This window comes from Heteronotia binoei, chromosome 1 (assembly GCF_032191835.1).
Source record: "Heteronotia binoei isolate CCM8104 ecotype False Entrance Well chromosome 1, APGP_CSIRO_Hbin_v1, whole genome shotgun sequence".
NCBI lineage: Eukaryota > Metazoa > Chordata > Lepidosauria > Squamata > Gekkonidae > Heteronotia > Heteronotia binoei.
In genome coordinates this window covers 153,950,876-154,061,847 of record NC_083223.1, presented here as the reverse complement: position 1 = coordinate 154,061,847, position 110,972 = coordinate 153,950,876, and the positions used below count along the sequence as shown (strand labels likewise).

Sequence of the window (110,972 nt, the reverse complement as noted above, 5' to 3'; positions counted from 1 at the left end):
AGTGGTGAAAAAGTACATGAAAAAAAATTCAGCTATGGTACAACTGGTAGTCTCGGGCTGCACAGAAACCCCCAGACTGCACCATACTTAATTGCAAAGAAAATGTGCAGTTATGCAGATAAATTAGCAAGGTTTGAAATTATGAAACCTTAACAAAATATACTTAATCTCAATGAATCAGGAAACTCCTCCATGTGTCAGCCATACAGAACCCAGTGAATGGTACAGGTTGTCTCCTTGATAGCTCTGCGTTTCCATGGTGCTCCATTTCCAGCAGTCTCAAGGAGGTGCTGTAGACAATACAGGGGACTCTCAGGCTAGCTGTGTAAAGCAGCTATTCCATGACGGACATTTTAAATAGCCTTAAACAGACAGGACTCCTCAATTGTAATGGAATTGTGTTGAACTAAATTCTCATATTTTAATATAGTGCCTATCTTAGCATAAGGAGGATGCTTTCAAAAGGATGTTTGCCACTAATTTGCATTTTGGTGCCTTTATTGTTTCAAAAATGAATGTGAGAATTGGACTTCATTAAGCTGACATAAAACTCTCAGGAATTTATTCTATAGCAATATAATTTAAAGACATTCTAGGTCCTCTTAATAGTATGTCTGCATTTCATATTTCAGCTCAGGCTATAAACTATGGTGAAGGGCAGAGAGATAGTCTAATAAACGTGCAGCTGAAAATTTCACAATATTGAATTTGGTACTAGCTCAATCCACAGCTACTTTGTATGAACACTGATGTTCCACGTACTGGTTTGATCAGGATGTGTAATCTCACTGCAGCTCAAGTCAATGTGCTCAGACTGCAGAATCCCCCCCGCCCCCAGCTTTCAGCAGGAAGCTGCAATTTTCACACATGTAAAGAGACAGTGCTATAACAGCCCCTTCTCCCTTCACATGGAAGAGGTGGCACTGCAGCTTTCCATAAGTCATACATTTGTTCCACATACATACCCATCTGACTATCCTAAACCAGCAACCATCTTCTGCTATGGACCACATATAAACAAACCAGAAGCAAATGTGAAGAGGGAATGAATTATGTAAAATGCATATTTTGTTTTGGTTACTGGTGCAGCTGCCACCGTTCAGTGATTTGATCTACAAAACAGTTGCACAATTCTATGCTTGAGCAATATTTCTCTGCAATGTAATTTTTACTAAAGGTTACTCGAGTTCATATTCTGAGCAGTATTTCATACTGCATTTTCAAAACATCTTTCATGAACTATGTAAAAAAATATTACTGAATCCTCTTATTAGTGCTTTCGCCGCCTTTAAAAAGATGATTGAACGAATAGCTCACCTTTGTATGCACACTAGTTAAGTAACAGCGGTTTACAAGGCATCGGTCAGATGAGGGAATAAATTCCTGTTCTGACTTATTAGAGACAACTTGTGACTTTCTAATTGTCTCTTGTTGTCTTAAGCACTAAAGAAAAGCCCTCTATCCACGAACTTTTTTTAAAAAAAAGCTATACTATATTATGTAATTCCCTGTACAGTGTCTGAGTTTTGTACATTTTTATTTTATAGAAATTACAAAATTGCTATTAAAGGAAGAAGATAAGTAAAGCCACCATAAGTCTGATGGGGGACAATAAAATATACAAAGCATAGGAGTACTTTTTGGTATCGGAAATGGAACTAACTCTCCCTGCCCCCGCCCCCTCCCCCCCCAATAGCAGCACTTAAAAGATTAGATGGTTAAATATAGCAGCATTGGCAAACTGCATGTTTGCAACATAGGCTATACCATGCAAAATAAAAGGGTCTTGGAAACCAGCCTGTAGAGTTTATATCTATGTAAATAAGAATATTTTACAACATCAGAAGCATAGATAAAAAATTAAAATCCAGCTTATTAAGTTTGATGAAAATTTCAAGTATTAAGATACAACTGATCAGGAAGGTGGCAATTCAAAATACGTATATTTGGCAACAGAACCTACACAGATTCACTGAAGCTTTCATTCAGCTATCTGTACCATTTTGGTCAAATGTCTTGCTTTAAAAACATCAGCAAAGTTACGGTTTTAACAAAAGCATTTTCCATTATGTTAAACTTCAGTGCCATGCAACATAATTTGACCTGATGGAAAGTTAAAAGATTTTAAAGGAAAGTAACCAAACTTGTTTCCCATTGTGATAAGAGCAGAAGAAGGGCAATCCAAGTTTTAGATTGCTTAATAATACTAGAAAAGCATACAGGAATAATTTTGTTCTCTGCAGTGAGCAGTTAACCTAGGGTAACTCTGCAGTGAGCCATCCCTCAAATGCCAGGGACTGCAACTGGGACTTCTCCATGTAAACCATGTATCTCCCACTGAGCAATGCCCCATCTTTTAACACTGCACAGAATTGGGCTCCATGTTCTGCAGCTTACATTTCAAAACTCTTGATCAATTTTAATTCTAATGACACTTTTCAGAAGAGATTTCGGGGCAGTATGTGAATTTAATGCAGTCTCAAATTAGCTATGTTTTTTTAAAAAAAAAAATCAGGTAGACATACCATATCCATTAACAAAAAAAATCTGAAAAATATTTACAGTCAGAAAACAGTTCAGTGTTGGATATTCTCATACACATACAATTATTTAAAACTCTGAATTTAAAAACGTTAGCAGAACCAAGTTTTGATTTTTTTTTGGGGGGGGGGGATATATATTATATATTGTGCATAACCTGAAACATAAATTATTGGAAATGTTTTACATTTCTATTCTTTACACTCTCAAGATTTTACATTTATCATAAAACTTTCACTATTCTGGACAAAAGACTGTTTCTTCATCAGTTTGCTGAAAAGTCCATTTGGGTTTGCAAGCAGTGTTTCATGCTTTCCACACTCAATAATTCTGCCTTGGTCAAGAACTGCAATACAATCTGCGTTCTGAATGGTGGAAAGACGATGAGCAATAACAAGGACAGTCCTCCCTTCCATAAGGCGATCTAGTGCCTCCTGGACAAAGTATTCATTTTCAGCATCCAAAGCACTAGTTCATGAAGAGAAGGAAGCAAAAAAAGGCAAGTTATTTCTCCAGAATCATTTTAGGGGTTGTCAATTCTCTTCAAACTCTGGTTGACTAACCAGCTTGATTTTAACCATTTAATAGTCTTTCAGAAGATACAGTAGTCTAAGGGTATTTAATGATGCCAACCATTCTTTAGACAAAGGAATTATTTTTCTATAAATAAATGAATTTTAGCACTCAGACTGAATCAAGAGGTACACAATGTTCACTCTACACACTGTTTTCAGCCCATGACACTTGTGATGTGACAGATCAGGTCCAACAGGAATCCAGCTGAACAGCCATTCTTCTGCAGCAGGTGAAAGCCAAACCAGGAAGATGCTGCACTCATTGTGAAATCCAGTAATAAGGAATGCACAGCCTATACTGTCCCACAGTGACCCCCACAAGCTGCATTGCCTGGGAAGTAGTGGACCAGCTGAAGTATCCCAAGAAGTCTGGCCAGCTGACATCAAGAAGTATGGGGACAGCCTTACTAACCCCTCACTACAAAGCAAATTGGAAATGCCCCAGATCATTTGAGGTATGACTGTTTGCAAGCCAACACCTCTGAAACCAGTAAGTTCAAGCTCATAGAAGTGCACTTGGAACAGAACGCTGATATGTATACTAAAAATGAAGTTAATGTGAGAATTGATTCCATAGAACAGTGAAATAATTATTATTTCTATTTTAAATATTTCAGCCTACTTGTGGATACCTTACACAAAAAGAAAACCATTTTTCATATCTCTGCACTTTATATTCATTATGTACTTGAGCAGTCTGAAGGTGTTTGGCTAGCTTTGGTTCATATCCATAAAAAAATAAAAATAAAATATCCTGTTTCCTTGGATTATATATACATATACACAATTTTTCCTGTGTACATGTAAAACATGAAGAATTATCCAACAGCACAATGCTTAAGAGGAAATACTGGGTTGGAGCCAAAGAAATATCAGCAGAACTCCACTTGGAGAAGTGCTCTTTTTTGCCACCTCTGTGTTCTGCACTCCTGCTCAGGGGGAGAGGGTCCCCTCTAGAACAATGCAGCTAGAGAGCTGATCTGTGGAGATCACAGACTCTTTCCCTTGCAAGCAGACTGTGTTTCTGCTGATGTGTAAACTGTTGCTTTCGATCCATTCCACTCTATGTATGTTCCTTGAACAATAGATTCTTGCTACAGCATATTAACAAGGAATATATAGGGTTAGATGAAACTTCACCCTTCTGCTGATTGACTAATCTGCCATTCAAATAAGATCTATTTCCTTCAAACAAGGGCATCACTGGAACCAACCCTATTAATAACTTTGTTGCCATTTCATATTTGAAGTGTTAAAAAAGTCACAGTTACTTAGCATATGACCAGCAATGCCTATCTTTGTATAATGTAATACTGGACTGAGGGTCTGCAAAAGTAGCACAGAAACTGGAAAAAATGATGTCCATTTCCATACAAAAAATGGCAATCAGTGGTGGCTTTGGCACAAGGTCAGTAACAGATATGAGAATAGGTACAAGGTGCCTCAATATCATTCCACCCCCCCTTCTAATAAAAGTTTACTCCTCATAGTCAGAACCACTATATATTTTACTCACCTTGTTGCTTCATCAAGAAGAAGAATTTTTGGATTCTAAAGAACAAAATGAAATTGACTTAGACAAGATGTTGATTCCTTTAGTGTGTGCATTTTAAGATAGGCTATTTGAATGTTAAATTCATTAGTTTTATCAGGAAGAATGGATAATGCAAGAATTATCTTGATATGAAAACTGTAATACAACATTGTGAAATAGCACTTCTGTGATGGCTCAATAATTCCTACTGTTCATATAATTGGGAAAGGTTTATAACCTAGATTCAGTAGAGACATGGAATGGCATGACCCTGGATTGGTTGGATCTCGATGACAGAGTACTAATATTTCAGAAAAAAAATGTAACTTAATATTTATTAAGTAACCAAGGAAAAAAGATTTCTCTCCAAAATGGAGTCCTTTGGCAACACTTTTCTTCCATGTACAGATTGAAGTTTCTGTTTAATTAAATTGCAGTGCCATCTGAAGCAGGTCTACTCAAAATCCTAAAGTCCTTTCATTAGGGCTTAATTCCAGCAAAGTGTTCTTAGGACTGCACTATTAATTTATTTCCAAGAAACAGGAAGAATTCTGCATTTATAAGTGGAGACTAACAATATGCAGTTAGCATGATCATGGAATCAGATAAAAGCCTTTGATGTTAATCAATGGGCTTAGACTGGCGACTAATTCTGCATAGGACTGCACTATAAAGGATTGCACCTTTGACATTCAAATTAAAATCATTATCTTCATAGACTCATGAGTGACTGTTCCGGCAAGAATTGCCTACAGAGCAGATTCTACTAACAATTGGATTCAAATTGCATACAAAAAAGTACATAAACGTACTGGACATAAAACTAACAGTTTCAATATACAGTAAATATTATGTTGCCATAAATGTATTTCTGATACCTATTAACCATCTTTACACCCTTTTTATAAACCTTGTCCTTTCCTTTAGCTCAGATATATGAAAAATACCCAGCCAGATTCAGCCAGGCTTACCTTGAGAAGAGCTCGAGCAATCGCAATTCGCTGTTTCTGTCCACCTAACAACAACAACAACAAAATACTGTTAATCAGGACTTAAAGCAACATTGCCATTTTCTCTCTTAATGAGTATTATAAGTAAGGAGTTAACAATTTATTTCCTCTAATTGTGCTGAAGTAGTTTTTAAAAGGCATTTGAAATACATTATTAATGAAACTTAAAAACCAGAACCACAAAAGCACATTTGCCACACCAATGTGCTCTGAAAACCGTAGTCATACCTGAAAGAAGAACACCTTTCTCTCCAACTGAAGTGTGGAATCCTTTAGGGAAATTCTGGATAAAATTAGCAGCATTTGCTATCTCAGCGATTCTCTCAATTTCTTTGGTAGTTACCAGAGAAGGGTCCTCTGCACCATAAGCAATGTTTTCAGCAATGGAACAGGAGAACAGAATGGGTTCCTGATGTATGTAAAAGAACAGCATGTAAAGTAAGATAGCTTCATAATATATGTCCAGATAACACAACAAAGTAGTCCTGTGCACACCAATTAAGAATACCTGTTTTTCCTAACATTTAACGATGTGTACAGAGATGACTTGTAACATTTTTTTTAAAGGGTCATAGAATGAATTTTAAAATACATTTTACACAATCCATGCTGTGAAGGCACAAAATATGAAAGAAAAGGTCACCACACCTCAAAAAAGATATTATAGCATCGGAAAAAGTACAGAAAAGGGCAACTAGAATGATTAAAGGTTTGGAACACTTTCCCTATGAAGAAAGGTTAAAACGCTTGAGGCTCTTTAGCTTGGAGAAACGTCGACTGAGGCGTGACATGATAGAGGTTTACAAGATTATGCATGGAATAGAGAAGGTAGAGAAAGAAGTACTTTTCTCTCTTTCTCACAATACAAGAACTCATGGGAATGAAATTGCTGAGCAGTCAGGTTAGAATGGATAAAAGGAGGTACTTCTTCACCCAAAGGGTGATTAACACGGGGAATTCACTGCCACAGGAGGTGGTGGCGGCTGCAAGCATAGCCAGTTTCAAGAAGGGACTGGATAAACATCTGGAGCAGAGGTCCATCACTGGCTATTAGCCACAGTGTATTGTTGGAACTCTCTGTCTCAGGCAGTGATACTCTGTATTCTTCTTGGTGCTTGGGAGGGGCAACAGTGGGAGGGCTTCTAGTGTCTTAGCCTCACTGATGGCATCTGGATTTTTTTGGCCACTGTGTGACACAGAGTGTTGCTGGATGGGCCATTGGCCTGATCCAACATGGCTTCTCTTAAGTTCTTATGAAAGCTGATGACTTAACATTTAGAATACCACATGTAACTACAGAGCTCAACTATTTCAAATACAGTAATTCAATCAGTACTGTATCATACACTTTATTGTCAAGTGGTTTTCCAGCATAAGTGCTTCAATTAAACAGTACTAACCAGTCCTTGACTGGAAGGTTTTAAAAAAGGAAAAAACATATTACTCTTCTTAAAACTTTTGCCATTGTGTACAATGGATTTAACTATATCAAGTGTTTTTAAAGGGAGTTAAAGTCAAGTTGCTATCTCCTTACCTGACTTACAGTTCCAATTTTAGTCCTGAACCACAGAGGATTTAGCTGACGAATGTCAACACCATCAACAGTAATTGCTCCTGTTAAACAAAGCAAGGGATTGTTGTTACACAATAATAGAAATACCAGGGGTGAAGGAGAGAGAAAGATTAGCCGCAACAGAGGAAAATTAGTTTGAATAAAGACTGAAAGACAACATGCTGTAAGCCACTTTTTAAAACAGCAATGCTTATTTATTAGGACTATTAGCTCCTTTATGGTCTTTCAATAGATAATACATGCAAAAACATCACTGTATGCCAATTGCCTCTTCAGTGGCATCTCTTTTTCTTGAGAAAGGAATTCATGCTAGTGAGCTGTCAGATCCAACTATTTCAGAATGTTGTGGTAACAGAAACAGTATCTATAGCATAGATAATGGTCCAGTATCTGTCACAATAAATGATGTAGGTCTTCTGGACAATTTAGAATGCTTATGCAACTTTAAAAAACACAAGGCTAATAAGGAATATTCCATGTTAATTTTAAGTGATGGAAATATATCCCAGAGGTTTTCCAACAGCCCAAAACAATTGAGCTGATATATTGGGAGTAGTTTAAAAACCTTCTAAAACTTAGAATTATTTAAATTGAAATCTTGTTCATATTTTTAAATGACAACTCAGTAATGTGTGTTGTGTTGTTTAGCCTTCAAGAAAACCTATAAGGCATAGAACACTTACCATGCACAAATAGCTATGTATGATATGCCTCTATTCCACTAATTATCTTCAACATTCAACAGCCCACTTTGATTGTTACTGTATTCATTTATTTTATAAATGATACATTTTTAGAAATGGAAAATATTCTGTCCAGCTAAACCATTTTCTAATCCAAAATGATGTCTCAAGATAAACCGTATACTGCAAACATGAGCTTAATATGTTTCCCTAGAGCCACTTCACTATTCTTCCTTCTGCATTAATGAATGAAAAATCCTCAGGACTAAGAATTTCAAAAACCTTTCTACTAGTTAAGTCTTTGCTGATACCCCTTCCTAGTATTTAGTACTGCACTGCCTTGTAACAAACCACATCATCTGGAAGTCACTGCATACAGGCAGCTCTGCAATTTAGCAAGGCAACTATTCCACCTCAAGAGGAAAACTGCATAAGAAATATCGCTTTGGTCTTAAACCCAAAGTGTATTTATTGTTCAGAGTACAGACAGACAGACACACACTTCCTTACCTGAGATTGGATCATAAAGCCTAAGCAGGAGAGATACAACTGTTGATTTGCCAGAGCCACTTGGGCCAACCAATGCCATGACAGAGCCTGCTGGGATTGTAAGGGCAAAGTCCTGGAAAACTAAAGCTTCCGGACGAGTTGGATATGCAAACTGAATGTTTCTAAACTCCAGTGCACCTCTGAAAGTATCCTGGCTTAAGACTATTCCCTCTGAAAGAAAAACAGAAACATTAGAGATATACCACCCATAAACATTGCAGTATAACCGCTCTTGTATGTTCCATTCCTGCTCATATTGGAGAGATAAAGCTGCTCAGCCTTCTGCCCAGCTTCCTCATTTATTTATTTATTTGCTTCCATTTTTTCTGGGTAGCTGCCACCCAACAGCCTCAAAAAGTATCTCCTGCTACAGGGCTACTGCCCTCTTTGCTGCATTGCCATTAAAAGGCTCTGTGATATGTATCCTGCTTGGCTCCCTCTCTAGCAGCTGCAGAGACATATACACACTCTGGGGATGGAGGAATCAATTTCAGTCCTGGCTTCTCCTGGGTATGCATGTACAAACTGGGCATGAATTGATTCCTGAGATCATACCAATAGCACCTTAATTAATAAGAGTTTAATAAAGTCATAGAAGCATAGAAGCCTATTTACACAATAAACCTGAGCAAATATTTAAAAGAAAACTGGTACAACTGCAGCTCTTCTGACCCTATCAGTTATCAATAAAAGCCCAACTGTGGTGGCAGTTCTGAGGATTTTCATTCATTGCACAGGATTGGCTCACACTGTCTCTGCCATGCCACTGGCTGATTCTGCTCTCCCCCACCCACCGCCAGCCCCATCAGGCAAGAACCCTAGCAGAAGGCCACTGACCTTCGAGGGAGACAGTTATCTGCTGATCAGTACTGCTTCTCCTCAAGGCCTGTTGTAGGAAGTCCAGGGAGAGGGGAGTGAATGCCTTCACTTGGGTGGGTGGGATGACAGCAAGTGTGGCGAGCACTTGCCCAGAGCCTCCTTCTAGAGCCCATTGGTTTTTTTTCTTCACAACGGGCCTTACTCCTAGTTATTTACATATTCCTAAGATCTTAAAGTAAGGATACCTTCTTAATTCTTTGTTTAGCTGCATGTGGTCATTAATGCCATGGGGAGGGGAGACACTAACATCTGAGCCGAGAAAATAAAGATGCCCTTTCATTCTTCTGGCTTGGGTAGGGTTGGTGACACCTGGCCACTGGCAGAGGAAGGGAGCATAGGGTTGCCAGATCCAGCGTGGGAAACTCTGGAGATTTGGGAGTGGAGGCTGGGGAGGACAGGGACCTCAGTGGGGTGGCAATTCCATAAAGTTCACCCCTGAACGCATCCATTTTTTTCCAGGAGAACTGATCTCTGTAATCTGGAGATGTGTTGTAATTCCAGGAGGTCCCCAGGCCCCACCTGGAGGCTGGCATCTCTAGGCTGGAGCCTTTATATCCTTTCATTTTCCACCTTCCTTAATGGTGAATTCACCAGCTTTCCAGTTCACACAGGACTTATCCACTTGCCATTCAGGACCTTTGAGCTGAGGTACCACTTTCCCCTCTCTCTGATCTTCCATAAGGTTAGGTGGTCTGCTCCTGTATAGCTACTCTGTTGGGAGATGTGTCATCCCCCTCCTGGCCCTTTGTTTTGTATTTTGGCAGCCAGTAAAAGGCACTTAGAAATCTCTAAAGTATGGATGAAATACAAACCCATTTATAGTAAAGTTTGATGAAAATTCTGGAGTGCAAGACATTTTCTTCACAAACATATTTGCTGGTGAAGAATCACTTCGAAGGGTTTACTGAGTGACTTGACTGTACTGCAGTTTGTAATGTCAAATAACAGCAACAAAAATAAAGGAACAGGGTAGTTTGCAGTGACTCTTAGATACTTAAGGGATGGGCAATAAGGTAATCAGGACTGCACAAAAGTACTGTGAGCCCCAGTTGCCACTGTCAACACCAAGTACACCAATATTCCACGACTAATACAGATTCTAAAAATTCCACACACTCTTACTGCTTATGACCATATTGGATTAAAGCCACTTATTCCCTTCCTACTCCCTCCCAAGTCTGGTAATATAGCCCCATTAGGCAGAATGACAAAATGAACAACAACAGGAATAGAATTTGGACAAGGGATGGGTGACCAGAACAGATACAGATGCAGAATTGCTTTGGGAAGCACACAGAGGCAAACTCCAGTTAAGGGACCATCGGCCTCCACATCAAGTCTTAAATACAGACCACCTGGAAACCTCAACTGTGTATGCTGCTACTGGTTGAAGATCTAATGGTACAATTTTTCCTTTCTGTCACGCATAAAGAACTTTTAATTCGCAAACTGCTTTTACAGCCTTTACATTGGTTACCTTCACTACCTAGTAATGGAGTTATTTCTTTATTACAGAAAGCAAAGTCAAGGGCAAAACAATTAGCAACTTGCTCAACATACAAAATAAATCCATGAACCAATATCTTCCACATTCAAGTTTCTCCTATGCACTCGAATGTATTAGTGTTATGAGACATTTAATAGCACGGTTGGCCCTCTGTTAAAAGGGAATTATCCATACATCCAGAAATGGCTTGGTGTATATGTCAAAAGCAATGAATAAATATTTTCAATAAACAAATCAATAAAAACCCAGTAATCATTCACAGCATATATCAGAAGCAGTAGCTAGTTCACAGCAGAAAGTAATTGACTTCCTTTTGGTGTTGATGGATCATACACTGCATCTTGTTTGCCAATTCATTACCACCACTTGGATCTTTGGGTGATCACTTTGACTTGTGCTGCCCAGTCACCTTCCTTTGGGTAGCCTTTTCACCTTATAGCAGGGTTACCCAACATGGCAGCCACCAGGACTTCAGTACAAGCTTTTCAGAAAGGGGCAAATCCATTGTAAGGCAGGACTTGTTATTTGTTACCAGGGGTCGTTTTGTAGAAAAATAGGTGGTGGAGCTCATCCAGGGATTGTTATGCAGCTGCACCTACTATTTAATGGACAAGATAGGGAGGTGGGGAGGAGGAGGGCGAACCCTCTGAAAGGTTCAGGAGCTGTGCTCCTGTGAGCTCCTGCTGAATTCAAGGCCTGCTGGCTGCCCTTATTCAGATGAAAGGGTTTTCCATGGGTGCAATAGCAGCCACAGTCTCTGGATTATCAGGAGGTCTGGTAAACATGCAGTCCCCTTCACTTTAGAGTTTCTTTTTATTCCCCCCTCTGGCTTTCCTTCAGTTCTTTCTAGTCCCCTTCCACAATTCTTTTGCAAAGTGAGGAGGAAGGGACAGTGGCTCAGTGGTAGAGCATCTGCTTGGGAAGCAGAAGGCCCCAGGTTCAATCCCTGGCATCTCCAAAAAAGGGTCCAGGCAAATAGGTGTGAAAAACCTCAGCTTGAGACCCTGGAGAGCCGCTGCCAGTCTGAGAAGACAATACTGACTTTGATGGACCAAGGGTCTGATTCAGTATAAGGCAGCTTCATATGTTCATATGTTGAAGGTATTGTGTTTGGCTCCACATTCTGTGGCAGCCATTTTGCAATGGTGCTTGCTAGGGTGGCCAGACCGTCCCGGTCTCCCGGGACATTCCCGGTTCTGGCCACCCAATCCCGGCTCCCGGGCTGCCTATACCGGGACCATTAAAGGTCCCGGTTTAGCCAGCCCCGGAGCCGGTGGGCCGCGGGCGCCGGCGGGGAAGGCGGGGAGTGAGGGAGGGAGCGTCCCTGCGCCTGCGCAGGGCCCCTGCGCACGCGCAGGGACGCTCCCTCCCTCACTCCCCGCCTTCCCCGCCCGCGCGCGGGGCCGGCAGCGGTGGGGGAGGCCTCTCCGCGGCCTCCGCTGGTCGCTGGGGGCCTTCCAGAGTGTCTGGAAGGCCCCCAGCGACCAGCGGAGGCCGCGGGGAGGCCGCGGAGCACCCGGCGCTGGTCCGGGAAGGCCTTCCAGAGCCTCTGGAAGGCCTTCCCGGGCCAGCGCCGGCCAGCGAAGGCCTCCCCGCGGCCTCCGCTGGTCGCTGGGGGCCTTCCAGAGTGTCTGGAAGGCCCCCAGCGACCAGCGGAGGCCGCGGGGAGGCCGCGGAGCACCCGGCGCTGGTCCGGGAAGGCCTTCCAGAGCCTCTGGAAGGCCTTCCCGGACCAGCGCCGGCCAGCGAAGGCCTCCCCGCGGCCTCCGCTGGTCGCTGGGGGCCTTCCAGAGTGTCTGGAAGGCCCCCAGCGACCAGCGGAGGCCGCGGGGAGGCCGCGGAGCACCCGGCGCTGGTCCGGGAAGGCCTTCCAGAGCCTCTGGAAGGCCTTCCCGGACCAGCGCCGGCCAGCGAAGGCCTCCCCGCGGCCTCCGCTGGTCGCTGGGGGCCTTCCAGAGTGTCTGGAAGGCCCCCAGCGACCAGCGGAGGCCGCGGGGAGGCCGCGGAGCACCCGGCGCTGGTCCGGGAAGGCCTTCCAGAGCCTCTGGAAGGCCTTCCCGGGCCAGCGCCGGCCAGCGAAGGCCTCCCCGCGGCCTCCGCTGGTCGCTGGGGGCCTTCCAGACACTCTGGAAGGCCCCCAGCGACCAGCGGAGGCCGCGGGGAGGCCGCGGAGCACCCGGCGCTGGTCCGGGAAGGCCTTCCAGAGCCTCTGGAAGGCCTTCCCGGGCCAGCGCCGGCCAAGGAAGGCCTCTCCGACGCCTCCCTGGCCTCGCCGCCGCCGCCGCCGCTGGACTCGCCGCCGCCGCCCGACTCGCCGCCGACCGCCACCGCAGGTAAGGGGGCCGAAAGCGGGGGGGGGGGGGGCGGCCTTCCTTTCTTCCCTCCCTCTTCCCTTCTTTCCTTTCTTCCTCCCTTCCTTCCCTCCCTCCCTTCCCTTCCTTCCTTCCCTCCCTCCTCCCTTCCTTCCTTCCTTCCTTTCTTCCTTCCCTCCCTCCCTCCCTGCCTTCCTTCCCTTCCCTCCTCCCTTCCCTTCCCTCCTCCCTTCCTTCCCTCCCTCCTCCCCTCCCTCCTCCCTTCCTTCCTTTCTTTCTTCCTTCCCTCCCTTCCCTCCCTCCCTTCCTTCCTTCCTTCCTCCCTTCCCTTCCCTTCCCTCCTCCCTTCCCTCCTCCCTTCCCTCCTCCCTTCCTTCCCTCCTTCTTATGTGGCGCAGAGTGTTGGACTGGAGGGGCCACTGGCCTGATCCAACAGGGCTTCTCTTATGTGACACAGAGTGTTGGACTGGATGGGCCACTGGCCTGATCCAACAGGGCTTCTGTTATGTTCTTATGTGACGCAGAGTGTTGGACTGGATGGGCCACTGGCCTGATCCAACAGGGCTTCTGTTATGTTCTTATGTGACGCAGAGTGTTGGACTGGATGGGCCACTGGCCTGATCCAACAGGGCTTCTCTTATGTTCTTATGTGACGCAGAGTGTTGGACTGGATGGGCCACTGGCCTGATCCAACAGGGCTTCTGTTATGTTCTTATGTGACGCAGAGTGTTGGACTGGATGGGCCACTGGCCTGATCCAACAGGGCTTCTGTTATGTTCTTATGTGACGCAGAGTGTTGGACTGGATGGGCCACTGGCCTGATCCAACAGGGCTTCTGTTATGTTCTTATGTGACGCAGAGTGTTGGACTGGATGGGCCACTGGCCTGATCCAACAGGGCTTCTCTTATGTTCTTATGTGACGCAGAGTGTTGGACTGGATGGGCCACTGGCCTGATCCAACAGGGCTTCTGTTATGTTCTTATGTGACGCAGAGTGTTGGACTGGATGGGCCACTGGCCTGATCCAACAGGGCTTCTGTTATGTTCTTATGTGACAATACTGACTTTGGTGGACCCAAGCACTGATTCAGTGTAAGGGAGCTTTGTGTTTGTGACTGGAGTGGACAATACTGACTTTGGTGGACCCAAGCACTGATTCAGTGTAAGGGAGCTTTGTGTTTGTGTCTTCTGGTGCAATTTTGTTCTCAGATCCTGTATTTACTTCATCAGTATATGGGATAAGGCACTTTCTCAACTGTGCTGCATAATGCAGCCTATTTATTTTGTCCTGTTGGCTCTGTTGGCTCTATCTGCGCCACCTTCATCACTTTCGGGGTGTGGATCCCCCAGTGGGGTGGGCTCCCGACTCCCTCTGCCGGCTGTTTCTGATAGCCCTGCGCCCCCTCTTTCATTTGATATGTGTCCCGTGCGGGTGCCACCCTCCTGCCGGGAGATGCCGCAAAATGAGCCCCCTTGAGGCTTATGGCGGCAGGGCTCGGGGGAAGCAAGCTAGACTGCTGTTCTTTTGAGGGGTTATAGAGTGTTTCGAGCCCCTCCCTGTGGCATCGGTCCCATCGTTGTGGGACCCAGGGGGCCGGCGCAGCGGCCCGCTGAAGCAGCCTGTCAGTCACTTCCGCATCTCGACCTGTGTTATTAGTGACAGGCTGCTTCGGCAGGCTGCTGCGCCGGCCCCCTGGGTCCCACGACGATGGGACCAATGCCACAGGGAGGGGCTCGAAACACTCTATAACCCCTCAAAAGAACAGCAGTCTAGCTTGCTTCCCCCGAGCCCTGCCGCCATAAGCCTCAAGGGGGCTCATTTTGCGGCATCTCCCGGCAGGAGGGTGGCACCCGCACGGGACACATATCAAATGAAAGAGGGGGCGCAGGGCTATCAGAAACAGCCGGCGGAGGGAGTCGGGAGCCCACCCCACTGGGGGATCCACACCCCGAAAGTGATGAAGGTGGCGCAGATAGAGCCAACAGAGCCAACAGGACAAAATAAATAGGCTGCATTATGCAGCACAGTTGAGAAAGTGCCTTATCCCATATACTGATGAAGTATATACAGGATTTGAGAACAAAATTGTTTCCGGCGGTGATATTTGGGGGATTTTTGGGGACGTCACAGGAAGTGCTGTGAAGTCACTTCCTGTTTCCGGCAGTGGCATTTGGGGGAAATGATGCCATTTGGGGGAAATGATGTCACAGGAAGTGATGTCACTTCCTGCTTCCGGCAGGTGGCGCGGGGGAAATGACGTCACAGGAAGTGATGTCACTTCCTGTTTCCGGCGGTGGTATGACGTCGCCGGAAGTGACGTCGCCGGAAGTGACGTCACTTCCTGTTTCCGGCGGCGCGCGCGCGGAGCGCGCGCGCACTCCTGCCTTCCCCCCCCCCAAGGTGTCCCTGGCTGGCCTTCAGACATTATGGCCACCCTATGCTTGCCACCACCCTCTGAATTTCAGAAGTGCCTGCAGGTTTGAAAAGGTTGTGGACTCTGCCTTATACTGTGAAAGCATTTCCCCCAATCCCACTCCCCATGCATAAGCATGTCTACTGAGGATGCCACTTCAAACATATAACAAGCTTATTCCACAAGAACTTAGTCTTTACTGTGTCACAAGACTGTTGTTTTTGCTGTCCAAAACCAGTGGTTCTCTCTTTAAACATTTATCACACACACAAATTATTGTTATATTAATGGTATTGCAACATTTTTCAGGATAAATATAGCTAATACAAGAAAATACAAACTGTTTAATCTTAAACTATTTTTGCACATTAAACAAGTTTTTAAAAAGCAAAACTGTAATAATATAAAGAACATACCATTAAAAGGAAGTTTGGGTTTTCTATCAATAAGTTCCCACAAACGGCCTCCTGCACCTAATCCTTTCATTAGCTCTGAATAGAAAGAGCTTAATCCTTTAAAAAGGAAGGGAAAAAGAAAAGCCTATTGTTATGCATAAACAGGAGCATACAGGACATGAAGACTGGCATACCTTCAATTACTGAATGCCCATTCAAATGATTCTGAGAATGTACAACCTGAAAAACAAGTTCAGCATGTCTGAAAGGATAAGCCCAGACAAACATTTTAAAAACAGATTTTTAAACAGTTATGTTTGTACAGTTAAAAAGAAATTATATTAAAGCCACACACACGCACAAAAAATGTGACTGTAGATCAAACTATCATCCAATTCAGAAATCCAGTCAAACAGCCCTGATGTGAATAGCCCAGACAAGTACTTGGATGGGAGACCTCCTTGGAATACCAGAGCCAGTGGCAGGCTTTATTCAGCCACCTCTCTGAATATCCTCCATGTTCTCAGTAGGGGTCAGTCACTAGAGGTAGTAATGACCTCCAGGTGTGCACACACACATAAAAAAATTACCCCCCAAAAAACCGCTACCCCCCCAAAAAGAAAAATCCAGTAAAACTAGTCATAAATGGAAAGGTAGGTTGCACTAAAATTGGTGCTGTGGCAAGGAGAAAGGGTCTAGAACCCACATCCCCTAATTTTCCTAGCAGCTATGGAGCAGAAGCTTTGCTTTTAAAAAAGATAACATTGAGGCAAGTAGTTTTATTTTGATCAGTGAAGCCTATGCAACTGAGCCATGATCCAAATTGAAGCACTGTATAGCTAGTTAACTTTTTGTGGAAAATTCTAAGATCTGGTCGCAGCTCTCTGATCATCAAGGGTTGGATTCCAGTCTATGCTGCTTTTGGTGCTTAACAACCCATGGTGCAAAGGGGGTGTGCGTCTTTCCCTTAAAGCAGGGTGTTAGCGTTCCAGACAGTTAAAAGCACACCACAGAACTTTTCGGGGGGAAAAATAAGCTGCATGAAATAGATGGCCATGATGCTTCATGAAAGGTGGTAATTTCTGCCATGACAGTTAGGGGCTCTAAATTATTTCAGCTGAATGAATGCTTTGCTGGAATGGTACAAAGAGAAGAACTCAGCTTTAACGGTAAATACAGATGTGTATTCCCCCCCAAAAAACCCAAGGCCTCTTAGCAATTTGGTGCACTGTTATACCAGTTACAATTTATTGTTACCTTAGTTGTACATATTATTGGGACATGTTCATTATGTTTAATTAGTAGGCTCAAAGTGGTTTCAATGGATGTTTTCCTACCTACATGTTAAAGATGAAGAGTTGATTTTTATACCCTGCTTTTCACTACCCATAGCGGCTTACAATTGCCTTCCCTTTTGCTCCTCACCACAAACACCCTGTGAGGTAGGTGGGGCTGAGCTCTGAGAGAACTGTGACTGATCCTTCTGTACTTTTGTCTTGGCACTTTGAAGGGCTTCATTCTTTCTTACTCTTTTAACAAAATTAAACATCTGAAAATGCTGTTTGTGATCTAAAGGGATGAATGGAATGAGGCAGAGGCGGTGGAACAGGGGAATTTACCTGAGAGGCTTTCTATGAAAGCAGGTAATACAGAGATGGTGAAGAAGATTATTGGGAGGGGAAGGGAGAATACCCACACTTGGGAAACCTACCCCCACAAAAAACAACAACAACCGATTTATACAGAAAGTCACCACCACAGAGAAAAGTGTGTAGGTACTGAGAATTGTAAATGCATACCCATATGCATCTACTGCTTTTAACATGCACATCTGTATGCACCATGTCAGGAAAGATAATTTAAAATCAATTTCCAAACAGCATGGGGAGGAATGTATGTTGGATAACCAGTAATGAGCTTGTGACACCTAAACAATTACAGTCCAAACAGCACTTTCAGGTTCTGGGGAGGGGAGTACACTGGAGACAATCTAATTTAGCCAGTACTACCATGTTCTCTGACAGCTGTGGCAATCAGCTGGGGCAAGATGTTTACTGTGTTCTATAACAAGATGCACTAATTTGGAAAATCCTTTTTAGATCCTGAAATATGACATGCTACCAAGGAAGACAGTAAATCATTTGGAGAGGCCCCTTCATTCAGTGAAAACATGGCTATAAGGAGATCCCAGCATCTGTAAAAACTGCTCAGGTGTTACTTTGCAAAACAAGAAAAGCACCTTGTGAACTCTTGTCCTTGCCATCAAAGCTCCTCTGAAAAGAAGTTATGCACCCTCCCCCTCAAACAAACAAATATTTCCAGAGACATTTATTTTCTTGCATGCCTATCAGCAGCTGTCATGACTCTCCTATAAGAAGGAGTCAACTTCTGTGTTAAGACATTGGGTTTTTATCTGTAATAATACAGAAAGTAACAAACATGATAGAGCTGAAAGTGGTGTAAGAGGCCCTATTTCTTTTGTCTTGCTACAACCTCTAGTTCAGCATATTTCTGAAGCATGACAAAAACCATGCGCACCTGGTTTACCAAGAGATAATCAAGCAATGACTGTAAACATTTGCTGCAATAATATTTTCATGTTGTGTTTATCTCCTTTTGATTAGATGCTAGCTGAAATCTAATTATTTCCAAGTAGATCCTAAAGGAAAGCTATTTTAGTGATTTAGGAAGTCATCTGAGGACACCCATTATCCCTTGGCTGTGGAAATAAAGTTGTCTGGATATTTCAACACCCAACACCCAACTCAGATCACCCAATAAATGTTGAATGGGCCATATTGAAGCATGCTAAATGGGGTGAATGAACTGGCTCATATTTATATGATTACAGCAAAGGTTGGAAATCCTATTGAATTTCTGCAGTCAAGTTTTCACAGATGCATAACTCTGACTCAGCTGCAGTAAAAACATTCTGCTTCTCAGAATGAGGCAGGCTTCAGGTATTAAGATTTTCTTACAGCTGCAATTATGGTTAATGGAATCGCTGCTATGCAATACTGCCTCATTACATAAGCCACTGTTGTTGCGTTGTTGCGTTTATCCTAAAACTGTTATACAAAAACAGATATGGGTATATGTTAATTTAATTTCTGATAGTTAGAGTGAACTCAAATTCATATTCATGTCAGAAAGAAAAAAGAAGTCTACTGATTTTACATGCTGCATACTTAAAAAAAAATCTGCCCCAAGAAAAGTTTTCTACATCTTCCATAACCTGTGAAAATACATTTAATTTGCATAATACATGCAGGTTGCAAAACTCCAGTTTGTTCAGTTTTATTTACGGTATTTTTGTTTTAGAGAGGAGTGAAGAATTATCACAAGTTCTGAAATTTGAAACATTGTCCAACCTCCTCTGACCTGAGATTTCAGCAAGCATCACTCATTTCTGTAACTAACACCACATTCCACAGGCTCTCTGTTTCTATGAAAGTGCAGCATACATACAATGGTTACTTACTGATGCAAACTCTTTACAAAGACTCCATGTACACTGCTTCTAGATTCATTCATAGAATCATAGAGTTGGAAGGGACCTCCAGGGTCATTTAGTCCAACCCCCTGCACAATGCAGGAAACTCACAAATACCTCCCCCTAAATTTACAGGATCTGCATTTTTACTAGCTATATCATTTTCAAGGACCTTGTAGCAGCAATTTTCCGACAAAGTAATTTTGTGGTGGACTACCAATTTAACAGTAATAAGCTATGGGCTAAGAGGAGAGATAGCCTCCAAAACATACAGGGCTACAGTCTCTTCATAAAATGTTTGTAGCAACTGTTTCAAACACTCATGGCTCACTTGTGAACTAGCACATTGCCTACGTTAATTTTTTTAAGGATTAAAAAACAAGTGTATTCATACCTCCAATGCTTATGCCAACCCAGAAGGCATACATTAAAAAAGAAGAGAGTTCACCAATAGTCATGTGAGAACTGCCCATCAGTAATCCTCCTTTGTAGAGAACAGAGAGCACAATCAAGTTGCCAGATAGCCCAGTCTGGAGGGAAAAAAAGGAAAAACAATCTACGCTAAAAAGTTAACAAAAATAATATATTCCTTTAAAGTTGCATTTTCTAAAAAACTCTAATATTAAAAAACTTGTGTTTGAAAATCTTTATCTTCAGGCTTGTAACAAAACTGCATAATGGATTTGGGAGGTAGGGTTGCCAAGTCTCTCCGCTGCTCCAGTGGGGGACTCTTTTCTTGTGTGTGTGTAGCATGTGCAGTGCAATAATGTCACCTGGGAATGACATCATCACGCCAGGCACATTGCACCATTGATGCTCTAGGATTCACAGTAAAACTCTATGGTACCATAGAGTTTTATTGTGAATCCTAGAGTGCCTGTGGTGTGATACGCCCAGCATGATGATGTCACTTCCAGGTGATGTCATCGCACAGGGCTCATTGCATGGTGACAGGGCTGTTTGGGGGTGGGGATCCTTCTGGTGGCCTACTCTGTGCCAGCGGGTTGGGCCTCACCCCCTGCGGGAATTTGGCAGCCCTAAGAGAAGGAGAGAAATCACCTTAGCTACTTTGACTGCCTAAATTTAAAAAGACAGAAAGCGCTAACAGCTTTGTCTGTAGTCCTTTTAAGAGATATGGTTGAACAAGGGCAGAACAGTTAATCAAAGGTAAGCTACACAAGTATGATCAAGATGGGTAGCTGTGTTTGTCTGTCTGTAGCAGTAAAAAAGACAAAAGCTCACATCGTGCCCCAAATGTTCGTACTCTTTAAGGTGCTACTGGACTCTTGCTCTTTTCTACTGCTATAGAAGTATGAAAGAAAAGACATATTCAGTGCCTTAACTCAATTAAATTTTTGAAAACCCTATCAGAACTTTAGTATTTTATGCATTCTGTGTTGTACCTGTACTGTTCCTCTGTTCTGTCTATCCTGGGACCAAATATCTTTTGCATTTATTAGTTATAAAACCATTAGGCCTACTAAAGCTGAAAAGTTTTCAAATTTTTCCCTTAAGAAATATATCCTTAGCCTCCAGATGCATTTAGGAAAGATCAAGGGGCATTCACGTCTGATGAAATCAGGGCTTTTTTTGTAGCAGGAACTCCTTTGCATAACAGGCCACGCCCCCTGATGTAGCCAATCCTCTAAGAGCTTACAATAGGCCCCGTAAGAAGAGCCCTGTAAGTTCTTGGAGAATTGGCTACATCAGTGGTGTGTGGCCTAATATGCAAAGGAGTTCCTGCTACAAAAAAAGCCCTGGGTGAAAGAGCAATTCTAGCATGGAAGCCTTCTATAAAAATGCAATCCATGATCATGCCAGGTCCAGAGATATAGGAAAGGAAAGGTCCCCTGTACAAGCACCAGTGGTTTCCGACTCTGGGGTGACGCTGCTTTCACAACGTTTTCATGGGAGACTTTTTACGGGGTGATTTGCCATTGCCTTCCCCAGTCATCTACACTTTCCTCCCAGCAAGCTGGGTACTCATTTACCGACCTCAGAAGGATGGAAGGCTGAGTAAACCTCGAGCTGGCTTCCTGAAAACCCAGCTTCCACTGGGGATCGAACTCAGGTCGTGAGCAGAGCTTAGGACTGCAGTACTGCAGCTTTAACGCTCTGCGCCATGGGGCTCTTCCAGAAATATAACTCCCACCTTAAAGGCTTACAATATACTTACAGAAAATTATATCCCACTGGGAATAAGATCTGATGTGAGGAAAAATACAACAGGCTCTAGACAGAGGCTCTGGACAAGTGCCCCTCCATCCTTGCTGTCTTCCCATCTACACACCCAAGCCAACACATTCATTCCCCCCCAACCCTTGCTGTCTTCCCACCCCCAACCACCTCTTTCTCTCAACCACCCCTGCACCCTTAGCACTCCACTACTTCCCCCCCTCCCATGACATTCACTCATCCCCAGCCTTGCTGTCTTCACACCCACCCCGCAGCTGAAACAGATGCTGGCTCCCTGCCCCCCTTGTGTGTGTGTCCCCATCTGTGGTGTCTCAAAATCCTGAAAGAGACCCAGAATGGAGATAAGGAAGAATAATTATGCGAGAGGGGGGGGGGGCATGACGACAGTCACACAGATGCTGAAGCTCAGCATTCCTTTTGTTTACAGTACATTGTTGCCACCTTTTCCTTTCATATTCAGCCTCATGGCATTTAGCATCAGCGTGAGCTTGTGGCAAGATCTTTTTTTTTGGCCTGGCATGGAATACACACCTCAAAGCAGCCATTTTCTGTGTGGGAATTGGTCTGACTTCAGCTTTCCATCTCCTCCCCCCTCCCTGCAGTCTCTACATAGGAAAACTACAGTCTTTCTCCACAGTGGGGACCAAAGCAGAACAGAAGTGACATCAGCAGGGTACAATGACACATAGTCTACTCTGCAAAGCTTCCATTTTCTCCAGGGGAGCTAATTTCTTCCATCTGGAGAGCAGTTGTAATTCTGAATGATCTCCAGCCCTCACCTGGAGTGGTAACAATGGTTCCCCAGGAGGAAATGGCTGGTTTGGAGGATGGAGTCTATGCCACTGTACCTGTCTGAGGTCCCACCCCTCCTCAAGCCCCACCCTATCCAGGCCCCAACCCTCAAATATCCAGGAATTTCCTAACCTGGAGTTGGCATCCCTATCTCCTTCCCAGACAACTATCAACCTACCTTTATCTGCCCATCTGACTTTCAACTTTCCATCTTCTCCCCCCTCCCTGCAGCCTTTACTTTGGAAAAGTACAGTCTTTCTCCGCAGTGAGGTCCAAAGCAGCTGACATCATTCTCCTCAGCCCCTTTTGATCTGCACAGCAACCCTGTGAGATAGGTTAGGCTGAAAGTCTGTGACTGGTCTGAAATCACCCAGTCAGCTTCCACAGCAAGACCCTGCTCTGAAGTGCTAACTCCTAAGCCTGCCACACTGTCTGTCACAGGGGGGACTGCTGCTGAACAGCAGCAAGCAGCCAAACCTAGAGTAGCCAACCTACAGGTGGAGCCTGAAGATCTCCTGGTATCACAACTGAACTCCAGATAACAAATATTTCTCCCCCTGGGGGGGAACTGCTTTAGAGGGTAGTAGACTCTATGGCATTATATTCAGCTGAGGCCTCTTCCCTCCCAAAACTCTGACTTCTGTAGATTCCACCACAAAATCTCCAGGAATTTTCCACCAACCTGGAACTTGCAACCCTAGTCAGGACTAGCCCCAATGAATTCTCCCTCAAAGGCCAAAATAGGCCTGGAAAGGGCCTCCTCCAATCTTTTACTGACAGAACCAAGCTTGGTTGCCTAGCAACAGCCACTGCCCAGCAGCTTCCACAGTGACCCAATCCTTGTCTGACTGAGGAGAGGTGGAAGGGAGGGAGTGATAGGAAAGAGGTGGCCACCATGACCTCTGAGAAAATACTCCCAGTGGGGCCAGGCCTTGCTGCCTAGTTGCATTTTGAGAACAGTTGCCTACTTTCTCTTCCAAATGCCACAGAGTGGGTAGGTGACAGCGGGCAGGAGAGAGGGGACAGTGGGCAGGAGAGTGGACTCAACAGGTGAAATGCAACAGAACTTGAGTGGTGGTTGACAGGCCAATGATTGATGTGGTGAGTTGTGACCAGTACATCTGGGCTTTTATATATACAAAGGATATATTAAATTACAGACAGAAATTGAGCACAACAGTGTGTATGTCACACAAATCCACACACACATGAAAAGCCAGAACCATTATACAAACATTGTGGATTCCTCACCTTCTTCATATACTTACTGCTCCAAAGAATCCTGCTCGAACTACTGCTTCTCTTTTGGCCAACTGCAGTACATAATCAACTTTGCTCCTATATTTCTCCATTTCATTTAATTCTTGTCCGAAAGCTCGAACTGTTCGCAAATTTCCAATCCGTTCTTCTGCTAACTGCAACACATTTAAATGTAATTTAGCTGGTTCACTTTCTGGTATGTTTGAAAACAAGATCAGAAGAACTTTCACATTCTTGTCTTTGCACTTAAAAACTGTATTTACAGCTAGTACAGATTTCTGTTGGTGTTTACCTAAGTGCTTCTAGCATAATACAATGAGACATGGTTGAACTTCCACCTCTTTGTACTCCAGGAAACTGAAGAAGGGATTGAGATAACCTCAGTACAGCAAGGGGGTCTTTGGCCACTGAACTGCAGCAGTCATGCAGACTGATTGCATAATGGTTCAAAGTTAATAGAGAACCACGGGGGGAGGGGGAAGTCAATGCAGGTAACCTTTACTTTAGTATTATAGTATAAATACAAACCATGCTATGAAGTCTGGATGAAGAAAAGCAAGAGGGAAAATTATACTCCATTAACAAGGGAGGTAACTTTCTACCTCAGCCTTTGCTTCCTGTTAAAAGGGGAAGGAATGAAAAAGACTACACCCTTTCCATTGTGCCTTAGCCTCTATGATCTATCCCCACTTTTACCTCATTTTCTTTAAATGAACCTTTGTGCTTGACTCAAGACATATTTATGGACTGGAATCCCAGTCCCTTAAACATAAAATGTACCTGACTACAGGTAATATGTAGATAAAAAGGACTCTGACACATTACCTTTCATTAAAAAAAACCCTAACAGAGTAAGGATCTACCTGTGTTGCTTCTGCAAGGGAATCCTGTGTCATTTTAGTCAATTTTCGTAAATATCTTCCATAAATCACAGCTATGATAGCCAGGGGTGGCACCACACTCAGAACAAACATAGCAAGTTTGGGAGAAACAAAAAACTGCAAAGTAAAAGCAAATTAGTATCAATATTGTAATGCAATTAAATAGCCTCCACTAGATCTAGGAACTAAACAATATAATGCAGAACAGTTTCCTGAGAAACATTTTGTAAAAGTGTTTAAAAATTATTTTTCATTATCAACATTCCAAAGGATGTGTTGTTTCTGTCTGGTTTCCTTTAATATCATATTTAATGGAACATGATATTGTACCTCAGAATTCATTTTACAGAAAACTGATTTATTTTTGATTTGGAGTTATTTTGTATATTCTGCACAACTGACTTAGACCTTGTACTCTGTTTTCAATATTAGATTGATCTTGTCTATGTGAACTGTACGGACATGTCATGGTTGTAAGAACATAAGAGAAGCCATGTTGGATCAGGCCAATGGCCCATCCAATCCAATACTTTGTGTCACACAGTGGCCAAAAAAACAATAACCAAGTGCCATCAGGAGGTTCACAAGTGGGGGTAGAAGCCCTTCAACTTTGCCCCCCACCCCAAGCACCAAGAATACAGAGCATCACTGCCCCAGACAGAGAGTTCCAACAATATGTTCTGTCTCTGCTCCATATGTTTATCAAATCCCCTCTTGAAGCTGGCTATGCTTGTAGCCACCACCTCCTGTGGCAGTGAATTTCATGTGTTAATCACCCTTTGGGTGAAGAAGTACTTCCTTTTATCCATTCTAACTCGACTGCTCAGCAATTTAATTGAATGCCCACGAGTTCTTGTATTGTGAGAAAGGGAGAAAAGTACTTCTTTCTCTACTTTCTCCATCCCATGCATAATCTTGTGAACCTCTATCAAGTCACCCTGCAGTCGACGTTTCTCCAAGCTAAAAAGCCCCAAGCGTTTTAACCTTTCTTCATAGGGAAAGTGTTCCAAACCTTTAATCATTCTAGTTGCCCTTTTTTGGACTTTTTCCAATGCTATAATATCCTTTTTGAGGTGCAGTGACCAGAATTGTACACAGTATTCCAAATGAGACCAGACCATTGATTTATACAGGGGCACTATGTCAAGAAACTGAGAGACACCTAAGTGTTTGTAGTTTCAATGTCTATGTGTGTTCTAAGTCTTTCAGAGTTTGCACCAGCAGTATGTCAAAGATAATAGGCACTTAAGTAGTCACAGGTGGAGGCTAACTAGATGCACCTGTGAAGTCAGCCCACAAGTGACATAGATTGTTTCGATCTAGCCTTGACAGGTTAGCATCTAGAGTCAAAGCTAGATGACAGCTTTTAAATTAGATCTTGTCAGTGATTGGCTGACCACTCAGCCAGCCTGGATAAAATCAGGCTAGGTGCCCACAAAAGGAGGAGCTTTTACTTTTCAAAGCCAGAAGCCAGGAGTCTTCTTCATGAGATCCCGGAGAAGGTAATACCACAACCAGGCAAATGAGGATGGGAGTTTGGAAGATATCTCTCTGGTGTTGTGGGCCTGACAGCAGAAAAGCATCAGTGAGTATTAGTCTAGGGAATTAGCCAATTCTACTACACAGTCCAGTATAGGGAGATAGGCAAATTGCCTAAGGTTTTTGTTTAGTGCTCCTTTGTGCACAGCATGTTTGTTTTAATTGCTTTTTTATCATTCCATTTTGTGTTTCCCTTTATCTTGTAAATAAAGTTTATATATTTTTCTATAAGTTTTGCTTTTTACTTGTTAGACCTGGGACCTGGTAACACCCTGACCAAAAAGAACCTACGTAACATTTTATTAAGTTTATTATTATAAATCAGCAACTGGGCATTTTAGTAACAATAACAGCAGCTGTGGGCCCCCCTCTTGTGTGTATCATGACACTGGCTGATTTGTTTTCGATTCACTTCCTAATAATTTCCAGCATGGCGTTGGCCTTTTTTATTGCAATCGCACTGTCTTGACATTTTCAGTGAGTTATCTACCACGACCCCAAGATCTCTCTCTTGGTCAGTCTCTGCCAGTTCACACCCCATCAACTTGTATTTATAGCTGGGATTTTTGGCCCCAATGTGCATTACTTTGCACTTGGCCACATTGAATCTCATCTGTCACGTTGACGCCCACTCACCCAGCCTCAACAGATCCCTTTGGAGTGCCTCTTTCCATCACCCTGAACAATTTAGTGTCATCTGCAAATTTAGCCACTTTGCTGCTTACTCCCAACTCCAAATCATTAATTGTAAGCATTAAATAAAATTTGTTAAAAAAAAATTCCAATACAGCAGGGACAGGAAAAAATCCATCTTCTAAACAGATATGACACACAGAGACAACACAGCCACAGTGTATTGTTGGAACTCTCTGTCTGGGGCAAGTGATGCTCTGTATTCTTGGTGCTTGGGAGGGGCAACGGTGTGAGGGCTTCTAGTTTCTTGGACTCACTGATGGATCTCCTGATGGCACTTTGGTTTTTTGGCCACTGTGTGACACAGAGTGTTGGACTGGATGGGCCATTGGCCTGATCCAACATGGCTTCTCTTATGTTCTTAATATAAGAATTGCTGAAGTGAAAATTTCCAACCACTGGTGTACAGTAGTATCATTTACAACCATGCCACAGAAAAAAGTTTGAGTCCAATGGCACCTTAACACCATCAGTAGCATTTGTACTCAGAAGAGGGGAGGTTACAACAGCAACATAGTCAATGCTGCCTTTCATCAGCAAACTCCACCCAAGATGCATGATGCAATGACATTACAAATAAGTACTGTGAAATAATGCCATCTGGCTATTGGTTTGATGGATTATGATTTTCTCATATATGTGATTTCCTCCCATCTCCAGTAACAGGGAACAAGGTACCGTATTTTTCGGTCCATAAGCCACTCCGGACCATAGGACGCACTTTCCTCCTGGGGGTCGATCCGCTGCCTCTGCCTCCGATCCGGCGCTTCCCCCGCACCTGCCTGCCTGGCTCCATCTTCTTCAGGCAAGCGCTGGGATCGCTCCACGTGGCCCCACCGCAAACCCAGCGCTTCGCAAGCGCCAGCTGGAGGGGGCAGCGTGCTTCCTCCTTGTCTGTCTGCCTGGCTCCACCTCTGATGCTTAAAGCAAGCGCTGGGATTGCTCCCTCCGCCCTCCGATCCCAGCGCTTGCTTTAAACATCACAGTTGAAGCCAGGCACACAGGCAAGGAGGAAGCACCAGCCCCCTCCGCAAACCCAGCGCTTCGCGAGCGCCGGCTGTGGAGAGGGCAGCGTGCTTCCTCCTTGTCTGTCTGCCTGGCTCCACCTCTGATGTTTAAAGCAAGCGCTGGGATCGGAGGGCGGAGGGAGCGATCCCAGCGCTTACTTTAAACATCAGAGGTGGAGCCAGGCAGACAGACAAGGAGGAAGCACGCTGCCCCCTCCGCAGCCGGCGCTTGCGAAGCGCTGGGTTTGCGGTGGGGCCACGTGGAGCAATCCCAGCGCTTGTCTGAAGATGGAGCCAGGCAGGCAGGTGCGGGGGAAGCGCCGGATCGGAGGCAGTGGATCGCCCCCCTCCCCCGGAAGGCATGTACCTTCGGACCATAAGACGCACACACTTTTCCCCCCACTTTTTTTGGGGGGGAAGTGCGTCTTATGGTCCGAAAAATACGGTACTTGGATGTCTCTGTTGCAACACATGCAGCAAAAATCAAGAACCCCACATTCCATTTCTCAACCCTGTGATACCTGATGGCCCAAGTACATGACTGCTCCAAAATGAGGGCAGTTTGATGTTTAAAAAGCTCAATGGATGTCCTCCTATTGATAAGGAATCATATATGAGCAGAAACAGTTCTTCCATGGGGACCTATAGATGCAACCTCATGTCTTTGTTTCCTTGTTGAAATTATACAAAATGTAGAGATGTATGACAATAGCAGTATCAGGAAACAGGTGGTGAAGTGAGATTTTCCTTGACACAGGAAAGATGGGTATGAGAAACAGAATCCCAAATCAAGCACAGCTCCCTGCCTGTGTGACCATGTGGTGGTCTTTAATCCGATAAATACATTCTTAATATATGTACCATCTACAAGGTACAATAGCTTCACAAATGGATTGTTGAATACTCTACATGCTAGGCACTTTAAATCTGCAGAATGAAAGGAAGCAAAGTAATAAGAACAAGAAAACACATACCATCATCCCAATCCCAACTGAAGCCTGAGCCACAGCTCTTAGCCCATCAGAAAGGTTTTCAGTGACTGAACGGCCCAAAAGTGCAGTGTCAGAAGATAAGCGATTGATCAGTTCTCCAGTGCTGGTTTTGTCAAAAAAAGCTACTTCTTGTTTCAAAAGAGATGAAAACATTGTTGCTCTTAGACGATTCACAATTCGTTGTCCTATAAGTGTCAAGAATGTGCAAATGGCTCATTAGCAAATTTATTCCCAAAATGATCTGCAACTGATCCCATGTCACAAAGGCAACAGAAAATATACTGACTTATATAGCAGGATAAACATCATAGAATTGTAGTGTTACCTGAAATTAATATTTGGACAAATAACTACAAAATGAGTTAGATTATCTACATGTCTTAGCAATTCAAATAAAAACCAAGAACACCTGACACAAAAAGTATTTCACAGTTTTATAACACACTAAGAAAAATATAGTACAGTATATCTACAGTAGTGGAAAAAGTCAAAACAAAAAAAATCAAGCAACAGATGTTATAAGGTCAATTAATTTTTGAGATTCTGAGAATTTTATCTGGTTTTTAAAAGTTTCTTTTAAAGAAAATATTGAGACATATTTGAGCTTTCTTCAGCTTTTCCTGTTTATCACTTGTTTTTATGGCTTTGGTTTTAATGTTTTAATGCTGTGTTTTTATTTGGTTTTAATGGTTTTAAAGATGTGTTTTAACTTTGTATGTTTTTAATTTGTTAGCAGCCTTTGGTGGCCTTGATGAGGACAAAAAGGAGGAGTATAAATGCTGTAAATAAAATAAATATCTAACCCCACCAGTAGTGTTCAAAGAAATTCATTCATATAATAAATGTTAGTAAAGGAAGTTGATACTCACTGCTCTTGCAGTTATCCAAAGACTTGCCAATAATTAATTTCTGCAGGTTCTCTTTTGCATTTCCTATTGTGGACTGATTTCAAATAAATTTTACTTGCTGTATTTGCATATTAACTACAAATGTCAATAGTTCAACTACAAAGATTTACTGAATTAATTCAGTCTGCCTGATTTCTCTAAATATTTTCATAGTTTTCCCAAGCTGAGTAAGTTACCAGCTGATGAATCCCATCTTTATTGAACTCACTGGAAAGAAGGTAAGATTACTGGCATTTTAGAGACTAATTACTTTTAAAGCATAAGCTTTTATAGGCTACATAGTCATTACTTAACATCTCTGATTAATCAACAGCTAATCAGCAGTTTGGATCAAGAGCACCAGCATTACTGGGCGCAAGAATTTCTACTTGCAGACTGTGACTTTCTTGTTTCCCCCTCCCACTGTGGCCCCAAATGCCCCAAAATACTGTTGAGGGGGTCCTGGCCCCTTGGTAGCAAGAATGCATCTGGGACTGCAAAGGGAGGAAAAGGAAGATAAGAAAATTGTGCTCCGTGTTAGAAATCCTACAGCCCATAGAAATGCTGCTTTGGGCCCAAGCCAGCATGGCCTCTCAATTTTCAAGAACTAGATTTGCTAGAATAGCTGCACTTTTAAAAAAGAGATAATTAAAGACTTTATAAACACATCCCTTATGATCTTTTTAAAATGTGCAGCCATTCTTGAAGATTGTAACAGGAACTAGCACAATCCAGATACATGATTAATTAAACTCTGTTGTCAACCTGGGACTTGCATGCACCATAGTCCATACAGTGGGAAAGAACCCGATTGATTTTAGCCAGGATCTAAAGGATTCTGTGCTCCAAGCACAAATGTATGCCTTTCAGACTCTGCCAATTGCCACCATTCCTGAGGGCCAGAGGACCTTTCTGATTGGCATTAACATGACATGCAGAGTTACAAGAGGGAAAGGGAGGTGGCAAACATTCACTTGCACATTTCTTCCTATAGAAATGCTTTACTCTTGGTCTCCATTTATGATGAGTATGTAACCAACATCTGCCTGAATTCTTGTTTGGGTACAATCTCATACTAACTCTCAATGGAACAGATCCATTTCAGGAAAAGCAAGAGTACCTTAACAAAACAGGAAAATTAATATGTTGTCCCAACATGCCTTTGCCTTTTAAGGCCACTTGCATTTTTAGGTTTATGTCCATTAGTTCTTTTTAACATTATTGTTAAAAATCAACATTGACATTATTGAGGCTATGATAGGTTAACTGCTAATGGACAAAAATATGGTATTAATGAAAGTGGAATGCAAGACCATCAGCATCACATGGATATGGAAACTGCTTTCAAACAGCAGTTTGAAGTCTGATCAGATCCACCAACATGTAGCATAGCTCTCCCCTACCTCTTGCCACAGATAAGGATTTAATTAATTCACCTGTGTCATTCTCCTAATAGGGGAACACTGTGTCTGCTTGCAAGGCTGACATATTCCCTACCCAACATACAATTTAGATTTAGAAATAAAGACTAACAGAGCTATATTAAAATGTGATCACTTTGGCATATAATTAAGGGTCTCAACATTTTCAGGTTTTCTTTGTCTTAATTCTTTTCAGGTAGCTTCACCGTATTTGAGTCCCTGATTTGAACTTATAGGACCACAGCATATAAATGTAAAACAAAAAGGCTATGGGATCTTTGAATACCAACCCTATGTGTACAACATGCAAACAGCCTCAAAAAGTCCCCTGAAGCACACATGCTCAAATTCTTGCCATATACATTACCTGTTGACAATGGAGGATCAAAAAAACCAGAAGGAACTTTTCCCACCTCCCCACAGGATGTATGCTTATGGACAGACATTCTAATTTACACCAGCAATTGATGCTGTAGAATTAGGAAATGGCAATTTCTCCCAATTAAAGCAAAGAACATAACCTTAAATGAGTGACCATCAGCCTGAAACTTTTTTCAGCCAAAGAGACGGATTTACTTTTTTTGTTTGTTACCTGCAGTCTGCATGAGGTAGACACGGGTTGCATTGGCAGCAGCACCACAGAAGAATATTCCACTTAGCAAGGCACAGAGGTTGGACAGGTTGTCAGTGAAGTCACCAGAGGGGTTTGTGTAAATGACATCGATAACCTTCCCCAAGAAAAAAGGGGCAGACATAGTGATGACACTGGAGATAGTCAGAAAGCCAACAGCAGCTAAGGGAAAAAACAATCAGTTATATAATATATATTTAAAAAGAAGTATTATGTCATATTTTCTTCTTTATAGTTAGTTTTTCTAAGTTAGTTTAACATAGATAACTTTTGCATAACACATAATCTCCATTGCAAACTGCATGTGGCAGGCCTAGTGATAACCAATTCAACAAGCATGTCAAGTAGTGTTAAAATTATAGTGGAGAATTATAGTAACCTGAACAGATCCTACTGCTGAATATGGTGATCCAAGAATAGCATGATAAAGGTGGTACAGAAAATAAAAAATACTGAATTACTGATAAGTATAAGGCGATTAACAATAAAATTCGTAGCTACTTCTTTCATAAAGAGCCAGTGTGATACAGTGTTTAAGTTCAGACTAGGCCTGGAAAGATCCAGGTTTAAATTCCTCCTTGCTATAAAAGTCACTGGGAGGCTCTGAGCCTCTCAGTCTTATTCCATTGTGCCGTTGTAGGGACAAAACTGAGGACTGGTGAACTCTGGGCTGCCCTGAGCTCCTTTGAGGAATGATTGAGCCGGCAGGGGGTGCGGGGATGGATTAAATAAATAAAGGTTTTGAGCAGATACTGAGATATAAAGCCAGGTTGAGGGTACATAAAGGTTTGTGGGAAGTTATAGGAAGTTGCTAGCTGTTCTGTATTATGATCAAACAAATATGAGGAAAGCAACAGTGATGTGTTAGGTAGAAGTGGTTCAGGTTTGTTCTTATCTTAAAACAAAATTTCCAACACCAAAATCCAAAAGCTGCTGTTAAGTAATTAGCAAGACACTCTCCAAATCAAGCGCCACCTCATCTGAGTACTTCACAAGAATCAGGCAAAAGTGGACATAGGACTCCATGTTAGAGATGCTCTGACTGGAACTGAGAAGGTAACAGTGCAATTCATCATAGCTGAGCAACAAGGAAACAAAGCCAGATGCTCAGGTCCTGATAGTCAGCAGTGCCTTTTGTAGATATATTCCATATCACCTAGAAAATAAATCTTCACTTTTTTAGGTATGACATACTTATACCATTTCCTGTACTTCATGCAGTTCTGAAATCAAATGATATCCACTATGAAAGCTGTCATTGAGTTTATGTGGAAAAAACACTCTAAAAATCCCACTTACCTCTTCAGACATGTTTTTGTGGTCAGTGTTCCTCTGATCTGCTCTTACTTAATCGGCACCATCTTTGTTTTGACTTGAAAGGGTTTCTTAGCCAATCAAAGATCATATAATGCCCAAGACTGATGACACAACACCACACAGTCTCTCAGTTCTATCTAGTAATCATGTTATTGAAAGAAAATTAAACCTTCTTGCTGGTCTTACTCTGGTCAGAGATGAGGGTATGGAAATTATGGGACACAGCCTCATTTATCAGCCCAGCATTCCATGCCTTGTCACAATGTGCTGCCTTTTAACATCAGAACTGCACAGCAAGACTTTTGCCCCAACCCAGCTCTATTCTTACACACTGTTAGCTGGGACAAAGTTTAATTCATTTATTCCCCTCTACCCAGCTACTCTTCCCAATTGGGACTCAAAGCAGCTAACAGCAGTCTCCTCTACTTTATCCTCACAGCAAACTTGTGAGAGGTAGGCTGGGTTGAGCATGACTGGCCCAGCATCACCCAGCAAGCTTAAGTGGCAATGCGGAGATTCAAATATGGGTCTCCCAGATCCCAGAGTGGATGCATATTTGGATTTTAAACATCCTAACAGAAGTAATGCAGCGTCAAATTGATGACATCCAGATGTGCATGCAATTGTGAATGTCAGCTATCTGCACTACTTTCATCTGGATGATTACTCTCCTCCTCTCCTCCCACCCACTTCTATTTTGACCAACCCAAATCAATTAAGCTTGCCTCCATGGCACAGATCATCAGACTCAGCAACAGGGATGTGCTCCCTCTCCTCCCTCTCTCAGCACATCATCCTGTGGAAACACTTTTCCAGCTTTTCAGAACATGGTGTTATACTTTGTGAAGATTAAAGTGCTTTCTAAATTTCTACAAGTAAGCAGGAAGGTACAGCACATGGACATTCTGGGCTACAAAACAAGCTACAGTCCTTTATGAGGAGGCATGTGAAATATTTATGCATTTATTTATGCATGTTACCCCACTTTTCTTCCTAATAGGGTTCCAAAGAGGCTTACAAAAATACAACAATCTAAGACACAGTACAATTTACACAGAAAATCATAGAGCAGGTTCCCCTCAGTCATCATGGCTAGTAGCCATGGATCTATCCTCCAAGAATCTATCTGATCCAGCATCATAGCCAGCAGGGGGGCACTAGCGGCAGTGCCCCCTATAGAATCTGCCCCTGCTGGCTACAGCCCTGGCTCAGATAGATCCTTGGAGGACAGGTCTATCAGTGGCTACTAGCCACAGTGACTGAGGGGGAATCTCCATGTTCAGAGACATGTTGAATGAATTCCAGAGCCAGGAGGCAACATCAGGGGAGGGTCTCAGCCTCTATGCCCTGTTGTTAGCCCTCCAGAGACACTGGTTGGACACTGTGTGAGACAAGATGCTAGACTACATGGACCACTGCTCTCATTCTGCAGGGCTCTTCCTACATTCTTATGATAGGAACTGGACCAAAACCTCCCCCAATCCCTTCAGGCTCCCAAAAACTTTGCCATCTTCTTTTAGGAAATAATGTCTGCTAGCAAGTACATTTGCACAACACAGACATTATGATGGGATGCAACTGAAGGAATCTATTTAGTCCAAAGGACAAGCCATGCTAGTCTGTTGTGGCAAACTAAAGCAGTAGACTAGTTGCAATTTAAACACCCAACAAAATTTATTCCAGCATAATTTATTGTGAATCAGTCTGCATTTCGTGAAGTGAACTTCGACTTTCAAAAGATTACCTCGAAATAAGTTGTTAACTTCTACTGTGCCACTGGCCGCCTTTTTACTTTATTTAGAATATTTCAATGCTCCCCCTCCAGGAAAACCGCTCGAAATCATGTCAGAACAGACCAATAAGAAGGGGCACGGAAGTAATGGGAACAGCCAAGGGTGAGAAACTGCGTGTTCCCAGGGGAGAGAAACTGTGAGAGAGAGAGGGGGGGGGGGGAGAGGAGAAGGGTTACCTGTCAGTCTCCAGCGCTCGGGATGCGCCAGGGCCAGAAGTCTCTTGGCGTCAGAATCTCCTCCTCCTCCTCCTCCGGGCCCAGTGGGCTCGTCCCCCTTCTTCCGCGAGTTCCCAGCCGCGGCTGCCCAAGAGGATGCGGTGAAACTGTGGGTAGCGGTCGGGGAAAGGCGGAAAGCGCCGGGAGAAGAACAAGGCTGCCGGCACCTGTTGCTTCCTGAGCTGCAGGCGGCCCATCCTCTGCTGCCGAGGGAAGCGGGAGCCCAGGATAAGCATTGCCGGCGCCGCCATAGCAGCAGCAGCGAGGGCAGGCGGGGAACTAAGCCTGCCATGGAGCAAATGGCCGGTGAGGGAGGCGAAGGCTGTGTTTTCCGAGCCCAGCGAAGGAGGGCGGCGCCTCAGAGAACGCGGCGAGGCTGTTCCATGAAACGGCGGGCCCGCCTAAGCAGGGGCCCGGCCCAGCCCCTCCTGCTGTCCGCAGATAAGGCTCCCGGCGGCGGCTTCCTGCTATCATCCCCGGCAGCCGGCAGCTACCCACTCGAAGGGATCGGTGACCGGCAGCGCCCTCTGCCGTTCACGGCGTCCCCTAGAGCGCACCAGTCACACTGCCTCGGCCTCAACGCCCCATGGTCAGTGAACGGGAGAAACCCCCCACCCCACCCCCTCCTGTGCCCGTCAAAACAAAAGTGCCGCCCGCCAAAACTTGTCCACTTCAGTGCTCCCTCCTCGGAAGCTCTTTGAAAAGCCTCCCCACCCCGAATCGCTAGTCAACCAGAACAACCAGCTCAAACCTACACGCACCACCTACTTAACTGCAGGCCTTCGTTGAGTTCAGTAAGGTTTTCTTCCGAGTAAGCATACGCCAACAGAGCCAAGGATTTCCTAATCAGAGCACTTCACTTCCAGGCAGTCTTGCTCGAAGCCCAGCAGCTTTTTATTGTAAAAATTCGACGGATGCTCCCTGCACACGGTGGGTGCTTTCACGCAGTGATAGCAAGTGGATTTTGCTATTCTTAAGCAATAAAAATCCAGTTGCAATTTGCGGCTGGCAAAAGCATGTTAGTGTGTGTGAATGCATCCAATGTGGCCTGTGGTCCCCTCTTTGATTTTTTTTAAATTAAACTTGCTAGTTGTCTACCTATGATTTGACTGCAGTCAAATATTCCATGAAGCCACGCATGCCCCAGTGTAGGTGGCCCCAGACGGCTTTGATGTCACCATGATGCTATTTGTTAGCAAATGCAGGCATGAGAGTGGTGTGTGGCTGCAAGAATCAGCAGCAATTCTAGCGGCATAGTCAAGCCTACCCTCACATATGGCTGCAATCATGCGCTTCATCTGGTCTGTTGCTTACCATTTTGTAATTGCCATTAGCACATCTGATTTTGGTTTTAATTTTTTGTTTATTTTATAACTGTGGGGCTGACTTTGGTATTAATGGCTAAAAGTAAGAGGGAAAACATTCAGTGAATCACATTTACAGAAAATTTATTCAGTATCGTTAAAAGTTATATATTTTTTTTAAAAAGTTAATTGCAGGATTTCCCCCCTACCCTTAATAACAGTTTTTGTTTTATGGTGATCAAAGTGAATGTAAAGTAAAACACATGCGGTAAACAAAATCCCAGCTTCACATACTGATGGTGTCTAACTCTGTGGGAAAAGAGAACTTTGTTCTGTTAAAAATAAATTCAGATGTAGAGATTACTACATAAGAGAATGAAAATAAAACAAGTCTATTCCCCCCCACTCCCCCCCCCCCCGCTAAATACTAGAACTTGGAGTTCTTCAATGAAATTGATTGACAGTAGATTTATGCAAGGCTTTTTTTGAACAGGAACGCAGTTCCGCCTGGCTTGGTGACAGGGTGTGTGGCATAATATGCAAATGAGTTCCTGCTGGGCTTTTTCTACAAAGAAGTCTTGTATTTATGATAGACAAAAGAGCATAATTCACATCATTAACTATTATAGTTCAAAGGTAACTCCATGTTCAGAGGCAGCATGTCCAGTTGTGTCTGGAGCACAAATAATATGGGGGAGGTTGCTGAACTAGATGGGCCCTATTCAGGATGGCTTTCCACATTCCTTTTCCTCTTTTAGTCCCTCCTTTCCCAAACTCTTCTTTGGACTTTGGAAATCAGCAAGCTCCTCAACCAAAAATTTCTAAGCCAACTTCAGGTTATTAGGGTAGAATGGGTGGGATTCCCAGTTTATAAATCAGGTACATATAAGAGGGACAATTTTGAACTGAAGACTGTATCAGTTTAAGAAGTCACTGAATCATTAATATCCAAGGATATGAATGGGAGAAAGGTTAATGCTGACTTCCTGAACAACACTAATTTGGATTATTTTAACCTTGACTGATAGGAAGAAATGTTTTCCTAAAATCATTGTGATACAGCAGATGCCACATTATTATTGGAGTAAGTCATTGACATTACAGTTCCATAAAACTGCTGTAACTTTTTAATCATTGATTTTTTTGTAACCTTTCTTGTTATAAAACCTATTATGTTGGAATTAAACTTCAGTTTATTAGTCTGCATCCACCCCAAAACTGCTTCCAGGCACCAGTTCAGGATTTCTACAGTCGTCCCCCCCCCATAGGATCCACATATTGGTGACAACCTAGCCTAGATTTCTGGATGACTTCACCCCATGATTTCATGTAGATGTTGGGAACTAGAGGGAGCAAGATGGAGCCTTGAGTGTCCTCAGAGGCTGAGGGGCCAAAGCAGCAGTCTTCCACAGCACCACCTTCTGAAACCCACCTCCCATGTAGGACCAAAACCACAGAAAAATTGTGCCTCTCATTTGCAACACCAAAAGATGATCCAGAAAGGTACCATCAACAGCATCAAAAGATGTTAACAGATCCAGTAGAATCAGCAAAGTTGCATTTTCTCTGCCCACAACCTAGTCTAGGCCATCTCTCAGGACAATGTCTATTACACACTTGAACAGAGGTGTCCAGAAGGTGAACCTGGCATTTAAGCTGTCTTGGTTAATGCTGAGCCACAAGTATTCAAAATACTGATGATATTTCTCAAATGCTTCTTCACAATGCCCCCATAATGAAAAAAATGTTATTGAAACGTATCAAGTAAATAAGAAGCATTTAGGGACAGAGCTGAAAAAGCATCTAAGTTAGCCATAAATATATGGCACATTGTAGAGCCATGTGAACACCCATTGCGTGGCTATTTACCTGAACATATTACCAGTCCCCAAACTGGAAACGACAATCCTAGTTTGGAATCTAAGTGTTCTGTGTTATTTGGAATAGCGCCAGACTGTTTATTTTAATTTATGATGTAAGTAATAAGAACATAAGAGAAGCCATTTTAGATCAGGCCAATGGCCCATCCAGTCCAACACTCTGTGTCACACAGTGGCAAAAAATTTATATACACACACACACTGTGGCTAATAGCCACTGATGGACCTCTGCTCCATATTTTTATCTAAACCCCTCTTGAAGGTGGCTATGCTTGTGGCCGCCACCACCTCCTGTGGCAGTGAATTCCACATGTTAATCACCCTTTGGGTGAAGAAGTACTTCCTTTTATCTGTTTTAACCTGTCTGCTCAGCAATTTCATCGAATGCCCATGAGTTCTTGTATTGTGAGAAAGGGAGAAAAGTACTTCTTTCTCTACACCATTACTGGTGCCAAATTATATAGCAGTGTTCAATTAATATGAATGTATTGTTGATTTTACTGGTTGTGAGCCGCCCTGAGCCTGCTTTGGCAGGGAGGGCGGGATATAAATCCAATAAACCTTAAGCCTTGTTAATTAAAAAAAACAACCCTGTGGCTGAAGAGTGGCATGATGGGACAAACTTTGGCAGAGCCTATTTATGCACATCAAAGAATGCACAGGGTTCTTCTAATAGTACCATTTTTAAAGCCTGGCTTAGCTCAATCAATATGACATTCAGGACAAAGGCAACCATTTCATGTACCTCTAAGAATCCGGTAATGAGGCAGAATTATAGCCTGAAGCCTTTAAGAATATTTTGCTTCCAGAGCCACATCCTACATCTCACCCTGAAATGCAGCTGCACACAGAAGAACACTGAGAACGCATACAAAACTCCACTAACCAATTAGTTTGGAAGTGTTATAGTTAGTGATCTAATTTTTTGTGTGTGAGCATTTCTCATACTATAATTTCTGGTTTTTAGGTGGGATTTGTCTTGTAGTGATTCTAAATTATTTATATTTAGTTCTATCAATGCTACTTGTTGGATTTACTTTATCATCTGTCTTGAGCCCCTTTGGGGAAAGAGGCAGAAGAAATGCAAAGATAAAAACCATGCCTTTACTGAAAGGTAAACATTGCAATTTATTTGTTTTTAAGAACTTTTGCAGCACATTTCTATGTTCACTTATAATAGCTTGAGATATTCATTTTGCTGTGCTCCTTTTGAGAGGAACCAGGCAAAGTTACTCCAGTTACATATCATGCATGTCAAGAATACTAAATGTTTCTGCAAGCAAATTATGGAATTTGATTTATTCCATTAGAAGCATGATTTCTCATGAATGAATGAAAAGGGAAAGACTAACCTTGATTCTAATCATGCTTACCAGAAGCAGGCCCTTTTTGCTTTGATGCAAATTTCTTTGAGATACACCTGCTTAGAACACCTCCTTCAAAGCATTTTGAAATATAAAAAACATTTCTTTATGCACAAAAAAGCCACCATCAGTAGACTGTGATAGTGCATACACAAAGAGATATTGACAGGGGTTGTCACAAACACCATAAGATGTTCATGCTTTGACTGTATACAAACACCTTCCATTTGGGAGAAACATCATCTTTAAAATAGCACTTGGTATTATTGCTGGCCTCACCTTCCACTTTTGACAGCTGGACGATCTACTGTCAAAGCTCCCACTAGTCCAATCTACCCATGCTTTGTGAATTAGTTATTTGTGCTGTCCCACCCCCAAAATGTATTTATCAATTGTCCTCCTTTTTTCACTGAGAATCAAGGCAGATTACACAGTGCAAGTTGACACTATCGACAGAAAGTGGCATCCAGAAACAATGCAATAGGATTTGGATCTCAGGAATCTAAAACCAAGCAGAAATCTGAAAACAGAGTGGAAGCAAAGCATATGCATTTAAACATGACACTGTAAATCAAAAGGTCAGAACTGGAGGGATCCTTTTGTATACAATGCTTTGAAATAACTACGTGCTATCCAGAGAAGTTCTTTGGCTCTCTAGTTCCAGTGGGGTAGCCATTCTACATTGGATATCTATTGTCAACACAATATACTGTTTTTACAATAGAAATATTAACTATTTAATTGTAAAGTAATTGAACAGTTCCTAGATCATTACTGATGCCAAATTATATAGCAGTGTTCAATTAATAGTTTACTGGACAAAGAAAGGAGCTCACATGATCACCTTAATCTATTTGCATTCATTATGGTGACAATCTGAATAATGTGAACTTTACAATAAGGAACCATACACCAGGCTTGATGCAATTATTTATGTGGTTAGATCTCCTCTCCAAAATACGTTTGTGTGCTGGGATCAAAAGCTAAAAGAAATGCTGAATTCTCTGGTGTTTCTATGAATCTTGAGTTCAATAACTATGTGATTTAAAGTATTAGTACTGCAAATCAGAAGAGTCAGTCATCAAGAGAAAAATTAGCTGCCCCTGAGCAGCCCCTCTTCAGCTTCATGCATATTTAAATTCTCATACTCTCAACCAATTCTTGCTTCAGCTCCAAAACTTTCTGGATGGTGTGTCACTATTTATATTGAATTTCAGTATTTAACAAAGATGATCATGTTATCTAGAGCTTTGCAAAATCTCAGAAGACAATCTATGCTAGATAGCCCAAATTTCACATCCAGGGAAGTGGGAATGCTGTTACCACATAAGTGTTTGCATATCCTGCAAAGTTTATTTCTGCTAACCTGTGAAAGGTGCAAGAGGGCTGAAGCATGTCCCTGACACATGCTCATCTTCCTGCCTAACATTTTAACCAGGCACTGCCCTAAATACTTTTAAGTCTGTTTTCTGCAGTGCAGAAAAAATAATAATCAGATGTTCTATCCATTACATTTTTAGCTCAACCTTCCTTCAGTGAGCTCAGGGTAGCATACCTGGACCTCCCTCCCATTTTTTTCCCACAAGCACCCTGCAAGGTAGACTAGGACACAAGGGCTTGAATGGGCCAAGCTTCACAGCTGTTAGGATCGGAATCCTGGTCTCCTGATCTTAATCAGACACACTAATCACTACACTGTATGGGATGTCAGGATTGTGGGTCTGGTACCAATACAATTCAGGATTTCCACAGTGCCCTCCACAGAATCATGGCACTACATTTTTAGGTGCTCGACAGCTATTTCTTTGTGTTTCAGCTAGTCTAATATTCACCGCTTCCAGTTTCCTGAATTTACTTTCAAACCAACAAGAATTCTTGAAGAGGGTGAAAAGCCTGGGAGTGTTCCTGGATGCCTCACTGACTACGGAGGTCCAGGTCACCACTACTGTCAGGTCTGCCTTTTCCCATTTGAGGCAGATCAGGCAGCTGATCTCTTATCTCACCCCCTGTGACCTGGCTACAATGACCCACACAGTGGTCACTTCCAGGCTGGATTATTGTAACTCTGTGTGGGTCTGCCCTTGACTCTGCTCCAGAAACTGCAGCCGGTGCAGAACACAGTAGCACGGATGTTGACTGTGCTGCATGAACTGCACTGGCTGCCTATTGAGTACCAGATCTGTTTCAAGGTGTTGGTACTTACCTTTAAAGTCCTATACTGCCAGGGGCCAGCATACCTATATGAGCTCTATAGGACTTTATGATTCACAAACCAACATCTCTTGGTGGTCCCCAGCCCCAAGGATGTCCATCTTGTCTCGACTAGGGCTTGGGCCTTTTTGGCCCTAGCCCCTACCTGATGGAATGAGCTTCTATTAGAGATCAGGGTCCTGCAGAACCTATTACAGTTCCACAGGGCTTGAAGACTGAGCTCTTCTCTAGTTGAGGCAGCACCTTATATCTGGGCTCCCTGGGTTCTTTTTTTTTTTTAGCAGGAACGCAATTTTGGCTGCCTTGGTGCCATGGGAATGTCGCCTAATATACAAATTTGCTCCTCCTAGGCTTTTTCTACAAAAAAGCCCTGTGTGAAAAAATGGTGATGTCAAGGGGTGTGGCTTAACATGCAAATAAGTTCCTGCTGGGCTTTTTCCTACAAAAAAAGACCTGGGCCTCCCCTCCTGTGACAGATGGATACCTATTGGATGGATACCTATTGAGGCACTGGTTAGTTTTAATGCAGATATTCTGATTATTTAAGATGCATTTTAGTTACTTGATGGTTTTTATTGTGTGGTTTATGAAGGAACCTGCCCTTAGCTTGCTTGCAGGGAGGGCGGGATAGAAATGCAATAAAATGAAGAAAAAATAAAGAAATTGGCTGGTTATGGTTTCCCATACTCAGAAGTGTGTTTATTTTATAGGCATGTTCACACTGAATTCCCTGTACACCAACAAGGAATGTTCAGTTTGGACTGGATATATGCAGGCTCAAATAATTACTTTGCCCATGGGCTTTGCTGGTAGCTTTAGACAAGTGAGCTGGTGCTTTTCAGGCACTAATTTGACTTATAGCAATTACAGAAAATGCCTGAAATATCTGGTTGTAATATTAAACATGATACTGTCAGTGTACTGCTTCCCTGAGAACTCTATGAATCCTGCTTTGATTTATTATCTGCATTCTGCTTGTGTATGCAGACAGTGCTTTCATAAAGGTTGACGCCTGACAGCATCAGTAACTTTTCCACCTTGTGCATGCAGACAAGCTTTTCTCCCTGGTTCAAAGCAATACACGGAGACAAAAGACTTTTGTCTCCCCACTCAGTTCCAAACAGAGATGCATGCCAAACCTTCCTTTAAACTAAATGCTTTAATAGAAAAACAAAAATACAAAATCTCTTTCCTGAAAGCAGAAATATTCAATCTTCTCTATAAATGACAAAATTAAAGTTTGCTTTCCCCACCCACCCCCAGCCCTTTCATTTTGCATGCTCACACTCTTGAATGAACAATTCATGAAACATATTTCATTATTCAGTGGAAAACATCAGAAATTGGCAGACCCATACCTTTTCACAATAATTTAGAAACATTCCCCCCCCCCCCCATCTTCTGGGCACATTTATCATTTGCAGACAGTATTTCTGGTGAGGTAAACTGTGCCCTTTTCTATTCAGAGTCCAAACATGCTTTTATAAACTCAGGTGTTTTTTTTTAAGCTCAGTTCAACAAGAGAGCTATTTCTTTCTTCCAGGTTAATCATCTACTATTTTGTATTACTGTCACAGTGCAACCAGATTTGGAAAAATCCCAAACTTCCCATCTATCAACAGCTACAAATATTATAGCCAGCATTAATAATCAAATCCAAATTGTATCTCTTCACAGAGATAGGCTATGGTCACATTCAAATCGCCTTTTTATAATTAAAGAATTGAAAGCAAGCTGGAAGCCTGCCCCAACATTATTCTAAACATTATTGTAATATCATTTATTTTTGGGAACACCCTTAGAATAACCAATAAGATGACACAGATTCTGGTCCCACAGAAAAGTCAGTGGGGAAATAGTCAACTAAGCTGAACAGTTGATATAGACATACTCTCACCAGCTTCTGCTAGCAGAAAGAAGGATGTGCCCATAATGGAATATATTTAAGTGCATATGCAAAGTGCAAATGCCAAGCTGATGATCTGGTAGTTTAGACCAGGTTTGGGGCTATCCCTTATAGTGTAATATTCTGGGTTATTGGCTTCCCCCCATTGCTTCCTGCCCTTGCACTACTAACATACAACGACAATATAATTCTATTGGCCTCCCTTCTCTGACTTTTTGTAACAATGCAAAATATCTTCAAGTACAGTATTTCCATCATTCTGGACACACCCACCAATGGGAGAGAGATAGACATTTTTCACAGTCAATTATATATAATCTCAGTTTATAATAGACTCTGGCTTTTAATAACCCCCCCTTACAAAAAAAGTTAATGTTCTTGATTTTCTTGTGCAATTCCAGTCACTAAAAGGAGGTTACAGGCCATGAACTGTACACTTAGTACATTATTCATCTGTCCAGTATATACACCAACTAGCTCACTGGAGGAGCCATCTATGGGGGCATTGCAATAAGAGTTCCGAATGTCCCAAACACGAACAGAGTTGTCCATTGATGCAGAAGCAATCAAGCTACTGTCTGGACTGAAAGTAAGGCTGGTGATATTATCTGTGTGTCCTCTCAGTTCTTTGTAAAGAATGCCAGAGGCCAAGTCCCACAGCTTTAACCGCTGGTCTTCACCTGCAGAAGCCAAATACTTACCATTCGGAGAAAATGCAAGTGACAGCACAGGGCCACGGTGACCTGTGAACAACCGTACGGTGTTTCCTTGCTGGGTACTCCACAGACGTACTGTTTTGTCCGTGGATCCTGTTGCCAAGTAGTTAGAATTGGGGTGAAACTTAATGCAGTCCACGTCTGCCAAATGGCCTGCATATATCCGCAGTGGGTACGTCCGATCAAATGACCAGAGTCTAGCTGTGCGGTCATGGGAACCACTGGCAAAATATAAGCTGCAGGGACTGATGTCCAAATCCCAGATAGGGTAGGCATGTCCTTGGTACAATACAGTGTTTGTAAAACATCCAAGGTCCCAGTATCTGATGGATGTGTCTTCAGAACAGGACAAAAGTCCTGAACTATCTGACAAGAACTTTGTGCTATACACCGGTCCACAGTGCCCTCTGAGTATCTTCAGTTCTGTGCCCACATTATCATCATCTTCATCCTAAATGGAGGGGAAAAAAGAGTTTAATTTGTTCAAGGCACACAGAGGTAAAATCTTGCAATTTCTCTAAGAAAGGCAGGAGGCCAGAGTGTAGAATGATGTGTAATCTAGTACTGCCCATACAATGCTTTCTAGTATTTTTAATTATTAAAAAATTCAAAGGTAGCAGCAGCTTTCTTTTTAGGAGCTAGAACAAATTGGTTGGTTACTGCTTTTTTCCCTTCTAGTGCCTTCTTAGAGCAAAAATTACCACACTATTTTTTGACACATCACTTCCCTAGAAGTGATTGATGGCAACAGAAACCAGTATTTTCAGTGTGTGAGATTATTTAATCACTCCCATCTACATTGCCTTTGTTTTATCATAATCTCCCATAAAGTTTCCATATCTATAAGAAGATATTGTGTGCTTTTAAAAACAGCTTGTTAACTGTGTACTTTGAATTCCTAATCAACAAATACAATATATACAAAACCAGAAAAGTCCAATACAAGCCAATGGGAAGCAAAAGTCAGTGAGCATTGGAGAATATAGAACTTCTTAGTGAATGCCTATTTTTAAAGAATGCTTGTTTGTTAGGTCTCCATTCTCAAAGTACAAGCTGAGACATGAGAAGATTTTTCAGAAAAGCCTCATTCTGACCAGTAGCCTAGCTGTCAGAACTACAGCAAACAAAGTCATCCTTCCAAACAAAGTAATCCTGTTACCTCGCATTTGATGTCTGAACTGGTTGAAGTTCTCTGCAGAAAAATGTCCTGTACTCCCAAGAACTTAGATTTCTATAGGAATTTTGAATGCCTAATTTTTAGCAAATGCACAAGGACCTGAGAATGTTAGCAGTTATCACGGTTCTAGCGTTCAAAAGAACAGTCTTTAGTCTTCCTAAGTACTTTTTTGTCCAGAGTTTCTCTGGAACAGTTATGAACAATTCAATGTATCTTAAGACTCTTCAGCTGGAGACTTCCAAGAAGTTTCTGTTTCCAGATTTTTACATGATGCCAAATTGTTGAGCTTGGAGAAACTATACCACCTCTATCTTCTTTTTCTGATCAACCAGAGCAGGGAGGAGAGAAGTGTGTCATATCATGGTCTTCTCTATAACAAACCTGTAGGCTCTTCACACACAGTAAGATGAGTATATTATGAGTGTTCAAAAAGCTTCTATGACTCTGGGAGTTTTCTTGAAATCTGTTAGAAGAGGGTATTATTTATTACAAAGCAGCACAACTTGTGGCAATTGATTACTGGAATATGAAACTGATGGCAATTATTGGACTATGAAATTGAACCAACTAGCATGAACTACTTTGAAACTATCAAAGATCTCAGGTTTTCATGGCTGGTAACATCATTAGGGTTTGTAGAATCTTTCAGGCTCAAGTGCCGTGTTCTACTGGAGAAAGTTTTTCTTCCAGACGTTTCGTTCTCGGCTGCGGAGAACATCCTCAGTGGCATTGCAGCCGGAGCAGGCGCTCTGACCTTCTTGGCTGCTGTGCATTGAGTGAGGCCATGGCTGCTGGAGAGCTGCTATTTCTAGGCTGGAGGGGGTGTGGTAAAAGGGCAATAGGTTTGTGGATGTGCCCATTGTTTGGTGGGGCTTCCTGGAAGGGTAGTGATAAGGAAACTGGCTGTTGAATGTGACCATTGTTCTGTGTTAATTGCTAGGAGGGTTGGAAGGGGTGTGAAGAAAAGGAAGATGGTTGTTGACTGTGCTTGGTATCCAGCTCTGCAAAACACCCTACAGACTATAAATTGCAGAAATTCACAGAACAACCAGTACATTCCACAGAACAATCAACACAGTCAACAACCATCTTCCTTTTCTTCACACCCCTTCCAACCCTCCCAGCAATTAACACAGAACAATGGTCACATTCAACAGCCAGTTTCCTTATCACTACCCTTCCAGGAAGCCCCACCAAACAATGGGCACATCCACAAACCTATTGCCCTTTCACCATAATCCCCCCAGCCTAGAAATAGCAGCTCTCCAGCAGCCCTGGCCTCACTCAATGCACAGCAGCCAAGAAGGTCAGAGCGCCTGCTCGGCTGCAACGCCACTGAGGATGTTCTCCGCAGCTGAGAACGAAACGTCTGGAAGAAAAACTTTCTCCAGTAGAACACGGCACTTGAGCCCGAAAGATTGTACAAACCCTAATAATACTTTGAAACTACTTATTTCTAAGATTAAACGCTAGACCAATACATATTGATAATCTAAAATGTATTCTTAAATTCTAGGAATAAGCTTTTTGATTTATCCCCAATAATGGCTGCATCTTACATCAGCATTCTTCAGTGTGAAGTTACATGGACATTATCTCCAGGGAGGGGCTGATTATGAAATGATTTATAGATATTATAAGGGATGGCCAGTTGGCCATTTTGTGAGTTATGATGATTGTTTATTCCATTTCAGTATCTTGAAGGCAGATATTTTATATTCAAATGTATCACACACCACTGCCTCATTTAAATCAGCCAGAAGGTCCCTGATGATAGGGACAGATTAATAATATTCATCATATAGTCAAGGATATGTTTATTGATTAAATGTGTATAGTTTTGGCAACAATTAATATGTTACAATATGTTTTGTGATAATACATTAAAGAGTTAAAAGCCTCCAGTTCTTTAGTGTTTAAGCTGAAATCCAAATTTTGGTGGTTCTGTTTTGATGTATGAGAATGTTTTAATCCAAATTCATCTTTATTTTTAATGGTTTTTTATTTCCTACCAATCAAGACAGCAAATTAACATAAATGCGCAAAGGTAGCACAGAGTAAAGTAGTTTGCAGCTCTCTTTCAAGTACTAAGTACATTTGCAATTTTGCTTGAGCATTTATATCTTTACGTTTCATACACATATCATAGTAAAATTTTATATGCTAAGTTGTTAACAGTAAAATAAGTTTAGGTTTGATAGGAAACAAATAGTACATATACAGTATTTCCATTTCCTTATTAGGTTTAAAGTTTTCTTTTACATATTGAACTTACTTTCTATCTACTTCACTTATTTATATTTGCCATCTACTTTATTTATTTATATTTATTTATATTTATATTATCCTCTCCTGTACACAGACCAGTAAGGCCTAAATGATACCATAGTAAGGGGCTGAAAAGCTCAGACAAGTTCATTTGCGACCAGTGTTGCCCTTCAGGTGCCAGATAGGCACCAAGGTTACAAATTAAGAGATCAGCTGAAATGTAGTCTTTAAGAACCTTGTATTTTCTCCAACGTCAGTAGTTTTCCAAGTACCTCAAATAAGTGATGGCAGCTTTACTGTCACACAGACATTCAAGTTAGACCATTAGTATGTCAAGGTCAGCATTGTTGGATGAATTCTACAAACTCTGTGGAAGATTTGGTAGGCATTTATTATTACTATCACATATCTGTGAAGATACTTTATACTGAGTTAGACCACTAGTTTATCAAGGTCAGTACTATCTACTCTGACTAGCAGCAGCTCTCCAGAGTTTCAAGTGGAGATGTTACACGTCACCTACCACCTTGTAATTTTAACTGGAGATGAGCAGATTGAACATGATGCTCTTGAAGAGAAAGATGGCCCCCTCCCATAGTGCATTATTTTTCCAGCTATGGACTCTTAATTGCCTTCCTGTACATCCACAAGAACTGCAAGTTCACTTCTGACAGTCACTGAAAACAATGTTCAGAAAAACAATGAGTGACTGACATTCTTCTCATCCTTCATGCTCCTTATCTTCATCTGGAACATCTGCTCACTGGATTAAATCTGCAGCTGAGTAGCCATTAAATTGCAGCCATACTGGCAACAATGTTGAGTCTCACCCAGAAAACACTATTGGGCAAAAAATGTTCTTTGCTCCCAATTACTGAGCAATAATCATTTAGTAGAAATGTACTAGTGAAAGCACCACTTAAAGCTTGTCCAGTGTTCAGAGGATAAACACAAAACATCCCCTTGCCCTTCAGTAATTTTTCAGAAGAGAAGAGAGAATAGATAGGCAGCATCTCATTGTTTCAAATTGTTCATCTACACATCTTAGAACAAATTCCTCTTCCATTGCTCAGTTTCTCTATGAGCTTCCAGAGTCCTTGGGCTCAAACTACACTGTTTTAAAATGCCTGCAATACCAAGAAAGATGTTAAAGGATGTATTTTCATTATGAAAAAATCTGACTTTTTAATTGAAGATTAGTAATTGCAATTAGCAAAATTACTCCTTGTTGATGGGTAGAAAATGTTCAAGTATATTTAGAAGCCTAGATTAAACCATATTATGAAAAAGAAACAAAAACTTCTTTATACCAAAACCAAAACCATTCAAAACCCCATATATATACAGATTCTAACAGCAACAGGAAGCTAGAAGAAATCCAAGATGAGCTATCTGCACCTGCCCAATCCCCAACTGAGTCAAAGTTACTTACCTCTTATCTATTCCAATATAAATTCAAAGAAGAAAACCTGCCATGCATCAGGGGTTCTAGTAGTGGGAGTTACCCCCAAAGGAACCTTTAATATATCTGGGTGCCTCTACAATACAATGGCATACCAGAGATCCAGAACAGTATTCTAGGTAACCATTAAGAAAAGAAACAAAAGAAAACCTGTATATTTCTTTCTCCAAACTGGATGTATGGAATGGCTGGAAAAGGAATATGGAAAGAAGTCTGGTAATCCTATATTGAACAATATGAAGTAAGCCAGATGTTTCCAGCAAGACATTCAAACAACAGAGCTAGAATCGGAATGCACAGAACATTTTATCTTTTGCAAAATTCTTAATCAAAGGGTAAGGCTGCACTCCTATGCACACTTATAGCTACTTTAAGTAACTGTTCATAGGATCAAGCTGTAAATGTCTCAGCTGTTTATACTTCACATTCCTCTGTAGAAGCAGGGATTTATATAATTTCTTATTATGATCTGGAAGACCTGGGTACAAACCCCCAGTTTGCCACAGAAGCTCATTCCACCAGGCTGGGGCCAAGGCTAGTCAGATGTCTTTTGGGCCAGGGATCACCAGAAGATGTTTATTTGCTGAGTGCAAGGCTCAACAGAGCACATATGGGGAGAGAATATAATATGTTTTAACTGGGACAGGCAGAGCAGAGTGAGGACTTGCCACATTCCCACACAATTAAGTCTAAGGGACCTGAAAGGTGAACTGAATTCTCATTCAGCTCAACCTATTGATTCTTACCATTTCTTTCCAAGTTGGGCAGCTATGACTAGTGGATGGAAAGAAAGAGCCAGTGAGAGTGTCTTTGACAGGCTCACTAGAACAAATAATCACAAAGTAAACAATTCCAATATGACCATTAGGCCCTCCACCCACACTCCCAAATGTACAATGGTAACCAGATAGTCAGACCTCCTCATCCATGATGTCACAAGCCAGACGGATTCGAGACACATCTACAAGGTGAGGCTCAGATTTCAGCTTCTTGGACCGCAAGCTCCATAGCTTCACACATGAATTATCAAAGCCAGCAGCAAGCAGCTTGCTGTCTGGTGAGATCTCTGCTGTGTTTAGCAACTGCTCGGTGTTATAGAATGCATAGAAGCATATGGTGGTGAGTGAAGGAGGCCCATCTTTGACTCTTTTGATGCTGTCCTGCAGTATGTCCAAGGCTGCCTCATTCTGCAGGATGGAAGCAGGCATGTCAGCAGGCTCCAGGCCGTTGCTTTCACTGCGTGATGAACCACCACTAGCATACAGCTGGTAGTCCATCCTCTTGGCTGGCTGCACATCCAAGTGAATGTGCAAGGAGAGAACTTTGCAAAGAGCACTGTTGTTGTCACTTTGGAGGTAGCGAAGGAGGAAGTTGTAGCTGTCTTCTTGAAGGTGGACAACATACTTGTTGTCCAAAAATGCCCGGAGTTTGAAGTTGGAGAGGACATCCTGAATAGTTAAGGTGGTCTGTAACTGCTCAATGATATCCTTCTGGCTGACATTCTGCAAGAACATACCATGGAAGCGACTATAGAAACTGTCCACTGTGCTCTTTAGGCCATTTTGGACCATGTTGAGATGGAGGTAGACAAAAAGGGGATATAGGAGAGGCATCACTTCATGGCTATGCTGAGAATCTGATTCTAAAACCAAAGCCAAAGAAACAAGATGTTATGCCATTCCATCTTCTCCAGGGATTGCAACAGAAACAAGATAAGCTCCCTTTTGATTAGTGCTTCTAAAACACAAACCGCATGACATCTCAAGGGTGCACAGCCATTCTAAAACTTACTTTATATAAAAGCTCTTCTACCTGCTACTATCCATATTGACCTTTTAATTGTATACAGAGCTCTCTTTCCGAGATGAGTTTCAGAATTCAATGAACCCAGTTTTGAAGGAAGCATGTTGTTTTTTCAATTAATTACATTTGGTGCCCTTCAGGACATGCCTCTGGCCTGGGAATATACTCATTTGCCTTCAGTAACAGTTTCTTTTGAGAAGTACTACCACCAGCTGTGCTTTGGGAGAAGGCAAAGTAGGCAGTTGCCTAGGGGGCACCTCTGGGTGCCCCTCCCAGACACATTACTCTGGCTCCTGGCCACTGTCACCTTGTCCTCTCCCATCACCAAGCTGCCCTCAACAAAGCCAAGTCACCCTCCTCTCCCCAATGTGCAAATTGGTCTCCCACCTCATCCTATCCCGCCACCCTCCTTCCTGGCTTGGCCAGCAAGCACTTATTCTCACAATTTTTAAATAACATATCACATTTTTAAAAAAATTAAAATTAAAAATCAGTAAATTAAAAATGTGAAAAGTTTCAAGTTTTCCCTATATTTTTAATAATGGGGGGGGCACTAGTGGGTGATTCACCTAGGGCGCCAGAAAGTCTAGCACCGGCCAAAATAAATCCCAGTAGTAGCTCCAAGAACACAATGTGATAAATTACTGATTCAGGCAAAAAGGTAAAGGTAGTCCCCTGCGCAAGCACCAGTCATTTCTGACTCTAGGGTGATGTCACATCATGATGTTTTCATGGCACACTTTTTACGGGGTGGTTTGCCATTGCCTTCCCCCGTCATCTACACTTTACCCCCAGCAAGCTGGGTACTCATTTTACCGACCTCAGAAGGATGGAAGGCTGAGTCAACTTGAGTCAGCTACCTGAACCCAGCTTCTGCCAGGATCAAATTCAAGTCGTGAGCAGAGAGCTTGGACTGCAGTACTGCAGCTTTACCACTCTGTCCCACGGGCTTATTGATTCAGGTACACTATTCCATAATCTGCACATCTGCCCTACCCCATTCCAGCACCTTCATAGGGCTATTTTCCTCCCTATGCAGAGAATGACATATATTGTGCCACTATGGGCTAGCATTTCAGATGTGCTAGTTGTAAAAAAAAAATTCTGCAGAGGCTGTATTTACGTTATCATCAGCAGAGTCTGTTGATAAATTGATGCCATCTGAATATTTTCTTTCTTTCCTGAGATGGTGATAAAAACAACCTTTTAACTTCTCTTGCTAAGTAGGGCTCCTTCTCCAACCTAGAAAAGCCTACAACTTGCCTTACCTGCTTACTGATTCCCCTCTTTTCCCCTTCCCAATGAAGTGCTAACTCCTGGCTGGAAGGATTATATAGGACTCAGACTGTACCCCTTGACAAAGATAGTTAGGAGAGCTCTGTAGTATTCTTTCCAGTTTGGGAAAAAAAGTGTTGTGGCAGTATCACAGCATATAGGCTTTACATGCAAGGATAAGAGGGGAGTGTTTTCTTCTCCCAGGCCAATGCATGCATACTATAAAAGTTATTGGTGGAAAAACTGCAGGCGGAAGGCAAGCAAGTGAACCTTGCCTTTGCTCTCCACAGCACTCAAACTCTTTTCCCACTAACCCCTTTCTTTATCTTGTGAGAGAATATGAATTAGTAATTATGCTGCATGCTTCATTTCTTCTTTCTTGCTTTTGCAAGACAGTAAAGTCTCCCCACAGAGGACACTGAGAAGGCATGTACCTTCAAGAACAAATGCCAAAGATGATGTAGGAACAGACAATGGAAGAAAACCCTGAGAGGATAACAGGGAAGGGAGTAGTGAAATTTTACATACATATCAAACTCTGAGCTGGATACACCTACTCAAAATGCTACTCACCTGTAAGAAAGCTGCGCAGTCGCCCAAATTGTACTTCATATTGTTGTGGCTCTGCTAGGCAAGGTGCTGCAGAGACAATGTTGGCACAACCTGATTCCGATTGAACTGAGGGAACAAAGGTTAATAAAGAAGACATAGTAAGCCCCAGGACAACACAAAACATGAACATACTAAGCAGCTCCAAAATTAGCCCAAGTAATTGCATGAACAGCTTGACCAAAAATAATCCAGCACGTGAGCTGCCCACAGATCAAGGAGCAAATACAAGATTTTCAATGTCATTAAACTGTACCATTTGTTCTTTAATGACTAAGTGGCTATTTGTTCACCTCAACTCCACAAGCAATACTGCTGTACTTGTTGGGTATTTCATATGCCGATCTCCTTCAAATATCCATATTTTAATTGCACACTGGAATCTGATTAGTGAGCAAGTTGCCAATCTGAGAAGCTACTTACAAAATGCAATGCAAGATTGCACATACTGTCATCAACTGAATACGCACCATGGAGAGAGAACTTCTGTCTGAAACAGCCATCACAAACCAAGCACCACTGACAGAGACTTTGGATCACCAGATACAATCTCAAACATAATGGGACAGTTACCCAAAGCACAATGGTACTCATGAACATCTAGCATCTCCTCTTTCCCCCAGAAATCTCTGAAAAGCTGATGTTGAGAATCACAGGAACCCTATGAACAAAACGCCATGGGGACAGAGGGCTCCCACAGAGGAAGAGGAATTGGACAATATCACCTCAATCTCTCTCTTGTGCCAACAGAAAGTCTACCAGCAAAAGTTTGGGGAGATGATGGCATTCTTCCCTACTGCTCATTACATTTGTCCCCTTGTGGTAATCCCATTTTCCCACAGGACTCAGAACACAAGCTTTTCTGAGGTCCCAGGACATGGCTGTGGGAGGGAGGAAACATCTATGATGGTGTTTGTCATTATGTTTAGTAAGAACCAACTGAGTATGCTTTTTTAAAGATCATTCTTATGTTTAGTGGAGAATCACTGCTTGTGAAACAGTCAAACAAAGCAGCAGTAATTGATCCAGTCTTTATACAACTCTTCAGTAAAATCAAGGACTGAGTATTTTTTCTACAGTTGTGAATACCCCCCCCCCCCATTTCTAGATTAAAGTCTGTGCAGAGGATTACTCAGTAAAGCAATTACCACAGTCTAGCACCAGTTTCTCCTCTACAAACACCAGCAGATTCATTGTCAATTAAGTTCTGGCAGACTTTATTTTGTCTAGAGTAGATGGCACTCTAGGGATTTCACAAAAAGGTATTCTAAAGTATGTGTTTCAGGAAAGCTACTCAACTATCATCAGCAATGGAAAACATTCGAGACCCATTGGGAATATACAGATTAGTTTGCTACAATCAACTTGAACTACATATTGAATATAACCCACTGAATTCAGGTTTTTCCCTAATTTTTTTTGGCAATACACAATTTATTTCACAAAGAAAGACATAAAGGAAATCAAAGAGGGTGATGGTAACACAAAGAAAAATATTTCCCCTCCTGCCTTGAGGCAAATATTCACAAATTACTTCCAAACTGAGGTTAAAAACTAACCTTGTACATGTGAACAAAACTGTCCATATAAAGACTTCATTTTAAATAACCATCTCTAAATCTTTCAGATGACATTGTCTTTTGCCTCTTTCCTCTATCAAACCATCTGATCTATCATTCCCATTTTCTCGTATTTACACCAAAACTGCATCTTCTCTTATTTATTCTGGTTCTCAAGGTCTACAAACACACACTTAGGACAAGCAATATCAACTGCTGGCTTCTTAAAATCACCACAAAGCATTATAATGGCGATATGGATTGACAAGAATGTTTAGCATTAGGAATTAAACTGTCATTAGGAATCCCAGTTACTAACTTCAGTTTGCTAAAAATCCCTCAGTTTAAGCATCATTATTAATTGGGGTTAGTTAAAAGACTTCAGTCTCGACACACTGTACAAAGGAGTGTGGAAACCTGACAATTAATCAAGTTTGTATGCATGGTAAAAACCCCTCTAGTTTGACATTGGAATTATGTCTCAAAATCAGTCTTCTCATATAGCTAGCCTTTTAGAAACACTTCTGTAAAATACAATTCATTATAGATGTATGAACAAAGACTACATGTGTTCAACAGAGACACTTAATCCACCAGTTCTATAAGACAAACAGTGGCCAAGGTTACACTGTCTTTGGATTTCATTTATATGCTCAACATACATTTGAAGTCAGTGCACCACTTTTTTGGAGAAACACATGTGCCAAGGATGTCCCCAAATACACATGCTTAATCCCTACGGGATGGACAGCCAAATATTCCAGCATGCCTGTCACAAAAATAGAGAATACTTTGCAGAGCCAAGAAGCAAAGGCATAATATGAGAATCTGTTTCTGCAGGGTTGATGTCTCAGTAATCCCCAATCTTGCAATAATTTTGGAAATCTTTACCTCAAATTACACAATTAAATGGCATAAATTTCTGAATTTCATTGCAGCATCAAAAGTTAACTTCCTTTATGCTACAATTTTGATGTCTAAGCTTCATATGCTACCAAAGCTAAGAGGTATCTAACAGATCAGCAGTCCCAACCTTTTGATGCCCATGGGCACCTATGTACTTTTTTTTAGCACTTGTGTACTTCTGATACAAAGACGAAGAACACTGCAGATTTATACCCCTCCTTTCTGAATCAGACACTCAGAGCGGCTTACAATCTCCTATATCTTCTTCCTCCACAACAGACATCCTGTGAGGTGGGTGGGGCTGAGAGAGCTCTCACAGCAGCTGCCCTTTCAAGGACAACTCCTGTGATAGCTATGGCTAACCCAAGGCCATTCCAGCATCTGTAAGTGGAAGAGTGGGGAATCAAACCCAGTTCTCCCAGATAAGAGTCCACACACTTAACCACTACACCAAACTGGCTCTCAGAATAAAGAAGAGCATATAAATGAAATCCAAAGTGGTGGGCACAGCCACAACATGGCTGCCTCAGCAGGCAGAGCCCCACATGCATAGAGGAAGTCCAAGTGCAGGGAAAAGAGGAGCAATTTAAAAAAATACAGTATGAAAGAGGAAAGAGAATAAAACCAACACTGTGATGGCAGCTGCCCCAGAAACACCTTTTTAAAATCTGCATAGCCAATCAGAAGCCCCCCCCTCTCTCTCTCTCTCGGCTTGACTTCGCGACCGAAGATTTAAGAAGGGTGCAGTAGTCCACGTCTGCTGCAGGCTCGCTGGTGGCTGACAAGACCAATGCGGGACAGGCAGATCCGGCCACAGTGGCTGCAGGGAAAAGTCTGATTTGGGGTTGGTGCTGTAGCAGTGCGATTCTTCCTCAATCTCCTTTTGTCCTCAAGACCAGCTATGCGTGCGTTCTCAAAGGAAGAGACAGCCTGGTGGATAGTGTGCCTCCATGCTTTGCGATCTGAGGCTAGGTCAGACCACTGGTGATGGTTGATGCGACAGGTGCCAAGGGATTTCTTCAAGGAGTCCTTGTACCTCTTCTTTGGTGCCCCTCTATTTCGATGGCCGAAATAGCCAACCACTGGGCAAGAGTTCCACACAGCCCCACCCACTTTTCAAAAACATTTGGTGAGCACCAGGAAAGGTGTTGGAGGGTGTCATGGCACCCACAGACACTATACTGAGGGGCCTGTGTAACAGACTATCAGAATTAAACATCTGTTAGTAGTTTTGCTCTTAAATATTAAGTTATTTGTACTCTGCTAATTGCTCTTAAATATTAAGTTATTTGTACTCTGCTAATTGCCAGCCTCACTCATGCTAAAGCCCGTAAACTGCCTCTAAATTGGAGCATCACTGTTTTTCATGTTTACTTAAAGTTCTAAATAACACCACTGCTCAACTTGTGCACTCTCCCTGTCTTTGCATATTTGCTCTTTCCCTCATGCTTGGAGCTGTAATTGAAGACCAGTTCAGTGCTGTATAAGTTAGTTTGGTTGAGCCTGCTTCGTCAGGGAGGGCGGAATACAAATAAAATAAAATAAATTAGTGATCAAATCCCTCTTTCCTATGGCAACTCACTGCATGACATTGGGCCACTTTCTTTCAGCCTAAGCTACCTCCTGAGGTGACTGTGCAGATAAAATAGGGGAGGAGAGAGCCATGGGCACACCCTGCACCTCTTGTAGGATCTGTCCATGTACCAAATGTTTATTCCAGTTGTCCTCCAAAGATTTCAGCACACCAGATGCAGCTCTCCCTGCCTCCATTTTATTTTCACACAGGAATTCATTTAGTTTCCATACATTTCCACTGTGTTGATTAGTTTCCGTAGGCCTTTTATCCAGAAAGAAATAGTTGGTAATCAAGCATCTATTGGAACACACAAGAGCATTCGACCTGATAAGGCTGAATTTCAACATCAAATAACCCAGGTTCATTCATGACAAGTGCAAGCCTCATTTATTGTTGGGCTTACACGCTCCTTTCCTCCAACGTTTGCATGCAGTGTCCCACTTTGCAAGTGCCAGGATCTCTGATCTAACTCCAACTTATTGTGATGTCCAAATATGATTGCTTTTAACAAACCTGGAGTTTGTTTCTTTCCCTGTAACCATGATTCTAAACCAAAATGACACCATTGCAGAATCACAGGTAATGGAAAAAACAGTCTAACTTATTGAAAGGCACACATTCAGACACCACCAGAAACTGGCATTAGGTTGGAAATTTCCTAAACTGGAGAGTTTCCAGTTGCATCTTGAAGAGGAGGGGAGAAGAAAGGGACAGAGAGAGATAAGCCCAACAATAAAGCAGGAGAATATTCCAGTTCATTTGAGAGTTTGAGTATAGCCCAAGTACATGAACACTAACAACTGGGGAAGGGGAGTGATATTTACTGTAAATTTTATGTAACAAAAGAAACCAAGTTGACTCCGCTGTTTAGCTCTAATAGTTTAATGATATGATATTCAAAAGGAGGTCTAAATTGTTTAGTCCCATTTCATCAAAAAACAACAGTTCTCCTTAGGGTTCCTGAATTTAATAGTTTAGCCACACAGTTCTCGCTGACTAATTTCAGAACACTTGGGAATGGCAACATGCCTGTTGCATGTTTTATATTTCTCTGCAGCCGTGTCTTAAGTATCAGAGTTAGTAATGACTGATCTCTCTGCTTAACACATTACCATATGGTGGAAATCTTTATCCCCACCTTGAGTATTTACTTTTCAGCCTTTGAACACAGATGTGTTGCACCTGGGTGCCACAGAATCACATGATTATTTGTGTCGTAGTCTCTTTCTAATTAGCACTCAGCTGTTTCACTCTACTGAAGAGAAAGTTTCATAGGAACTTGTCTTCCTCTGTTCCTATGAATTCGTAAAGAAATCTTGCTGGTTACCTGTTAGATTAGCTGCCATTTCTTCTGCAGACTGGCAGAGGCGCAGTCCTTGTTTTGGAGGGCCTTCTGAGTCTATATACTGCCGGCGCTTGAGGTAGCAGGAAACTGCCATCTGAATCTGTTCTGAGCGTACACGTTTCATGACCTCCAAAAGAAAAGGGAGAAGGTGTGAGTCACTAAGAAATAACAGCAACATTAAGTGGTTAGGATTGCAATTTTTTGATGCACAACTTTCACATTAGAAACTTGTGGGAAAGTATGATTAAGCTTTCCCATTGTTCACCCAAATGTTTCTGAAGTACTAGGTGCATTCTTTAAAATGTACACTGTAAGATACCTCCAAAACACTAAACCTGCAGTAGTCCAGCTGAGATTAACAAAGTGGCCTTAAGATACGGATGTGCTTTTAGGACTGAGGACATTTTGAAATCCTGAACTTATGTTGGTGATTTAGATTTCCTACTATATGCAGAGACTCAGATATGGAATATGCTTAAGGCACTATTTTAACCATAAGCAAGTAATTACAGCAATATTATGTCATTCTCTGCAGTTAACATATTGTTGGTCCAAAACAGATGCAATTAACTCTGCACTATTTACCCTGATTCATAATGCATAGGCTACAAAAGCACATCATAGAATCCGAGTGTCAATTAGAACTACAGAGACTGTCAAAAAGGTTAATGAGGCAATGTGGAATAGAAAAACATTCTGAGTATAAGAACTGCTAAGAATAATTTATTCAGCTACATTGGTTCATTTGTTACATATATCTTCCACTTTTTCTCCAAAAATCTCAAGGAAACATTCATAGGTTGTTGCCACCCAGACACTGACCAAGTCTACTTCGCTTCTACAAGATCGCTACATTATGTACTTTTCAAAGCATGCACTGGTTCTTATATAAAAGAAGAATGGGAAAATTATGTTATCTTCATTTAGAATTAGGCCCATTGGAGCAACTCTATTTTCATAACATGACCCATAAGCTATTTCTGAATATGACTGAAGACCCACTGAAATTGCCCCCAATTTTTCTAATTTTGACTCTGACAAATCCAAAAGCAAGCAGCTGAGGTTTGCCTTGATCTAACATTCACTTTGATCCAAAATGCAGGGAGAAAAAGAGGCAAAGTTTTACGAAGCAGCCAACTCTGAGCAGTGGAAAAGATGTCACATCCTTCTCCACATCTGAGACTAAATTTGCAAAGGAAGTCTGCTACCTACAAACTGAACTGAGGACCTGGAAATTCTGTAACATGATCAACTACCACAAGCAATTTGGCAACAGAAAAAAACTCTTAAGTTATTCACACACATGCAGTTAGGGGAATATCTCCAATTCTACCATGAAGTCTAACCAAAGAAACTGGCTGTGGGTCTTCTCCCCCACAGAGAGATAGCCATATTTGTTGTGTGCATGATATTATTTCCTTACTACAAGTGGCGCAGCAATCTTTTGTGTGTCACAGTAGATGCAACAACCACTATTAACTGCCAAAGAACATGGTGATTTGTGTGTAAGCTTCTTAGGACAGACATATCAATTATTTGAGAAAGCCTCTAAATACTGAGCACATCGATAGCATATCACCAGCAGCAATCCCTATCCCACCCCACATCGCCAACAAAGAAGTTTCAAAGATCAAAGCCCTTTTTTTGCTTCAAACTTTACAGATAATGCAGAGCTGTAGAAAAAAGTGTCGCCGCCTTTTCTCTTTAATGCACTTGCACAGCAAAAACGTGGGAACGGGGGAAAACGGGAAGTTCGAGAAGGAGCCAGGGTGCATTGAAGGGTGATGGGTCCACAGAAGCTCAACTCTGCCTGCCGGCACCTCTGTGGTGCGCAGATGGATAGAGGCAGAAGAGGCAGCTGCGGAAAGAAGACGGCTGCCCGCCTCCAGCCAGGGAGGGCCCTTCCGCGCGCCACACTTGGCTCATCCCGCCGCTCTACCCGCCCGGCAAGCGCAGCTACCGCTGCTGCTGCGTGCGCAAGGGGAGGGGAAGGAGTGAAGCACTCACTGGAGCATCGCAGGCGGGGAGAAGAGTGAGAGCGAGAGGCTGTGTGTGACTCCTACTGCAGGCACGAGACAGAATTCCTGGGCTTGCTCGCGCCGTCAATCACTGCGCCCAGTGGCGCGAGACGTCGCTGCTGCTACCGCGGAGCCCGGCGCGCGCAGCCTTTTCTCGTTGCTCGCGCTCCTGTTAAGGCTTGGACGTCCTGGGCTTCTACTGCTGGTGGGGTGGTTGCTCTTCCTACTGCTGCGGCTGCTAGCAGCCGCTCCATGACTGACGGACTGACACAGAGAAGGAGGCGACCGAGCACGACTGGAGGAACGAGGGAAGGAAAGGAGGTTAGTGCGCAGAAGCAGGCTACCAACCAATGGCAAAGCTCTCTACTCGGCTTTCGACTAGCAATGCCTGTCAATCGGCGCTCTCCCTCATCCAACTCGTTGGTGCGGCAAAAGGTTACTGAGAGGCGAGATCTTGGATGTGCCGGAAGAAAAGACGCACGTGCGCGGAGGGACCGGGCAAGGGGGTGGGGCTAGAGGGATAGAAGCGTGGAGCTGCGGATGAAAGCTGGAGGCGGCTCTGTGGTGAGTGCGCGCGTGCACACCGACCAGCAACTGCTGAGTTGGAGTTACGGAATAGAAATGTGTGCAGTAATAGTGGGGGGAAGGCAGTAAGTGAAGTTACCTGCAGTCATGGCTAGGAAATGTGTCTATAGAAGTGCCCCATGGTTTAGGCTCAGTTCTAAACTCAAGTATGCAGGGATGTCTCGTCAAAAGAAACATGCATTCTAGTGGAGGAAGATCCCTCATGGCTATGTGTATTGATTGAGCGAGAAATGTCGCGTTTAGTCCACTATTTCAACAGTATTGAACTTGGCAGAGGGGCTGCGGCAGAACTCAAGTTATATTGTTTACAACGGACATTGGGATAGAGGTTTACAAGATAATGCATGGGATGGAGAAAGTAGAGAAAGAAGTACTTTTCTCCCTTTCTCACAATACAAGAACTCGTGGGCACTCGATGAAATTGCTGAGCAGACAGGTTAAAACGGATAAAAGGAAATACTTCTTCACCCAAAGGGTGATTAACATGTGGAATTCACTGCCACAGGAGGTGGTGGCGGCCACAAGTATAGCCACCTTCAAGAGGGGTTTAGAAAAAAATATGGAGCAGAGGTCCATCCGTGGCTATTAGCCACAGTGTGTGTGTGTATATATAAATTTTTTTGCCACTGTGTGACACAGAGTGTTGGACTGGATGGGCCGTTGGCCTGATCCAACATGGCTTCTCTTATGTTCTTATGGACAGAAGAAATGAGCAAGGGATCCAGTCTGGTTTCTTAAAAATATACTGTACCTACGGCCTCTGCTACTGTTTAAATTAGTTCTCAAACTGCAGCAGATTGCCCCCCCCCCTCGTTTTGATTATTAACCACATTCCCCAGGCCCACATTTTTTAGTCTCAGGTTTCAGAGGGTGACTGATTTTGAAGGGCCACAGCACAAAAGGCCTTGTCTCAAGTTCTAAGTTTCATAGTACCTCTTTATTGGGGAGCGGCTTTGTGCTAGAGGCAGAAAGAAATTTTCACACCGATTAACATCATAGAGCCAGAGGCTGAGTGAACAGGATTGGGAAGTGGCCTGGAAGAACTTTCAGAGTGCAATTTAGAAATTAAGACCAGTGTCACACAAAATGTGACCTGCTGGCAGAGCCATAGCCAGCAGGGGAGGCACAGGAGCAGTGCCTCTATAGAATCTGCAGTATACCCACCCAGTCTTCCATGTCTTCTGGTACTTAACTGAAAGCTGCAATTGGTTGTTATTGTCCATGGATACAGAGCGGTGTTTCTATCACTATGCTGAAATGCAGTTCACTTTTATACCAGAAGTAGCTATGACTGTATTAGAACTGCACTTACTTGGAGCCATTCAATTAATTAGAGTTCCTATGGCTGAACTCTGGAATTTCTAAACTAATCTGTGTATTTTTTAGGTAGTGCTTTGTGTTGACTGCAGGCTCTGGAAGCTTCCACCCTTTTAAACAGGGGGGAAGCCCTCTGCCCCTGTGATGGACATTCCATGCCCCTATCCCTAGATAACTCGAAGGCTTAATTTTCACATTGGCCAGATGGGTAACAGAAGGGTTCATGCTCTATCCTACACAGACCCATTGTGGTCCTTGGACCCCAGTTTCAGAAATGCTCTTCTGAATAGAAGCAAGGCCACAAAACATCCTTGTGTTCTGTTGGAGTACCTAGAAGATCAAGGGCACTTCTATTATGATGATATTATTTCTCTTTTTTCTGCTTTGAGTTTTTCCTCTTATGATGCTTTAGTTTATGATGATAAAGATAATTGGTATTTATATAGTATGTTTTGAGAGTACAGAGTACTTATCGTATTATCTCAGCAGCCTTTATAGCATTATAAAGGAGATCAGTATTTTTATGCTCATTTCACATATGGACAGAGCATCTGTTAATATAGCAAGTCCAAATGAATATACAGAACTGCCTTGAAGAGATATTTCTATGACAAGAAGCAGTGTAGGTTTGTAATACAAATAAAACAATAACTGAAACTTTTAAAAAATATATGTTTAACATTTCAGGTAGAATCTCCATGGCTGCAATTTACTCTGGTATTCATCTGAAGCTGAAAAGCTCAAAGACATCTTGGGAAGACAAACTTAAATTGGCTCAGTTTGCATGGATTTCTCATCAGTGTGTCCTTCCAAATAAAGAACAAGTAATGGATTCCCTCAATTTGGGGGAAAATGTTTTTTCTCAATGTTGTTGTGATATAATGCATCAGTCCTTTAATATGTTTAATTTTGAAGACTTTCTTCAGGTTATGTTTAAATACTAATATAGGGACAGATGGACTCAACACTTTTTTGTGAGTTAGTAGATTCTGAGGGCTTATTTACAAGGCTGGTGATTCCATTACGTACCTCTGATCTTGAGCCTGCCGTTTTTACAATATCTATTTCTGTATTACTCTGCCTTCCTATTGATCAGATTATCATTTTGTGTAAGTGGAAAATGGGGACATGGGTATGCTTGCTGACTGCACTTCTTTATTGTTATTGGCTTCTGTGCACTCAGAGTCCCATCAGCATAGGGTCTTCCGCATGTACGCACCAATGCACTTAGACTGTGGATGTGACCGGTCCATACTCTTTCCCTCCCCATTCCACTGTCACAAAACGCTTTTGCAGTGTCTGTGAAACTGTTGGTTTAAAAACAAAGCAATAGACAAAAACTTCACTAAACATGTAAAATTATTAATCATTTTATATCTTTTTAGTGGGAATGCAAAATGGTTTATAAAACAAAAGAAAAAATAAATACCACACAAATAGGAGAATGGTTTCGCATGGACTTTCTCTCAGACAAATTCATCCAGATCTTATTCAGCTGCTTCTAGCCACCTAGGAGGCTTTTCTCTGTTTCTTTCATCCCCCTGCCAGAAAAAGTGCTCTAGGTTTGGGATGGGATAGGCTTCCTGTCCACAAATGGGGATACTATTTATTTATTGCACTCACTGCATACTTTCCTTCCTAAAAGCTGCTTACCTATATACTTTTTCCTGCTCTCAGGTAGTATATGATTCTCTACTCTTCAGTTTCTCCTCACAGTAGCCTTGGAACATAGACCAGGCTGAGAGAAAGTAACTGGTGAAGTCACCCAGTGAGTTCCATCATAGAATGTTTGAACCAGGACTTCTCAGTTCTAATCCCAACACCCTGAACTGCTGTACTTCTCTGTGGATCTCAAATAGTCTCCCATCCAGGCAGTCTGCAGGGAAGACTAGACCTGGGGAACTTCAGCAATAGGGCTATATCATACACTTTCAGACATCTTTTGCTTTTGCTTGGTTCGGATGTAAAATAAAACAACCATTCTAGTTTGTGAAAGCAGGATTCAACTTGCAAACAATGACTAAAAAACTGGTTTGCCTTGACACATACAAGTTTCATTTCCTTCTTTCTGTTGCTTGGGCATCAAACAAGAAAACAGTACCCTAACTAATGGTACTTAGTGGTCTGGTTTGCAGTCAGAGTAAGTGTAGTTTAATTAAACCATGGTTTCACACAATGTCTTTCCCTCTCCCTGCCTCCCTGAGTCTACATGTTTTAAAATGTCATATTTTTTTGGGTTTTGGAACATAGGTCTTACTGGATTGGGTGAGTCATACACTGGTTTCTTGTTATAGCAAGAAACTTGATTTGTCAGATGAAATTATTGAGAAGCTTTGGACATACCTGGACAACATTCTTCGTAGCAAAAAACTACAGAGTCTTATCAAGGATGGAAAAACAGTCACCCTACGTTTTTCAATTGCACAGGTAATTTAGTGCTTACATGCTAATAGGATTGTATGACTTTGTTCCACAGTAGGTGGAACCATGAGCTACATTAGGCCCACTCAACCTCTTTGATTACCTCACAGAACCTCTGTTTCCTCCCCTCCCTTGTACTTCTCTGTCTTGGTTTCCATATGTGTTACTGCTGACATCTCTGTACAACAAAGTTCCCTCTAAGCTGCAGAGTCTTGTGAGCACAAATTCTACTTTGTGAGCTACTGGCATTAAAATTGGGAGCTACTGCATAAATTTGTGTGCTCTGGGGTCATCCTTTCTGAGCTAAGACAAAAATGTGTGAGCTGGAGGCTAAAAATCTGTGAGCTAGCTCATGCTAAATCAGCTTAGAGGGAATACTGCTGTCCACCATATTCTGTTATGATATTTCAGATATCCACATAGCTAAGTTTACATATAGTGGTTATGCATACAACATGTATGTACATGTAAAGAATTAGATATGTAAGATATTAGCATGGTGATGAGGGCAGATACATAAGGAGAGATAACTGTCTGGGGATGGCAAGTAATGGGGTTTAATTGGTACTGTAAGGAATACAAAGTGGAGACCTACATGGACTTTGCTCTACTCCTGAATGTACCTTCCTCCCCGCCCCTTTTCCCAACAGCTTTGCCTGTTCTCACATACTGTGTTTCTCACATCCCCATCATTTCCAAACTCCATCCCCCTGTAATGACAGCATGTTTATTATGCTTTTTTATTTTTATATCTCACTTTTCTCCCTGATGGGAACCTAAAGTGGTTTTTCACATCATTCTCTGCTCCTCCACTCTACCCTCAGAAAAACAATCTTGTGAGGTAGGTTTGCCTGAGAGATTTTGACAAGATCACTCAGCAAGCTTCCATGGCAAAGCAGGGATTCTAACCCAGTTATCCCAGTCCAACACTGTAACCACTATGCCACACCAGCTTTCATGAACGTTTGCAGACATTTATTTACTTTGATTCCCCCCCCCCCCATTCTTTTTTAACATTTCAGATTTCAGATTTTTCTGTAAACCAGGAGGTTTTACAGAAACCTATATCCTAATCTGGTTGGACATGTTTCAGAAAGGTTTTTTTAACTGCATGGGAGCCACCAAAATTGAATTGTATTTGTTTTTCTTCCTCCTAAAAGCATATGGTATTTGTGTGTAAGAATTAAATGTAGTAAAATATTTAAAGTGTTTAAATTTAGATGCCAGCTATTTCTCATCTCAAGATTATGGGGGTAAACATAACACAGTTACTCTGACTGATCCCATACATGTTTACTTAGAAATAAATCCAGTTGAATTCAGTGGGGCTGAACTTCCAAGTATGTCTGGGATTATAGCCTTTGGATAAATACATACATGGTTATATGATTCTTACTACCAAGGAAATTAAGCTGAAGTGCAGGACCAGTTAGTGCTCTAAATTCCAAAAATGAATTTTTAGGATTTTAGGGCATAAATTATATTATTTAAGAGACTCATTCTTGTTGCACTCTTGTCTCGTGCAGAATATGAGCTCATGATGACAAAGTTTGCTGTTGGAAAGCCTAAGATATCAGGAAAAAGGGAATATTTCATTGTCTGCAAGCACTGTACAGTTTTATTTGTACTTGGTATCTGTGCCAGATTCGACTTACCAGAAAGGCTGAATTTCCTCACAGCTATCTGTAGGGTATTTCAGATTCTCTGCTGACTTGCTCTTAGGACTCCGCTCATATGAACAGCTGATCTTGCAAAGAGCCACAGTGGATGAGTTTGATAGTCATATCTGATAGCTGAACTATGGGGAGGAACTTCTCATAATTAGATTAATTGGATTAGCATAAATAAATCACAGAATTCATGCATAAATAATGTTAGAAGTAATGCATAAGTAATGCAAGGAACACTGACTTTTTGAGCATAATTCTTGTGTGGAATGTTGAGCATTAGTAATTCTCTGCTTCTTATTTATTCTTCAGGTCATAAATGAAAGGCTTTCCGTTTCTTACACTCAAAAAACCCTGACGGATGTTGGCACTGTATTAAATTGTTGTAGGTCTATTCTTTCAGTTTCCCCCCTCGCCATAGTTTATACTGCAAAATATGAACTTCTGGTGGATCTTCTAAGTAAGCTGTCCTGGTTAGCATGTTGGCAGTTATCATCAGAAGATGCTGTGTCCTCCCAGTTGTTTGAAGTCCTCCAGTTGACCCTTGGGCAGTACCTTCTGATTCAGAGGCAGCAAGCCAATGCCAATCGTGTCTTTGGACAAGTCACCAAATCTTTGCTTCAGCCATGCCTGCTCTTGAGACATTTCTTAACAGCCAGGGTGTGGACACAGGGAGAGGATAGCCATGGACGTCAGCACCTGAGCAGGGAAATCCGGAATGGCATAGAGGCTTTGGTGAAGGCTGGCATTTTCCAACCAGAACTCTTGCCATCTTACAGAGAAGAGCTGCTGCCAGAGAAGGAATCCCACAATGTAAAGAAAAGGGCTCTGAAAACTCTCCTTCTGCCAGCCAGTACCATCCAGATGGTTGTTGGGGATACTAGCTTTTGCCAGTCAGATGTTCATGAGAAAGCAGTAGCAAGTTCAGTGCCTCTTCTTTTTAAACTCTTTGTGGAGTCTTACAATAAGGCTGAAGACCACTTGGTTTGTTTTTACATGCTCACTAAACTTTTTGGCTGTCTAAAGGTTGCGCGCCTGCAGGGGGATCTTTGGACTTACCAGCTTTCTCCATCTGAATGGAGTCCGGAGCTCCTTGCAGTGGAGCAGCTTCTGAACTCGGTGCTGAGCAACAGTACCTATAATGTTGCTGTTGACAGAATTCGACACAAGGAGGTCCAGTTTCACTTCTACCGTCAGGTGGCACAGACACTAGTCAATCACCCACAGGCCACCATCCCTGCTTGGTTTAGGTGTTTCAGGGCCTTGATATCACTAAATCATTTGATTGTGGAGCCTGATTTAGATGACTTGGTGGCTTCAGCTTGGATTGATGCTGAGGTTTCTGAGCCACGTACAAAAAAGGCTCAGGAGGCTCTTGTTAATGCTCTCTTTCAGACTTATGCCAAGTTGCGGCAGTTCCAGAAACTCTTTGAAGAGGTCTTGTCTGTCATCTGCCGCCCTGCTGCAGAAGATTTAAGGCTCCCAGTTCTGCCTGCTGGCATCAAGGCCAAACTCTGTGAGTACCTTCTAGAACTGCCACCCAATCAGATATTGGACATTCTGTACCTCATACTGGAGAAATGTCAGACTTCAATTATTCCTGATGTTAGAGGTGATTCTGACATGGCTTTGAAGCTGAAGTCCATGAGCACATTGCTTCATTCTGTTCTGTTCAACATGAGGACTTTAGATGATTCCACCCCATTGCCTGTGGTCCATCGGACTCAGAATCTGCTGGAGACCATGCAGAGGGAGATAATCCAAGCTTTGTTAGATCTGCTGAAGGACTGTCAGGTGGAAGATACAGAGCTGGAGCTTTGGCTTGAGAAAGTAGGAGACTCTGTTCTCCTGCTTGCTTGCACCTGGGTAGCAGCAGATACTCTGTTTGGTTTAAATTGCAGCAAATATATCTCCCCATTAGGCACAGCGGCCCTTACTGTTGCTGATTCCACTGCAAATTTCTCAGACTTCTCCACTGTTCTCCCTGGCTTTGATGCACAGTATTGGGAAAAGATAACTAAGCTTCTAAGTAGTTCCTGCTCAGGTAGTAGGTATTGTATAGAATGGCTGATGCTTCAGAAGATCAAGAGAATGTTGTTGTATTCCAGCTGCCATACAGAGGGATTGAAACAGATTATACAGCGTGCTGCAGCTTTTATCCTTCACTCTGGAAAGTCTTGCATGACTGAAGTTGAACCTGAACCATGGGATGGCAATGCAGCTACCATAAATAGCTGCACTTACCCAACTGCTCACTGGCATCTTGTTGTTTCAAATCTTCTGATTTTGAATCCATTTTTGTCTGTGAATGATGCACTGTATGTTGCAGATGTACTTCTGAAGACAATGTTGATGAACCAAACACAGGCAGCGTCCTCCGATGCAGACGATTCTTTAATCTCAGTTGGAAAGGTGTCTAAAGATTTCCTGCACAGCCCACTTCTTCCAGAAATGAGGATGCTACACACCTCTTTTATAAGCCACATAGTTCAGCATTGTGCTAGTGTGCTGTACCCTACAGTTCAGAACGTTGCCAGTCAGCCTCTTCGGCAGCTGTCTGTGGAAGGTATTCCATGGTGCGAAGCCAGCTTTTCCTCCTGTGTTGCTGGAGAGAGGCCTAAAGAAGAATTATCTGTGTGCTGGACAGTAATGGAGGAAGTTGCACAAAATATACTGTCATTGGTGAAAGTGAGATCTTTTGTTACTTTAGAAGAAGAGCATATCAGAATGCTTTTGGATTTGCTGGAGGTCATTTCCGTATTGAATCTGGACAGCCTTTTTCCCATGGATCACGCTCGGCTGTTCCTCTCACTCTTGTCTTTGACTGTCAATACCAGAGCTAACGTTTCCTGTGGTGAGGCCTGGTCTTTGAAACTCCTGGCAACCTGCTACCATCTGTTAGCACGTTTACAGACTGGCAGAAATGTCACCTCCTCCTTTAAGGTCTTGCATGCTAGTGATGCTCTTGAAGCTGTCTTCACTTCTGTGCTTGTGGTCTGCCAGACTTTTGCCAGCACTTTGCCAGCTGCTCCTTGGGAGGAATTCCTTCAAGGGATCCAAGTCTTTTTGGAACACTATCTTCAGATAGTTCTTGAAAGGCGGCTGAGTGTGAAACTGAACATGGAAAAGTTCACATCTTTCCTAGCGGCTTGCCAGCCACATGCAGCCAGCAGCGAACTCACTGAGCTCTGGAACCCAACTGCGTATCAGCTTCTGTTAGTGGCGCTAACTGCCCAGTGTCATGTTCTGACTTTGCACATCCAAAAGCAGAGTGGAAACTGGAAGGCGTCAGAAACATTGCTCAATCTGCTCAAGCAGGCCATGCTTCAGACAGGAGCAACCATCCAAATTTTCCTTAGAAACAGTACCAAAGGCCAGCCACTGCCTTTAGCATTTATCCCATGTGCCACAACCCTTCTGAAAGCAGACTTGTCTTGTACTCAGATAGCATGCCCTATGACTGGGGAGGATGAGCAAAAGAGGCTTCAAGAATCAAGGAGAAACCAGCAGCTTTCTCACAGGGATTTATACCAAAGATTTTATACTCAAATACTGAGAGAATTGGACTTGGCAGGTGGCAGTTTCCAGTTCCTTAGCTCTGCCTTGCATTTCTTAGCTGTCTTCTGTTCCATGCCTGAGCTGCTTCCTGCACAAGAAACTTCTGTTGCTGTATTCCATTCCATAAAGAAACTGCTTTCTGGTAGGCCATCATTCTTTTTCCCTTCCCTGTGTTAAATGTGGAGACATAGTGTCAGATTAAAACTGTTTAAGTGGTCTGTTTAGGAATTGTAGAAGGGATGACAAATGTATCTCTGCTTCTAAATCTGGTACTGTTGGCACAGAAGTTTATTACAAAGACACTTCTGAGTATGGACAAGACTGGCTTATCATAACATCTCTTCTGTAGAAGGTTTCTTGGTACTCGTTCCACTAGCCAGTCTGCCTCAAAAAACATCATTGAAATCACATAATGGGCTGCATACTATGTCCACTAATATGGACTGGGAGTTGCCCAGAAATTGAAAATTCTCAGACTTTGAAATACTTCTTTTAAATTAAAAAAAGCAAGTTTCTCTCCCTTATGGTTGTGGGTAGAATTGAAAAACATGTTTGGTTTCTGCTTAATAACTAGAGGAAATATGGATCCGTCTTCAGACAGGTGGTGGTACTTCCTCACAGCTTGTCTCCTTGTGTTCCCTCATGGTACTGAAGTCATGTACCTCTATATATATCTCTTTCCTTATGACACCCAGCCCTCCTTTGTTTTAACATAACAGGGCAAAACTTAGCATATTCAATTCAAAAAGATTTTTTTAAAAATCCAAATCAATTACCTTAGGTAAGTAAAAAAAGATTAAAATATGGGTCTAGTTTGAAATATTCATACTTGCTGTGCAGTTTGACAGATTTCAGTAGAATTGTCAGCTTTGGAACTAGAGATGGCTCCCATTTCTTTCAAATATGGCTAGTGGCTATTAAACCTTGGTCCATTAGGCAGCACTTAGATGACTGCAGTCTGATCTTGTAGGTAGCTGTGTTCTGGAGAAATCATATAGCTGCTAGAAAAGAATCTGTAAATATGCTCATGGTTATCCAGCATGGAGAAAACTTGCTTGGGTGATAAAAGAAAATTCTTATTACTACAGTTTATTTCTGTATTATTGGTAATGGGCGGGGGGAGGAGTGAGATGTCCTTTGTTTGGAAAGCATTAACATTCACACAGATGTTCCAGGGTCCTAAACTGTTCAGATGATATCTTTTTCTTGAACCATTGCAGGTCCTGGAATCACACTTCAAGTGATTCAAAGCGTAGAAATGCAGCTGGCAGAGTTGATTGCCCAGCTGGTGAAGAATTGCACCATTGACAACTTTTGTGCCATACTGAGGCTGGTGCTTGAGGGGCTGGACATTTGCAATGCTTGGAAACAAAATACCAAGGTAAGAGCTTTCTGATTTATAACCTCTTATGTGAATGGACAGAAGAGCTGGAGTCCAGTAGCTCTTTAGAGACCAGAAGGATTTTCAGGGTATGACTTCTTACTTGGGGTATGAGTCCTTCATCAGATGTGTGAATCAGTGACTGTCTCCTCTACAGCCCAGTTCCATTACATTACAGATTTTTTTCAAGTACTTGGGAGGAGACATCAGAATGTGTAGCTTTGATATTTACAGATATGATTTGTTATGAAGATATTAAGCTGTCCTTTAAGGTCTTGACCTTTCACAGCCTTGCTACCTGAGGTCCTTTTTTGGGATGGCGATGTTGGGGATTAATCTTGGAGGCTTCCATGTGCAAAGCATTATGCCCTACCCATAAAGCTTGTGGCACTTCCCAAAGTACTCAAGTGGGGAACTGACTCATCGACTGGTGTATTCAAGGGTCCTGTTCTGGGTGACCTTGGACCAAGTGTTCGTTCTCTCAGCCTAACCTATCTGACAAGGTTGTTGTGAAGATCAAATAGGAGGCAGGAAACATGAGTGAGATTTTATAAATCTGATAAATAATGAAACAAATGTTAGTGTAGATGTAATGCCATAGAGTATCTCTTGCTGCTTTCTGAGGCATCAGTTCTGATGATGCTCATGTGTTTCTTAAAGATATGTGACATTAAAAAGTTTTTGAAAGGATGCTTTTATCACACAAACTATCCTAGTACAATGGTTCCTGTTCACAGTGAGGAGATTTATTAGTAAGTGTTTGCTGTTTGCTGTTGTATACAGAAACTATTTCTGATAAGGATTCTGTCATGGAAATGGGTAAAAGAAATGCTCAACTCAAAAGCGTATCTATTTGCAACACTGTGTATAAAGTAAAACTTTTAGCACAGACCTTTTCTAGTCCCCTTTTGTATCATTGCCTGGAGGGGAAAAATCAGATGATTTTCCCTGGCCTGACAGTTTTTGGACCAACCAATTGTTAGGCATAGACCAATAATGATCTTTGGTGAGAGGAAAGCAGAAGGCAATAGGAAATACTGTAGAATAAGGTAGTGGTAGCAGAGTCAAAGGTAATGAGCTGGGCAAGGCATCAAAAGCCATGGCTGGGTGGTTGAAACAGCTGACTGAAATTGAATCCATCAAAGACAGAGGTCCTGTACCTAGGCCATGGGGGATTGGGAATCAGGCTTCCAGCTTTCCATGGGCACCATTGGTGCCAACATTGGGGGTGAAGAACCTTGGGGTGTTCCTGGATGCCTCCTGACTATGGAGACCCAGGTCACTGCCAATGCCAAGCCTGAGGTGGATCAGGCAATTGGTCCTGTATCTCACCCTCCGTGACCTGGTTACAGTGACCTATGCAGCAGTCACTTCCAGGTTGGTTTATTGTAAATCTCTCTATGTGAGGGTGCCCTTGACTCTACTCTGGAAATTGCAGCTGGTGCAGAACACAGCAGCATGGACGCAATTCATCCTGTGCTACGTGAACTGCACAGGCTGCCTATTGAGAACTGGATCACCTTCAGAGCCCTACACCGCTAGGGGCCAGCATATCTTCGGGACTGTCTCTCTGCATATGAGCCCCTCAGAACCCTACAATCAGGGAACCAGCACCCCTTGGTGGTCCCTGGCTCCAGGGATATCCATCTTGCCTCAACTAGGGCCAGGGCTTTTTTGGCCCTGCCCCCCACCTGTTGGAATGGGCGTCCATTAGAGATCACAGTTTTGCAGGGCCTCTAAAGTGGAGCTCTTCCACCCGGCCTTTAGTTGAGACAGCGAGCGCCTCCTTGTTATTAGGCCTCCATCTATATGCATTTGTTGGCTGTATCTGTTAAGGAACTGTCTATTGTTGCTGAATTTTAGATGTTTTAATCTGTATATTTTAAATACTGTGGTTTTAACTGATTTTGACATGTGATGGAACCTGCCTTGAGCCTGCTTGCGGGAAGGGCAGGATACAAATCCAGTAAAATAAATAGTAAATAAATGGGCTTCAACCAAAAGGAAATCAAGTGGGCCTGAACCTACAACTTTGGTACACTTACACAGAAGAAAGTATGATGGTCTTATTTGTCTGTGAATACATAGATCAGTTCATTTCTCTAATTCTGTACTTACATCAAAATGAATGTCAGAATTAATGACATAACCAGATTATCCACCCCCTCCCTGCAATTTATAATGCATCTCCTACTATTGAAAATGGACAGTATATTTTTTCAGTTATTGTATTGTTGTGTTTTCTGCAGCAAGTACTGTCAGCTGTTACTCTAGTTAAACTTCTACTTGGCTGCCCTTTAAGTGGAGAGAAGGAGAAAGCTTTCTGGCTTTCAAGTCCACAGTTAATCACCGCTTTAGTCGTAAGTATTATTGCAATCTAGACCATAGTCATTTGGTGCCTTCTCGTGCTGCTGAGAAGGAAGTGTGTAGTAGCCATGTTTTGTTCTTCATGCAGGTGTGACATACCTGTCCACACACCCCACTTCAGTCTCACTGATATCCAGTCACAATGGTGCAAATGGAGCTACTGTTACTGTTGATTCTGTTTGCCTTGCACATATGCAATATTTTGTAAGTTATTTTATGACACGAAGGGAGTAGTCATGTTGCTCTGTACAATGTTTTGTTTAAATGATGTTGGATTTACACCTAACACTAGGGCTGCAAAGCCACTTGGGATATTAAAAATTGAAAATTATGCGTGGTTTGTTCCTTGTTTTTTTGGGTTTTGTTTGAAAGTCAAACTGAGTGAACCTTCTTGCACGGGGTCTTCATTGTGAGGGAGCACATAGCCACCAATGGCAAAAAAAAGTGAAAAATATTTTTAAAGCAGTGTGAGGGTATGAGCAGCTGAATCACTTCCCACAGCAAGTTGATATTTAGCGGTAGGGATGGGCATGAACCAGTTCATGAACCAAAATTTGGCCCAAATTTGGGTTGGTTCAGAGTTCACAGACTGATGTTGTGGCTGGTTCGGTTCAGCTGTTCAGGGCCAGTCATTTAAACCTGACAGCTGAGCAGCAAAAGGGTCCACTGGTCAGCTGTTAAGTTTAAATGGTTGACTGGAAGCCATTTAACTCTTTGGTTTTGCTTCCCCACCTTCAAAGGAGGTGGGAAGTGAAACTTAAGGGTTAAATGGCTGCCAGCCATTTAAACCTAACGGCTGGTCAGTGAACCCGGTCTCCTGCTGGGTTTAAATGGCTGTGAGCCATTAAACCTCAGTTTTGCTTCCCCATTCAAAGCAGGGTGGGGGTGGGGGAGGCGAAGCAAAACCAACAAACTAAATGCTTGGCAGCCTTTTAACTCTTTCCAGGCATTCCCCTCCCTTTTCTCCTGACCCTGGGAACCTGAGGCTGGGAGAAAGTTGGAAGGGAAGTCCCTTCCAGGGCAGTCCCCACTTCCTTTCTCCCTCTGGTGGCTCACTGCATCTAGGAGAAAGGGGAGCTGAACTTGATTTGGGTGGGGCCCGTTTGGGTCAGTTTGGGTTGGGACTTTTGGGAGCTGCCCTAACCCACTTTTGGGGGATTTGTGTCCATCCCTGTCACAGTCATGCAAACACATTTTTTTTTTGGTAATTTTTTTGCATGCGTGTGTGAGTGTGTACACCCATTCCTGGAAATCATGGCAACTTCTGGGGCATGGAGGACCTTCAGTAGTGGCTTGATAGCCTGCTTCTTCTTCCTGTCTGTGGTATTCTCTGAAGATCTCCCATACAAATGCTTGCCAGGGCCGGCCCTGCTTAGCTTCTGAGATCTGATGAGATTGGGCTTGCCTGGGCTATCCAAGTCAGGGCATGCAAACGCATTTCAAATGGTAATTGTAATAGCAAGGTAGGTACATTTTCTGGAAAGTTTTGCCGTTTCTCAGGTATAGATTGTAGTGCATGTCTTTCTGGGGGAAAATGCAGTCTTGTAGATGTGCAGCCTTAAGATGCCTACAGAGTTCTAGCCTCTTGTCTGTCTGTCTTTGTGTAGCCTTGTGTGTGTATGCGCATATATATGCTCTGTAAAAGCATATAAATATATGCTAATACCTGGGATGCATTATTAAACATAGATCTGCTGATATTGGATATGCATTTGCTGATATTACTAAATTTGTACCGTGTATGTTTTTGGTAGCCCTTTTAAAATTGTTTGATATCATGGGCACAGTCTTATCACCCTACTTCTTTCTTTTGGTTTAGATGCAAGCCAAAGAGGCTTCTCAAGACCACACAATGATCCCCTCCCTCATTGTACTTATATTGGAGACAGCAGCAATCCTCCTGAGGCAAGGAGAAGGGATTCTCTCCAACCCTCATCATGTCACCCTCATGTTCGGCATTCTTCTGACTGTCCCTCTTGACCATTTAAAAACAGAGGACTATTACAGCATCTTCTTGGGAATTCATGAAGTTCTTTTTTCCATACTACAGTACCACCCTAAGGTAATGACTGGACAGTTCTTTCTTTTTGTTCTAGCATTTAAGGCCTGATGGTTCTGAAGTGGTCCCAGCAAGGCAGCAACAGTACCAGAAGGTAGCAGGATTTTGCATTTTTTAATGCAGTGGTCCCCAACTTTTTTGGCACCAGGGACCAGTTTTGTGGAAGACAATTTTTCCACGGACCAGCGGGGAGGGGATGGTTTCAGGATGATACAATTGTGCCTTTATTTCTATTATTACGTTGCAATATATAATGAAATAATTATACAACTCATGGTCCAGTTGCTAACAGGCCACGGCCCAGTACTGGTCCATGGCCCGGGGGTTGGGGACCTCTGTTTTAATGTGCCATAGTTTAGAATTAGATCCCATGCTTTGTATGACATGGGCACCCGAGGATTGATCACTAGCAAAGGAATTTTTCATTAGAGCAGGGCCAAACTCCCTGATGGCAGGAACTCTTTTAAATATTAGGCCATACCACCTGATTTCACCAGAAATGTGGTCATTTAGCCATACATACCTCATAAAGCTTCTGGTGATTGTTCCACAAAGCATGGGCAGCTACCCAAAAAGATTTCAAGAAGACCAACATTTCTTCTTCACTGGTATCTGGTGCTCTAGCTGCTCCATAAATTCTCAGAACAGGAGACATCTTCCATCATATCAATGACTACATTTTACTATAAAGTGTATGGAGCCATTTTAATATATATTTTTTAAAAAATTAGAAACAGATTAAGAGAATTCACTCTCTCAAACTGCATATACACACATATATATCCCCCATTATTTATAGGCTGTGTGTGATTTGAGTGTATGTATAAACACACAGCAATACTAACACGAAATACTCCTGACATCTGTATTCACTATTTTCTGTTGTCCTGTCAATATCCTGATTATTTAAATATGACTCTCTTAAGATTTCTGTTAACAAGTACTTTTTATTTTTTTTAAGTCTTACATTTTGTAAACCTTCCATAAAATTGAACTAAGTGATGAAAGGCTGCCTGTGTCTAATGTATAAGCACAAGACAGAAGGAAAGGCTGCCTGTTTAAACCCTTAGTGTCTCTAAATAGTCTGCCATTATTTGTGCATTACACCAACACAGGCCAAAGAGGGAGTGGAGGAAAGTATGCTGAAGCCAGGGGCTTCTTTTGCAAGGTGAGGCCAGAACCTGGTATGTCAACACAGACCAGCAAGTAAACCACAGCATCAAGGGCCATTGCCCACCCCCCTCATCCGCGTAGGTGAGCCAAGCACTACAGATTGGTCAGCTACAGAAGAAGATGCCTCAGTGATCCCACAAAGCAGGATGCCCCAAGCTCTGAAGGAGGCGCACTGCAGAGTCACAGCACAACTGCTGCAAATCCCCAAGCACAAGCCGCTGCTCCATAGAAGCCAGCCGCTTCCTCCCAGTTCATTGCAGGGCAGAATGCGGCCTTCAGCCAGATGCTTCTTGGGGCATCAGCAGCCATCTAGCCTCTGTTTAAAATCCTCCAAAGGAGAACCCATCACCTCCTGAGGAACCACTCTGTCAGGAAGATCTTCCTAATGTTTAGTCAAAAACTCTTCTGATTTAATTTCAACCCGTTGGTTCTAGTCCAACCTTCAGGGGCAACAGAAAACAACTCTTTACCATGCTCTATATGACACCTCTTCAAGTACTTGAAGATGGTGATCATATCACCACATTGGCCACTGTGTGACACAGAGTGTTGGACTGGATGGGCCATTGGCCTGATCCAACATGGCTTCTCTTATGTTCTTATCACCTCACAGTTGTCTCCTCTCCAAGCTAAACATTCCAGCTCCTTCTGCCTTTCTTCATAGGACTTCATCTCCAGACCCCTCCCCATCTTTGTTGCTCCCCTCTGGACACATTCTAGCTTGTCTATATCCTTCATAAATTGTAAACTGAACATAATACTTTAGATGAGGTCTAATCAGAGGAGAGTAAAGCAATACCATCACTTCGTGTGATCTGGTCTGCTGATACAGCCCCAAATGGCAGTTACCTTTTTAGCTACTGCATCACACTGCTGATAACCCTTTTTTGTTGTTTTTAGCATCTCTCGCTAGCCTAAGCTCATACTGAGCTTTAGCTTTCCTAACTTGATCTGGGGAGGGACGGTGGTTCAGTGGTAGAGCATCTGCTTGGGAAGCAGAAGGTCCCAGGTTCAATCCCTGGCATCTCCAAAAAAGGGTCCAGGCAAATAGGTGTGAAAAACCTCAGCTTGAGACCCTGGAGAGCCGCTGCTAGTCTGAGAAGACAATACTGACTTTGATGGATCAAGTGTCTGATTCAGTATAAGGCAGCTTCATATGTTCATATGTACAACCACTGGTTATTTGTTTATATTCATCCTTTGTTATAAAGCCCTCCTTCCACTTCCTAAATGAGTCTTTTTTATTTCTCAAGTCCTTAGAAAATTTATGAAGCCACCTTGGCTTCTTTAGGCTCCTCCAGTTTTTCCTTCTCATAGGAATTGTTTGTGATTATGCCTTCAATGTTTCACTTTTAAGAAAACTCCCACCCCTCTTGAACTTTCTTCTCCTTAAGTATTTCTGACCATGAGATTCTACCCAGCATAACTTTAAGTTTGCCAACATTTGCTTTCTTGAAGCCCAGTCTATATGTCTGACTATGTATAGCTTTTCCCTTCCCCAAGACTGTACATTCCAAAATTACATGGTCACTACTACCCAGATTACCCACTACTTTCACATTATCAACTAGTTCTTCCCTGTTGGTGAGAATCAAGTCCAAGATAGCAGATCCCCTTGTTTCCCTCTCTACTTTCTGGAAAAGGAAGTTGTCAGCACGGCAAGTCAGCAGTTTTTACCCAGAGACTTTCAACTGAACTGTTACGCTCAGATTCATGTATTTCCTCACAAGTATAAATCTCCTATACATATAATGCAACTCCTCCACCCTTCCTTGTTTGTCCCTTTTAATAAATTGTATCCCTCAATCCTAATATTCCAGTTGTGAGTTTAAGTAATGCCTATTATGTCATAGTCCCCTTCCTGTATTAGGACTTCTAGTTCCTCCTGCTTGTTTCCCATACTCTGCATATTAGTGTAGAGACATTGTGATCCATGTTTTATACTCCCTGAGGTTTATTATGGGCTACCATAGATTCTAGACTTCCCACATTTCCTTCCCCTGCTTAGACTTATTTTGGTTCTGTACCTATTCCTTTTAATGGAGACCTTCTGGGAGACTGACATAAGAGTAAGAAATATTTATTCTGGAAGTCTTTGAACAGTGTTGATTATGTTATTTTTAGATCTGCATTTGAATCCAACTCTGTTTTTATGGATTACAGATTTTGACATTTTAAATTTTTGGTGATTTATTGTAGACTGCTTTACGCATTTTTAAAATTGGTATAAATTTTCTAAATGAAAAATAATCTGACAAATGTTTTGAAGGATTTTGTAAATCTGGGGTTTGGGGTATCACACCAGATGTACTTTAGCGTTCATAAATTTAGTTTTGTGTGTGTAAAAATGCTGCAGTGTCATATTTAATTGCTTTTTAGGTGATGCTAAAAGCTGCTCCATCTTTCCTGTGCAGTTTCCATAAACTGGTGGTTTCTGTTATGCATGAGGGAAGACAGAAAGGAGATGGAGGTCTGAGATTTATTGCTTTGTTTCCTTTTCTTATCCTAGGCTATGTAAAGTATGTTTGCGTAATGGGGGCAAATTATATGTAGCAGAATTTCAGCTTTTAAATTCTTGAATCATGTTGAATTTATGATTATTATGGAAATCTGAAAGAGAGTTTTATCACCAAAGGCCAACTACTGCTGGCCTTTTCACATACCTCCCCCCCCCAACAATGCACATATAAATATTTACACAGAGGCTTGTTTCTTCTACCTGTTCCTCACAGAAGCCTCAGCGTAGATGATAACACCAAGTAGGTTCATCAGCAGGGCGACTTTGGCAGTTTGCCACAGGAAGACTCAGAATGCATGGAGGTATCAGGCAAGCTTGAACAAGAGAGTAATGGCTCTCTGGGCCCAGTTGTTTTCAGACAGGATGTGGTTGTGGAGAACAGGCAAAGAAGCAGACCACAGAGAAGAGGAAAGTAGTGCTTAGCGCAAGGACCCAAGTGTATGGAAGAAGTGCTAGAGGGGAACGGACCAGTAGAAAGGGGAAAGTTTAAAATGCAGTTCTTCTCCCTTGTAATAAATTATAAACCTGAGGTGGGTGAAGCTAACCCCAACTTTTGGTCTTGGACTAACCAATTTCTAATAAGTGGCCTATACAAGAAAGCAGCGACTGGGCTGGTGATTTCAAGATCCTGTGGACACCAGGTAGGATGTTCTCTTGTCCCCCAAGGGCACCATGGACCCTTGTGACTTTAGTTTATCTGTAGTGTATAATACACCGCCAGGAGTGGCCAAAATCTGTTGTTTTTCTACCCAGAATGTGGCTTTGATTGCAAGTTACAGTACACTGATTCGGCACTCATTATGAAACTTCCTGTTTTTTTACAGTTCTAGTTAGTCCTTCATTAAATATGAAAAGAGAGTCACACTTCCCCCCTCTGTAATTAATGGAGCTGAAGTTTGCCTTGTGCAGATCACAAAACATGTTAAGGTGGCACAGCCTCTGAATTTGATATGTAGAAGTCTGTTTTTAGTAAACATTCACACATTTCTTTGATGACTGCTTTTAAATTTTTGGTATTTATACTTTTCCACTTCAGTTGTCATTCCATGGTCAGATTGCAGAACTGTGTTGTGGTTGGATAAGTTTGGTTTCCTTTTTCTTGTGTTTGCAAGGAAAAAATCCTAACGTGTATCATGTTTGAATCTTTTTCTTATACTCCTTTTTCTTTTCTTTTCTTTTTTTTACACCCCTTTTCCTAAGGGATGACGAATGAATTGGGAATTATACTTAAATGTGCCCAGTTGTTAGAACGGATGTACAGTTACATTGCTGCAAAAACAGAAGAGTTCACTATTTTTTCTGCTTTCATTGTGGGCCAGTATGTGACTGAACTGCAGAAGGTAATAGCTATTTATTCTAGGGATATATTTAATTGTAGGAAACAGAATTTGCTGCCAATTGTGTAGGTGTTTGGATTTGTACACCTGTATCTGCCAAAACTCAGAGACACCCAGTTTGGTGTAGTGGTTAAGTGTGCGGACTCTTATCTGGGAGAACCGGGTTTGATTCCCCACTCCTCCACTTGCACCTGCTAGCATGGCCTTGGGTCAGCCATAGCCCTGGCAGAGGTTGTCCTTAAAAGGGCAGCTGCTGTGAGAGCCCTCTCCAGCCCCACCCACCTCACAGGGTGTCTGTTGTGGGGGAGGAAGGTAAAGGAGATTTTGAGCCGCTCTGAGACTCTTCGGAGTGGAGGGCGGGATATAAATCCAATATCTTCTTCTTCTGTGGTTGTTGAACTGCAGATCTAAATATACCTACCTGAAAACATGTTTGAAATCATGGTCAGATTACACTATCATTCTGCACAACCCATATCTGTTTCCATGCAGGCAAATTAGGTGACTCCTTGTGGCATTACTTGGATGCTGTTGGCAGACTTTCCATATCAAAAGTATTTTTCAATTTATTTGCTCTCTGTCTTTTATCAGACTGTCTTACTGTTTTTTGTTGTGGGGTTTCAAATGTTGATTAGGGGAAACTCATCTCCAGAATAGTTTGTAAGGTGAAAAATTGAGGCCAGCAGAAAACTGTTAGAACCCCATTAAATAGGATGCCTATAAAATTTGTCTATTTTCTTAGTGATAATAAATTTCAAAATTTTGATGGTACATGTTGAACATGTTATTCTTTTTATGGCAGCTGTCTCCTCTTCACCTCTGATGTATTATTTGCATTGTCAGAGCAAGCAAAATTTCCCTGCATTAGGAAGGAGTTTATTACTTGCCTGAGGAAAAGAGAAAAACCTGGATTTTAATGACAGCCTCTAGATTAGTTTCTGTTATTCCAGCAATTTAGAATGACAGGTCTGGCAGCTTGATGCTAATTTGGGCTTTCAACATAGAGCAAGAATGTTGCCGTTGCAGAAATCACAACCCTCTCCAGGGGGAAGCCTTAGCCCATTAGAGGCTGCTGGGGCTGATGTTTTGTTGCAGAGACTGTGCTAGTTATAGCTGAAGGAAACAGCCAGTGCTCAGGTGGAGAAGATTTTACTTCTAGCTCTGCCAGGGACTTTGTTGATTATTGGGCTTAGGTTTTCTGATTTAAGAGGATAATGGATAATGAATGCATATCTTGCCTGTGGAGACAGAAAAGGTGTGTGTATGTAGCAGTATTTTCTGCAGAATAAACTTTGTTAAAACCAAGTTGGTTCTATAAACGTTAATGTCTTCTCTATTTGTGTGTCTTGTATTTGAAGAGAAACAAGTTCTTACTTAAGGTTACACTGAAACCAGCCCGTTATGTGGCTATGAAATTTTATGGCATATAGATGTGCTGATGACTGTCAATCTTGACTGATCTATGATTTAACCAGTAACAATTAATTGACTTCAAATTACATTGTGGTGCATAATGATAAATATTCTGATACAATAACTTCTTTAGAACTTGAAGGATGGTTTCCAAAAGCTGGTAGTAAGAACTTTTAGAACAGACCATTTGGAATAATTTTGGTGTGCCATTAGGATTATATTTCTCTTGAAAAATTCTCATTAATTTCAATCTATTATTTTTGTACTAGAAGTGATTGGCTTTACCACAGATGTGCTAATAAACTAACAACTGTGTTTTTTCCTAACCACGTGTGTTTTTGAAGTACTAACCAGCTCTAAGTCATTTTGTGTTTATTTTAGGTAACCTTGCACCCAGCTGTAAAGAAACATCTAACCGAAGGGATTTATCAGATTCTTGATCTTTGCATTGATTCTGATATCAAGTTCCTAAATGTATCTCTACCAATGGGAGTCAGGGAAGTCTTGAAGGAACTGTACAGTGACTATACACATTACAGAACTCTACAACAGGGGGATGAAAAGTATAGAGCATGAGGAATCCTTTCTTATTGTTTCAGAATCTCATGGAAGACCCTCTTCCAGAGCAATGGGCACCTGATATTTTAAATGGTTTTTGTACTGTTTTACAGCACTTGGGACTTGTTCATTTCACTGGGCACATATGAGACTTTCCCTGTGCACATATGACTCTGGCAAACTATGCACTCCTTAAGACTCATAATAGAATCTGTTTTTTTACCTCTAGAAAGAGATGTTAAAGTATTTGTACAGTTACATTTATACTCTCAAGACATCCATTTGTAAGATAATGCCAGAATTTTCAAGAGACATTGTGGTTCTTAAATTACTGCAGAAAATAATCATTTATATTAATTTTTTAAAATTTTGTTATAAGTTTGTTTGTTTGCTTTTACATTCAGACCACAGAACTTCTGTGTTAAGATACCATTGTTAAAGCTAAGAATCCTTTTTTTTTAAAAAAATTGTGAATACTGTTCCTTGTCTGCACTAAACATTAACACCAATAAAGTATCATCATAGATTGGGAGTGTAAATATACTTATGTACTGGTGTGGGATGAATAGCAATAGCCTTCTGATGACCAAGTAACTGCTCAAGTGTCCATTTTCTTCTGAAAGCAAACCTTTCCAGGTGAGGTACCCAGGAGAGTTTTGTAGCAGCTGAGGCTTCCTTTGCCTTAAAGGGCAGCTGATGGGGAAAGAATGGAACAAGGTACATAATCATCTTTGAAATTATGAATTTGATCATTTTTGTTTTGCCCTTCCTCCATGGAACCTAGAACATAAAATTAACCCATTTTGTCTTCGCAACAGCCTGGCTTAAAGTAGTGTTAGATGTGAGACAAAGTGGCTTCAAGGATAAAAGGCTGCCCAAATTCAAATAGATTACACTAGTTTTCCTCTAAAAGCCTGTTCTTTATATTGTGGTTTGAGAAATGTTTACCAAATATTGGCTTTTCCCTAGTTTCTTCTGCCCGCTTGTGATTAATTCATGAAACCTCAACAATTTAAATTTAACTTGTGGTTCCATGGTACAACTCTTTCTCTTTTGGCCACTATAGGCTTGTGATAGCAGAGCACAACCTTGGGAGCAAGTACAACCTTCTTCCATCCTTGTCTGGTGTTTGAAAGCACTGGAGAAGGGGACATGAAAAGCATCAGAGAGAGAGCAGAATGTATGAACAAGAGCAGAAGAAATGTCAGGAGAAGGGGATCCATGCTTCTCTCTCTCTCCTTCCCCTAAATGTCCCCATGCAGCTTATGAAATTTCATGACCGTTATCTAGTCAGAAACATAAATCCTTGTTTGACCATACAGTATGGCTATGACTAGACTCCCAAGACTCTGCTAACAGTAGAAGAATTATGTCCTGACAGTTTCCTGCCTTGAAAGAAGAGAGACAATTCTGTACCTTAAATGTTGAAAATCTGCTCTGAGGAAGAAGTCAGTTGAAGAACTGAAAGCAGTTTTGCACAGACACAAGAACTGGAAATGAAATTTGGCAAGGCCGTTGAGTAGGGAGATGAGACTCCCATTCAGACCAAAGGAAAGGGGATATATCTCCAGGGGAAAGAAGAAGAATCCCTGCCAGTTAAACAGGGAGAGTAATCGCTGGGAGAAGGAGGAGATCCCTGGTCTGCTGTGAAAGAAAACTGCCTGAGACACCTCAAGAGCTAGAGAGAAATTTGGGATTAAAAGGAAGGAAGTTGGGTAACTAAAAGAAGGCACCAGCCACAAGGAAATAATAGGAGAAATAGGAAACTATATTAAGAAGTGTTATAGTTTTTGGCAAACCTAGGGAGAAAGCCTCCCCATATTAAGATCTCAGTGATTAAGAAAATAATCTTCAATAACTCTCATTTGCCTGTATAAATAATTACAATCTGTGCAGCCACTGATTTTTGCCTCAAAGTTAACAACTTCTGATTACATCTGAGCTTCCTCTGTCTTTTAAATAAAATCTTTTGTTTGACTTCTGTTTGACTTACATTGTCTCCAGTGTCATTTGAAGGGGTTCAAGCCAAAACAGTTCCATATTCTCTCAGGTTCCAGGGCTGGGCTAAAAGCCAAATTGTGAATGGGTGGGACAGATAGTCTTACAAAGAAAAAGACTCAGTCACAGAAGGGAACAAAATTTTGGGAGTGAAAATCTACCACTGAGGGAGAGCAGTGTGAGCGGCAGTCATAGTAATATCCTTCGTTAATATTGGTGGTTAGCTAGGAGTTTTGAAGATGATGTATGCATGGCCTATATCTTCTGTTTGATGAGACCAACATGTTCAAAATTTTGATTCTAACTGCCATACAAAGTTTTATCATAAGGGGGAGCCATTAACAGGAATCCATTGCCTGTTTTTAGAAAGGTGCTGAAAGGAAAACTAGTTTTTGAGAAATTCCTGTTGGCATTTTAGCTAATGGTGAATGGTAATATCCTTAGAAGAGTGTAGAATGTTGTGTGCTATCAATATTTTAAAAAGGAATCTTGTGGCACCTCCAAGACTAACAGATTGACTAGGGCATGAGCTCGAATGCTGAGAACCTGAGGTGAAGATTTCAAAATAATAATCCGACACCACCAGCATCATTTGCAATAGGTGGGGGAGGAGTGGGCGACCAGGTAATAAAGGAGAGATGAACAGACAGGGGAGCACACCTCTGCCACATCTTTCAGTGCATCTGATGAGCAGATCTCTGAATTGTGGCTTGATCACATCATGTAGATAAAGGACAGTAGGGCTAACTCACTGCTTCAACCACTAGGCTAGTCTAAAACAAGTCACAACCTCAGTCTCCAATCTAATAAATGACAGCAGAGGTGCCAAACTAATTTTGTTACAAGGGCTGGATCTGACATAAATGTCACTTTGTTGGGCTGGGCCATGCATGCCATAAAATGTAACACAAGGTATTGGAGATATAAACTTTATAAAGGTGATTTCAAATGCTGAGTGGCAATAGCAGGCTTGATTGGATTAGGTGAGATATACAGAGGGGTAATAGATGTGGCAATACCATCGTTGGTAATGAGACAGGAAACCTAGGTCTCAATTTGACCCAAGAGGATTCAGTCCAGGAGGATACAAAGAATGGGCATAAGTCTGACATTAGAAACCACACCATGCAGTTGCTGACCCAAGGGTAGTGGTGCTTTTACAAAGGAATTTCAAAGGGAAATTAGCGACTATTGAATTGCAATTTCTCTTGGACTGAATTCAGAACTTGTTTTCCTGTCTCGAGTCATTACCAGTGTGTGCTATTATCATTTGGCATTTGAAATCACTCTCCAAAATATGACCAATTCCAGTGTTCTAATTCCTAATCAGGGTCTTTTGGGGGGAAAAAAATCCAGATTGGAACAGAGAAATACAATTTTTTTTTAAGCAACAACTACTTTTCAGGATAAGCCAAAATAACTTCCTCAGTGTTCATTGTGCTCGTCAGAAGAACCTATCATCCATCTGCCAACTTCAGCACCTGGTTGGCACATCAAGGAAGTGAGTGAGTGAGAGCAGCCAAAAGGGGGCAGAGCCCAGTAAGCCCCGCCCCTTCTTTTCTCTTGTGGTTTCTGCCTCAGGGAAGGCAGGATTTGAGCTGGAGCAAAGGCAGCTGTCTGAAGGAGAGAAAAAATCCTGATATGCATAACATGTCTTGCTGCTGCTACCCTCCCTTTCACTGTGCAGCCCGGTAGCTAACAGGCCACGGACCGGGACAGGTCCATGGACCAGGGGTTGGGGACGCCTGCTCTAATTAATTACTTTGGAACAATTTGGTTACCTACCTGACTGTTCATCTATACACCTTTAGTACAGTTGTTTGCCTTTAAGAATGTACTATATTGATTTTAATTATTCTTAGAGTTATAAAATTCCACTGAATAATTCAAAAGTTTGGAAAGTTTTTGCTACACAGTTCTTTTTGGGCACTAGTTCTACTGTGTCCTGCTGTTATATATTTTCTTCTGTGTCACAGCTTGCTTTGCCAGGCTTGCTCAGTTGCACAGGAGCTACGGAGTAAAGTCTCTGTTTTCTCCATTGGCTGACCAGCATATGAAGTAACTTATGTACAAAAGCTCACAATGCCCAGCCATTTCATGTTTTCCTCTGGGTCTTACTCAAAGCATTGACCACAAGATTTCTGTAATGAATGTAGATAAATCAAAAGTAGGTTTGCAACTTACAGATACACACCTAAACAACATACTCAAGATTGCTACACCACAAACATTGTCTCCAGATTTTGATGCAGTAATTCAGAGCAAAGGTGTCAGTTATCAGAAACTGTTAATTGCAAGAGTGCTAGTCTTTCAAGCATATTTTATTTTAATATTTAAAAAGTTTTAAAATATTAAAATAAAGTTTATATCTGTGCTACCTGGAATTACATTTTATTATATGTCTCAGGTTTTTTTCAGAAAGGCTAAGAGAATGTCCCTATGAGTACAGATCAAAGGCCATCTATGTCCAATGGTGGCCAGTTTGATGGCTGTGGGAAGTTCATAGGCAGGGCATAATAGTGACAGAATCATAGATGACCATTCTCTGATGCTCATCTATAGCAAGGGTGGCCAAACTTGCTTAACATAAGAGCCTCACAGAAAAAACGTCAGATATTTGAAAGACACAAGACATGGACAAATATTACACACGTCTTTATTAAAACGCTTAATATTTTCTTTGCACAGAAAGATAAAATACATATGTATGCACTTTACAACATGACCATGCTAGAAGGAGACATTGTTTTAAAAAAACAAAAGCTGGGAATAACAGTCTCCAAAAGACTAGCATAGGGAAAGGGATTGGGGAGGGACAGTGGCTCAGTGGTAGAGCATCTGCTTGAGAAGCAGAAGGTCCCAGGTTCAATCCCTGGCATCTCCAAAAAAGGGTCCAGGCAAATAGGTGTGAAAAACCTCAGCTTGAGATCCTGGAGAGCCGCTGCTAGTCTGAGAAGACAATACTGACTTTGATGGACCAAGGGTCTGATTCAGTATAAGGCAGCTTCATATGTTCAAAGGTTAGAAAATTATTTTTTGGCACCAGTGGGGAAGGAAACACACATGTACCATATAAATCATTGACTACCATTTGCATCTGTGACAGGAGGACCATTCTACTAAGCATCCCCCTAGAATGATCATCCTGTTGTTGCTTCAGTTGTCAAAATTTACCTTTCAGAAAATGGCACAATAGGCACATGTCTTTATTAAAACTCTTTATTTAACTTTATTAAAACTATTAAAATATGTTATAGTTTATTTAAATAGACTGGCAGGAAAGGGATGAGATATTTACATAGGATTTGGGGATTTAGAAGATGTAGGCAGACCGTTAAAACTGAACAGAACTATGTCTGAGGTTACTGACTTCATATGATGCGGTGTTACCCTTCAGTTGGTTTAATTTTTACTGAAGGTATCCTCACCATTAAAGGTTTATCTTTTTATAATTCTTCTAGATTTCCAGTTAACTTTCTCATTTTCTAATCACACAATCTTGAGGGTGCCCTGCTTTGTCCCTGTGGTTATAAGACTAAGGTCTTTCCACTAGACCTCTTTCTTTGGTGAGACTGTTACTATCTTCCCTTGAAGATAAATAACCTGTGCCTTTGAAACCTTTTGAGGGCCCTTCATTGCCACCTCTAAAACTTTTGCCAAAGCCTGATCTACCAGATTTCAAGTATTTTCTTTCTTTGGATACTAAGCTTAATACAGGAAACTGTTTTCCTTCTCAAGATATGATACAGAGACTGTTCTTAACTCCTGGAAACAGCTTCCCACCAGAATTTCCACATTCAAAGTCACCCCACACAGGCTCTGAATCAGACTCTGCTTTGGTTTTCTTGTCACATACTAGAGAGCATCACAAAGACAACCACCCTCTTTCCCAGTCACTCTCCCACTGCTTCAACTCTGTAACTGTTTTCTCCAACTGTCTAACTGCCACCTTCTTTCGACAGTTAGAACCAGTTCACCAATCAGAGTGAGTTCCATTAGCTGTCACTCATTTGCAGTTCCATTAGATGTCACTCATATGCACTGCCTCTAGTCATGCATATGCCTGCTGTCCATCACAACATCATGCAACTTTCTCTGCTTGACACCAGGGTTAGTATATACCAGGGTGGTCAAAGGTAGTTCTCCAGATGTTTTTTGCCTACAACTCCCATCAGCCCCAGTCATTGGCCATGCTGGCTGGGGCTGATGGGAGTTGTAGGCAAAAAACATCTGGAGAGCTACCGTTGGCCACCCCTGGTATATACAGCTCCTACAAGAGCTGTGAAACTAAAGGGGAATCTTGAGCCACCCTCTTAATTCCATCCCTCCTTACAGCAGCTCCCTCAGTTCTTTCCCCACTCTAGGTCTCTGGGCGACCACTGTGGTGGAGGAGAAGAGCTTGCAAGCCTATTTCCCCCTCCTTCCTTGCTTCACACATGGCAGAAATAGTCACCTACCTATGGGTCAGCACTCAGAGGCTGACTGAGGTCCCAATGCTAAGCATGCATACTTGAGAGTAAGCCTGCATTAACTTCCTCCTTGACTTCTGGGAACTGCACAATATATGTGAAAGAGCCACATGTGGCTTGCAAGCCACCATTTGGCCACCCCTGAACTATAGCGTGTATTGTCAGAGGCAGAGAGCCTCTGAACATGAATCAATCATGGCTATTAACTGGTAGCATGGCCTTCACTTAAAATGTATTCTGAAGCATAGTAGATTATTTTTAGAGTCTTATATTCTTGGATGCAAAGTGCAACAATATTGCAACTGATAATTGTGGATATTAGTAGAACGAACATAGTCAAAACACTGGAAATAGTCAAATAGTGTCCACACACACTGAAACATTTCTCCACCTTCTACTTTGCAAGGTTTTTCTGATTAAAAGGCACCAGTTGCCTGTTTGCCCTCCTTCCCATACACATTTTTTTTTTAATTTTAACTGCCATTTCAGTTTTTGATAATGTAAAAGTGTTTTCAAGGGAAGACAACTGTGCAAATGAGAGTTGTTGATAATTAATTTCCATATGATGACATTTTCAACTTCAGGAACTAATTATTTAATAGCCCAGTATAATGATGAGAGGATATACTATGTGCCTCATGAGAATGGGTCTAAGAAAAAGGGACATACCTCTGAGACTACAAAAAAACTCCATACTTTAGTCCATTGCAGTGATACTCTTTTAAAAGGCAGTTTTATTTTCTCTTTATTTGTTGAAAAGGTTATTGTGCTGCTGTTCTTTGACAAATCACCTGTTCACATCTCTGACTGTATATCTCAGAATGGCTGAAGTAGGTACATGAGGGAAAGGGGTTTTCTTAGTAATTCTACATGCCTCCTCTAATATGACGTATACAAAATTTTACAGTCGTCTTCTGTGAATGAACAGTGTGGAGCCAAAAAGCACAGTTTCACTTTATATGAAAGTGCCATTGACTGACCACCATTTGTACACTCATTTGTTTTTTAACAGCAACTTCTAAGTCATTGGGTGCTTTCATGTGGTGACTGTTTGCTATTCTTATACAGTAAACATCCAGTTGCAAAGCACATTTTTTATTCTGTGTGAATGCACCCAATGTAGTTCACCAATAGGGGTGTGCATTCGGTTTGGCCAAACCAAATCAACCGTCGAATCACCCCTGATTCGGCTGTATATGGAATTGCATACAGCTGGATCCAATTGGGGCCCATTATGCGGGAGCCGAGTATGGCTCCCTGTATACTTCCGTATAGATATTCGGAAGTATACGGAATTCAATGCAAAAGGCGGGAAAGGGGCTTCTGCAGCCTCAGGGGAGCTGCTTGCCTCCTTTCCCGCCTTGGGTAGCTTTTTCCCACCTCTCCCATAGCCTCCCTGGGATCAGGGAGGGAGGGAGGGGGAAGAGGAGCCCCAGCAGCCAATCCAAAGCATGCATTTGCAAAATGCATTGCAAATGCATGCTTTGCAGGGCTGTTGTGTAGCTGATCCCCCAGCCATCAGCAACATTGTTCTTTTGATCTTTTGCTTACTTGGGTATCCAAGTAAGCACTGTTGTCTGGCCAATCACAGAGCAGTGCTATTTTTTGAAACTGCTCTCTGTAGGGCCAGAGAACCTTTTTAAGGAGTCTGCCTGGCTGGACTTCTCCATTGCTGCTGTGTTGGTGTGAGAGAGAGATTGTGCTGTGCTGGCCCTTGGCCTCAGCTGCTGCTGCTCTCTCTCAGCCTTACCAGACTTGCCTGGAGTAGAGAAGACATCTAAGGTAAGACAGTCTTGGGATTCTTGTTTTTATTTTAGTTGGTAAAAGGACTTTTAAAGACTCAGAGTCCCTTTACTTATCCAGATTTGGGTGATGGGTAGCTTATTTGGGGTTAGGGTTAGGGGGTTCTGCTGGGGGAGGGGGCCTGGGGTGGGGAGTTTTTTGCCAATTTGCCCATATCTTACTTTAGTGAGAGGACTTTTAAAAGTGCAGTGTCCTTTTACTTTTCCTGATTTGGGTGGCTTGGATTTCTTGGGGTTAGGGTGAAGGTGTTTTTTTTTGGGGGGGGGGGGGTTGGTAAAGTTCCTGCATTGTTAAAAGTTAAGTTTTTTACTGTTTTAAAAGGATTCTGTGTTTGATTTGTTGCTGCTGTGTTGTGCTACTGTTGTTCCTTTTCTCTTCTGCTTCTGGTTCTTGGGGGGGGGGTGCTGTTTGGCCTAATTTTCATTGTTTAAAAGGCCACTTTTTTAACAGTTGAGTTTCTGGATCTATTCTCTATTGCTGCAGGTTTTGCATCCTCCTGTCCTGTTGTCCCCCTTTTCCTGGTTCTGGTTTTTTTTTTGGGGGGGGGTGTTGTTGACTGATTTGGCTTGAGGTTTCTTTTTGGTGAAAAGGCCACTTTTTAACATTTGAGTTTCTTGGCCTTCTCCTGTTGTCCCTTTTCCTGGTTCTGGTTTTGGGGGCGGGGGTGTTGTTGACTGATTTGGCCTGAGGTTTCTTATTGGTGAAAAGGCCACTTTTTAAACAGTTGAGTTTCTTGGCCTTCTCCTGTTGTCCCTTTTTCTGGTTCTGGTTTTTGGGGAGGGGTGTTGTTGACTACTTTGGCCTGAGGTTCCTTATTGGTGAAAAGGCCACTTTTTAAACAGTTGAGTTGCTTGGCCTTTTCTGATTTTGCTGGTTTTTTGGGGGGGTGGGGTGGGTGGGTTAAAAGTTAAGTTTCTTTCTGTCACTTTTTGGTTTTTTTTAATTACCTTTGGTTGGTGTGGGGGTTGGTGAGGGTGTGTATGGGCTGTGTGGGCTGGGTCACTTTCATGTTTTTATAGAGTTATTTTGGGAGTCTGAGTGTGCTTTTGGTTTGGCTAGGGCCACTAAATAGGCTGCCCCACTAATAAGGGTGTTTTTAGGGATTGTGTTTTTTTAAATTAAAAAAAATAATAATCCAGTTTAGGGCTTTATCTCCTTTCAAAATTCAAGTCGGCCAGATAGGGGTAATTTAAAAAGATTTTAGGTTTCTCATAAAAGGCAGCGTGACTACTAGGCCACATCAGGCTCCCTTTTACAGAGACTAGGGTTGCAGTGCATCTTGCTTTCAGCCACTGAAAGCTGGTGCATCCTTAGATTTCCATAGGGTAAACCACAGCTTCTCTCAAGTTATAGGGGACATCTGCTTTCTAGTTTGCAAGGAAATCAGGTTTGTCCCTGGATCTAGTTAGGAGAAGTTTAACTAGGAGGATATAACAAGGATTGCCTTCATCTCAAGGTAGCCTTTTAAAAACTGTAGCCAGGTAGAGGCAGGATCACCTAGTCTCCTAAACTTTACCAGACTACTACTACCCCAACCCAAAGAGGGAAAGGTTAGGGACCAAAAAAAAAAACCAAACAAACACGTTTTGGTGGGAGGGTTCTTAAAAAGAAGTCAGGGCATCTGTTGGTTCAGGGTACAGTGCAGTGAGTTAGGTTTGTAAAAAACCCCACTGGTTGTGGGGGACTGGCCAAGGGTGACATGAGTGACAGGCAGCAGAAGAGGGGCCCTGGGGGCAAGGCCAAGGAGAAGACTAGAGGGGTGGAGGGGAGGGGGAGGACCCATGTCTCCCCCCCACCTGTGCGTGGGGCCACTCCACAGCCACCTTTCAGCACTCTGACCTCTGGCTGGAGTGTGATGAAGAAGAAGGCCCGCCTTGGGCCCTTCATTGAGGCTGCTGCTGGGGCGCCCTTAGCAGAGGTGCCAGTAAGTGCTGTCACTGAGCAGAGGTCTGCTGCTCGGGCAGTCTCTCCTCCAGCTGATGTCGCTCGGCCTCAGCAGCCGGAGGAGGGGCAGCAAGAGCAGCCCTCCTTGAAAATGAGCTTTGGGGACAGTTTTCTGTCCAAAACGATCACCCAAGGAGGGTGCAGAGTATCGTGCAGGAGCTGGAGGAGAAGCTGGTTGAGGAGGACCAGCTCCCTTCTTCGGTTTCTTCAGGCCCCAGCAGTCCTTCAGGGGATGACCAGGAGTGGAGGCCGCATGGGGTGGAGGGGGAAGAGATGGAGACACACGAGGTGCCTCCATCTCCGCCCACTTCCCCCCGGCGGCCAGCCCCTCCTGCCACCCCGAGACACGATGTGTCTGCTCTGAGCACCTCAAAGGAGGTGGCTCCGGACACCCAAACTACCAGTCAGTTTGGGCATGTATTCACCTCCGAAGTCTGGAAGCATTTCCAACTTATGGGGGATCCACGCTATGCGCAGTGCCAGCTGTGCAGGGCCTGGATCAGTCGTGGGTGGGACTCTGCCCACCTGACTCCGGGGGGAACGCGGAAGCACCACCTGGGGGTGCTTCTTAAGGGGGAGAAGCAAGCTGGTGCTGTGGTGCCCAAGCGGCCAACCCCACCCAGTTAGGAGGTCTGTCCCATCACGACTACCTCTGCTCTCCAGGAGCGTTCCGTGGGAGTACAGGGACACCAGGCAGCTCTGCCTGAGATGTTTGGTGGGAGACGCACCTGTATGCCAAGAGGGGGAATCAGGTATGGCAGGAGAGTGATCGCCTGGAACCTTGCCATGTTGATCGCCCATGGGCTTCCATTTTCAGTGATCGAGAATCCTGGGGTGCTAGGGTTGCTTGAGTACCTGGCGCCCTGGTACAAAGTTCCTGTGAGAACCACCATTAGCAGGACCATTGTGCCAGCTGTTTTCAGGGCAACCAGATCTGTGGTGAAGGAGTATTTGTCCCGTGCTGCCAGGGGGACTGTTCATTTCACCTCAGATCTCTGGAGCTCCCAACATGAGTTCGAGGGGTATCTCTCCCTGACTGCGCATTGGTGGCAACCCAGAGAGCTGGGAGGTGGGGGTGGGAGTGGCAGCAGTAGCAGTAGCAGTGTGGGGTGGGAGTGGCAGCAGTAGCAGCAGGCAGGGTCAGGGCCGCCAGGCCAACTATCGCTGGGCCTTGCTGCATGATGAAGCAGTCGACACGTCGTACACGGCGGACACTCTCAGAGACATCCTCTCACGGCAGTTAGAGGGCTGGGTAGGCAGCGGGGACGTCGCCATAGGCTTTGTGGTGACTGATGGTGGCTCCAACATTAAGGTGGCTGTCCAGCGTCAGGGCCTAAAATGCCTTCCTTGCGTGGCCCACCTTCTCCACCTCATGGTTAAGGATGCATTGGGCCAGACGAAAAGCCAGGATCGTCGGTATCTAGCCACGAAGCATGAGTACCAACTTCTGCTTCAGAAGTGTTGGCACATCACGGGTCACTTCTCACACAGCAATACGGACTTGTATCAGCTGCGTGAGAAACAGACACTGACAGGCGTGCCAGGGCACCGCCTGATCGGTGACGTCAGCACATGCTGGAACTCCACCTGTGCCATGCTGGAGTGCATGGTGGAGCAGAGAGCAGCCCTGGATGCCTTTGTCTCTGAGACGAGGGTCTTTTGGGATATGAACCGTCTCACCCAAGAGGATTGGGTGGTCATTTCTCAGACTGTGGAGGTTCTTGGGCCCTTCAAGACCCACACAGAAATGCTCTCGTCTGACGCAGCGAGCATCGCACTGGTTGTCCCCATGGTCCAGATGGCCTGTGAGGACCTGGCCTCGTTTCTAGTGCCAGCTCAAGGCCGTGAAGACATTCTTCCAGCGGTGCACGCCTTGGTTGTTAGGCTGCAGGAAGGGCTTGAGGCCCACTTTCAGACTTTCACCCAGGATAAGGTCTACATGATGGTGGCCATGTTAGACCCGCGCCTTAAGGGCACAGTCGTCGAGCGGGCCAACGAGCTCGATCGCTGGCGAGACGAGCTCTTCCAGAAGGTCGAGCGTTCCAGAGTCAGGGCGGGCCCAGTGCCAGAAGTTGAGGAGGAGGGGGGTGGAAGCAGCTCATCTGCCACTTCCACTGCTGTTGTTCATCCACAAGTTCCCCAGCTAGGCAGTGTTTCCCACCAGACTCACGCCACGAAGAGTCCTGAGATGACACTCATTGGGCGGGTCATTGGCCCCTCTAGGAGCGGTAGGGCACCGAGAGCGAAGACGGGTGCTGCGATGGTGAGGGACTATCTTTTGGAGTCCCTCGAGCCGCAGGAAACATCTCCTTTGGACTACTGGGTCACAAAGGAGGAGCTCTGGCCGGCCCTCTCCTCCGTGGCCAAGGCGTTCCTCTCATGCCCACCGACGAGCGTGCAGAGTGAGTGTGTCTTTTTGCATATGGGTGACATTGTCTGTCCACATCGCAATCGCCTGCAACCCTGGACAGTTGAGCAGTTGGTCTTCCTGAAGGTCAACTTGCCTCTGTTTGGCTCCCCGAGCGTAGACTTTGAGAGTGAATGAAGTGAGCACCTACTTGTGCCTGCATCCTCTCTTGGCTCGCGCTTGGAAGGTGGTTGTAAAACACTTCTCCACTAAAAATAGACTAGAGTCCAAAGACAGCCCAAAAACTCTCTCACAAATTGATTGGCAGTGCATCCCCCCCCCCCCGCCCCTCATCCCTCCCCAAACCAAAAGTGAATGCTGGTTTAAAATCTGCAAAGCAATCCAAATTTCCCCAGTCCCCATCCACACATGCCTAATAATACTGAAAGGGCCATTGCAGCCCCCAACTGTAACCAACAGCACAGTTGAAAGAGGATGAAAGAGGATGAAAGAGGGAGGTGCCAGTGATGATGATAGTCAGCCAGCAGCCATAACAATGCTGAGGTCCCTCTAATGGGACAGTGATAGCTGATGTCCTGCTGGTGAGCTGAGAGAGAAGGAATGGTTGCCTTCCTCTCACACAATTTGAGGCCCTCCCAGTGATCTTCCTCATTTGGGGTGCAACTCTGGCTCGCCTCCTCGTGGTGCACCCTGGGTAATGCAAAAGAGCCTAGACCAGCCAACCATCCATCACTCAAGGTAAGTCTAAATGCTTCTTGCTTTGTGTCAGATACAGAATGATGTGGAGCTAGGTGCGGTCCACCGCTTCTCTTGTGTTGTTTGGGGCAGGGCTGGAGAGCTGGCATCTGTAGATTGTGTGTTCTGTGGCAGGGAAGCTGGCACCTGGGTGAGAGACCCAGAGCCTACATGCTTGTTGTGCTTGGCCAGCTCTCCCCGCGTTCTTTGGGGCAAGGTTGGAGAGCTGGCATCTGGGTTTGCTGCAGCCAGGTCTGCAGAGCAGACCTTGAGCAGATTGTTTTTTGTGTGGCAGGGTTCATAGAGTAGGTAGATGTACCGTATAAAGTGCATTTGGGTCCTATAGAGATTCTCTGGTGTGAAGTTAGGTTTGGCTTTGGGTGCCCCAGGAATTGGATCCCCTGGCCCAATCTTTTTGGGACGTGGGGGGTTTGTAGGGGAGAGTCCCCTGCAAATTTGGGGGCTCTCCCTCAAACCCCCTCCCCTCCAGGCGGCTTCAAATATACCCTATTTGCCATTGATTTCAATGGCCCATAGGGTATAATGGAGCCGTATATTCGGAAATAGCCGCGCATCTACCGTAATAATAAGAACATAAGAAGAACATAAGAGAAGCCATGTTAGATCAGGCCAATGGCCCATCCAGTCCAACATTCTGTGTCACACAGCGGCCAAATATATATATATATATATATATACACACACACACACACACACTGTGGCTAATAGCCACTGATGGACCTCTGCTCCATATTTTTATCTAACCCCTTCTTGAAGGTGGCTATGCTTGTGGACGCCACCACCTCCTGTGGCAGTGAATTCCACATGTTAATCACCCTTTGGGTGAAGAAGTACTTCCTTTTATCCGTTTTAACCTGTCTGCTCAGCAATTTCATTGAATGCCCACGAGTTCTTGTATTGTGAGAAAGGGAGAAAAGTACTTCTTTCTCTAGTTTCTCCATCCCATGCATTATCTTGTAAACTTCTATCATGTCACCCCTCAGTCGACGTTTCTCCAAGCTAAAGAGCCCTAAGCGTTTCAACCTTTCTTCATAGGGAAGGTGTTCCAGCCCTTTAATCATTTTAGTTGCCCTTTTCTGAACTTTCTCCAATGCTATAATATCCTTTTTGAGGTGCGGCGACCAGAACTGCACACAGTACTCCAAATGAGACCGCACCATCGATTTATACAGAGGCATTATGATACTGGCTGATTTGTTTTCAATTCCCTTCCTAATAATTCCCAGCATGGCATTGGCCTTTTTTATTGCAAACGCACACTGTCTTGACATTTTCAGTGAATTATCTACCATGACCCCAAGATCTCTCTCTTGGTCTGTCTCTGCCAGTTCACACCCCATCAACTTGTATTTGTAGCTGGGATTCTTGGCCCCAATGTGCATTACTTTGCACTTGGCCACATTGAACCGCATCTGCCACATTGACGCCCACTCACCCAGTCTCAACAGATCCCTTTGGAGTTCCTCACAATCCTCTCTGGTTCTCACCACCCTGAACAATTTAGTGTCATCCGCAAATTTGGCCACTTCACTGCTCACTCCCAACTCTAAATCATTTATGAACAAGTTAAAGAGGATGGGACCCAGTACCGAGCCCTGCGGCACCCCACTGCTTACCGTCCTCCACTGCGAAGACTGCCCATTTATACTCACTCTCTGCTTCCTATTACTCAGCCAGTTTTTGATCCACAAGAGGACCTGTCCTTTTACTCCATGACTCTCAAGCTTTCTAAGGAGCCTTTGATGAGGAACTTTATCAAAAGCTTTCTGGAAGTCAAGGTAAACAACATCTATCGGGTCTCCTTTGTCCACGTTTGTTCACCCCCTCAAAGAAATGTAACAGGTTAGTGAGGCAAGATCTTCCCTTGCAGAACCCATGCTGAGTCTTCCTCAATAACCCGTGTTCATCAATGTGCCTACTCATTCTGTCCTTGATAATGGTTTCTACCAACTTTCCCGGTATTGAAGTCAGACTGACTGGCCTGTAATTTCCCGGATCTCCTCTGGAACCCTTTTTAAAGATGGGGGTGACATTTGCTACCTTCCAGTCCTCAGGAACGGAGGCAGATTTCAATGAAAGATTACAGATTTTTGTTAGAAGATCCACAAGTTCAACTTTGAGTTCTTTCAGAACTCTCGGATGTATGCCATCCGGACCCGGTGACTTATTAGTTTTTAATTTGTCTATCAGTTGTAGGACCTCCTCTTTTGTCACCTCAATCTGACTCAGGTCTTTCAACACCCCTTCCAATATTAGTGGTTCTGGGGCGGGCAAACACTTCTCATCTTCCACGGTGAAGACGGAGGCAAAAAATGCATTCAGCTTCTCAGCCATTTCCCCATCCTCCTTCAGTAATCCTTTTACCCCATGGTCATCCAAGGGCCCCACTGCTTCCCTGGCTGGTTTCCTACTTCTAATATATTTGAAGAAATTTTTATTGTTGGTCTTTATGTTTTTTGCAATATGCTCCTCATAGTCCCTTTTTGCCTGCCTGATCACAGTCTTGCATTTGATTTGCCACTGCCTGTGTTCCCTTTTATTAATCTCACTTGGACTGGTTTTCCACCGCTTAAAGGAGTCCTTCTTACCTTTTACAGCTTCCATTACTTTGTTTGTTAACCATGCTGGCCTCTTCTTATACCTGTTTGTGCCTTTCCTAACTTGTGGTATGTATTTTATCTGAGCTTCTAGGATTATAGTTTTAAATAGTCTCCAAGCTTCCCCAAGGGTTTTGACCGTATTTACCTTTCCTTTCAGTTTCCTCCTCACATGCCTCCTCATCTCAGAGAATTTACCCCTTTTAAAGTTAAATGTGGTTGTGGCGGTCTTTTTGGGCAACTCCCTATTTATACAAATGGTGAAATCAATAACATTATGGTCACTGTTCCCAAGCGGCGCAATCACTTTTACGTCTCTCACCAAGTCTTGGGCATTACTTAGGACCAGATCCAGGATCGCCCCACCCCTGGTAGGTTCTGAGACCATCTGCTCCATAGCACAGTCATTGAGAGCATCAAGAAACTCAATCTCTTTCTCTCGACCAGAACACATATTGACCCAATCAATCTGCGGGTAGTTAAAATCACCTATTACAACACAGTTTTTACGTTTAGCCGCTATCTTTAATCCCTCCATCATATTATAATCGTCCTCTCTCTTTTGATTTGGTGGGCGATAACAAACTCCCATAGTTAAATTTCCTTTTGGGCCCTCTATTTCAACCCAAAGCATTTCTAAAAGGGAATCTAATTCTCTGACTTCAGTCTTACTGGACCGTATATCCTCTCTGACATACAGAGCCACCCCACCTCCAACCCTTCCCTCCCTATCCTTCCGATATAACTTATATCCAGGAATCACCGTGTCCCACTGATTCTCCTCATTCCACCAAGTTTCTGAAATTCCCACAATGTCTATGTTTTCTCCCAACACTAAACATTCCAATTCACCAATTTTACTTCGGACACTTCTAGCATTTGCATACAAACATTTATAATTTCCCAAGCAAGCTAGGCCCGCCACCTCTCTCCTGCCGCCTCGAGACTCTAGCAGACAGTCCATACTGTTTGTCACCATCACAGTGGACAACTCTGATCCGTTACTCGGTAGAAAAATAGAAGCCAACCCTTCATCTCTTTGAGACGAGTCCTCCCGAACCAGAGACATTCCATCTCCTGTCGGCTTTCCCCCAAGATTTAGTTTAAAAACTGCTCTGCCACCTTTTTGATTTTAAGCGCCAGCAGCCTGGTTCCATCCGGAGACAAGTGGAGACCGTCTCTTTTGTACAGCTCCGGCTTGTTCCAGAAAGCATCCCAGTGCCTAACAAACTTAAACCCTTCCTCCTTACACCATCGTCTCATCCACACATTGAGACTTCTAATTTGCGCCTGTCTCTCCTGCCCTGCACGTGGAACAGGTAGCACTTCCGAGAAGGCCACCTTGGAGGTCCTGGCCTTAAGTCTCCCACCTAGCAGCCTAAATTTCTCCTCTAGGACCTCACGACTGCATTTCCCCACATCGTTGGTGCCAACATGCACCATGACCACAGGCTCCTCCCCAGCACTGTCTATCAGCCTATCTACTACACGCGTAATGTCCGCTACCTTCGCACCAGGCAGGCAAGTCACCATACGGTCAATACGCGGTTTCGCCACCCAGCTGTCTACTTGCCTAAGGATCGAATCACCAACTACCAAGACCCCCCCTCTCCCCCTGCCCAGGGATGGTTCCTTGGTGCGAAAGGATACCCGCTCACCAACCGAAGAAGAGGTCCCTTCTGAGGGCGCATTCCCCTTATCCTCAGCAAGGTGCCCTGTTCCCTCTAGACCCTCACGCTCTCTGGCAGCAACGGGGCTGCCACATTCAGAGTGGGGCTCATCTAATACGCCCCCAAGAGTCTTCCCCAATTGCCTAACTGACCGTCTCTGCTTCTCCAGGGCAGTCACCTCGACCTCAAGGGTACGAACTCGTTCCCTGAGGACCAGGAGCTCCTTGCATCGAGCACACACCCAAGACTTCTGTCCTGTGGGCAGATAGTCATACATGTGACACTCAGTGCAAAACACTGGAAAGCCCCCACCCCCCTGCTGGCATTCTACCTTCATGATATATATATTAAATATACAGTCCTCTTTAAATGCTGTTGTTTACGTGGCTCCCCTTCTGGAAGGTCAACTTACCTTATTGGGAGAACAAGGAAATCAGGGATCTGGGTTCCTGGTCCTTAGGAAGCCCCCAGGCAAAGAGCCACAGGCCAAGAGCCCTTTAGCTCTCGCCCTTGGCAAGGCGCAGCTTAAAATGCAAAGAGGGTGGAGCAGACCACTCCTAAGCAATCATCAACAATTACTCTCAATCAATCAATCAATCAATCACTCACTTTCACCTTTAGCCCACTCACCCAAACGTACAGCAGTTCCCCAGCTATCACAACTCAGCCTTTTCAGCAGTCACCCAAGCCTCAGAATGAAGTCTTTCAAAACGCAGAAATTCTTAGCAACTTCTCCAGCTGTCTCAGCTTATCAGAGCTGCTCTGCTCTGTTCTGTTCCTCTCAGGCCTCTCTGAGATGTGCTCAGCCTTTGGCAAGGCGCAGCTTAAAATGCAAAGAGGGTGGAGCAGACCACTCCTAAGCAATCATCAACAATTACTCTCAATCAATCAATCAATCAATCACTTTCACCTTTAGCCCACTCACCCAAACGTACAGCAGTTCCCCAGCTATCACAACTCAACCTTTTCAGCAGTCACCCAAGCCTCAGAATGAAGTCTTTCAAAACGCAGAAATTCTTAGCAACTTCTCCAGCTGTCTCAGCTTATCAGAGCTGCTCTGCTCTGTTCTGTTCCTCTCAGGCCTCTCTGAGATGTTAATAAACTTTTATTTATACCCCGCCCTCCCCGCCTAGGCAGGCTCAGGGCGGCTAACAGGACATGGTAAACCATGATACAGATAAATAACAGATAATATAATTAATAATTTAGACAATAAAACCAATAAAACAGTATGACATTAAAATACAATCGAATGGTGTATAAGATGGCTCGGTATTACTGATCTTATCAGGAGTTCTGTCTTAAAAAGCTAGCTGGAAGAGGGCAGTTTTGCAGGCCCTACGGAACTGGTTAAGATCCCGTAGGGCCCGCACCTCTTCCGGCAATTGATTCCACCATTGGGGGGCCTTTGTAGAGAACGCCTGTTCTCTGGTAGCTTTTAATCTAGTTTCTTTTGGCCCAGGGATTTCAAGAAGATTTTTTGAGCTTGATCGCAGTGCCCTCTGGGGAACATATGGAGAGAGGCGGTCCCTAAGGTAGGCAGGTCCTCAAACATATAGGGCTTTAAAGGTAATGACCAGCACCTTGTAACGAACCCGGTAAACAATTGGCAGCCAGTGCAATTCCTGCAGCCCAGACTGCACATGTTCCCACCGAGGCAGTCCCAGTAGCAGCCTGGCTGCTGCATTTTGCACTAGCTGCAGTTTCCGGGTTCGGTATAGGGGCAGCCCCATGTAGAGAGCATTACAGTAGTCCAACCTCGAGGTGACCGTTGTGTGGATCACTGTTGCCAAGTCGCCGCGCTCCAGGAAGGGGGCCAGCTGCCTTGCCCGTCTTAGGTGAAAAAAGGCGGACTTGGCAGTAGCTGCTATCTGGGCCTCCATTGTCAAGGGAGGCTTCAGTAGAACTCCCAAGCTCTTAACTCTGCACACTGCTACCAGTTGCGCCCCGTCAAAAACTGGGAGAGAGACCCCATTCCCTAAACCACCGCGACCCAGGCAAAGGACCTCTGTCTTCGCTGGGTTCAGTTTCAGCCCACTCAGCTTAATCCAGTCTGACACAGCTTGCAACGCTCGGTCCAGATTTTCCGGGGCATTGCCAGTTCGGTCACCCATCAATAGATAGAGCTGGGTGTCATCAGCGTACTGATGGCAACCCAGTCCATGTCTCCGGGCAATCTGGGCAAGGGGGCGCATAAAGATGTTGAATAGCATCAGAGAGAGAACTGCTCCCTGCAGCATCCCACAATTGAGTGAGTGTCTCTGGGACAGCTCTCCTCCAATTGCCACCCTTTGTCCCCGACCCTCAAGGAAAGAGGAAAGCCACTGTAAGGCTGACCCCTGAATCCCTGCGTCGGCAAGGCGGCGGGCCAGCAGCCGGTGATCGACCATATCGAATGCAGCTGATAGGTTTAACAGCAGCAAAACCGCCGCGCCGCCTCGATCCAGGTGCCTCCGGAGATCGTCCATGAGAGCGACCAAGACTGTCTCCGTCCCATGTCCCGGGCGGAAGCCAGACTGAAATGGATCTAAGGCGGAAGCGTCCTCTGTATATGCGGCTATTCCGACTACGAAATTCAGAAATATACGGGATTCCATATTTTTTCCCCCGTATATTTCCGGGGGGTGGGGGGTGGGCTCCCTCTGGGAATCCTACCCCCCCAGGGAAAGTGCATGCGCAATACATAGCCTCTCCTCTCCCGGTGTAGTGAATGCCGCGTGGTCACTGTCTGGCTATGCCTGGCAGATGGTCACTGCAATGGCCTCTCCTGCATTACTGCATCCGTAGCAACACCTTCTCGCTGGTCCCCCCCGTTTTCACAGAGTTTGCTACGTCATGGTGCGACCGAATTGTCCGGCGGTATAACCGGATGGGCAGGCTGGGCCCACCAACTTCGTCAGCCAAAGAGAAGGAAAACTCTAACATCAAACCCGGGCAGATAGAGCTCGTTAATGTAACACCTACCACCTGGAGGACTCACTGCCGGCGTCCCGGCTTACTGGGCCATGGCAGATGACCCCCAGGTGAAAGGGTGGAGCCAGTACTGCGCACACTGCGCTTCACCTAAAAAATTCCTCTGCGCAGGCCTGAAGGGCATATCCACACACACAACCCACAACGCATCAAGTCCTGCAGCGATAGGCAAGGGGCGAAACGGCAGGTGGAAGGTGCCACTGGAAGCCGCAGTCCCGATCCTGCATGTAGGCGGTTCAGGATATTGGTCGCCTGATGCTAACCCGGAGACGAAAGCATCTTTCGGCAGCACCCTGAACGACCAAGCAGCCTTATCTAGGGACAGCACTGCTTGCTCCACACGGAGAGGGGCCTAGAAAAGGTGGCCTAAACAAAGCTCGTCTCCCCCACCCCAGTTGGCTAGCCGCGGTCAACGGGCATCCTTACTTGCGGTCGAAAAATGACAACAAAGAAAAGGCATGCACCTGCCTCACAAAGTGTGCAAAGACTAAAGCTTGCGTGTTGGAACATCAGAACCATGCTTGACACAGTAGGCAGTGGTCGCCCTGAACGACGCTCTGCTCTAGTTGCCCACGAACTTCTCAGGTTGAATATCGACATAGCAGCTCTCAGTGAGGTCCGTTTCCCTGAGGAAGGTAGTCTTCAAGAACACGGTGCTGGCTATACCCTCTACTGGTCGGGTAAGTCAAAGGCTGAGAGCCGCCTTTCTGGCGTTGGCTTCATGGTCAGGAACTCCATTGCCTCCAAACTCGAAAACCTTCCAACAGGTCACTCAGATCGCATCATGTCCATGCGCCTCCCACTTCAAAACAAGCAGCATGCAACACTCTTCAGTGTGTATGCCCCAACCCTTCAAGCAGATCCTGCAGAAAAGAACAAGTTCTATGCTGATCTACGCAACCTCGTACGGAAGACCCCTACAGAGGACAAGGTGATCATCCTTGGCGACTTCAATGCCAGAGTAGGTAAAGACTCGGAAGCCTGGAAAGGAGTACTTGGCAAACACGGCATTGGCAACTGCAATGACAACGGGCACCTCCTGCTAGAATTCTGCATGGAGCACCAGCTCACCATCACCAACACTATCTTCCAGCAGAAGAACAGTCTGAAGACAACCTGGATGCACCCACGGTCCAAGCATTGGCACCTTATCGACTACATTCTGGTGCGCCAGAGAGACCTTCGAGATGTCTTACACACCCGAGTAATGCCCAGCGCAGAATGTCATACGGATCATCGTCTTGTACGCTGCAATCTCCGTCTTCACTTTAAACCCACACCCAGGAGAGGAGGTATCCCTCGGAGGAAGTTTCAGGTTGGCAGCCTCCAGTCAGCCGAAGTTAAAGCTGCCTTCCAGGCAAAACTCCAGTCAAGAATTGAGGACCTCAGTTGCCCCACAGACCCTTCTCCAGAAGCACTCTGGGAACACCTAAAAACTACCGTCCTGCAGATCTCTGAAGAAGTCCTCGGGTTCTCCACAAGGAAGAACAAGGACTGGTTTGATGAGAACAATCAAGAGATCCAAGAATTACTGGCAAAAAAGAGATCTGCCTACCAAGCACATCTTGCTCAGCCCTCCTGTCCTGGGAAAAAAGCAACCTTTCGCGCTGCATGTAGCAACCTCCAGCGCAAGCTTCGAGACATTCAGAACGAGTGGTGGACCAAGCTTGCAGAGAGAACCCAGCTGTGTGCAGACACTGGTGATTTAAGAGGGTTCTACGAAGCCCTGAAGGCAGTATATGGTCCATCATATCAGGCTCAGAGTCCCTTGCATAGTGCAGACGGCCAAGTGCTCCTCACAGACAAGGCATCCATACTGAACCGGTGGTCGGAGTATTTTCAGGTTCTCTTCAGTGCCAACCGCGTAGTTCAAGATTCAGCAATCCACCTCACCCCACTTCAACCGGTGAAAACAGAGTTGGATGAGATCCCCACCCTAGAAGAGACTGTTAAAGCCATCAAGCAACTGAAAAGTGGCAAGGCAGCGGGAGTTGATGGAATTCCACCAGAGATCTGGAAGCATGGGGGCACAGTACTACATAGCTCACTTCACAAAGTACTTGTCACCTGCTGGGAACAAGGCAAATTACCACAGGACTTTCGCGATGCAATCATCATCACCCTATACAAGAACAAAGGGGAAAAGTCAGACTGCTCCAACTACCGGGGGATAACCCTGCTCTCCATCGCAGGCAAAATCCTTGCCAGAATACTCCTGAACAGACTGGTGCCCACCATTGCAGAAGAACTCCTCCCAGAGAGCCAGTGCGGCTTCAGAGCTAACAGGAGCACCACCGACATGGTATTTGTTCTCAGACAGCTCCAAGAGAAATGCAGGGAACAGAACAAGGGTCTGTATGTGACTTTTGTCGACCTTACCAAAGCTTTCGATACCGTTAGCAGGAAAGGCCTGTGGCAAATCTTGGAACGTTTAGGATGTCCCCCAAGGTTCCTCAGCATGATCATCCAGCTACACGAAGACCAGCGAGGCCAAGTCAGACACTGCAACGACCTCTCGGAGCCCTTCCCAATAGGCACAGGTGTAAAGCAAGGCTGCGTTCTCGCGCCAACTCTCTTTACGATCTTCTTTAGCATGATGCTTCAAAGAGCCGCAGTAGATCTAGATGAGGACGATGGTGTCTACATCCGCTATCGCACCGATGGCAGCCTGTTCAACCTGAGGCGACTAAAGGCACACTCCAAGACAATGGAAAAACTCATCCGAGAGCTACTGTTTGCTGATGATGCTGCACTCGTCTCCCACTCGGTATCAGCTCTGCAGCATATGACGTCCTGCTTTGCAGAGGCTGCCAAGCTATTCGGCCTAGAAGTTAGTCTGAAGAAGACAGAAGTTCTCCACCAGCCTGCACCCCAGGAAGATTATCACCCTCCCTGCATCACTGTGGGTGAATCAGTTCTGAAGACAGTCCAGCAGTTCAGCTACCTGGGGTGCATCATCTCCTCAGATGCCAAGATCGACAAGGAGATTGACAACAGGCTGGCAAAGGCAAACCGTGCATTTGGCCGACTGCACAAAAGAGTGTGGAGCAACAAGCATCTGAAAAAAGGCACAAAGATCAATGTTTACAAAGCGGTTGTGATGACAACCCTCATCTATGGCTCCGAATCGTGGGTTTTATACCGTCATCACCTGCGACTCCTTGAGCGCTTTCATCAGCGCTGCCTTCGCAGCATCCTCAACATCCACTGGAGTGACTTTGTGACCAACACTGAAGTCCTCAAGCGGGCAGAGGTTACCAGCATCGAGGCACTGCTGTTGAAGACGCAGCTGCGCTGGGCAGGGCATATTTCTAGGATGGAAAACCACCGCCTTCCCAAGATTGCTCTGTATGGCGAACTCTCCACCGGCCATCGAAATAGAGGGGCACCAAAGAAGAGGTACAAGGACTCCTTGAAGAAATCCCTTAGCACCTGTCACATCAACCATCACCAGTGGTCTGACCTAGCCTCAGATCGCAAAGCATGGAGGCACACCATCCATCAGGCTGTCTCTTCCTTTGAGAACACACGCATAGCTGGTCTTGAGGACAAAAGGAGATTGAGGAAGAATCGCACTGCTACAGGACCAACCCTAAATCAGACTTTTCCCTGCAGCCGCTGTGGCCGGACCTGCCTGTCCCACATTGGTCTTGTCAGCCACCAGCGAGCCTGCAGCAAACGTGGACTATTGCACCCTTCTTAAATCTTCGTTCGCGAAGCCAAGCCGAGTAATGAGTAGTACTACCAAATTTTTTTTTTTTTTTGCACATCCCTATTCACCAGTAGAAAGTTAAAATTCAGTGATCCATGGTGGGTACTAGCTATTATTACTGTCAGGGTAGGCCTGAGACAGGAGTTTTGCAGTGTTTGCGGCAGACAGAAATACAGATTGGAGAGATGTATTTTAGTCAGCAAAGAAGAAACTGGTTTCAGTCTGCAACTGGATGCAAGAACAAATAGAAAAAAATGTGGGGACTCTGGAGGCCACTTGTTTTCATGGTGAATTTTTGCTGCTCAATTAACTACCACTGGTTGGGTCTCTTATCCAAAAGGCAATTAGATAAGAGGGTAGAGAAGAGCATTTTCCTTCGAGAAACTTGGCTTGGTAATGGGGTAATTTTCCATGTTGCCCTTGTCATGGACCAACCATTCCCTGGGGTGGTGTAGACTAACAAATTCTCAGAATCTCTGCAAGAACAGGAGTCAAGTTAGCATGGTCCACCCCAGAAGGCTGATGAATCCTGATGGTTTCCTGACATCTCTTGGAGATTTTCTAGTCAGTAAGGTTGTGCTTTTGTTGCAGCCTTGGTTGATCTGTGGAATATAGAGATGACCCTGCATATGGACATGATCATTCTGAATAATAATAATAATAATTTTTAATTTATATCCCGCCCTCCCCGCCGAAGCAGGCTCAGGGCGGCTTACATAACATAAAATATGGCATTGCAGTAGTACAATAATAAAATACCCAATTACATAACAGTTATTCCTTAATTAAATATACAATTACATTAAAACCATCAATTAAACAATGATTTAAAACCACAGATTAATTTGGTGCTATGATCTTAATATAACATAGCTTTGCATGACGATGGTACAATAATTCCACATTAAAAGGCCAGCTGGAAGAGGATGGTCTTGCAGGCCCAGCGGAACTGGTTAAGGTCCCGCAAGGCCCGTACCTCTTCTGGTAACTGGTTCCACCAGTGGGGAGCTGTAGCTGAGAAGGCCCTCTCCCTTGTCATTTTCAATTTGGCCTCCTTCGGCCCAGGGATTGTCAGCAGATTTTGGCCTGATCCAACATGGCTTCTCTTATGTTCTTATGCTATCTGGGCCTCCATTGGCAAGGAAGGCTCCAGGAGCACCCCCAGGCTCTTGACCCTGCCCACTGTTTTCAGTGGCGCACCATCAAAGACCAGTAGGGGAATTTCCCTTTCCAGGCCGCCACGGCTCAGGCACAGGACCTCTGTCTTCGCTGGATTCAACTTCAACCTACTCAGCCTGAGCTAGCCTGCCATGGCTTGCAATGCCTGGTCCAGATTTTCTGGGACATCGCCAGACCGGCCGGCCATCAGGAGATAGATCTGGGTGTCATCAGCGTACTGGTGGCAACCCAGCCCATACCCCGGGCAATCTGGGCAAGGGGGCGCATGTAGATGTTAAACAACATCGGGGAGAGCACCGCCCCCTGAGGCACCCCACAATTAAGTGGGTATCTCTGGGACAGCTCTCCCCCAATCGCCACCCTTTGTCCCCGACCATCAAGGAAAGAGGAAAGCCATTGCAAGGCCAGCCCCTGAATCCCTGCATTGGCGAGGCGGCGTGTCAGTAACTGGTGGTCAACTGTATCAAACGCAGCCGATAGGTCCAACAACAGCACTGCCGAACCGCCTCGATCCAGGTGCCGCTGGAGATCATCCATGAGGGCGATGAGTACTGTCTCCGTCCCATGGCCCGGGCGGAAGCCAGACTGGTGTGGATCTAGGATGGAAGCGTCATCCAGAAAACTCTCCAATTGTAGCGCCACTGCCCTAGAACATAAGAGAAGCCATGTTGGATCAGGCCAATGGCCCATCCAGTCCAACTCTCTGTATCACACAGTGGCCAATTTTTTTAAATATATATATATATATATATATATATATATATATATATATATATATATATATATATATATATACATACACGCACACACACACACACACACACACATATACACACTGTGGCTAATAGCCACTGATGGACCCCTGCTCCATATTTTTATCTACCCCCCTCTTGAAGCTGGCTATGCTTGTAGCTGCTACCACCTCCTGTGGCAGTGAATACCACATGTTAATTACCCTTTGGGTGAAGAAGTACCTCCTTTTATCTGTTCTAACCCGACTGCTCAGAAATTTCATTGAATGCCCACGAGTTCTTGTATTGTGAGAAAGGGAGAAAAGTACGTCTTTCTCTACCTTCTCTATCCCATGCATAATCTTGTAAACCTCTATCATGTCACCCTGCAGTCGACGTTTCTCCAAGCTAAAGAGCCTCAAGCCCTCTCAATAATTTTGCCCAAAAAGGGCAAATTTGAGACCGGCCTATATGTGCCAATTCGGTTGGGTCTGATGTAATCTTTTTTAGGAGGGGGCAGACCACTGCCTCTTTGAGAGGAGTTCGAAAAAGACCCTCCAAGAGGGATCTATTTATGATGTCCCGTATAGGACACCTGAGCTCCCTCTGGCAAGCTTTAATTAGCTGGGAGGGGCATGGGTCCAAATCGTAAGTTGTTGGGCGTACAGTAGAGAGAATTCTGTCAACTTCCTCCAAGCAGAGTGTCTTGAAGCGATCCAGGATTGAACCAGAAGACAGGCACAGGGCCTCGAGTTCACTTACTGTATCCAATGTGGCAGGGAGGTTGTGGCGGAGCGACGTGATTTTGTCTGCAAAAAATTTCGCAAAACCCTCACAGCCTATCTCTAATTCCTTAGCATTTGGCCTGCCTTGCGGCAGTGTTGTAAGGTTCTGAATCGTCCGAAACAATTGTGCCAGGCGTCAATTTGCAGACGCAATCTTAGCCGCAGAGTAAGTCTTCTTTGTGGCTTTGACTGCCATCTCATAGGACCTCATAAACTCTCTATACGATGTTCTAATCACTTCGTCCCGAGTACGCCACCATTGTCTCTCTAACCGTCTGAGTCCTTGTTTCAGCTGTCGCAGCTCCGGGGTATACCACAGGGCCAGCTTAATGTGGGGATGCAGAGGGCGTTGAGGTGCGATCTCATCAATGACACTGGAGAGCCAGCCATGCCAGGAATCAACCAGATCATTGAGAGAATCGCCAGGGGGCCAGGGATCCCGTAGAGCCGTTTGGAACCACTCTGGGTCCATCGGACTCCGCGGGTGAGCCAAAATAAGCTTGCCGCCCAAACAGGTTTTGGGTGCAGCATCCACCCGAGCCTTAAGGGCAAAGTGGTTCGACTATGGCACTGCCTCTGCAGTTACATCGTCCACCATAACCCTGGCCGCAAAGATCAAATCTAACATTTGCCCTGGCTGGTGAGTGGGCGATGTAACAAATTGGGAGAGTCCCAGTGTCACCATGGATGACACCAGGTCCATCGCCTGACTAGAGGCCGCGTCATCAGCAAGGACATTGAAGTCACCCAGGATCACAAGCCTTGGGTACTTCAATGCCCAGCCTGTTGCGGCCTCGATTAGGGATGGTAAGGCGCTGGCTGGTGTGTTAGGCGGACGGTACACCAGCCAAATCGCCAACCCCTCCCCAACGTCCCACGCCAAACTGGCACATTCAATACCATTGATCTCTGGGGCCGGGAGAGCCCTAAAGGAGTAAGCCTCTCATATGAATAGAGCCACCCCTCCCCCCCCACTAGTCCGTGATTGGTGAAAGACTGAGTAACGCGGGGGAACCGTTTGGGAGAGGGCCACTGTGTCTCTCTCGCACCCAGGTCTCAGTCACGCAGGCCAGGTCCACGTCCTGTTCGAGCAAAAACTCTCGGAGGATGATGGTCTTATTATTTATGGACCTGGCATTGCATAACACCAATGATGGAGGTGAGT

The 110,972-nt window shown here is 43.6% G+C and overlaps 3 protein-coding genes and 1 non-coding gene across 4 annotated transcripts; 2 read left to right on the top strand and 2 right to left on the bottom strand.

Annotated features, from left to right (window-relative positions):
- Positions 1-2,448: 2,448 nt before the first annotated feature.
- On the bottom strand, positions 2,449-35,577 carry ABCB10 (ATP binding cassette subfamily B member 10). The gene is made up of 13 exons (XM_060242861.1): positions 35,051-35,577; positions 31,726-31,926; positions 28,808-29,010; positions 24,577-24,711; positions 23,722-23,868; positions 19,860-19,995; positions 15,994-16,089; positions 8,427-8,636; positions 7,195-7,274; positions 5,889-6,069; positions 5,622-5,665; positions 4,633-4,667; positions 2,449-3,009 (listed from the first exon to the last, which is right to left on the bottom strand). The coding sequence occupies exons 1-13, from the start codon at positions 35,379-35,381 to the stop codon at positions 2,748-2,750; spliced, it is 2,061 nt and encodes a 686-aa protein (XP_060098844.1). The 5' UTR covers positions 35,382-35,577; the 3' UTR covers positions 2,449-2,747.
- Positions 35,578-42,988: 7,411 nt separating this feature from the next.
- TAF5L (TATA-box binding protein associated factor 5 like) lies at positions 42,989-60,897 on the bottom strand. Its single transcript, XM_060242848.1, has 5 exons — positions 60,458-60,897; positions 58,433-58,577; positions 53,029-53,133; positions 50,295-51,019; positions 42,989-44,921 (listed from the first exon to the last, which is right to left on the bottom strand). Exons 2-5 carry the CDS (start codon positions 58,572-58,574, stop codon positions 44,124-44,126), a joined length of 1,770 nt encoding a protein of 589 aa, XP_060098831.1. The 5' UTR covers positions 58,575-58,577; positions 60,458-60,897; the 3' UTR covers positions 42,989-44,123.
- Positions 60,898-60,941: 44 nt separating this feature from the next.
- URB2 (URB2 ribosome biogenesis homolog) lies at positions 60,942-84,799 on the top strand. The gene is made up of 10 exons (XM_060242838.1): positions 60,942-61,032; positions 63,058-63,194; positions 64,621-64,797; positions 66,771-70,158; positions 71,237-71,397; positions 73,647-73,757; positions 75,584-75,826; positions 79,376-79,466; positions 80,715-80,854; positions 82,646-84,799. The coding sequence occupies exons 2-10, from the start codon at positions 63,069-63,071 to the stop codon at positions 82,838-82,840; spliced, it is 4,632 nt and encodes a 1,543-aa protein (XP_060098821.1). The 5' UTR covers positions 60,942-61,032; positions 63,058-63,068; the 3' UTR covers positions 82,841-84,799.
- A 2,834-nt stretch (positions 84,800-87,633) lies between these two features.
- On the top strand, positions 87,634-87,704 carry TRNAL-GAG (transfer RNA leucine (anticodon GAG)). The gene has a single exon. It is a non-coding gene; the product is annotated as a tRNA-Leu (tRNA).
- Positions 87,705-110,972: the final 23,268 nt, after the last annotated feature.

What these genes read in the sequence shown, in the direction of transcription:
- ABCB10 (XM_060242861.1), bottom strand. Translation starts at nt 35,381, where the DNA reads ATGGCAGGCTTAGTTCCCCGCCTGCCCTCGCTGCTGCTGCTATGGCGG. An exon ending in CTACCTCATGCAGACTGCAG is followed by an intron (nt 29,011 to 31,725) that starts GTAACAAACAAA and finishes TGACACTTATAG; the next exon opens with GACAACGAATTGTGAATCGT. An exon ending in CTTCTTGATGAAGCAACAAG is followed by an intron (nt 3,010 to 4,632) that starts GTGAGTAAAATA and finishes TTCATGAACTAG; the next exon opens with TGCTTTGGATGCTGAAAATG.
- TAF5L (XM_060242848.1), bottom strand. Translation starts at nt 58,574, where the DNA reads ATGAAACGTGTACGCTCAGAACAGATTCAGATGGCAGTTTCCTGCTAC. An exon ending in AATGGCAGCTAATCTAACAG is followed by an intron (nt 53,134 to 58,432) that starts GTAACCAGCAAG and finishes TTGTTCCCTCAG; the next exon opens with TTCAATCGGAATCAGGTTGT. An exon ending in GTGACATCATGGATGAGGAG is followed by an intron (nt 44,922 to 50,294) that starts GTCTGACTATCT and finishes CCCTCCATTTAG; the next exon opens with GATGAAGATGATGATAATGT.
- URB2 (XM_060242838.1), top strand. Translation starts at nt 63,069, where the DNA reads ATGGCTGCAATTTACTCTGGTATTCATCTGAAGCTGAAAAGCTCAAAG. An exon ending in TACTACAGTACCACCCTAAG is followed by an intron (nt 75,827 to 79,375) that starts GTAATGACTGGA and finishes ATTGCTTTTTAG; the next exon opens with GTGATGCTAAAAGCTGCTCC. An exon ending in AAGACAGAAAGGAGATGGAG is followed by an intron (nt 79,467 to 80,714) that starts GTCTGAGATTTA and finishes CCTTTTCCTAAG; the next exon opens with GGATGACGAATGAATTGGGA.